The sequence below is a fragment of the Lithobates pipiens genome, unplaced genomic scaffold (genome assembly GCF_037356315.1).
Source record: "Lithobates pipiens isolate NorthernLeopardFrog02 unplaced genomic scaffold, aLitPip1_a1.2 Scaffold_25, whole genome shotgun sequence".
Lineage (NCBI taxonomy): Eukaryota > Metazoa > Chordata > Amphibia > Anura > Ranidae > Lithobates > Lithobates pipiens.
The window spans coordinates 82,846,690-82,990,868 of NW_027507787.1; the positions used below are offsets into that span (position 1 = coordinate 82,846,690).

The 144,179-nt window shown below is 41.9% G+C and overlaps 2 protein-coding genes across 4 annotated transcripts in view; one reads left to right on the forward strand and one right to left on the reverse strand.

Annotated features, from left to right (window-relative positions):
* BMPR1A (bone morphogenetic protein receptor type 1A) overlaps nucleotides 1–11,353 on the forward strand; it is a 215,010-nt gene extending 203,657 nt beyond the window's left edge. For both annotated transcript variants that reach the window (XM_077454608.1, XM_077454610.1), the window contains exons 12-13: nucleotides 853–983; nucleotides 2,469–11,353. In XM_077454608.1, coding sequence (XP_077310734.1) covers nucleotides 853–983; nucleotides 2,469–2,594 — 257 coding nt within the window. In that variant the 3' untranslated portion in view covers nucleotides 2,595–11,353. The remainder of the gene's footprint in view (nucleotides 1–852; nucleotides 984–2,468) is intronic.
* A 19,825-nt stretch (nucleotides 11,354–31,178) lies between these two features.
* On the reverse strand, nucleotides 31,179–96,244 carry MMRN2 (multimerin 2). 2 transcript variants are annotated; one of them, XM_077454612.1, is made up of 7 exons: nucleotides 95,760–96,244; nucleotides 58,468–58,590; nucleotides 55,489–55,595; nucleotides 55,144–55,218; nucleotides 48,680–48,853; nucleotides 41,862–43,751; nucleotides 31,179–34,558 (listed from the first exon to the last, which is right to left on the reverse strand). In XM_077454612.1, the coding sequence occupies exons 1-6, from the start codon at nucleotides 96,044–96,046 to the stop codon at nucleotides 41,881–41,883; spliced, it is 2,637 nt and encodes an 878-aa protein (XP_077310738.1). In that variant the 5' UTR covers nucleotides 96,047–96,244; the 3' UTR covers nucleotides 31,179–34,558; nucleotides 41,862–41,880. The 2 variants fall into 2 exon arrangements, with proteins under 2 accessions (XP_077310738.1, XP_077310737.1); XM_077454611.1 differs by having other exon boundaries at nucleotides 55,144–55,224; nucleotides 95,760–96,243.
* Nucleotides 96,245–144,179: the final 47,935 nt, after the last annotated feature.

A 144,179-nucleotide genomic window follows, 5' to 3' on the forward strand; every position in this document is an offset into this window, starting at 1 on the left:
ACCACTTTGACCAGTTCCACTTGGACAGTTCCCACAGACTCGAGATGAGCAGGCTCACAATGAGTTCTACAAAAGGTTATATAGACCTCAAGCACCTGTGCCCAATTAACCACTCCCCTTAATTAGTAGGCTGAAGGAAGGAAAAAAAAATATTTAAAAAGTGTCAGAAAATGGTATTAAAAAGCTACAAGGAAAAGCCCCAAAAACCTAAAACTGCAACCCAGCAGTCACCAGCAGTCAAAAAGCAATACTTATTCACACTCCACTCAAGGCTCCACTGTTCAGTTTACAACCAGCAGTTTGGTAGTCTTATAAATATTGTGGTTGCTACTTCTGGTCTTGATATAGAGCTATTGTTTTTATTATTTTTGTGCTTGGAGAACCACTGACTTGGATGATCTATGTAGCCAGTGAAGTGCTGCGACACCAAACATGCGTACTAGTTCCAGGTCACTAGGGAAGTGAAGCAAGGATAAAGATGACACACATCTTGAAAAACCGACACTGACCATTTTTGCATGTTAAATATTTCATTAATATATGCAAATGAGAATGTTCATTGAGAACCTAAATGATTAACTGCTTCAATACTGGGCACTTTTACCCCGTTCCTGCCCCGGCCAATTTTCAGCTTTCAGCGCTGTCGCCCTAGTGCTGACTTTTATTATATGCTTAATAGTTGCACTTTACATCAATCTACGTTCAGTAGTTAGTACATTTTGAAAAACAGACTTTTCACATTAGATAACGAGCACTTTTCACACACTCCTCTTGATAACACTGCAAGCATCATTTAAACCAGTGCAATTCATATATTTTAATGATGATCTTTCTTTGTGGAACTTTTATTAGGTATTGTTGAAGAGTATCAGTTGCCATATTATGATATGGTGCCAAGCGATCCATCCTTTGAAGACATGCGAGAAGTTGTGTGCATAAAGTGTTTACGTCCCACAGTTTCCAATAGGTGGAACAGTGATGAGGTAGGTGGTTGTGTGTTCATTTATTTGTTATAAATATTAGGTAATAAAAATTCATGGGACTTGCATTTCAATTGTTAAATTGATGAACTAAAAATGACCTGTCCGTATTTGGACCATAATTTACTCTGTACACACAAGCACATATACATGTCAATGGGGGACAACTGGAATCTCATAAGTCACATCTATATCTGAATTATGAGTTTGGAGCATAAATGTAAGATGGAGCTGTGATCTCAATACTCACATATAGCACTCTTCTAAAATATGAAATGTGTTGTGTATTAATCATACAGGCTGAAATCACATAGAGTTGACATTGGAAATGGACACTTCATGTGATTTCAAGTTGAATAATTAATGCACATTACATTTTATCAGAGTGTTATATGTGAGTATTGAGATCACAGCACTACCTCATATCTATGGTCTGAACTTGTAATTCAGATATAGATGTGACTTATGAGATTGCTGATCATTGTTAGGGGAGCAGCAGTAAGATATATTTTTTCTTTTGACATTTGTCAAGGTTACATATTCTTTGGGGGATAGTTTTAATTTGTATGTATTTCATTGATTTACACAGTGTACATTTTTAATTGTATCATTTTGTGTTTCTTGAAAACTTGTGGTGCAGGTATTTGAGCACATTCACATATACATTAGATTAGGTTGTGCATGCTTAGCTATTGGAGAAATAAACCGAACCTACTAGCTGCCACCAGTGCTCAGGGCTGAAATGTAAATGTTAACAATGAATAGCCAGCGGAACCTCTACCACCGATTACACGCTAATATTGTTTACATGAATGCCTTATTCAAGGGGAGATGTAGTCATTCAGAATCATTCTGTGCATACTCCATTGCTGCATGATTTATTTAGGCATAGATGAAAACCTCATTAGTATATAATCAGTGTCATGGCTAGCTATGATATTTGCATATGGGTGCAGAACAGTGGTCCCAGGGGCCAGTAGGGTCTATGTATGAATGTAAAAGTTGGCACATCCCTTACATGCATGCAACATATGGACAACTTCCAGCAAGATCCAGTGTAAATCATTACAGTTGTGCAAATGAGGCACAATGTCATACTTGAGGTTCATCTTTAATGTCTAATTTCTATTTCTATTTATTTGAAAATGCGCATCTTTATGCTCCATAATTGGAATATAATGTAAGCCCTCTGGGACCACTTTAACCTACAGGTAAGCCTAGATTAAGGCTTACCTGTAGGTGCAAGAAATATCTCCTTAACCTGCACGGTTAAGGAGATATTTTACAACAACCGGCCACCGATGTCTACGGCGCATGCCGGCGCACTTCTCCAGTGTGAAAGCCTCTTTACAGGTGCTATTTTTAGTACTATAGCGCCTGTAAAGTGCCTCAGTGTGAAAGTAGCCAAAGGGTTAGCTATACAGTGGATTATTTGTTTTCTTTTCCTTTTTGGAATAATTTTAACATATTTCTCGTCTCCATCTTCAGTGCTTGAGAGCAATCTTGAAACTAATGGCTGAGTGTTGGGCTACAAATCCTGCTTCCCGTCTAACGGCCTTACGAATCAAAAAGACGCTTGCAAAGATGGTAGAGGCTCAAGATGTAAAGATTTGACAATGGGAATGTTGGCTCCAGAATTAAGACTCTGAATAGAGGGAGCAGGGTGTGTGCAGGGGTGGTAACTTTCCCTGTGACACTCTGCAGGCTGCTAAATGACTTCATTCAGTACTGTGTGTATATGGTGCAGAGCGCATCTTCTCTTCATTGGGAGCGTCAGTGTACATCAGAACAGAAATATTTTTTCTTTTTATATTTTATCAAGACTTTTATCAGTATAATGGGTAATGAATTGCATGTTCAGATTATTTTGCTTTCTGTGAAAGCAGCATCCATATAAAATCCATACTTTTTTTTTCTTTTTTTTTTCTTTTTTTCTTCAGAAGAAACATCTTATTGCATTGCCTTTATAATGTTTATATGGAAACCAAGAATCTTTCTGTGCCGGATATCATTTTTTGCCATGTTTTAAGCTATCCCATTTTTAAAAATCTTCATGTACCCATTAAAATGTCAAGTCAAGTGCAAGTGGTCTTCATCAAAGAGAACTAAACCGCAGGGATATTTTCTGGGAATTTTCTACAATATGGACTGTTATTTTTATTCCTTCAGTACCAGCCTAATGTTCAATTCCTAATGGACAATGGACTGCTTGTATGAGCTGGGTGGAAAGTTTGAAACCTTGAATTATCTGAAGTGTTTTTAAAATTGTCAGTTTTCTGCTGCTGTCAGAATATAAACAGTCTATTCTATGTAACATTACGGGCCCATTCATACTATGGGTTGCGCTGACACCCATGTTTTCATGCATTGAGGCATGCTGCATTATGAAATCCCATTCGCTTTGAATATGCTAGCAGCCCACCTCAATTCAAGAAACTACATACCTGCTCCATTTTTATTTTTAAACAGTGCAACAGAACGAATGTATGGTTCACAACCGTGTACTGCTGCAACTCACAGATCTGAATGAGCCCTAAAGGATAATTTAAAATGGTAATTCAATTGTGAGGTGACCTTTGAGCCTCTTTGTGGCTTTTATTGCTTTGTGTCCCTGCTGGGAAAGTGTAGTTCTCCATATTCCCATTGCACACGTTGGATAAAACTCTAAAGGATTTGGGTGCTGCAGCAATCACCAGCTCGAAACTGGGTTGGAAAGTCACAGTAAAGATATTTGCCAGCACACCATGGATCGACAAGTAGCGTCCAGATTTTTTTTTGACGCATGATCATGTTGCATAGCGGGTGTACTACCTGGTAACAAAAAAGGAATCTCCGCTCTAGGTGAGTGATGAGAGACAGGTGTGCATATAGCTAGGGAAAGGACTAATACAGGTGGGATGGCAGCACTCCAAATACTGGAAAGTCCCTTTTTAGAAGTATAAAAACATGAAAAAGCACCACAGGATAGTAGCCAATCAATAGCAGGTAGACACGTTTCACACCGTGCCTCTGTGCTTACACATTACCAATGAGTAAGCACAGAGCAACGGTGTGAAACACATCTAAGTGCGATTTTGCTACTATTCTGTGGTGTATTTTTCATGTTTTTATACGTCTAATAAAAGGCACTACCTGGTATGTGATGTGATCATGCTTCAATAAAAAAATCAGTTTGGATGCTAAGTGAGTCTCCCTAATGCAAACACCACCCACATTAAAAAGTTAACAGAGGTTATAACCTTACTTTATTTAAAATAGATGTTTTTATTGCTTTCGTAGTCACCACTGGAGAGATGTCCTGTCTTAGTGACCACCATCACTGAGACGAGAACTGAGAATAACTCTCCTCAGTGAGGACACAGACCTCAATAAAAGCAGAGGGTCTAGCCATGACCATCATTTTTTCAGCTGGGTAATTTTACAATCTGAAATTATTTGATTTTGTGCCAATAACGCTACTTTTTATTGTTCAGCCAAACTGTTCTTTTTTTGTTTTTTACAATTTCACCATTTCAAAGTGATTTTGTCTGCCAAACTAGTTTTGTCTACGAGTTGAGATGGCATTGAATATAGCATATTTTATAAATCTGACTTTCAGCAAACATTTACAGCTTGTAAACCATCCAGGTGCATGTGTTTTAAATGAGTGATTGATTCACCAGTGAATGTATGATGAAAATCATTGACTGCTTCATAAATATAGCCCTAATTGTCAAAGTAATATGCTAGTTGTGGGGTAGTCCAGAAACCAACATTGCATACTTGTAATTCCTAGAATTGTGATGCTTTTTCATAAATGAATTGGGCAATCTGAGAGGCAGGTACAGTAATGTTTTTAGCAGGCTCTCAAGATGTTAAACGGTGAAATTATAAAATGTGCCAGCCAGAAAGGGTTGTGTACACTAATGATCTTAGGGGAAACTCCAGTTTTAGGAAACAAATATATATTCATAAGGCTTCATTCACACAGACATATATATGTATTTTCTGCAGGCTCTTCCGGGCAGAGCTAGCAGACGATCCTGCATAACCGCACACAAAATCTGCAGAGCTGCACAGCCCTAGAAGCAGTGGTGTACTTTTTTTTTTTATTTTTTTTTTTTTTTTTTTATGCATTTAAGTTGAGGGCACATTTTCATTTGTAGACACAGCTGTGTGTATGTTATCATTGATTACTGTAGTGCTGCATTTAGACATCTACAAAACTGTTTGCTGTACTGTAATCTAAATGCTATATTTTAGACTCCCGTGTGAATGAGCCTGTAAAGTGATAGTAAACCTTGTTGGTTGTAAAAAAGTCATACTTGCCTGCTTTTTTAAATGGTTTTACACAGAGAAGCTCGGGTCCCCCGGCGGTGCTCCAGGGCTTTCCCTCCTGCTTAATGCCCCCAAAACAAGCAATGCTGTCTGGGCACCTGAGCAGGTGCGCTCCCGAGCCGCTGCTGTGTCCATTCACACACAGAGCAGTGGCTTGGCCACACCCTCTCTCTCATCATAGGCTCAATGGCTGTGATTAACAGCTGCCTCAGCCAATGAGGAATGAGAATCACCAGAGAGCCGAGTCTGTCATGCCATCACTGGATCGTGATGGGGCTCGCGTAAGTATTTGGGTGACTGGGGGGGACTGCTGTATAGAGAAGGTTTTTTTTTTTTTTTTTTTTTTTTTTTTTTTTCCCTCCTTCATGCATACTAAATATGAAGGTAAAAAGCCTTGAGCCTTTACAACCACTTGTACAACAACCTTATACAATCAAGCTACACAAACCACGTTATGTAAGATAATAAACGTTTCCTTTTGCATTAATTTTGCAGTGAGCTCTAATTTTAAGGGCAAAAAAATTTCTCCAGGGCTTCAGCTCTCAAGTTTGTAGAGGAGGGTTTCCTAAAATCAGTGCCCCCCGCACTTTATTACAGAGAGATGGAGGTCAAATTATATATCACAAGAAGCTTCATCTTCACCAAAACCAGCAGCACAGAAGATTTAATGGGTAACTAAATCAAGACAAAAATGTAATATATTGCATCTTACCGGACCTTAGATGTAGTAGCTTTGCTGATTTAATTTTATCAGGCTAAGAACATTTTTAGCCACTGCAGGAAATACTCGTTGATCTTGCCGGAAATGCAGTGTCCTTGTCACTTCCTGTGGGATTAACTGAAATCGCAAACAATGTTATCGTCTAAACCCCCCCCCCCCCCCCCCCCCACAGTGTTGGAGTAAGCGTGGCCACCCAGGGACAGGAAATTTTATTCTCCGCTGTAGCAGGTGAAAAAGAAGCCGTCTCTGAAAATTGACAACTAATTCAGCTACATCAGCTAAGGACTGGTAAGCTGCAATTTTCTAACTTGGTTTTGGATTTAGATACATTTTAAGGTTTTGAAATAAAATTTGCATTTCTTGCAATGTATAAAGCTGTTCAACAGAACTGGAGTTTCATGTTCAGCATACAGGTTTATTATAGGCATATGTTTTATTTATATAGGTAACTAAATATGCTAGACCCATGGCTTGGCAATCTGGCATTTAAGTAGATGTAAACACAATCATTAAAATCTGATATAAGAGTTAAAGTGTATCTGTGGTCAAAATTTTGAATCCTATATTCATTTTCATATTGAATCTCAATTTTATGCAACCTACTATTATTGATCTGAATGATCTTGAAAAATGTATTTTTGAAAAATCCCACACCTTTTATTTAATTGAATTCTGTGACACATGTTCACTATACCCTATGCATAGATATTAATGTCAGATTTCAGAGCCTGGCTTCTGAACTACAGAGGTGCTGAGATGAGTCATTATAGGAATCACTTCTTGCAGACAGCAAGGTACCATGGGGTATGTACTCCTTAGAAATATAAACCAACGGAATTGGCAGAGGAGAGCTGCAAAGCATGCAGGAAGCTGTTGAAAGAGATAACCAGCAGATAGACAGCAATCAAAACACGGAAGGCGGTTTTTCTATGAAACCTATATTGGAATCTGCATACTACTTTTTCTGTGTAGTCACTATATATACTGTACAACAGGTGCAGGCTGGATAAAAGTTCCACAGCTCTAACTGAACATTTCCATGTAAACAGGGATTTAAAGTATAACTAAAGGCAACATTTTGGATAAAGTGGAGACTGATTAGAACACCTGCCAGTTTTTATTGCTGACAGTACCTTAGGGAGATTCACCCTCTTGATTTGTTCTGTTTACCATTATCATTCAAAGTAAAAGTAAGAAAATCCCAAATTTTGGGTTGTCCCAAGAAAAGTAATAGAGGGGAAATTTTGCAATGGGGGCACCAGTTCTGATGACCTTGGGGACCCCAAGGGATGCCTCAAATTTACAGGGATTCCTCACTTCCTTTTTGTCTACAGGACATGAAGTGAAGATAAATCTTCCCAATGGGTGCAGATGGTGCCAAAAAAAGATCCAAAATGAAGAAAATTATGTCTATAATTCTTCTTTAATTTTACATCTTACAAAATGTGTGCTTCTAGTTTACTTTGAAGCATTATAGACTGTATGTAGTCCTGTGATCAGTAGTAATTTTCAGTACACTTGCTTTCAAAGCTATTATCACGCAGGTCACACCGTTTCAGTCACTGCAGCCATCACATTCAAATTCTAAATAAAAAACATGCGGGCATGCATCCTAAAAACACATTATTTTAAAATCCTTTCAGTGTTGGATTTATAAAATGTCAACATTGACATCATGTAGATCGCTGAATGTTAGCAAGATTAAAAAAGCTCTTGGATTGCATAAAAGTAAAATTATTTAAAACAGAAATTGAATCCTGGTTGGGTTATGTAGTAATACTATTTGAGTAGTGAAGGCTGCTCAAAGTATTTGTTTTATGTACAATTTCATAAATCATGGATCACATGCTATTGTAACCCACACGCTGTGTCTTTTCCATGAATCCCTTTTAAACAAGGATTAGTTAAATTGTTGTTCCTGCACAAAGCAGCAGTTTCACAGATTGCTTACGTCTGCTATTCTTTATTACTTTATAATCCAGCTGCTCTGGAGGTGATATAGATGGTTCGCATGCTTCAGATAATAATGCCTATAAATTTTGGTAGCGAATGACTGAGCTTTTATATTATCCACATATAACAAAAAAAAAAAAAACATACTGGATAGATGTTGGTTCCTTTTATGGATGTAGATTCTGGATAGAAATCCGTTTATGAAAACTGTTCTTCAGGTATTTATTGCAGAGTTAAATCTGGAGTCTGCAAACACTGTAAAGAACTGTTTTCATTACAGCTTCCATCAACATGTTTTTATATTACTTGTAATTTAATGCTTTAAGTCTTTTAAAGGCCTTTGAAATCTAATTCAAAAACAAGACATTTGGTCTGTTTTTCAGTGAAAAATTCTGCTCAGAACGCCCTCCTCTGGACACCTGTGAAACAGTTTTTTAAAAGAGGAGTTCACTTAAAAATAAAAAAATGCACATTTTTTTTCAGGTAAAAAATGTGCAATTTTATTTTTTAGCCTGTAAAGCATTGCACCAGCAATCAGCAGATTGCTGGTGCTATGCAGGTCTCTGTAAAACTGCCTGTGCATCACATACGGGCAAGCAGATACACTGGCAGGAAATATCAATGATCTACCATGGCGCTCCACCGCGCTATGGTAGTTCATTGAGAACTACAAACTGACAGCTGCAAATACATTGAGCTCTGTGTGAATGCATGAATGACACGGTCATGTGGGTGGAGCCCCACACAGCCGTGTTGATATCAAAAAGTGACAGCTAGTACGGCGAACTTCTCCCCGTACTGCTGTCACAGGTAGTGCAGGGATCGGGCTGCAGCTTTAGGAACATGCTACATGTTCCAAAAGGTGAACTTCCTCTTTGAAAGGGCTTTATGCCTTGTACACACAATGAGAAAATTGGATGAAAATTACCACATTCAGAGCGGTCGTCTGATCATTATTTCACAGCTTCTGAGAGCCGATCACAACCTTTCAAGCAAAATTATGTAAAGAGACAAGCACATTTTCTTATTGATTTTTTTTTTTTTTTTTTCATAACGGAACAAACGATTTTTGTTTTAAGATGTACAGTATTCTTCTGTAAAAAATTGAGTAACCAAGACTGTTCATAATTGGAAATGAAGTCTACATTGCAATACATTACATCATTGTGGACAGTTGTGTTCTGTCTTACAAGGATTTTTGTAAATCTAATAACCTATTCGTTTTCGATATGAGACTAAAGCCTCGTACACGCGATCGGATTTTCGGCAGGGAATTGTGTGATAACAGATTTTTGCCTAAAATCCGACTGTTGGTACGCTCCATCAGACAATTGTCCGTTTTTCCACCAACAAATGTTGCATGGCAGGCTAGTAAATTTTCAGCGGACAATGGTCTGTCAGTTTTTCCTGTTGTGTGTACACAAGTACGTCACACAAATCTAAAGTACAAACACGCATGCTCGGAATTTATGCTCACCAAACACAACATTAGCAGAAGGTGCCCAAAGGGTGGCGCTCGAGCTGCCATTCCACGTAGTAGGTCACTAAGTTTGTGTTTGTTTGGCCCACAATTGTGTACCGTTTGTATGCAAGGCAAGTTCCTGGCATGTGCCCTTCGCACAAAAGTCTGACGTTTTATTGGCCAACAATCCAATCGTGTGTACGTGACTTAACTTGCAAAAAACAATACAGACGATCATTCATCCAATATTCTCATTGTGTGTTACATAGCTTTAGTCCTTTAATTCTATTACAAAGTCCTGCCAACTCAATTTTTCTTCTAGAATAAATGTGTCCTTATTGGCCACTGAGGTACTCCTTCATTGTAGTAGACATTGAGAGGAGTAGATATGGCTTAATCCCAGTCATTAAGTCCGGGAACTTTTACTCTTTTAATAATTTTTCAGTGGGGAAGGTATTTCTAGCCAACAAATTTAAAAACAAATATGTATATTAGAACTTTGAAGCCCCGTACACATGGCCGAATGCCAGGTGGCATTGGCCGGTTCAGTAGGAACAGACTGACATTCGGCCCATGTGTACTGCAGCCAGTCCAACGAAGGCTTCTGTCGATGGTGCATGACCGAAAAAGGTCTGCCGACCAACTCCAGATCAGCAGTCTCAGCCAATGACTGAGAGGGCTAACCACAGTGTTCTGGTCCCCCTCTCAGAGCACAATAGAACAGCAGGGGAGATCGCTGTACTAACATTGGATAGCTGGTACAGCGGCTCCAACCTGAGCTGTCCATTTTCTCCCTTCAGCCCACTGGGTTGAATGAAATAAAACTAGCAGTGTGTACCAGGCTTTACAAGGTTATGATGACTGATGGGTTTGCTTAATATTGCAAAGAAATGAGAAATTGTAGACCAACTACCAACATTGGTTTCTACATTTTGCACATTGAGCAAAATTTGTTTTGGCATCTTGCACCTTGCACTTTTGTTTTCTCAAAGCCCGACTATAAACTTTAAAAATAAATTTGGGAAACTTTGGAATATATACAGTTGTCTGTCCAATGCTGTTCAGAATCCTGTTTTGGTAATTTCACATTGCTTCCTGTCCAAAGTTGAAAAAACATTTTGGTTGCAGTTGATCCTTGAGCCAAGTCTGTTTTGGATGGAGTGCAGTGTGTTAATATCAGTATTTAAATTCCTGTACTAAAACCATTTTCAGTATCTGCTTCACTCTGTGTATGGAGCAGTTTTGGTCACATAAACTTAAGTTTCTTTAAATGTTTTAGACTCAATTTAAATGCCTTTTATATTTGGCTGAACTGCTTATTGTGCAGTGCTATATTAAATATATTGCCAATTTTTGCCATTGTTTACATTTTGCTGACCTGAAAACCTATATTTTCTGAAGACGCTTATTCTCTTCCGTCCTAACACAGTTGTGGTCGAAAGCTTACATCTGTTGACTTGCCTTAAAATGTGATTTCACAGTTTCTAAAATAGAATAAATGTTTGATGCAATGTTGTATCCAGAGAAAACCAAACCTACAGGGGACTGTAATCATAAGTGTTCTTTTTGGTTAATGAATGACAATTCTCTTTTCTACAATCTTTTTTTTTTTTTTTTTTTTGTATTAGAAGGAATTTTTATTCTTGCGTGTATTGTTACAAAATTAAAACTGAACTCCATGCATGGTCTTTATTGCATATTTACTTTGGGATAGTTTGGACCGATGCAAGTATGCATATGTCAGAACTGATGGATCACTGAGGAAGCTGACACACTGTAGTAATGAGTGGTAATACAGTGCCAGCCACAATCTTCACAGACCTGTGCCGAGCAGCTTGCACACTGACCACAAGAGGTCACTTGGTCAGCACTCATGCCATTTACAGAACATCTTGTGTGATTTTTTTTTTTTTTTTTTTTTTTAATACAAGGCCATCTCAGATTGGATGAGGTGGAGAGGAGGGATGATTAACAGCTTCCCCAGCGGCCCCAAAGGTATAAGATAGGCGTTTAAATTTGCCCAAGCTGGACCAATGTAAGTATGCAATAAACATCATACCTCCTGGAATTCAGCTTTAATGTAAGCTGTTAAACATGAACTTTTAAAACCTAAAATGTCCACCAATGACCCGTTTGTACACATCCCAAGCAAGTTTTTTTTTTTTTTTTGGTTCCTTATGGCCTAACCTACAGGGATCAAAGGGAACATTCATTCACCTGTAACTATGTGTTATGTCCTAATGTACCGATGTCTGACCTGAACTGTGTATCATAATGTATACAGTAAGATAAAATTGTAGGTAATATAGCAAGTGTAAATAGTTAAGAGAATGATAACCTAAAACAGTGGCTATACTATTAATATATATATATATATATATATATATATATATATATATATATATATATATAATAGTAATGTAATTATGCCATAAATGTAGAATAACCTTTCAAAGTGTAACACTAAATGTATTTTGTACAGCATCTGGTTTCAAAGGTGCCTTATATTAAGTTTACCATAAATTGCTTTGTTCTGTACACAGATTATGTCCAATGTATCATTTCTAAGTAAATAAGCTTATTTTAGTAATTGTGTGTCTGGTATATTTTCAATAATGTTTTTTAACATTTACATTGAGCCACAGGCATAATCTGGTTAATATGGCACTTGGCAGCCCTGCTTTCTCTCAACACTTGAAGAGACTTATTTTAAAGGTTTGTATTATATTGCATCATTGATAGCTGAGCTTTTTCCCTGGTTTAGCCTTATTTGGATTTGGCATGTTAATAGTGAAAGACTTGTGCTAAACAGAAACCAGATTCAGGGTTTTCTGCATGTTCCCCAAAAGGGGCATAATATTGCAATGGAAGGTCTACTGTCAAAATACAAATTACAGTAGTCTGTTAAAAGTAAACCTGTCTACAAAAAATATTGGCTGCCAGTCCTAACCTCCAGAAATATTAGAGCAAAATGCATCCAGACAACTAAAATTTCAGCGTTGCCGACATTGAACAAACATCTGTAAATGAAAGGTCGAGAAAAGTCATATTTCTTTATCACATGTTCTGGGATAGTTACACAATGTTATCAAAGGCAACAAACTAACATTTATAGCAATAACAGGCTTCCTTTAAAGAATAACCAATTTTATTACACTCTGTACCTGTGATTAAATTGGCTTACTTTCCCTCTTTAGAGCCCAGCTGATGTGCACTGTAAATGTTTGCTCAGGAGCTGATTCTCTGGATTTTTTTTTTTTTATTTTTTTTTAACATTGTTGCATTCCTTTGTAGGTTATATGATGTATCAGATCAGGGAGGAATGTATAATTTATAAAATGCAGATTTAGAGAAATTCTGGGCAGTTATAAAGCTACAGATAGCTTGTGCCATGTAGCACAAGGTCAGAGCCAGAAGGCTTGGTGCTGAAAGCTAAAGGCATTTTAAAAGCAGCACTGCAGGCTTGTGTAAGAAGTGAAATGAGCAAGGATTTATAAAGCTCCTTTCAACTCCTGTTTGGAAATGTTAAACACAGAACTCATTGAAATTGCTGACTTACATTAACCACTTTTCATGACCATGCCATTTTTTGCCATTTTAGCACTGCCCTAGTTTAACTGGTGGTTTGCACAGTCATGCAATGCTGTAGCCAAACAATATTTATAGATTTTTGTTCACACAAATAGGACTTTCTTTTGGTGGTAATTGATCACCACTGGGTTTTTTATTATATAAACGAAAATATATTAAAAATTTTGAACAAAAGTTTTTTTTAACTTTTGTTATAAAACCTATCCAAAGCAAAAATCAAATCTCTTCATAAATGTAGGCCAAAATGTATTCTACATGTCTTTGGTAAAGAAAAAGTAAAAAAAAATTCCAGTAAGTGTATATTGATAGGTTTGTGTGAAAGCTATAGTGCCTACAAACAATGGGATATATACTTGTGTGGTTTTTGGTGGTACTAGGTAGTGATCAGCGACTTATAGTGGAACTGTGATAGCCTGCTACACTATCTAACACTGGGTGAGAGGTCAAACTGACTGCCACGGAATTCACCGGTCACACCAATACAGTGATAATACTAGATGCTGTCACTGTACTAATGACACTGACTGGGAAGGGGTTAACATCTAATCAAGGGGTTAAGTTTGTGCTTAACAAGTGGTAATGTGTGCTGTGTTTTTTTTTAAACTAAAAATCTGTTTCTTCTCTCAAAGAAATTGTTCCTTTTGTACGGCGTCCTGTGGTGTTTGTCAACACAGTGCTCTAGGCTGTGATTGGACACAACCAATCATTGGCCGGGACCTGCTGATAAAATCCAGCTGTGTCCAATTGCATGCGCCCTGAACTTGCAAGAAGGCAGCGAGGTAAGTTGCTGTGTCGTTGGAAGCTGCCCATCCACAGTACACTGCAGGTTGGCGATCCTGCTAGTAGGATTCGGCAGGTTTTGAGCAAAGTTCAAGTGTTGCTGAAGCTTACCACCAGCTTTTTAAACCACTTAAAGACCAGACACTTTCACCCTTTTGCTGTCTATGCCATTTTTCAGTTTTCAGCACTGTCACACTTTGAATGACAATTACTCAGTTATGTGTTGGTCATGGGAAATGCTTAGATCGACTGTCTGCAAAATATAATCCCATGGGCAATGAGTTTAAAAGGCTAAATATAAAACCTATGTGGCTCAAGTCCAAAGTTAAAATAGTTACATACAGTATAGTAAGAAAAGTGCATTTTAAAAAAAATACAAAAATGAAGGAACACTATCATCATTTAAAGTTACAAAGAATATAACCGAATATGTAAAAAGGTCGTCAAGGCTGAAAAAAATTTTAAACAAATGATGGGTAGCAAGAGAGTAGGACAAAATGGCAAAAAAAAATTATTCTGTTTTTTTTTTTAATTATTATTCAAATACATATTAACATTAAAAAGGTCACAGCTGAGCTTGGTCCTTTACTAGATAATTTTGAGTTGGTTACTGGAGACATAGAGAAGGTAAATTTATTAAATACCTTCTTCAGCTCAATACCTTAATGGGTATTGTATTGACATAGCCCCAAATAATCCACAATGGCTCAGAATTGACATGATCAGAACAGTGTTAATTTTGACATCAAATTTCAATTTCATTTTAGTCATCGACTTTTGTCTAAAATGCCATTTTAGTCATATTTGTTCCAGATGGTTTACAACTAACAGTCCTCAAAGAGCTGAGCTCTGTCATATTTAATCCACTGTGTTTAATTTAACCACTTCCGGACCAGCCGCCACAGTTTGTCTGTGGCAGGTTGGCTCGACTGGTAAAATCTACGGGTGCCTTATGTCACGCTTCCTTTTTGCCGCCAAAGGCGCGCATGCCCGTAGCCAAGACACCAGACACCCGCGATCGTTTGTGACAGAGCGAGAACTGGGATCTGTGTGTAAACACACAAATCCCGATTCTTTCAAGAGAGTAGAGACAGATCGAGTGTACAAGTATGAACCTCTCTCTCCCTGGACCAGTGATGGTGAACCTTGACACCCCAGATGCTTTGGAACTAAATTTCCCATGATGCTCATGCATTCTGCAGTGTAGCTGAGCATCATGGCAAATGTAGTTCCAAAACATCTGGGGTGCCAAGGTTCGCCATCACATGCCTAGACAGTCCCATCCTCCCTACAGTTAGAACACAGTTAACCCCTTGATCGCTCCCTAGTGTTAACTCCTTCCCTAACAGTGACATTTATACAGTACTCATGTATTTTTATAGCCCAAAAGTGTCCAATTTATCCGCTGTAATATTGCAATCCTGATAAAAATTGCCACCAAAAGAAAGCTCTATTTGTGGGAAAAAAAAGGGCGTACGTTTTGTTTGGGTACAGCATCGCATGACTGCGCAATTGTCAGTTAAAGCGACGCAGTGCTGTATTGTAAAAAATGGCCTGGTCATCTGAAGGGTGCAGAACACTGCTAGGGGAGGGGGGCAGAAGTCCCTACTGTGGAGTGGGAGGAAGGCACTATTGTGAGGGGAATGAGGATACATGACACTGCTGTGTTTTTAGAAAAAATGATCCGCACTCAGGTTGCTCTTAAAATGTCTTCATTTTATTGAATAGTCACAGTGAACAAACGCAGACTGTCAGATGAAGCGTTTTCAGCCTATAAGGCCTTAGCCATAACCCAGTAAAGCAAAGAGATCCATTTAAGGTTTGCCCCACATGTGAACCAGTTGGCTAAAGACGAGGGGGGTTGGGGAGACTGCCCTTAGAGCCTGAATGTGATTTTCTGCCCAGAACATTAAGGGCTCTACCTTCTTCAGAAAGACGCCGCTGTGGGTTCCTCCCTGGCATTGTATATAAGCTACTGCCGCCCTGTTGTCTGCATCGTGACTGGTTTGCCATGCATCTTGTGTGGTAAGGCCTTGAGAGCCAAGAATGCTGTTCGAACTTCTAGTACTTCAAGACTATGCCTTTGGCTAGGAATCTCCTTCTGCCCTGACCAGTGTGCCCCCCAGCCAACCTCGCTAACATCTGTTGTAACAATGTTCCAGTCTAATGGACTTAAGGGGCGTGAGTTCTTCAGCTGCCACTGTAGGCTCCTCCTCATCTGAAAGATACTGTTGTGTTAGGAACTGTTTCCTCCACTGTGCAAGGTCCTGTTGCCGGAACTGCTGCATGTGCCCAAGGGAGAATGGGAATGCAAGAGGACATGGTACCCAACAGGTTGAGACACCGGGATGCTGACAAGGTGGTTGGATGTTGCCGCTCTCAGGACCCAGTACTGAGGCATTGAAGAGTGCCCCTAGGTATACCAATTGCTGGCTTAGGGCAAGCTTGCTCTTCTTGATGATCATTCAACTGAACTTCTGTAAGGTGCAGATAAGTATCTCCCTGTGTGGCAGGAGTTCTCTCTGATCCCTGGCAAATAGGACATTGTCTAAATAATGATAGACTTTAAGACCCTGCACTCTGAGCAGAGCTAATACTGCAATGAGGACCTTTGTAAATGTTTTGGGGGATGTGCATAGGCCAAAGGGCAGGCTGGTAAATTTGCAGGTGTGTGTGACCAATGGCAAACGTGAGATATCTCTGAAAAGAGGGCAGGCTTGGGACATGCAGATAGGTATCCTGTAGATCTAAGGAAAGCATCCAGTCGCCTGCTGGTAATGCCTGGACAATTGTGTGGATGGGCTCCATCTTAAATATTTCCAGAAACATAAAGCTGTTTAGTCTTTTTAGATTTATGACTGGATGTCAGCCTCCGTCCTTTTTGCGGACCATGAACTGGGTGGCGTAAAAACCCAGTATATCTTTCTGAAGCCAGAACCTGTATCACGGCTTGCAAGGTTTGTACATATTGTAGCAGAAATGCTGCTTTCTGTGGAACCTCTGGGATCTTGGTGGGGGAGAAATGATCTGGAGGAGGGGTGCTGTGAAACTGCCAGAAATGGCCCCGGATGATAAAATGCGCCAGCCAGGATCCTACTGCGAATGTCGGGTTGCACACCATCAAAAGGGTTTGGTAGGATCTTGCGGGACTTTCATGGCTCTTTGCCTGTGTGCCCTGAGGAAGGTAAATTAAGTACCCTTCCATCCGCCACCTGACCCTCTGGTTTTTCTTTTGGAGCTCTGCTCCCTGAACCTGGAGGAATGAGATCGGTTAGGAACATATCTCACTTGCCTCTGCTTCCTGTCCTGTGAAAGTATGCCTGATTTGCCCCCCAATATTCTTGAGATGGCAGTTTCCATCTTACTGCCGAATAAGGCCTTGCCATCAAAAGGGATCTTGCACCAATTCTGTTTCGATTTTGCATCAGCGACCCAAGGTTTTAACCATAGGGCCCTTTTAGCTGTGATGGAGTGTAGCATAGCCCTGGCTGAACACTTGATCGTGTCTATAGCCACTTCACCGATGAAATCGGATGACACCTTGAGTTCTTCTAGAGACTGATTAATAACTTAATTTCCTCCATGAAACGGAAGAAGGATTGGTGCTTTTGGAGGAAAGGAAAATAGGATTTCGCCTTCTTGGGGCCTTCCTCTTCCTCCCATGCAATGGCCTGCTTGATTGCTTGGATATATTGATCCACCAGGGAGAAGCTAAATCCAAGCTGTTCTGGATCACTCTCCGAAGAGGAGAAACTGTCTTCTTCCTGTTGCGCACTCTGCCGAGACCGCACTGAAATGAGGAGCATTAAGGTTCCTGGTTGATCCTCTATCAGAGATTCCTGGCAGGGGCCTCTAATGGGCTCTCTGGCTGGAAAAATGGACATGACCTCAGAGATGGAGTCTCGCACCACTACCTCAGTAAGGTTGACATTTGTGCTGTCTCCTGCTCTCTGTCCACAGCAAACTCTTCCAGGCAGCCCCGCACACTAACTTGTGCTTTGAGGCTGCTCCAGGCCCAGCAGGTCTTTTTATTAGGACGCTGTGATTGCTCAGGAGAAGAGGAGGCGTGCTGCCTCTTTTTTTTTTTTTTTCTCCGTTTGCAATGGGAGCGGTGCCTGTGGCTGAGCTCTAAGGAATCTTTCTTCTCTGGCTTTAGATTTTGAGAGCGTGAACGTGCGGGGCTGAAATTAATCAAATCAAACCGCAATAAGAATGCACGTTCTCTTCTTTTTTTTTTTTTTTTCCCTCCTCCTCTTTCTTCTTTTGCAACAACCTGCAAATTTTCCCACTACGGTGGTACCCTACTTTAAGAGTTGAGCGTCTTGTGCAAATAGTGGCTGACTCATGGCTGGGGTGAAAGTGGAGCGGCCAGCTGAACAAGGCAAAGCTAGGAAGGGGACAGCATTTGGAGAACACGAAAAATACTTGATGTATTATTATTATTTTTTTGTGTGTACCTGTGGAGAAACAGCAGAGGGTACTCAAATTACGGTTTTCTGTAGGGAACAATCCACGGGAAAGAAGTCTGCCTAACAGACGGAGGTTAGTTGTCTGCCTGCACAGACTAAGCCTATTAATAGACCAGGTGAAGGCAAGGGACCTCCCCCCACACCCATATGCCCACTTGCTGGCAAGATACCATGTATTTGCCCACACCTAAGATGGCTGACAAAACCCTTTGCTGGCCATGGAGGAAACGACATAACACTGCTTACTTCTTCACTGGTGCTAGCAAAAAAGGAAAGGAAAAAGATGGACTATATCGGTACCTGAACAAGATATACAGACAAAAATTAATACATTTCTAGTTTTGATACAAAACAAAGACCATATACATACAAGTTAAAAATAAGAACACATGTTCAAGTATACTTTAATAATCAAGATCATAGATACTGATTGACGCATTTTGCCAATAGCTTCCTCCAGAACCAGATAAGTATGACCCTAGAACCTACAAATATCAAAAAATGGGAGAGCAGAGGTATATAAGTCAAATCCTTCAAGTATATATTAACAATACTTCATTATACATACATCACTAATAAATATTTTACTTATACATTGAATCAAATTGACTTAAATATGTACAGCCCCAAACAGGCCGACATCAAGAGAAGGCCCGTAAGGTGGAGGCGGTGTATTACCCTTAGATGAAACTTAGAGAAAAAGTGGACAATGCTTGTGCAAGCCTAGGACCCGGGGATAGCATTCAAATAGATCTATCTGTTGAAACAACTGTTTGAAATATAACTCATAATATCCGGTCTCCTTAGGAATAATCAAATAGCCATCATTATAAACTCATAATGAAAATACTTACAACTTTCGTATCAAGATATCCCCTCTGATTAACCAAGGACACGTGCAAAAGAGAAAACACAATCGGCATCCTAAAAATTCCAGGAAAGCGCCCAATTAATGGCATAATTATATACAATGCATACCTAATTAAATATGGGAGCTATACCAACTACTCCCATATCTACCTATAGGACAACTAAATATAGTAGATTTAAATTTCAAAAGGTAAATACCTAGCGTTGACCACTAGAGGACCTCTCCCATTCTGGAGTCAATATTTTCAAACAACTAGTGTTTTATAGATGATCAGTCCATAGGTAGGATCCAACTCATAAGGAACACATCAGTGTCCCCCATTAAAAGGTTCGTAAGAGAATAACAGGAAAATCCCACTACAGAAAACAAAAAGAAAAGAAAGGAAAAGGTGATCCCAATTAATCATCACAGAATAACAAACAATCCAAATCAAATGCAAATAAAACCATATAAAACAGATAGTAAACAACTCCTTACCTACAAAATATCCATCCATTAGGTGGATACACCACATACAGAGACTGGCTTAGTCTCAGCTGTTTATAAATGCGCATTGGCGCCAAAAACACCTGCCAAAACTGAGCGTTAACCTAATTCCTAACAGCTGGGACAGACTTCCCTTTGTATCTCCATGGAGACACCTAAGCACATCGCCACATATATAATGCACCCTTGCGCATCAATTATACATCATTGCGTGTGCCTACTCTATGGCATCTGCGCATATCTAATGCGTCCCCACGCACAGAATATACATCATTGGGTGCATCTATTCTATGGCGGAATCTGCTTAAGAGCACACCAGTATGCAACAATGCATGCACCTTTTGTGGCAGAATACGTATCTGCACACAAGTAATAATCCCAATCGTGTCAATCACATGCCAACTAAGACCATACAAAAGGCGCTAGTTGGACTAAATTGGATCCCAACATGTCCGTACCATCAGCGCTAATGCACAAAGGCTACCAGTGCACTAAATTCTAAAATGGATGGCTAGACCGTCAAAATAGACTGCTCAGGGAGACTAACGATCACATATAAATAACTGTGGATTAAAATGGTAATCTAGGAAGAAATAGTATATCCCTTTGGAATATTACAAATGCCACATCGACTTAGGAACAGAGAGGTCCCCTCGACGCCACCACCGCAACACCACCACCAAGGGTGTACGGAGGGCAACTACCATTGTCCTACAACCCCCGATGCTATCCAAGCCAAGAGAGACACCCGCCACCTGAAGTCGATTACACTGAGTCCTAAGAATGCACAAACATGCATTCCACCTGTACAAGAGATGAAAGTTATAATCCCCATATAGGGACTGTACAGAGATTATTTTACCTCATATCTTACTCCCATATCCAACATGAATATACCAATAAATTAAAAAAACTACTGTATATACAAAACCAAAAACATTATCTACATCTCATTTACATAATTGGCAGAATAGTATATCCCCCTACAGAACAGCCAAAGAATGGACATACAGGTTAATACAAACATCTAAATAAATCCTCATAACAGATCAACCCTAAAGTAGGCATACAAAGGAGCACTGCTCTTTAAATAGAGATCTCAATCTCAGAGAAAGGGTCTATAGCTAAGAGAGTCATTCAGGCCCGGTGCCCTCATAGCATTCAATTTAAATATCCATTTAGCCTCTCATTGGAGCAACTTTTGATCAATGTTGCCCCCTCTTGGATCTTCTCTGACCCTTTCTAAAGCATACCATGGATGTGTCATTCTTGTGTTCTAAAGCTACGTGTCTTCCTATGGGGGTATAAAGCAGATTTTTCCTTATGTAGTATGTATGGTCATAGACCCGTCTCCAGAAGTTCCTAAACGTTTTGCCCACATAAAATGAGCCACATTTACAGAATGCTATGTAGACAATTCCCTTGGTCTGGCAATTGGCAAAAAATCTCATTTTATAAACCTCCCCATTAGGAAGCCTGCAAGATGAACCTTCTAGCATCCAGTTACAATATTCACATCCATGGCATCTGAACATGCCCATTGGTTCATCCTCACCCCCAGCCAAATCCTGGAAGTGGATATGAACCAGTCTATCTTTGAGAGATTGGCATCTTCTATAGGTGATTTGAGGAGCAGCACCAATATACTTACTGATGATTCAATCACCGTTAGAAGATGCCATTGCCTATTGATTACCTCAATAATTTGATCCTATCTCTATCAAGAGCTTTTTTAAATGCCTTTTTCAGAATAGTATTACTATAACCACGTTCACTGAGACGATTTCTCAATAAGTTGGCCTCAAACCTAAAGTCGTCCTCAGTTGAACAATTTCGTCTGAGGTGCAGATATTCCGAGTACGGGATACTTCTAATTAATGACTGAGGATGCGAGCTTTCTGCATGGAGAAGGGTGTTCCCAGCAGTAGCTTTTCGAAAAAGTGATGTGTTTATAGTTCCATCCTCTTGTTTAAGGATCATTAAATCTAGGAACGGTAGTGAACTCAAACTATGTTCCAATCGTGAATTTCAAATTATAGCTATTGATGGCTAACCTATTCAGATCGTCCACTCCGGCGTCCCACACCATAGATATATCAACACTTTAGTCTCCACCACCTGAACCAAGGGGCATGATTCCTTCATCTTCAATATCACAAATGGGGGGACTCCAGATGTGGGCTTCCTAGCCTCCAAGTTCAACAATTGTATCCCAGTTTGCAGCCAAGACCAGGGATCCTCTAGCGTTGGCTTTGGATGCTTTGGATTTTGTACAATTTATTTCTGTCTTTCCTTCAATGCGGATACTACCTTGACTGCTTCACAAAATAGAGCAAGAGAAAAACAGTGATTCTCATTACACCAAACTGACCCAGAAGAACATACAGTGGTGTGAAAAAGTGTTTGCCCCCTTCCTCATTTCCTGTTCCTTTGCATGTTTGTCACACTTAAGTGTTTCGGAACATCAAACCAATTTAAACAATAGTCAAGGACAACACAAGTAAACACAAAATGCAATTTGTAAATGGTGTTTATTATTAAAGGTGAAAAAAAATCCAAACCATCATGGCCCTGTGTGAAAAAGTGATTGCCCCCTAAACCTAATAACTGGTTGGGCCACCCTTAGCAGCAACAACTGCAACCAAGCGTTTGCGATAACGTGCAGTGAGGCTTTTACAGCGTCCTGGAGGAATTTTGGCCCACTCATCTTTGCAGAATTGTCCTAATTCAGTTACATTAGAGGGTTTTCGAGCATGAACGGCCTTTTTAAGGTCATACCACAACATCTCAATAGGATTCAGGTCAGGACTTTGGCTAGGCCACTCCAAAGTCTTCATTTTGTTTTTCTTCAGCCATTCGGTGGTGGACTTGCTGGTGTGTTTAGGATCATTGTCCTGCTGCAGAACCCAAGTTCGTTTCAGCTTGAGTACACGAACAGATGGTCGGACATTCTCCTTCAGGATCTCTTGGTAGACAGCAGAATTCATAGTTCCTTTTATCACGGCAAGTCTTCCAGGTCCTGAAGCAGCAAAACAGCCCCAGACCATCACACTACCACCACCATATTTTACTGTTGGTATAATGTTCTTTTTATGAAATGCAGTGTTCCTTCTACGTCAGATATACTTGGACACACACCTTCCAAAGAGTTCCACTTTTGTCTCATCGGTCCACAGAATTTTGTCCCAAAAGTCTTGGGGATCATCAAGATGTGTTGTGGAGAAATTGAGACGAGCTTTGATGTTCTTTTTGCTCAGCAGTGGTTTTCTCCTTGGAACTCTGCCATGCAGGCCATTTTTGCCCAGTCTTTTCCTGATGGTGGAGGCATGAACGCTGACCTTAACTGAGGCAAGTGAGGCCTGCAGTTCCTTGGACGTTGTTGTGGGGTCTTTTATGACCTCTTGGATGAGTCGTCGCTGCGCTCTTGGGGTAATTTTGGGCGACCGGCCACTCCTGGGAAGGTTCACCACTGTTCCATGTCTTCACCATTTGTGGATAATGGCTCTCACTGTGGTTCGCTGGATTCCCAAAGCTTTGGAAATGGCTTTATAACCCTTTCCAGACTGATAGATCTCAATTACTTTCTTTCTCAATTGTTCCTGAATTTCTTTGGGTCTCGGCATGATGTGTAGCTTTTAAGGATCTTCTGGTGGACCTTACTGTGTCAAGCAGCTCCTATTTAAGTGATGCCTTGATTGTGAACAGGTGTGGCAATAATCAGGCCTGGGTGTGGCTAGAGAAATTGAACTCAGGTGTGGACAACCACAGTTATAGTATGTTTTAACAAGGGGGGCAATCACTTTTTCACACAGGGCCATGATGGTTTGGATTTTTTTTCACCTTTAATAATAAACACCTTCATTTACAAATTGCATTTTGTGTTTACTTGTGTTGTCCTTGACTATTGTTTAAATTGGTTTGATGTTCCGAAAACACTTAAGTGTGACAAACATGCAAAGGAACAGGAAATGAGGAAGGGGGCAAACACTTTTTCACACCACTGTAGTACACAGAGATACTTACATTTCTAGGAGATGATCCCTGGCCCCTTCCAAATAGGAGCTCCTGTTCCTTTAAGGGGGCTTGGGCAGTCTCCAGGCACCTGTCCCACATCTATCCATTCCATGCATGTGCTTCCACTGTGGAGACATTTATAAATGTGTAGTGTTAGGTCTGCAAGCAACGCATGGTGCCGTGACGAGGCCTTGCAGCTTTCACATGCCTTTGCAAATGTGTGCTAACTATTCACAATTGTGAAGTGGAACGAAATCTATTGGATATTTTAAACTTTTTTAGCAAATAAAAAACTGAAAAGTGGTGCGTGCAAAATTATTCGACCCCTTTACTTTCAATGCAGCAAACTCACTCCAGAAGTTCAGCGAGGATCTCTGAATGATCCAATGTTGTCCTAAATGACTGATGGTGATAAATAGAATCCACCTGTGTGTAATCAAGTCTCTGTATAAATGCACCTGCTCTGTGATAGTCTCAGGGTTCTGTTGAAAGCGCAGAGAGCATCATGAAGAACAAGGAACACACCAGGCAGGTCCGTAATACTGTTGTGGAGAAGTTTAAAGCCGGATTTGGATACAAAAAGATTTCCCAAGCTTTAAACATCCCAAGGAGCACTGTACAAGCGATCATTTTGAAATGGAAGGAGTATCAGACCACTGCAAATCTACCAAAACCTGGCCGTCCCTCTAAACTTTCAGCTCAGACAAGGAGAAGACTGATCAGAGATGCAGTCAAGAGGCCCATGATCACTCTGGATGAACTGCAGAGAACTACAGCTGAGGTGGGAGAGTCTGTCCATAGGACAACAATCAGTCGTACACTGCACAAATCTGGCCTTTATGGAAGAGTGGCAAGAAGAAAGCTATTTCTCAAAGATATCCATAAAAAGTCTCGTCTAAATTTTGCCACAAGCCACCTGGGAGACACACCAAACATGTGGAAGAAGGTGCTCATGTCAGATGAAACCAAAATCAAACTTTTTGCCCACAATGCAAAACGATATCTTTGGCGTAAAAGCAACACAGCTCATCACCCTCAACACACCATCCCCACTGTCAAACATGGTAGTGGCAGCATCATGGTTTGGGCCTGCTTTTCTTCAGCAGGGACAGGGAAGATGGTTAAAATTGAGGGGAAGATGGATGCAGCCAAATACAGGACCATTCTGGATGAAAACCTATTGGAGTCTGCAAAAGACCTGAAGCTGGGACGGAGATTTATCTTCCAACAAGACAATGATCCCAAACATACAGCAAAATCTAAAAAGGAATGGTTCACAAATAAATGTATCCAGGTGTTAGAATGGCCAAGTCAAAGTCCAGACCTGAATCCAATCGAGAATCTGTGGAAAGAGCTGAAAACTGCTGTTCATAAACGCTCTCCATCCAACCTCACTGAGCTCGAGCTGTTTTGCAAGGAAGAATGGGCAAGAATTTCAGTCTCTCGATGTGCAAAACTGATAGAGACATACCCCAAGCGACTTGCAGCTGTAATCGCAGCAAAAGGTGGCTCTACAAAGTATTAACGCAAGGGGGCCGAATAATTTTGCACGCCCCACTTTTCATTTTTTTATTAGTTAAAAAAGTTTCAAAAATCCAATAGATTTCGTTCCATTTCACAATTGTGTCCCACTTGTTGGTGATTCTTCACAAAAAATAAAAATTTTATATCTTTGTTTGAAGCCTGAAATGTGGCAAAAGGTTGAAAAGTTCAAGGGGGCCGAATACTTTCGCAAGGCACTGTATCTATTCCATGCATGTGCTTCCACTGTGGAGACACTTATAAATTTGTAGTGTTAGGACTGCAAGCAACGTAGGGTGCTGTGATGAGGCCTTGCAGCTTTTACATGCGTTTGCAAATGTGTGCTAACTAAACCCCTGCTTTTAACAGACGGTTAGACGGGTTACTTTGGTTGGTCAGCAGACTGGTTGGTGAGTTGAGCTATGGAATTGTCTTTGTTTTATATGTATATGCCCTCCATGGGCTCCTCACTGGTGAATTTATCTGTTAAAGGATAAAACATTTCCAGTACTCATGCTCACTCTACCAAGTAGGTGGATGATTCCTGGGCCTTTTGAAAAACAAGTCTCTGTTGCCCAGCTTTGTAATACTGCCACCTGGTTGTCTTGCTCATATCTTTTCCAAGTTCTACCAGGTGGACATCCATTCCTTTGCAGATGCAGATTTCAGCTGCAATGTTTTTGCAGCAGTGCTCTGAGTTGAGCTATTGACCACTGTTATTTTTGGACTTGTTAGCACTGTTCTGTTGATTTGTTATTACCCACCCTTCTCATTCATTGCCTGAGGATGTCTCAGTCTGGTGATATCAAATCTGGGTCCTGTACTGCACGATTAAGATGAAAGGATTTTTGACTTGCCTGTCAAGTCCATATCATGCAGTACAGTACAGTGCACCATCCCCTCTCTTTCTGTGTTGCTCTGCATTGCTTTCTAAAAAAGCTGAAAAACATAATGGGTAAATGCCTAGTGGGTGTATCCTCAAAAGGGTTGCCAGTGTCCCATCACTGGAAGGCACCAGCCTATAACCCAGGGCCTGTGCATACCAAGCCCATGTCCCGTACTGTACTCCAAAACATGGAATTTACAGGTATGTCAAAATTCCAATTCCTCTACGTAATACAATTTTGTTGTGACAGGTTCTCTTTAATGAGACACCAAAAATCTTTTACACCCCCTGGTGCCTCATCTGCCTTCCCCAGAAGCCAATGGAGTGCAGATAGTGACAGCCAAATATGGTCCACCGGTCTCTCTACCCTCTGCGGCACCCTCCATGCCAGTCCTGGATCCGCAAGGATGACAATGGAGCCTGAAAAACGTGGAGGGGGGGGAGGTAGGTGCGACTACACTATTAGATGTGCATGGAAGCGATCAGGCAGCTGTGAGGCTCTGGCCAGTCACTTCCACCTGATAGCCAGATTGTCGGAATCACATGCTCTGCTGTAGTAGCTGGGAGTGTGTAAATCCCTCCGCTGCTGACACAGTATGCCATATGTTGGTGGCTGTAAAAGGGTTAAAGGATATCTATAGTTACAGCATACTTTCATTATATAATATAAGCATTTTAATAGCAATGCGAATAATACTTATTTTTGGCAATCCAATATACGCTTATTTTGGAAATTCAAATTTTGTGTTGTGAATGCTGCCTGTTTGCCATTTCTTTCAACAACTATCTAGCTGTCCTGCATGCTCTGTAGATTCTCCTCTGCACGTTCCTTTGTAAATGCACATCGCAATTTTATTTATTTGTTAAAAAAGAAAAACAAAATTTAAAAACGACTTATCATTTTCCTTCCGCTTCACAATTATGTGCCACTTTGTGTTGGTCTATCACCTAAACCCCCAATAAAATTAATTTACGTTTTTGCTTGTAAAATGACAAAATGTGCAAAATTTCAAGGGCCATGAATACTTTTTCAAGGCACTGTAAGTTTTTAGACTTCAAGATCATTCACAATAATAGAAAAAGGCTAGAAATAATTGAAATTTAATGTGGAAAAGAAAATGTCATACATACATGTTCATATCACACAATGAAGGCCTAGATTTCTTGAGTACTAGCTAGCCATAAAAAAGGCATTTTTCCAATAAGCCTTTTGCATATCAGTTTTACATTGTGTAGCAAATAAATGTAACCACTAGGTGGCAGCATTATGTCAGGTTTTACTATTACCAAAAATTTCACCGATGCAATTTGAAACCTTCAGTTCCATTAACAGCTCTTTATTTGTAAACTAGTGATTTGAATTCATCCTATTTTGTTTAATCGTTTAGATTAACCTAGAAATACAACCCCAGTTCCAAAAAAGTTTGAATGCTGTGTAAATCCTACATAAAAACAATTCAATGATTTGCAAGCCTCATAGACCCATATTTTTTCACAAAAGAAAATAGAAAATATATCAAATGCTTAAACTGAGAAAATTTACCATTTTAAGAAGGGTAAAAAAAAATAGGCCATCTTAAAACGTCAGCTGGAAGAACATTTTGCAATCGATTAGGTTAATTGGCAACATAACATGATTTGGTATAAAAAAAAAATCCATACCAGGCTCTTTGGGTCTGGTCTGGCATAGATTTAAGGCATGATATAAGGGAAGCACCATGCCAAAATGTAAAAAATTGGTGTGTGTTCTCCCCCAAAATCCAAACCACATTATCCGAGCAAGCAGCCTGGCAGGCCAGGAAAGGGGGGGAGACGAGTGAGCGACCCCCCCCTCCTGGATCATACCAGGTTGCTTGCCCTCAACATGGGGAGGGTGCATTTGGGGGTGCGGGTGGGGGGCTTATTGGAATCTGGAAGCCCCTTTAACAAGGGGGCTCCCTTATCCCGGCCTCCCTACCCCTTCACAAAAAAGTGTCAAAAAGTAAAAACCACAATTTACAGGTTTTGACAATTCCTTTATTAAAAAAAAGAAAAAAAAATGTCCTGTGATGTCCATCCAAGACAGCAGTCGCAGGGAGGCCTACCATGGAAGCAGAGTTTTTTCTTTCTTTTTTTTTTTTCTATTTTTCAGGTCCGTCTTCGGGTGGCGTGATTGATTGATGAATGTACATTTTTTCTTTTTTTAATAAAGGAATTGTCAAAAACTGTCTATTGTGGTTTTTACTTTTTTTTGGTGAATGGGTAGGGGTACAATGAACTCCATACCCATTCACATAGGTGGGCCGGGATCTGAGGGCCCCCTTGTTGAGATCTGAGATATACCCCCTACTAGGGATGAGCTTCGAGTTCGAGCCAAACTCATGTTCGACTTGAACATTGCCTGTTCGGCGAACAGTGTACAATTTGGAGTGTTCGCGGAAAATTCGAAAAGCCGCGGAACACCCTGTACAAGTCTATGGGAGAAATCTAAAGTGCTAATTTTAAAGGCTAATATGCAAGTTACTGTCCTAAAAAGTGTTTGGGGACCTGGGTCCTGCCCCAGGGGACATCTATCAATGCAAAAAAAAGTTTTAAAAATGGCCGTTTCTCTGTATTACGGGAGCCGACAATTGATTATAGCCGCGAGTGATTTTAAATTACTTTTTTTCCTGCAGAAATGATACTTTGTGCAGGGACAGTTCTAAGCACGGGAAACATGCGCTCCTTCACAGGTATACTATACACACCCCCTAAGTATGAAATTTAAAGGAATATTACACTTTTATTGTTTCACTTTAATCATTATTAAAATCACTGCTCCTGAAAAAACATCAATTTTTAAAACTTTTTTTGCGTTGATACATGTCCCCTGGTGCAGGGCCCAGGTCCCCAAACACTTTTTAGGTGAGTAACTTGCATATCAGCCTTTAAAATTAGCACTTTAGATTTTGAATGTTCGAATCCCATAGATTTTAATAGGTTTCTAAAGTTCACACAAAGTTTAGGTCTGTTCGCAGGTTCTAGTGCAAACCAAACCGGGGGGTGTTCTGCTCATCCTTACCTCCTACCCGCAGACTCCCACAGCCACCGGGTGAGGGTTTTGTCCTCATCAATATGGGGACAGGGTGCTTTGGATGGACCCCAAAGCATCCTCCCCATATTGAGGGAAAGCAGCCTGGTATGGTTCAGAAGGAGGGGCCTCGCTCATCCACCCCCCTTTCCTATTTTTTTTTATTTTGGCATAGAGTATTCATTAAAATCTATGCCAGACCTAAAGGGCCAGGTTTGGATTGGGGGGCACGCTGTTGTTTTTTTTTGGGGGGGGTGTGGAGTTCCCCTTAAAATCTATGCAGGGCCTGGTATGGAATGGGGGGAGGAACCCATGCCAATTTTTCATAAATCTTTCATCTACATTGCCGGGAGGCGGCAATACATTACAGCCGTGAGCAAATTTAAATGACATTTTATTCTTTAGTAATGTAATTTTGCTGCGATGCTATTCTACACATCACACAGATGTGCCATTTTACCGGGACCCCCAGGCAAAATATTTAAAGCAAATTTTTATTGTTTCACTTTAAGTATTATTAAAATCACGGCTCCGGAAAAAACTGTAATTTTAAAAACATTGTTTTGCATTGATACATGTCACCTAGGGCAGTACCCGGGTCCCCATATAATTTTTATTGTAATAACTTGCATATAAGCCTTTAAAATTAGCACTTTTTTCCGACGGGACCGACTGTGGTTGATAGTCGTTAGCCGTCCATTCATAAATGTAGTCCTGTTACTGTTCCTGCTTGTATTTGCCTCATGACGGTTACTGTCTTATTGTTTTTACTTGAAATGTTCAATAAAAATATTTTCAACACTAAAATTAGCACTTTTGATTTTTCATGTTTGTGTCCCATAGACTTTAATAGGGTTCACATGTTTGCTCAAACTTTTTGCCTGTTGGCATGTTCTGTTGCAAACCAAACTGGTGGTTGTTCAGCTCATCCCTAGCCCCCACTGATGGAAGGGATGCAGGCCTGGCTTCTCATGTAGGCCTCTACTGATGGAAGGGACACAGGCCTGGCTTCTCATGTAGGCCTCTACTGGTGGAAGGCATGCAGGCCTGGCTTCTCATGTAGGCCTCTACTGATGGAAGAGATGCAGGCCTGGCTTCCCATGTGGGCCTCTATTGATGGAAGATACACAGGCCTGGCTTCTCATGAGGCCTAGGGATGAGCTCAGGTGTGTTTGCATGGTCCACATGCAGAGCCCGCCAGGAAGTAGGCACTGCCCTAATTACAGGCAGGAGACATTGCCCGATCTCTGCAGCCGTGCATCGGGGCAATGTCTCACTGCCTGTAATTAGCACAGCAATGCGCCAACTTCCTGGCGGGCTCTGCACGTGGACCATGCGAACACGCCTGAGCTCATCCTTAATGAGGGCCTCTACTGATGGAAGGGCCTGAGTTTTGTATTGCAGATATCTGTTTATCTCTGTGTTAAAGTACACAAGGAGATCTATGGGGGCTCTGGTTGCAGTAAAGAAATTTGCTTGATTCCCTCAACAACACTGACAGCGTTGACATGGGAATCTGGGAGGAAGGGGCAGAGAAAGCTGTCCCCATCATGAGAAAACAGTGATTATTGCTAGTGGCTATAACAAACTCTAGCAATAATCGCATGTAATATCCGGTAAGCTGGTTGTACCCAAGTTGATAGATCGACTTGGGTACATTCAGTCTGGCCAGACATGGTTCAAATCTCTGCTCTCGGTTCAGATTTGAACCATCTATGGCCGGCTTTAGTTGCCCCCTGACATTGGGTTCAATACCTAATGAATCTCTGGACCCGGAACAATATCAGGAAATTTAGTGTAATATCAGATATCCTGGATATCAACATGGAGTCTGCTATAGCAGCATAGAAGTGCCAGTGACAACAGTGTGAAGACAACAGTGTGAAATAAGTTTTTTAACAAGCTGAACAAAACTGCCAGTATGGCAATACTAAATTGATTACATTTTATTGGAACATAAGCACCACATAATGGATCATATTTATGTGATCTCTACCACCCACACCACAAAATTAATACAATATTATGCATTTAAGTGTATGTCATAAAAACGGAATGATCATTAAACATGTCCCACAATGGATCCAAAAGTTTTTATTTATTAAGTGCTGCCAGAGCACATATTGGAAAAGGTTACAGAACATCTGTCTTTCATAAAAGCTAAAACAACAACTACACATTTGTGTATTCCTATCTACATATGTTTTATATACTTTTATCATTAAAAAAAAGTTACAAATTAAGAATAGAAAAAAAACGACCATATATAGAACAGTAGTATATATGTAAAAAAAAATCTGTGCTTTTTGCTATCTACATACATACAATAAATAAGACAAATTAGATGACATGACAGTTGTAAAAGTCTAAAGAACGCAATATCAATGTTTCTATTTCAGTAGTATAAATTATTTTAGGCTGTACATTTCATATGATGATCTATACTCAGAAAACTGCTATGTGTAAAATAGATCAGGTATATGTGGGGAGGCTACAATCTTGAAAGGATGAGAAATGCTGGAATTTTTGTAACTGCTACTAATACATATAGTGGCTTTTTAAAAAGGCAGTGCAAAATCGAATGGCAAGCAATGATCTTCGCTGATCTGACTACAGTATGCTTATTTCTAATTGGTTGTTGTGTATTATGGTACAATAAACATTATTTTGCCTTAATATACAATCCCACTGGCATAATATCCATCTAATTTCTGTTAGCAGATTACTGGTAATAGTAGAAAACATTTTAGTTCTAATTTTAAGCCGATTAACAAAGGACATTGCTAAAACGAGTGCATTTTTTATTTTTACGTTTTTATCAAAACTTCTATACCTAACAGATAAAAATCCAAATTGCATCATAGGGTTCATTCCCATGGGTGTGTAAAACCATTGTATTTAGATGCGTACAGCGTATACTTTTGTACACATCTAAATGCACTAGGAATCAATGGGGCTATACACACACCTGCTTCTACAAAAGAAAACATATATCACATTTAGTTTCATACAGTATAACGGACAGGACTCCAGCTTCCTGATCACTGTGACAGCCACCAACGGTTATTGCAGTGATCAGTCACTGAATAGAGAGAAATATGTATTCTATCTTTCTCTCCTTGCCAGTGAAAGTGTGTGTAAAAAAAACATAAACTAATATAAATTAAAAAAAGTAAGGAAAAAAAAATGGCTAGATCAAGGCTTGATCTAAGTCAGAGTCAGGATTAGTGTTAGGGTCAAGGTCGGGGTCAAAGGTCAGGATCAGTATATTTTGGGTAGGATATTTTTTTTTTAAGTATTTCTTAAATTAGTATCAGTGTCAGCATCAGTGTGTTTAAGGTAGGCCTGCTATGGGTACAAATAACAAATAACATACACGTATGTAGTATTACTACGATCATCAGGAGCAGGAGAATTTATTCTGGATTGTTCTTTGGCAGTAAGTTATGGTAATAGCAAGAAATATAGATAGTGTTTTTTTTTTTTGTTTTTTTTTTTGTGCACAGTCCCCTTCTGCTCAGTGGGGAATGTATCTGCTGATCCCCACTGAGCAACACAAAACAATCTCCTGCGCTCAGGCCCTTAGTCCATGTGTAGGTGGTGTAGCCAACCCTTTGGATAAAGTGTGGAAAGTCAAAGGTCTTGCTGTCCTCCTCAGAACAATGGGTAGCCTTAAAGCTGAAACATAGAAAAACAGGGAGGGTGCACTGACCTTGCTCATTACCAAAGATAAAATGAATTTAAATAGTAAAAACAAAGGTCATACTCACAAACAAATGTTAAAAAAGGCTTAGCATTACTCCACTAATTCAGAGCCATGTCTTCTAGACACCTGCAACCTGGACCGAGTGTTAGGAGGAACCAAATGGCATCACGAAATGGCTTACATATTACAAAGGAGTACCCTCTTCATCAGAGCCTCAGCGGTATTAACATTTGTGAGTATGACCTTTATTTTTACCTTTTAAATACATTTTATCTTTGGTAATGCGCAAGGTCGGTGATACCTCCCTGTTTTTCTATAAGATGCCCCCTGAGCAGGCGGATGGCTACTCCATGTCCACTCTCCTTATGCATAGCAGACACAGACCCCTCTGCCCTATAGGTGGGCAGATGTAAACAAGACCACCTGTCCATTTACACATGACTGCCATCCGATCTGATAGACTGATTGGGACAGCACAGCTCACATGTTCAATGCTGTGTGACGTCCTTCACGCTATGCCCCATCATATTACGAGCACAGCGTGAAGGAGTTACCAACGTGGGAGGAGGAGAGTAAAATGCACTTGTGTATAGGCTCCTCTACTGTACTGAAATTGCTGCAGCATATTATAGTACGACTTATTTTTTGGCTTAAGGACATCCAGCATCATTTAGCCATTTCTTCCCTATCCTTACTGTTCCTAGCCCACCCTTCTCATTCATTATATTTCGTTATTGTAATCATGGAGGCTCAGCATCACATGGGGACATTACCCAGGGCAGTCTGCCTGGAAACATCCACTTCCTCAGAGTGACATCCACATAGCCAAGGCATATATTTGTAATTATATATAATTGTATAACTCCTCCCAGGAGCCAGCCCACAGGGCTTCTGAGAAAAGTATAGAGAAGCAAAGAGACCTGCTGATTGGGCTAGCTCAAAAAAAAAAAAGTGATATGATGAAAACTGAAAGGTTTTATTTAAAAAAAAAATCATCATATTGATGAAAAGGTGTAAGCAGCTTAAACTTCACCTTTAAAGCAAAACAAAATAGTGACTGACAGATTAATATCAATGTGGTCCACATGTTAGTGGTCTTGGGTGTTCGTCAGGGAGTTAATTATATTGAAAATAAAAAAGGGCAAAACTTGACGCTGGTGGAATGTCATTAGTGGTAAGCCAAAATCTACCATTTGTGAGTTATATATAAAAAAACATGTTTTAACATTCGGTGGTTCTTAAAGAATAGCATGCTCAATGTTCATGATGAAATGGCAGATTCAGCTCTCCTCTTCTCAGGTGTTACACTTTTTAAAATGTAGCTAATAAAATTAGTTTGCAGCTATAATAAAGAAATTTTGTGCTCCAAAAAACAGACAAAAAAAAAAAAAAAACAACATTCCTTATGTGTTTTTCTTGATGAAGCTTGAATAATATAACCGAAACCAGCTTTTCTAATTTTCTTCAGGAGAGCTGTTGCAGTAAATTGTTGCACAAGGCCTTCTGCTTGCTGAGTGCTGTGCTGCCAATGCAAAAGTGTTTGATATTATCCAACATACAGAAATCCCTGGGTATCACCAGCACCAAAACCAAGACTGATTGCAATGAAGCAGTCTCCCACTGTAAGGTGCTGTGAAATGGCCATCTTCTTTGGGGGAAATGGTTTCCATGGATTTACATTATACATAATGTTATCATTGTTGATTTCCTTGTGCTCCCTTGTAAAGCCAGAATTGAGTGCATATTGAGACTCTAAAAAAAGAGGAAAATGTAAAAAAAAAACAAACAAAAAAAAAGAAAGTTAAATGTCATTCCCAGATCACTGATTATTCCCTCACACAGCTAGTGCACACCTAACATCTGATGAAATGATGGAACGGACTTTGAAGGGTAATTATTTACTACAGCTACATTGCTAACATGATTATCAGCTCTCTTCTCATACTTTGAAAGATGAACAATAACAGTAGAATACAACAATGCAATGTTACAAAAGCCATATTTTTTTTCCTAAAATGTAATTTGCAAGGATGTTAATCCCTTTTCATTCTTTTTTTTCCCTTTTTTTCTTCTGCATTTGGTAAGGAAACATCTCTTTTCCATTTTCTGTGCAGGGAGGTATGTGTATATTTAGGCCTCATGCACATAGGTATTAAAAAATAAAACTGCTTTTACAGCTGTATGGCATATTTTTCCTGACTGACTCCATGGCAGCATATGTATGGGTTAACCCCGCCTCCACTCCTCCCCTATAGGACTCCACTGCCATAAATCTTTGCTCTGAGCCTCCTTTTTGTCCTTCTCCTAAGGACCAGTTTGATTATTCGACCTGAAGTTTTTCCTCTCCATGATCAAGACCAGCCAATGGTGACCACTGGCGATACTCCAATAAGCCTTAGCTGGTAGCGGGTATGGAGTGGGCAAACGGAAGAGGCGCTGGAACAGGTCACGATACTCCAATAAGCCTTAGCTGTTAGGGAGGTATGGAGTGGGCAAACAGAAGAGGTGCTGGAGGAGCTGAAGCCTGGCCATTGGCAGGCAAGCGGCGCAATGGCCAGATAGGACCACCTGCTAAGAGCTGGGCTATCTGCCTATGGTTGCCATCTCATCCGTTTAAACCCAAACACATATTAATTACACAGGTTCTGTGGCTGATTAAGGTGGTAATTAAACTCACTTGGTGCCTTATCTGCATTTAATTAGCCTCAGAACCTGTGCAATTCAAAGGTGTTCGTGTTTAAAGTGATGAGGTGCCAACTCTATATCTGCCCAAAGTATGGCGGGATCAGCCTAGCTGGTCCAGTTTGATCATGGAAGCAGGATTGAATCGCAGATCTGTGTTGCCATGTGCGGTGATGTATACCTTTATATTACATATTCCATGGCAGAAGTTTGTGTGTTTCTATTTGTCTGTTTCTTCTCTGGCTTTAGTGTCTTCCAGTCTATGGCAGCTGGAGAGCATTTGAGGTCCAAGCCGCTGCTTTCGCTTCCAGCCGGGCAACCCTGGGTTGCTCCTGCCCAGGGGCTCAGCGCATTCAGGAGCTGGTGGCATCATTTCAGTGGAGAAATTCTATCAGCGGTCAGTACTGTTGATATTGGGATTTCTGTGTGGGTAGCTTGCAGCAGTTTCCCTAAATGCTGTGTACAATCATCACAGGTATATGCTCTGCACTAACACCCTTGTATGCTGCCTCTGTTTGATTTTGCTATGATTTGATCACCTGTGCTGTGCAGGTTGTCTGTCTGTGCAGTTCACACTGTGGATGTGCCACTCCCCATCCCAGACCAGGTCAGGATTTTAGCAAGAGCTGGTGTGGAGACTAGATTTCCCCTCAGAAGTATGCTAATAGCTTGATCTTGGGTATCCAAGAAGCTACTGAGTTTGGACCTCAGACTTTTGGGACATCAAAATGGTCTTTTAGGACATGCATTGTCCATCAGAAGTCCTCATCTTGGATTCTTTTCAATAGATTTTTGTCCTTCTGCACCTCGGACAATTTTCAGCAAAGGAGAAGTTCAAGTTGGAAACATTGTCCCTGCTTCGTAGGGAGTCCAGCCAGGTGACTGACATGTTTCCAATAGACCTAAGCTGCTTACTTTCATGTGCCCATTGTAGAAGACTTCTGCAAGTTCCTTCGGTTCGCTGTAGGTCAAGACCATCTCCAGCCATTTGGGCTTTCAATATCACCCTGTGTATTTTCAGGGTCTTATTGGTTGTTAGGATCTTTATCAAAACAAGGAGCATATGCCTACATAGTTCCATGGATGTCCTTCTCCTACTGTCCCAAAACAAAGAGCAGCTGCTGGAGCCCAGGGCTCAGGTCTTTCAATGCTCCTCAAATTCGTATGGCAGCTGAATCTGGAAAAGAGTCAACTGGAGCCCACTCAGTCTCCTGTGTGCTTCAAGGCTCATTTCAATATAATCAAGAGGACCATTGCCTTGGTGTCTAAGGTAAAGTGGAAGCTGGAGAAGGTGGCCCTTCCAGGAGTTTCTCCACCAGTAGGAGCCAGGAAGCAGAATTAAGGTAATCTACATAACCTCAGTCATGAGAGCGAGTCCCCTGGTAGCTGCAATGCTGAAGTAGGCTCATCTCCCATTCCATTGCCCCGTTCCTGGTTCACAATCATGTCCAATGCTTGCAATATGGAATGGGGGGGGGGGGGGGGTCTTGCTGCCTGTTAGGGATAGTTCAAGGCAGGCGGGTTTGTAAATTTCTCAGATTGTGTTGAATATTCTGAAATTACGGGCAGCTTTCTGCACCTTTACAGGCCTTCTCACCATATAACAAAGGGAGCATCAGTGCTCTTAGGTTAGTCAACACTACAGCAGTCTCCTACGGTAAAAAGGGACTCGCAGCCTGTTCTCTATTACGGGAAGAGAAGCCGATTATGTCTTGGGCTCAGAAGAATCGAGCCTACATCTCAGCGGCTTATGTTACCAGAGTCCAAAATATTCGAATAGACTTTCTTTCCAGAGTCCAGTTGAACAACAATGAATGGTCTCTACATGTGTAGGGTTTCAGGCACAGATGCCTTTATGGACCATTGGAAATGCAGTAGGACCTGTGTATTCCTTCCAGTCCTGCTTAACCTCGGGGTTCCACAAAGACTCTGAACAGAAGTTGTGGAGGTAGCGACAGTGATGCCTTATTGGCCAGTTAGGCCATGATTCCTCTTGCTAGTACAGTTATTCTTCCGGAATCCAGTGCACATTCACCGTCAGGTCAGACCTTCTGTCACTGGGTACAATTCTACATCCATGTCCAGCACGGTTGCATCTGATGGCCTGGTTTTCAAGATTGGAGGTCCTCGGCTGCTCCTCCAGAGTCATCTCTGCCCTCTTGAATACTAGAAGAATGAATGCAAACAAAGTTTATGGGAGAACCTGTTTAAAGTTTATTAAAATACATGTCCACTGCTGACAGATCATGTAGTGATCTAGAAGTTCGAAATATGCTAGGCTTCCTCCAGTCGGATCTAGACCTTGCCCTATTGGTTAACTTCCTTGGAGTTCAAGTGTCAGCTTTATCGGCTTTCACAGGTTTATCCCAGTCTAGGTTTCTTTTTCCTGTCCAACAATTTTTCAAGAAGTCAGCTAGGCTCAGACCTCAAAGTAAGTGGAAGTTTTCCTAGGGCTGTGGAGTGTTCTAGGGCTGTCTTCATTAGATGCTTCTTTGTCAAGTTCGCCTTTTCCTGGCTATCGCCTTGGCATAAAAATTCTCAGAGATTTATTCACTGGTCATGGAGAACTTTTCTTAATGTTCTTTCCAGTTCGAATGTTGCTGTTACTTATGCTTGACTTGATTCCCAAGGGTGCATGAGTCTTTCCTGGTAGCCAATAAATTGGTCCTTTAGATGTGGGAGAGGGCGCACTGTGGCTTAGTTGGTTTAAGAGCACTTCTAGTAACAGGGAGTCCTGAGTTGACTCCCTACAGTGCCTTCCTTCAGTTCTAGGAATCACTCAGATATCAGCTACAAAGCTACAACTTCCCTCAGACTTGAGAATGCCTGTTTATTCCTTTGCCTGAAAGGACAGAGGAACATGCCTCATCTAGGATGATTGTGGCATGGATTGACAAGGCTATCCAGTAATCTCAGAGAGCCAAGGGCTTGGCTCCTTTGGAGGTAGTGTGTGCTCATTCGACCAAGAGTGGGTCTACATCTTGGGCAGCTTTGCAGCATGTGGTTCCCAAAGTAGTCTGTAAGGTGGTCTTATGCACCTCGATCAATACATTTATGGCTCATTATTGTGTAGAATCTGCTTCCTTATCCTCTGTTTATTTTGGCTTGTAGGTCCTGTCTGTTGATGGGACAAATAAAAGCCATGTGATAGCATTGCCTGCCCAGGGGGTGTATGGCGATTTAGCTCCCATACGTATGCTGCCATGGAGTCAGTCAGGAAAACTGAAAATTTCCTATCAAATACTTACCATAATTTTCCTTTCCTGATGGACCACATGGCAGCAGGAGTCCCCCCCCCCCCCCCCAGTGTCTTGAGGAGGTACGTGGCCTCTGGCTCAGAACAAAGATTTATGGATGTGGGGTCCTATAGGGGAGGAGTGGAAGCGGGGTTAACCCATATGTATGCTGCCACGGAGTCCATCAGGAAAGGAAAATTACGTTTTTTTTATGCCTTTAAACATAGTTCCATGTTAGCTTATGTGGTCTTGCACATCAGGCATTTCATTTAGATAAGTAGTTTAAGATTAGTATTTAGAGGTTTAAAAAAAAAAAAAAAAGCACCAAAGCTGCATTGAGAGAAGACCTTATGAGAATATTTAAGACGCAAACATTTGTGCGTATCAGCGTAAATTTATTATTTCAATGTCCAGAATAAATTATTATTCTGCCCAGTAGAGTGCATTTATGCTAAACGCCATACATACGCAACATTACAGGTATTTTTTTTTTTGCCAAGTTCTGGCAGAAAAAAATACAACATATTTGGAGCATAAAGTCACATGCCCATGTATGAAAGGCCTTAAGGCCTGTACACACAATAAGACAAGCATAAGTAAAACTTGTACGACAAATGATTGGCTGATTATCTGATCGTTAGTTAAGTGCTTTCGACAGCCAATTCCAACTTTTTGGATGAGAAAACCTAAAGGTGCATACTAGAAAATGTTTATTGCAAGTGAACACAACATCCAATTCTCGTTTAATTAGTACAGTTTTCTTGCTAAATAGATCGTAAGAGCAAGTATACGCATGCTTGAAATGAAAAAATACATTACAAAACAATTAAACACATTACATGACTTCTGAGGTTGTATTCTTTCATACGAGAATTTTTGTAAGTTGAGTAACCTCTCCATTTTCGATCTGAGACTAGCATGCAAAAAAAAAGTGACAAGTGTATCATGTGTTTGGATAAGTTCATATAATTTAGGGTCCATTCAAACATAAGCATTGTGTTGCGGTGCATTAATGCATGTTACAGTACACATCAATGCGCCCTGTGTCAAGGAAACCTATTGTTTATTCATTGTCTTCCAGCACATTACAACTGATGAAAAAATACACATCTTTTTTTTTTGCAACATAGCTTATTACACAACAATCCATGGTATATGTGTTGTGATGCTGTGCTTTGGGTGTTGGATTCTACAGTACAATACGTTGGGGTGCCATTCAAAGTGAGTGGCAGTGCATATTGAGGAAGTGTGTTGCCATACAGTGTTGTAATGCAAGTTGCCACAACACACAAGTGTGAATAGCCAGTTTCTGTGCAATTATGGAAGCTTCTACTGAGTATTTATGAAAGTCATTAAAATCATTATAATTATTGATGATCAACATGACCAACAAAATAATATTTATAAAAAATCCAATTTTTTTTCTTTTCATTTTTTTTGCAGGTCTTATATGGAGGACCGGCGTAAAAATAAAATAACAGTTTTGTATTTTACATTTGCATCTCTTGGGTTTTCCACGGTATTCCCACCAGGTAGAGTAAGCCCGTCATAATATGAATTCTATAATTTCACCTCCTAATTGACTTTCCTTGATTATTGTCAATTTCCTGCCAAGTAAAGTTGCTGAAGCAGCTCCAAATTCGAATACACTAATGGAATCCAGTCACTTCCTATAAATAATATATCACACTGGAGTTTGTGAAACATTTCTGCATCCTTGACAATTTATAAAAAGAGATCTAATGTATAAATCTAACAAATAGTGTATAAGTTAATGCAGTGTTTCTCAACCCCAGTCCTTAATGCTTTGGTGATTTCTTGGACTCAATTTGAGTGGGTTTATGCATTCCCTTAACCCCTCCTTCAACTGCTACGCAAGATAGAGAAGGAAAGGAGTCCAGTCATTCTCATCACACCAAATTGGCTCGAAAGAATGTAGTACACAGAAATAAACTTCTGGCGGACAAGACTTGGCCTCTTCCAAACAGACCAGACTTACTGGCCAAAGGTTTCTTATTCTATTCTGCTTCTCAGTCACAGCTTTAGCAGCATGGTTATCCAAACCAAAGTCCTAAAGAAAAGGGATATTATAGGGATATTTCTGACTCCGGTATTCCCACCTTACTGAGAACAATGCCTAACACTAAGTAGCCCCCTAAAAATGCTTCATTTATCAGGTCCTAGAACAACTGCTGCTAAAACATACCGGTCTTGTTCCATAATCTTAGAGGCACAGCCGGACACTTAAATCTAGGATGTGACTCTTATAAAGCTAATGTCTAGGAAGATATAAAAACACTAAATAATGTAATTAGGCAATCATTAAAATACTTTTTTTTAACTGCAGCTAGTTTATGCACCCCTATAACCTTGTACAGCAGAACTGGGAAAAAGGAAAGAATACAGGAATATAAAAAAAAGGAGCCTGCAGGCTCTTTGAAATTGCAGAGATTACGTCATCAGCTGTAGATAGAAAGCTGGAGTCCAGCTTTCTATCTACTTTCCCTTTTCTACATAAATGTTATACTTTTAAGAGAGTGGAGTTGCCTCTGTCACTAACTAACATTGGGAATAAATGCAGTGGTACCTTGGATTATGAGTATAATTTTTTCTAGAAGAATGTTTGTAATCCAAAACACTCGTATATCAAATCGAATTTCCCCATAGGAGTCAATGGAAACTCAGATAATTTGTTCTAGTGGCACTGATAGTGTATGCAGTACTGCATGTGGCCAGGGGGGCATGGGAGACACTCGGAGACCACTCGGATGCACTCAGAGACACTCGAAGAGGCTCAGAGACACTCGGAAGTGGAGTGTTTCAGAGCAGCTCTGAGTGTCACTGGCACCCTCGCACCTCTGGCCAAATGCGGTACTGCACACCCTAGAGGCTTGAATCCTGCTTGTCTTGCTAGACAACGTTTGCAAACCGAGTCAGGATTTAAAAAAATAATAAAATAGCTAGTATTGCGAAACATTCAACAGAACAAAAGCCTTTTTTTTTCTTTTTCTTTTTTTACTTTTGAAAACAACCATGAATCCATAGAATTGTAATTTAGCTAGCATACACGTTTATGTTCTAATCATTTCTACAAACTCTGATATTTTAGGCTAGTCAGTTAAAAAAAATGAACGTACCTTGATTTAGTATTTATGTTTAGACAGAGTGGTCATTCCTCTGCTTTTTATCACCTCTTCTATTCTGTAATTCTGATGCTTTCATTTTCTTTTTTGTTTTCTTATCGATAATAGACTGAATCTGAGCAAGGTCAAGAGAAACATTGGAGGAAAGAAGAACTTCATAATTTCCAAAGATTTTGTGGAATAACTGTATATGTTCATTATAAAAACCTCTGAGGTTTGCTATGTCCTCTTTAATGAAGGCAACTGAAGAACTCAATTGTTTTAATGTAGTTTCAATTGTATCATTGCTATAAATATTTCTTTCAGCAAAATAAGACTCCAGCTTGTTCATTTTATCACTAAGATTCTTTATGTCCTTTTTCAAGATGGCAACATCATTATAATCAGACTCATCAGTATCCCTTGATGCTTCGTGGCTCGGTTCCATATGAGCTAAATTGCCTTGCTGGAAAGGACTATAATAGGTCTTTCCCTCAGTGTGTTGTTCAACATTGAAGATAGTGGTTGTAGTTGGTGTATTGTCTTTCTGTAACTGCATCTCCAGGAAATTCAATCGGTCAGAAATAGAATCAATTGTTATCTGATGCCTGTCTATCCTATCCACATTATTACTTAGTGTTTCATTAATTTTTGCTATTGATACATGCATTGCTTCAGGGTTATCTTCTGAGAAAAGGTCTAGAACTTCTTCACCCAGCAGTGCTTCCAGAACTCTCTCATGTCGTATTGCGTCTTTCAATAGAGAACTGAATGAACTGTACAGATGTTTGATATGATTATTAATCTGATCATTTTCTAACCTAAGAATTCTAACGTCATCTGTAAAGTTTGTAGCTTGAGATTGCAGCTGAGAGGTGACAAGCATAAGCTTCCGTCCCTGTTCTTGCTGGGCTGTTAGAGACTGACGGTTAAGCTGGAGTTCCAATGAGAGATCTTCAACTGAATTTTGCAATGATATCTTTGAACTTCCTTCTTTTTGTTTCACATCTTCAATTCCATACAAAATGTCCCTATACTGGTTAGAGAAATTCCTCTGTATTTCCACAAGAGCAAGAATGTCTGCGTTCATTTTGTGACAGTCACAATCCTTGAAAAGCTCATCAATACTTTCTTGTATACTGGCAATAGTGTAGTTGAGTTCCATTATCTGTCGTTGAATTAAGACTTTGTTTTCCTCCATAATGAGACTTTTCTCCATGAACTGAACCTGTACCCTTTCTGTATTCTTTTTGGTGTCTGTGCGAAGCTCCTTAATCCATTTTTCCAGAGTAGAAATATTCTCAAAAATAACATCTTGCTCCGTTAGTAATTCTTGAATCTCTTTCTCATGCACATTTAGAGTATCGTTAATCTGGGGACTTGTAATTGATACAACTTCCCCTTCTCGTGATCCGCACTGTAATGTGATATTCTGAGATAAATCTAATAGATCGTCCAGAATTTGCTCCTGACCCCTTCGAAGATCACTAATGCTAAAGTTCAAATAAGAATACTGTGCCTGTTGCATCTTCAAATTCCTCTTTAACTTCATGTCCGTGTCTGTTTTAAGCATGGTGAAGTTAAAGTGGATTACAGTCTGCTGTGTATGAAAATGGTTGGCCATTTCCTGTTTTAGCTGCTCAAGTTTGTCAACGTTTTCTTGAATCTTTGATTCAAATTTTGTACCAAGCTCATATAGGTCTTTCTTGGGTACAGTGTTCTCCAGGAATGTATCTAATCTCTTTCTGTTGGATTCAACATTTTCAGAGAGGTTCTTGACCATGTTATTCAGATTCTGGAGACTTTTGTTAAAGCTGTTCCACACGGGGTTAAAATGAGCCTTTAGGAAGTTTTCCACATGTGGTAAAAACACATCTCGGAGGAGGCGATCATCTACTTCTAATTCTTTAAGAAATGAAAAACAATATATAATCTTTGTTTCATATGTGAGTAACAATGAATATGTGAGTATTTGATATCAACATGTTTGAAAGAACTGTTTAGTCTTTAGGGATGAGCTCAGGCATGTTTGAACACAAACTATATACTGGGTGTCCAGTCTCTGCTGTGCCCTTGAGGGATGGGCTACTTCCAGCCTCACCTGCCCTCTACCTATCTATTATAATGCATGTGCTTCCACTATGGAGGCTCTCAACATCTAGAGTTAGGACTGCAGATAATACTGGAGTGCTGTGAAGTGACTCTGCAGTTTATGCATGTATTTGCAAATGTGTGCAGACTAAACTCCTGTTTTTAACACATAATGTTAGACAGGATAATTCGGGTTGGCCGGTAAGTTGAGCTGGGAATTTTCTTTGGTTTTGTCTGACATGCGTAGCCATTCCATGTGACTCCTTGCTGCTTAGGCCAGGTAAAGGTGGGGGTGTTCTGTCGAGAAGTGCCCCTGCATCGGATAGTGCCTGGGCTGAAGAGCGCATGCGCAATGCATGAGTACTACATAACAGCACAAGAGCTAATTTTAACATCAGCTGTTTTCACGGTGAGACGGCGCAGGCGCACAGTAACCAACAGAATTTTTATTTTCTGTCAGATTGTGCCCCGCACCACAAGAAATGTAAAAATCGAATTCTGCCCACAATCACTGGCAACGTGTAGAAATCTGCCCATCATGGACATGAACTCACCCCCGGAATGTGGGGACGCACAGGCACAATCTGACATAAAATAAAAATTCTCATGTTATTATGCACCTGCGCTGTCTCGCCGTGACAACAGCTGATGTTAAATTCAGCTGTTGTGCTGTTATGTATTGTGCATGCGCTCTCTAACCCGGGCACTAGCCGATGGGGGCGCTTCTCAACAGAACAGGGGCAGTGGCCATTTGTTTGTAGTGTCTACTAATAGACATGGTTAGCATGGTCTGGATACAACACATGTTGCCCAATTTGCATTCTTTAGCCAATTGGTATGCACTAGCTAGATTTTCCTTAAAGTGACTGTCTGGGCAAAAACACTCAGGATATCTGTGCAGTACATTCACGTTTACCCATGTTTTGTTTCATTGAAAATGTTGCAAGAACCAAAGAATACCTCTTGATCCTGCTAGAAATCCAGTGAGCTCTTGACTTCCTGTAAAGAGCTGACAACACTGCATCTGCTGCACCTAAATCCCAAACAGCAAGGTCTGTGCCTGAGTTCTCTGCTGGATACAGAACCCCTCCCTTATTTGTTATGGAGATAAAGAGAGGGGAAATGATTTGAAGTCCAGCAGAGAAATTATGTTTGGCTTTGTTGTATTTGTAGTGTTTTTTAAGAGACAAGAATAGAGAAACGTGCGTTTATTACAGATACACTATATTACCAAAAGGTTTGCCTTTACACACAAATTAACTTTAATGGCATCTCGGCATTTCCATAGGGTTCAATATTGAGTTGGCCCACCCTTTGCAGCTATAACAGCTTCAACTCTTCTGGGAAGGCTGTCCACAAGGTTTAGGAGTGTGTCTATGGGAATGTTTGAGCATTCTTCCAGAAGCGCATCTGTAAGGTCAGACACTGATGTGGACAAGAAGGCCTGGCTCGTAGTTTTTCCTTTAATTCATCCCAAAGGTGTTCTATCGGGTCGAGGTAAGGCCAGTCAAGTTCCCGCACCCCAAGCTCGCTCATCCATATGTTTTTGGACCTTGCTTTGTGCACTGGTGCACAGTCATGTTGGAACAGGCCTTTTCATCCACATCAGTGCCTGACACACAAATGCGCTTCGGTAAGAATGGTCAAACATTCCCATCGACTCACTCCTAAACCTTGTGGACAGCCTTCCCAGAAAAGTTGAAGCTGGTATAGCTGCTAACTGTGGGCCAACTCAATAATGAACCCTACGGACTAAGAATGGGATGTCATTAAAGTTCATGTGCGTGTATGGGCAGGTGTCTCAATACTTTTGGTAATATAGTGTATGTACAGACATACATTTAAATGTATTAAGTGATCATTTAAACAGAGATTATTGCTTCATGTTGTTAAATTGCTATCGCGCATTTAAGAATGTTGGAATAAAACAGAAAAAAGGCATCAGTACGCAAACCTGAGCATTCTTGCAATGCATAGCCAATGACAGACAAATTCACACGAGTTGTTAATTATTGGTGTGTTGAAAATTGTTATGCTAAACATTTTCCATACTGGTGCCCAGTCAAGACTCAAAGACGACCCCTGTGGTCAGGGCTGTATTTTCTATAACAGCATTTATGGGCCAGTGTTACATGGGACAGTACCAAACCTAAACATTTACAGTGGGTATAGAAAAGAATCACCCCCCCCCCCTTTAAAATAATTCAATTTTGTTGCTTTGCAGCCTGAAATGAAGATAGACACAGTTTTTGTTTTATCCAGCTGTATTTACTCTGCAACGTATAATACCCAAGTGAAAGATATAACACTAAAATGTTAGAAAACAATTTTAAAAATTCAAAAACGGAATCCTTTTTTGGATCACTCAGCTCTTAAAATGACTTGTAAACTCAATCAGATGTAGCTAATCACCTTCTCAATGGCACTCAAAGCCATTTGACTTTCAACTGGATTAGCTGTAGTCATTTTGATTAGCTCAGCATGAAAAGAGCTTTCCTGGAGCATTTCAGTCCCTGACAGTACAACTGAAGCAACCAATCAACTATGGTTGGCAAGGCACTGTCAAAACAGCTCCAGGATAAAGTTGTGAACAGGCACAAGTCAAAAGCGGGATATAAAAATATTTCAAAGGCTTTATCAATGCCTAGAAGTGCAGTGAAGTCTATTGTTAAGAGGTGGAAGGAATTTGGTAAAACATAGACTTTTTCCTTATATGTTATCGTAATTTGTGTTTTTATCCTTAGATAGTGAGATCTCTTTCTCTCCCTTGCAACTACTGAGCCCCAAATGTGTCCTGAAGAAGTGTACAACGAAACACGTAGATGCATTAGGGCTCACATCATATATAGACTGCTTTTTGTATATATGATTTTTCTTTTTATTTCATGTCTATGTCTTTTGTACTCTATGTATATTTCAATAAATGCTAACATTTTTGTATATATCCATTGTCCGTTGTGCCTAGTCCGACCATAGGTTTTCTTTCTTTGGAACCTTTTTTTCTTTATTTCTCCGTAGAACACAGACACTCCCTGGATCAGGACATCACTCCAAACTGGATGACAGAGCTAAAAGGGAAACTGGTCAGAGAGGTTACCAGGAGGTTTACAGTAACACTGAAGAAGTTGCAGAAATATATGACAAAGTGTGGTCACTGTGTGCGTGTGAAAACAATATCACAAATTCTGCACAAATGTGGCTTTTATGGGAGGGTTGCAAGAATAAAAGCCACTCCTCAAGAAAGGCCACATGCATCCATGACTGAGCTTTGCCAAAATGCACCTTGAAGATTCTGAGGCCACATGGAAAAAGGTGCTATGGTCAGATGAGACTAAAATTTAATTATTTGGCCTCATTATTTCGCCAAATTATACGTTTTGCAGAAATCCAATACAGCTCACCATCCAAATAACACCATTCCTACAATAAAGCATAGAGGTGGTAATATCCTGTTATGGGGGGGGGGGGGGGGGGGGTTATCTGCAGCAGGGATTGGAGCGCTTGTCAGGAGAGAAGGAAAAAATCTATGGGACAAAATTCCATCAAATTCTCGAGGAAAATCTGCTGCCCTCTGTCAGAAAGTTGTCAATGGAAGGAATTTTTACCTTCCAGCATGATAATGATCCAAAGCACACAGCAAAAATGGCCACAAAGTGGTAGAAGGAGAAAAAGGTGAATGTCCTTGCATGGCCTAGTCAAGGTCACTTAAACCCCATTGAAAATATGTGGAGTGACTTGAAGACTGCAGTCCACAAAGGGTCACCATCAAATTTATCTGAACTTGAGCAGTTCTGCAAAGAAGAGTGGGCAATTATTGCAATGTCTAGATGTGCAAAGTTAGTAGAGACAGTTTCCAACAGACTAAAGGCCGTAATTCAAGCATAAGGTGGTTCAACAAAATACTGACACAAGAGGGTGAGCCTAATGTCGCATACACACGACCAGACTTTTTGACGGACTAGGTCCGACAGTCTTCCCGATGGACTTTCGGCAGAGTTCCGACGGACTTTCCGAACGAATGGACTTGGCCACACACAAGCACACCAAAGTCCGACGGATTCGAACATGATGACGGACGACCGGACTAGAATAAGGAAGTTCATAGCCAGTAGCCAATAGCTGCCCTAGCATTGGTTTGTGTCCATCTGACTAGCATACACACGAACTGATTTTTTCGACTGAACTCGAGTCTGTCGGAAAGATTTTAAACATGTTTTATTTCTAGGTCCGTTGGACTTTTGGGGAAAAAAAGTCCGCTGGAGCCCATACACGATTGTAATATCCGATGGATTCATTCCGTCGCACCTAGTCCATCGAAAAGTCTGGCCGTGTGTATGCGGCATTAGAGTAAATACAGCTGGATAAAACAGGCTGCAAAGGAACAAAATGTGATTATTTTTATTGGGGATGATCTTTTCTATGCCCTCTACAAATTGTGATCACTTTTTCCTTATTTTGTTTCCCTCTTCTCTTCATCTTTGCATATGACTTAATTCAGCAAAACAACCATAGCGGAAAAAAGACAGTTAATGCAAGGGAACCCACAAACATCTTACAACTGAAAGAATTTTTCATTGAGCATTGATCAAAAATGTGATTGAGCCAATGTCAGAGGTTGGTGAGCAGTTATGTAAAATGCCTACAAGAAGTCAACAAGTTTTCTTCTATAATTTCATTTCAAACAGTAGATGAAACATTGTATGATTTTGCCCCCCCTAAAAAGAAAAGCTTTCTCTATTTACCTTTATCTTCGGCAGTGTCTGTTTCGTTGTGGCCCATGATAATGTCAGTAGAAATGTTATGTCCCAAAGCATTCTGTAGCTCCATGAGATGACTGGTAGCCTGGTGAATGTCATTCTGTATATCCTCCAGCAGACTTTCTTGGCTTTCTACTGCTTGAATGATTTCTGTTACCTCTGAAAAAATAGTACAAGATGACCATGTGTCTAGGCAAGATCATGGGGGCTGCCAGGTGTCTGGAATTCCCCAGTAAAAGGAAGAAGAAAATTAGGGCTCGTTCACACCAGTCACTGCATTGCAACCCAATGGCTGGTGTGTGGCGCACTGTGACCCAGATCAGCGCACTGATGATGTGTGAGCTCAGCGGATCACACTTTTTTTTTAAAAGAACTTTATTGAGATGTTGCACAGACATCTCTAAATATTTAATTACCAGCCATGCAGTGTGAAGCAGTGGTTGGCCTAGTGCTATTGAAAATAAGTACTGCATGCAGTACTTTTTCTCAGTGAATCACGCTCGCACACCACCGCATCGCAGTGGTATGAACTGGGCACATAGGAGACAAGTTATTTTGCCTTGTTCATGCTGTGGGACTGCACTGGAAAGCTGCCCAACACAGTCCCACTGCATGTGATGTGAATGTACACAATTTGAGTTGTCACCAAAACAGGAACAGAGGGGAAATCCTGTGACAACTGTCTAGGAGTGGATTTCCTTCTGATTGGAAAGATATCTTTGCACTTTCTGTTAAGTCTGCAGGAACCAGAAGTGAAGCTCCTTGATGAGACTCAGGTGACAAAAAAGCAAAGCAACTTTAACTTTACTCTATCCACAATAGAAAATTCTTTAGATATACTTTAAAGAGGAAGTAAACCCATCAGGGTTTACTTCCTCTTTGATTCCCTGCAAAGGTAAAGCATAATGGACTACTATGCATCGCGTGGTAGTCCATTATGTGTCACTTACCTGACACAGGAGCCAACGAAGTCACCGCTGTCCCCTTGTGTATGGAGCCTCCATCTTCTTGGTGGGTCTCGCTGCTCCGGCGCTGTCATTCAACGGAATGTGCACGGGAGCCGCCACTCGCGGCATATCACTGTTAACAGCGGCGCGCTCAGTGCACCTGCACGCCGCTGTCTACAGTGCATGCACCGTAGACAGCGGCACCTGTCTTTTGGCAAATATCTCCTAAACCGTGTAGGTTTAGGAGATATTTCTTGGACCTACAGGTAAGCCTTAATCTAGGCTTACCTGTAGGTCAAAGTGGTTTGTAAGGGTTTACAACCACTTTAAGCTACTTACCTAGAGCAAGTAGTAGATGACATTTACTGAAATTAAATATTGGTTTCAAGTGGATTGATCTTAAAACCTAAGTTTAGCTAAAATTAAAAACAGGGACATAATTTACAGATAGTATTCTGTGTCCCTTGTGTTGATTCTTATTCTTTCAGAAGAAGGCTTTCCCTCCTTCTAGAAGAAACGGGCTTTACGTAGAAGATATCTATGTGTCAGAATCCTTGATGGAATACTAGATCTAGATTATGTTTGTGTGGTGATCTACAATATGCCGAACACAGTATATTATTTCCACCTGTCTCTGTTGTTCTGTCCTATGGGACTATTTTAAAGATTAAACCATGGCTATGAAATGCTTTGAATAAAGATTAATACATTTGAATACACTTTTGGTGTGGTACCTATAAAATCCTACATTAGTTGTTTTTTGTTTAGGGACTTTTGTTTGATATATACGGATTCTAAATGATGTGGCACCAGTAAAGCCATAAGGCATTTGAGGGAGACATGTTTCCCTTTACCCCTTCTCTCCCAACCTTTTCTCTTTTTGTTGCAAAACACTTCTTGAGTTATTAAAAAAAAATGGAAACATGCCGAGTAACTTACAGTGCCTTGAAAAAGTATTCATTCCCCTTGAAATTTTCAACATTTTGTCATGTTACAACTAAAAATGTATTTTGTAGGGATTTTATGTGATAGACCAACACAAAGTGGCACATAATTGTGAAGTAGAAGAAATATGATAAAAGTTTTTCAAAATGTATTAAAAATGCATATCTGAAAAGTGTGGCGTGCATTTTTATTCAGCCCTCTTTAATCTGATACCCCTAACTAAAATCTAGTGCAGCCAATTGCCTCCAGAAGTCACCTAATTAGTAAATAGAGTCCACATGTGAGTAATTTAATCTCAGTATAAATATAGCTGTTCCGTGAAGCTCTCAGAGGTTTGTTAGAGAACCTTAGTGAACAAACGGCAAAATGAAGGCCAAGGAACACATCAGATAGATCAGGGATAAATTTGTGGAGAAGTTTAAAGCAGGGTTAGGTTATATAGAAATATCCCAAGCTTTGAACATTTCAGGGAGCATTGTTTAATCCATCATCCAAAAATGGTATCCCAAGAGGCCTATGGAGGAGCTGCAGAGATCCACAGCCCAGGTGGTAGAATCTGTCCACAGGACAACTATTAGTCGATAAGCCATGTGGGGGACACAGCAAACATGCAGAAGAAGGTGATCTGGTCAGATGAGACCAAAATTTAACTTTTTGGCCTAAAAGCAAAACACTAACACTGCACACCACCCTGAACACACCTTCCCTACCTTGAAACATGGAGGTGGCAGCATCATGTTGTGGGAATGCTTTTATTCAGCAGGGACAGTGAAGCTGGTCAGAGTTGATGGGAAAATGGATGGAGCAAAATATAGGGCAATCTTAGAAGAAGACCTGTTAGAGTCCCCAAAAGATATGAGACTAGGGCAGAGGTTCACCTTCCAGCAGGACAATGACCCTAAACATACAGCCAGAGCTATAATGGAATGGTTTAGATCAAAGCATATTCATGTGTTAGAATGGCCCAGTCAAAGTCCAGACATAAATCCAATTGAAAATCTGTGGCAAGACTCTCCATCCAATCTGATAGAGCATGAGCTATTTTGCAAAGAAGAATGGGCAAAAATGTCACTCTGCAGATGTGCAAAGCTGGTAGAGACATCCCCAGAAAGACCTACAGCTGTAATTGCAGCAAAAGGTGGTTCTACAAAGTATTGACAGTATCTGACAAATGCACGCCACACTTTTCACATATTTATTTGGAAAAAATTTGGAAAACCATTTACAATTTTTCTTCCTCTTCACAATTATGTGCCACTTTGTGTTGGTCTATCACATAAAATCCTTACAAAATACGTTTATGTTTTTGATTGTAACATGACAAAATGTGGGACATTTCAAGGGATATGAATACTATTTCAAGGCACTGTAGGTGCTATTGTATGCCTCTAAAGGGGACGTCATTTGTGAACCCATCTCTCTAATCACTAAGCCAAATGTTGCATTTTTTTTATATATATAATTAAAATGGCCTAGTGTTCACTTTAACTACTTGACCTCTCGAAGATTTTACCCCCTTCATGACCAAGGCATTTTTTGTTATTCTGCACTTGGCTACTTTAGCTGGGAATTGTGTGGTCATGCAACGCTATACACAAATGATATTTATATAATTTTTTTTCCACAAAAATAGAGCTTTCTTTTGGTGGTATTTGATCACCAATTGTTTTTTTTTTGGCCGATATAAATGGAAAAAGACCGAAAATTTGGAAAAAAAAAAAGCATAATTTTTTACTTTCTGCTTGTAAACATATCCAATAAAAATAAAAAAATAAAATTCTTAATGAATTTAGGCCAAAATGTATTTTACTACATGTCTTTGGTAAAAAAAAAAAAAAAATCACAATACGTTTATATTATTTGGTTTGTGAAAAAGCTATAGCATGTGGTATAGATACTGGAATTTATATATATATATATATATTATACTAGTAATGGCGGTGATCAGCAACTTATAGTGGGACTGTGATAGTGTGGCAGGCAATATGACACTGATGCTGACATCAATAGTGGCACTAATACAGTGATCAGTGCTAATACTATACACTGCCACTGTACTAATGACACTGGCTGGGAAGGGGTTAACAGCTAGGGCGATCAAGGGGTTAAATGTGTGCCTAGCAATGTTTACTGTGTGGGTTATGTGGTGCTTTTACAAAATGATCTTGCTTTTTTTTTTACAAAAAAAACGGCAAGATCGCCTGTCAGTGTTTGGAGCTCTGTGTTGTTTACAACCACAAAGCCTTCCTTCCCTGAATGACAGAGCCAATCAACAGGATTCAGCAATAAATCATTGGCTGGAACCCACTGATCGGCTTGTGCTGTAACAAATCACTGTGTATCCGGGGCGGTACATGGGCGGCACATGGACGTCCCTACTCATTAGCGCTGATCACGTATGAGATACACGATCCAGTGCAGAGTGGCCTCCCTGCAGCAGTATATCTATGTGGGTAGGTCAGCATGCGGTGGTTGTAAACCTCAGAAATTAAATATAAACAAAGCATTTCCCTCTATAGTGTATATTGTCTCAATTACGAGCACTAAGTGTCATATCTATCTGCTACTTCACTTCTCTGCTATCTGTATCTTTTGACAAGTTTTGCTAACACAAAGAGAAAAAAAGGTGATGGTGGAGGGATCTCCAGCTGATTACCAGCCTCAACTCTGCTCCTGTGTGCTGTGTGAAGGAGTTGTGTCCCTTCCCTCCAATCAGCTATCAGAGCTGTCCTCATTGAGCTCTGCAGAGTGTAAATTCAGCCCCGCCACCTCTTTTCTGGCAGCTCAGACAAGCTTTATATAGTCAGCACTTTGAATGGCTGTAGAGAAGAGAAGACTGGCGATAAACAGGTAACAATTTATGTTGGTGGATTTGTTTAATTTCTATATATCACCCGATGATAGTTACATCACTGGGTATATGTAATGCCGCGTACAAAAGACCGGACTTTCCAGCAGACTTGGTCTAGGTCTAGGTCTGACGGTCTTCCCGACGGACTTTCAGTGGAGTTCCGATGGACTTTCCAAACGACCGGACTTGGCCACACACGAAGTCTGTTCGAAAGTCCGTTCGTTTTGAACGTGATGACATAAATGGGACTAAACAAGGAAGTTCAATAGCCAGTAGCCAATAGCTGCCTTGCGTCGTATTTGGTCTGTCGAACTAGCACACAGACGAACGGTTTTCCCGATTTTTAGTCTGTCGGATATATTTGAAATATGTTCTATTTGTAGGTCCGTCAGATTTTGTTCCCGAAAAACGATCAGACTAGCCCACACACGATCGGATTGTCCAATGGACTGATCCCATTGGACCTAGTTTGACGGAAAGTCCGGTTGTGTGTACACAGCATAAGGGTATCTAGCCACTTTAAATGTCTAAAACTGAGGGAATTCATGTAATGCAGGCTGCTGATGTACCCTGTTTTGGGTAAAACATTATAGAGGTTAGAATATCCGTACTTTGGAGTGCATTTCTTTCCGCCCTTTGCTGTCTTGTATGTAATGTGCAGGAACAAACGTCTTTGCAGCAGTGCACCCGACCAGTGAGGCTTCAGTGGCATTGTCAGTTTCCTTTTTCTCTTATAGGCAAATTATGGTTTCAGATTTTATAATTGTACTTATCCCTGTCTTTTCAGTCTCCCATCTTTATTCTTATTGTGAGCATCCTCACAGACCAATAGCCATACACACGTGGAAGATCAAAAAAAAAAAAACATTTGCCTGTTCAAGCTTTCTGGTCTTTGGGCCTCCCAGGGTGCACTACAAGGTATGTGATACTACATGCAAGAACCTTCATGAACCTTTATGGATTAGGATAGATAAAGTAAAGACCAATTCTTGTTAAATGCAGAAAGGCACTGAGTGAAACTGAACTGAAGTTGTATAAAATATATATGCTTGTAGGTAATATAATTTGATTCTGGGGAAAGGGGAGATTTGGGACTTTATATGAAGCATAGGACCTGTAGGTACAATGCCTCAATCCCTGTTTGACAATTCCTTGAAGAAAGAGGTTTGAGACTTTATATGAAGCATGGTGGGGAGAATGACCATGTTGCAAATTGTGTCTGACCAGTTTGTTATATAACTGTACTTACTACATTTCAATGATTAAAATGTAGTAATTACAGTTATATAACTAACTGATCAGACACAATTTGCATTATGGTCACCCCCCAGCTGTATGCTTCATACAAAGTCCTAAACCTCTTTCTTCAATATAATTTGATTCTGCCTAATGTACTTTGCAAAACTATAGCCTTCCATTAAAATAGGCCAGTATGTTTTATTAAGTATGACCGAGAGATTATACTAAGGAAACTTGGATAATTAATGTAATTTAAAAAATTGTTGCTTTAAAAACCCTTTAATCAATTTGAGTTGCCACTGAAACCATATTCTCTTTTATGTTTCTTGTGCTGTATTTGTGAATGAAAGACAGAAGATTGGCCACTGTTGACTTCTTCAATCAAACAATAATATTTCAATATAGAATTTTTAAGCTTCCTATTGTACACAATGCAAAACATTATCTATTAGGTAGAAGGACCTTACCTGCATTTACTGGGGCTTCCTGTGTTTCCTCAGCTTTAGAAGTGTGTTCCAGAGGAATAGGAATAGAATTGGGATCTGGGACTAAGCAGAAATAACATCATTTATTGTGTCAGCCATAAAAATTAATTGCAAAGAGCAATAATGGGCAGTAGCTAGTAGTATTTAAGCTTTTTAGTAAAAAAAAAATATAATAAGATGATTGTTGATTGATTACTACCTGTGCTCTATTGCTCTGTGCATATCCAGTATTGGCTATAATTGTAGTTATCTGCCATGCTATATATATATCATGATAATCTCTAGTCTCAGAATTAATATACATCAGTCTATTTGTTCTGATCTTACCAGAATATTCACATGTGGCGCCAGTATATCCAGGGCAGCATTTCCATTCTAAGCTGGTGATAAATTTTCTTTTTATTTCATAAACTGGTCTCTGAGCGAGTCTGTACCTGCAACAAATAACATCTACTAATTATGGCTGCTTTTCTGTGATTTAAAAACAAAATCCTAAAATGGTACACCAGCCTTTCTCAACCTTTTCAACACCGAGGAACCCTTGAAATAGTTCCTTGGTCTCAGGGAACCTCTGCTAAAAATTAGAAATCTACAACTCATATTATATTAGTGTGATGGTTAGTGGGAAGAATGGTCCTTACACTTGTGGTCATTGGGAAGAATTATCTCCTTACAGATAGCTAGAAAGATCAATGGTGTGAGTGGGAACCTATCTGGGAGGCAGAAATTGCCCAATGCTGAAGGAACCCCTAGAAACCTCTGGAGGAACCCTGGTTGAGAATCACTGTGGTACACCTTCCAAAGGTTTTAGTTGTGGTTGGCAGGGTTTGGTGTTTTTGTATTATGTGTGACTACAGACTAGAGATCTACACCTCTCTTATAGGCCTACTGTGACTATTGGACCTTACAGTATCATGCACACTGGACATTTGGCCATCTCTCTTAGACATCTTTCCTTTGTGCATGAGGCACAACTGTGACCTGAATTTTTTTTGGAGCAATTCTCAATGGTAATATACATGAAAGCCAATACAAAGAGAGGAACAAGAAAGTTCTACTCAAAGTAACTGTGGGACCAAAAGTAGATCTGCCCATTATTTTCAATGAGGAGGGATCCAACTCTTTCACACACTATTGAAACATCACAGGGAAGGTGTTTTTAATTTACAACTCATTGGGGGTTACTTACGAAAGGTAAATCCACTTTGCACTGCAAGTGCACTTGGAAGTGCAGTCAATCTAAATCTAATGCTGCGTACACACGACCGGACTTTTTGACAGCAAAGGTCAGACAGAACGAGTCCATCGGACAATTCGATCTTCTGTGGGCTCCATCGGACCTTTGCTTGCCAAAAATCCGGCGGACTTTAGAAATAGAACATGTTTTAAATTTTTCCACCACAACTTCGCCGGACCGAGAAATCCATTCATGTGTATGCTAGTCCGACGGACAAAAACCGACGCTAGGGCAGCTATTAGCTACTGGCTATGAACTTCCTTATTCTAGTCCAGTCGTACGTCATCATGTTCGAATCCGTCGGACTTTGGTGTGATTGTGTGTGGCCAAGTCCGTTCATTCAGAAAGTCCGTCGGAACTCCTCCGAAAGTCCATCGGACCTAGTCCCTCGAAAAGTCTGGTCGTGTGTATGCGGTATTAGGGGTAGATCTGAAATAAGTGGAACCTCTGCTGATATTAGCATTCAATCATGTGCAAGCTAAAATGCTGTTTTTTTATTTTCCTTGCATATCCCCCTCAGATCTCCAGCGACTTTACTTCCAAGTGCACTTTCAGTAAAGTGTAAAGTTGATTTGCCTTTAGTAAATAAACCCCATTGTGCTGTATACAGTATACAATACTTCAAAATAACTGTGTACATAGAAGCTATATGTTATATAAATATTCAGATACACTAAAAATCCTCTGTGTTTTCCTATCATTGTCTACGGTTTCATATACTAGCCTACACTAATAGCTCCTAAACTTGAATTTAGGAGCTTTTGTCATTTTTTTGCCCAAGCTCCTAAAATCAACTCCATAAAAGCCTGTTTGTCCATGTACAGCAGAGTTTAGGAGTCACCACATTTAGGTGAGCTTCAACCTCCCTCTCCTGAATGTGGAAGAATCGTGTTCAGGATAGGAACTTTTTGACCACTGACCGTGGGAAAACGAGAACCGCTGCATTTTGCGGTCCCTCGAGACCACAGTAAATGTAGGCCAGTGTATATGAAGCCTTACAGGCTTGTGGTGTTTATAGTGATGACTAGAGGTTTTTTTTTGTAGTCATTCTAACGTCTGAGGCCGCGTACACACGCGGGGACTGTTCGCTCAACTTTGTCCGCTGAACAGTGTTTCGGCGGACAGTCCGCTCGTGTGTGGGCTTTCAGCGGACAGTTTCAGCGGACAGTCTGCTGAACAAAGTTTTTCGGAAATTCTGAAAAACTGTCCGCTGAAACTTTGTTTCAGCGAACAGTCCCCTCGTGTGTAGGCTTGTTCGTCAAACTAAGTTCCGCGCATGCTCAGAAAGGATTTACACGCCGAAGTTTGCATTGCAGTGTATAGGACGTCGTTTTCTAGTCCCGTCGTACGTGCCGTTCACGTCATCGCGCACGGTTTCAGCGGACTGTTCGTTCGTCGTGTGTGGGCAAGTCCGTCCATGCTAATTTTGAGCGGACTGTCCGCTGAAACTGTTTGACGGACAAAGTTGAGCGAACAGTCCCCGCGTGTGTACGCGGCCTTACAGATTTCTTTTCTGAACATGAGAAATTAGAAATTATTTTGTGGATAATGTGAATATTGTTCACATAAAGCCTGAAGTTTTGAGAATTTTCTTAGACTTTACATATTTGCTTCACTTGTCAAAGTTTTAGCAATTTTGGCCAGCCATTTTTGTAATACCAGTCAAAATGATCAATGTGCTATTTCTTAGTTTAACCTTACTGCTTCCTGTGTCAGCGTAACTGCTTACTAGGTCATCTCTCTGATCAGTGTGTAAGTGGTATTGATCCTGATTAGGAATGGGCTGAATGACGCCCTGTTCGGTTTGCACCAGAACTTTCATACATGCAGGCTCTAACTGTCCATTTTTTTTCTGTTCAACCCACTGGGTTGAGCAACAAAAAAACTATTAGTGTGTGCCACTCTTAAGTGACAATGACATGAAGAGAGTCAAATCTCCCAATCTGAGACACGGGCAGCAGTACAGAGTTGAAAAAGGCTCTAACCTTTTCTTATTAGAGAACTTTAAAGAGAACTTTGCCTTTGCAGACACTTTAAGTGTATTTTAGGATTTTCATTTTTATACTCACATAGTCTTTTGGCAGTCTGGGGTTCCAAAGGGACAGGGCTGCTGAGACCTTATTACATATTTCTCTGTTCTGCACAAATCCACATATGATACCATTTGGCTTTTCACCACTGAACACCATTTTCTAGTTAGGGGAAAAAAAGAATACATTAATAAAACATTTATGCATTATATTTTAATGAACATGTTACCTTTTTAGTTAAAACAAACTTCAAAGGGCTCATTAAAATTTACCTCCAACCCATTTTTTTTAAATAAGATGAGCAAGAATTGGAAGGGACCCCTGTCGGGTTTTTACTGCTATCTGCTGGGGCTCCATTTGGGAAATTGCCTTTCACTTACTGTCTCAATGACAATGCGTTCATCTGACAGGTTCTAATAACACCACAGACAGAATTGAAAATGTGTGTTTTTTTTTTTAAGTATAGTAAGGGAAGACTAGAGCTCCTGCCAGCTTTCCATTGCTCAACACTGTTGAAAACTAGAGACATTTTTTTTTTGGTGGAGTTGGGCTTTAAGGCAGAACTAAATTCTCCTTCAGCATTCAAATATATTTATATGAGAATGCATTTTTTTACATTTCTGTTCTAGGCCAACATCAAGTCATACAACCCAGGAGCCTTCATGAACATTTTCTTCCTTTCATCGAGAGGAGAGGAGGAGCTCACCCTCCTCCCAGCATTCCTGAGCTAAGGGCAGATGGATTCCAAGTAAATGCTAATTCAGGGGTAGGCAACCTCGGCCCTCCAGCTGTGGTGAAACTACAAATCCCATCATGCCTCTGCCTCTAGGAGTCACGCCTGTAATTGTCAGGGTCTTGCAATGTCTCATGGGACTTGTGATTTCAAAACAGCTGGGGGACCGAGGTTGCCTACCCCTGTGCTACATGAATCACTTGCCCTTACTCAAGATGGCCACAGCTAGAAATGCTAGGGGGTGTTTTTCAAGGTGATTTCTCAACAAAATTAAACATGAAGACATAGCTGGATGGGTGAGTTTGTTTTGAATGTTAAAAATGAATGTAATAGCATTTTCAGTTTGTGGTGCTCAGATACAGTTGTGTTCTGCTTTAAAGTGGTTGTAAACCCATTACAACCACTTTAACCTACAGGCAAGCCTAGAATAAGGCCTACCTGTAGGTGCAAGAAATATCTCACAAACCTAAAAGGTTTAGGAGATATTTGCAGAAATAGCGGCACCGATGTATACGGCGCATGCTCCGTAGACATCGGGCGCAGGCGCACTGAGCGTGCCATTTCTAATGGCGATCGTGCCGTTAGTGGTGGCACCAGCGCGCATGTGCAGGAGTGACGTCATCGTGGCTTCGGCCAGTTACAGCGCTGGAGCCGATATACCCAGAAGTCACTCCGGGATAGATGGCGGCGTCGGAGGAGGCGAAAAAGGGCCAATGCTGGGGCTTCAATCTCAGGTAAGTAATTCATAATGAGCTAGTATGCTATGCATACTAGCTCATTGTGCCTTTGTCTTGTGGGGTGTATTTTATTTTTTTTCAGAGGCTTTACTTCCTCTTTAATACTTATGTAAAAGTTAAGCTTTTTTCAGTTTTGCATAGAGTTGGGAAGTTTTTTGTTGCTGTAACTTTTGTTTTGTTGTGGTTCATGTTCTCACTTCCTGTTTGGATCTCCAAGACAGGAAGCAAAGGGAAACCTCCCCAGCACGACACAGACAACAAAATGAACCTTGTAGATGTTTTAACTCTACCTTACTCTTTCCAAAATATATAAAAAAAAACTTTTGGGGTGTTAGCTTATACAGTACATACACTTTAAGAAAAGCAGTTAAAATTTGTCCTGGAAAAGAAGCCTAGCACGCCACCTCCTTCTTGTAAACAATAAAAATATCTCAATGCAATATAAATGTTCACTATAGTAAAGAAAACAAAGTGACATTAACGTTAAATGTGCACATAATAAGGAAATACAATATAAACAAAAACACTATACATTTCCATTAAAGTGGTTTACATATCGAGTGTTTTTCCTGTGGTAGAAGTTACATATGTAAAGGATAGCGATGAGCAAAGCTTGGGAAAAATTAAAATAAACATCGTTGACTTTTTTTTAAAGATGTGTCTCATCTGATGGCTCCAGATTTATGCCAAAGAAAATATTTGAGTGGTCTCATAGGAAGGTCGGTCGTTGCTTATACGATGTGTTTAAATCACTGTTTTACCCACCATCCAGCCACCAGCAGGAACAATGTTAGGAAGTGGGGGTTGTTTTAGAGGTCATTGTATGCTTACAATTACATTCATTTTCTTCACAGTTCCCAGCAGATTATCACGCTCCTTGGGTTCAATGACTCAAGGGTCTATATTAAAACTGAGGTGTGTGCAGATTCCCACGAAAAAAAAAAAAAAAATGAAATAGTTTAGTCCCTGCAAATGTCAATGTGAAACTGGTATGCGTAAAAGCAAACGCAAATTCCAGATTTGTGCAAAACAAGCACGACCCGCCCTACAATTTATGGTCTTTTCCTAAACTTTTTAACTATTCCTGGTATATAGGCAAAAGCATGGTGCAACAGTCTGCAGATTTCTGTTTATCATATGTGGAAGCAGAGGGGATTATTCTAATGGAAAACGTGTGTTTTAAGAAAGTTCTCTCCTCAAGCACTGTAAATATGGTGTATGGAGAGAGAAAATATGCCCTCTTGCTCTTCTCCTGGCACAATGACTTTGGGGGGCAGAGGAAGAATGTCTAAGCTTATGCAAACCCCCCCCCCCCCCCCCCCCTTCATAGTGATTGTAAATGATCACCTTGTAAAACAACCAATTCAGTTCAAAATAGAAATGAAAGGCAAAACATTTTTACGTAATCACATTCCCTCTCTTCTCAGCTACATAAGAGCTGGGGGAGGAGAAGCAGCAGAACAGTCAGGACAAGTCTGATCATTGAAGTAGAGCAGGCTGAGTTTTCACCACAGACTGAGAACTGACCATGGTGTGTTCTCCTGCTTAGTGTAGTCAATTTTTAGTAGGAAAGCAGAGGGATTGGCAGGACTACCAGGAATTTCACACAAGGGAAGCAATACTAAGAGAAAAAGATACTTTGTTCCTACAAGCACATGGTACAGCAGGCACATATCAGGTGTTCTATCATGTTGAGGTCAGTACTCTGTGCTGGCCAGTCAAGTTCCTCCACCTTAAAGCGGTTGTATAATTACATTTTTAACTCTGACCTACAGGTAAGTCTATAATAAGGCTTACCTGTAGGTAAAAAGAATATATCCTACCTCCCAATGAGCCGCTGACTTCAGCTGGGCATGCACACCGGGGATTCTCGGCTGAATGTCCGGCAAAAGCCAGACCATGTTGGGAAGAAAACGGGTGTGAGTAACGACATCACGGCTCCGGCCACTCACAGCGCCGGAGACGCTATACCCGGAAGACACGCAGAGGGAACATGTCAGCTCCTTCGGCACGGACCGAGTGAGATGCCGGCGCCTCGTTCTAAGGTAAGTATTTAATAATGAGCTAGTATGCGGCACATACTAGCTCATTATGCCTTTTAACTTACAGGTGTAAAAAAATTTTAAATTAAGTCAGCGGGTTTACTCCCGCTTTAAACTCTTTAAATTGTCTTTATGGACCTTGCTTTGTGCACTGGCGCATAATCGTGTTGGAACAGCAAGGGGCCATCCCCAAAATGTTCCCAAGTTGGGAGAATCAAATTGTCCAAAATGTCTTGGTATGCTGATGCCCTAAGAGTTCCCTTTACTGGAACTAAGGGGCCAAGCCCAACCCCTGAAAACCAGACCCACACCATAATCCCCCCTCCACCAAATGATTTGGACCAGTGCACAAAGCAAGGTCCATAAAGACATGGATTAGCAAGTTTGGGTGGAGGAACTTGACAGGCCTGACATCAACCCAACAGAACACCTTTGGGATAAATTAGAGCAGAGACTGCGAGCCAGGCCCTCTCATCCAACATCAGTGCCTGACCTCACAAATGCCCTTCTGGAAGAATGGTCAAACATTCCCATAGACACACTCCTAAACCTTGTGGACAGCCTTCCCAGAAGAGTTGAAGCTGTTATAGCTACAAAGGGTAGGCCGACTCAATATTGACAATATAGTGTATTATCGAAAGTGAAAGAAAATCACAAATTTTGGGTTGACACCTGAACACTAATAGAGCGGAAAAACAAGTTCTGGTGACCCCCGTTGATTCTCTCACTTTGGAGAGATTTCTTCTCACTTTCTGTTTTTGCTATAGGGCAGGGCGGGAACACAGATGGCAAAAACCTGACAGGGGTTATAACTCTCCCTTATGCTATCCAAAGTAAAGAAAAAAATGTTTTGCCTTTACACTTTACAAAGGGTGTACCCGTATGCCCCTTCATAATCCCAGGCTAACATGCATGCATGCACCATGGGGGCGTGCCCGCGAGTCCCGCGGACTCCCTGTCCGCCAGTGGCCTGCGATCGTGATGCGGAGAGGCATAACGGGAAAATGCAAACAAGGCATTTCCCTGTTCTGCCTAGTGACATGACAGGGATCTACTGTACTGTCATCGGGAGCAGTGATTTCTGCCATGTAGCTCACCCCCCCCCCACAGTTAGAACATGCTGAGCGAACACATTTAACCCCTTGATCGCCCCCTAGTGTTTAACCCCTTCCAGTGACATTTACACAGCAATCAATAGCTATTTTTAGCTCTGATCGCTGTTTAAATGTCAATGGTCCCCAAATCAGTCAAAAGTGTGCGATCTGTCCTCTGCAATGTCACAGTCCCGAAAAAAAAAATTGCAGATCACTGCCATTACTAATAAAATAATAATAATAAAAATGCCAAAATTCGATCCCTTATTCTTTAGACGCTATAACTTTCGCACAAACCAATCAAATACACTTATTTTGTTTTTACCAAAAATATGTAGAGGAATACATATCGGCCTAAACTGAGAAATCATTTTTTTATATATATATTTTTGGGGGATATTTATTATAGCAAAAAGTAAAAAAATATAGCTTTTTTTCAAAATTGGTGCTCCTTTTTTGCTTATATCGCAAAAAATTAAAACCGCAGAGGTGATCAAATACCACCAAAAGAAAGCTCTATTTGTGGGAAAAAACAGACATCAAATTTTGTTTGTGTACAACGTCGCACGTCCACGCAATTGTCAGTTAAAGCGACGCATAGCCGAATTGCAAAAATGCTCTGGTCAGGAAGGGGGTAAAATCTTCTGGGGCTGAAGTGGTTAAGTTCTTATATTTACTATAGAACTCCTAGAAAATAGATTTCTCTTTTTGAAGTGTTGGCTCTTTGCAATAGACAAGTGGCACCACTGACAAAAAGTTAAGCTGGAGATGGAAAACGGTGTGATTGGGCCAGGCTCTCATGAGAGTTGATACCAGAAACCAGTTTTGGTTGGACTTGTCTGTTGACGGACCACAAACAAACTTTCAATTGTTGACCAATGTAACAGGTTATTGCTATTGAAGTCCCTGTGGACTGCAGTATACCTCAGGACACTCAAGCACTCTCAAGTGGCAGTAAGAATTAGGTAATCATTTAGCATCTAAGGTGTGCATGGGCACTCTGGCTGGCAGCCTTGGCTTGTTACTGTGCAGTCTTGAATTTAACATTCAAGTAGAAAGCAATCCTCTGGTGTATATACTGTATACATACATGAGCAATACTAAAACAAACCTGCCAGCTAGAGTGTCTGCTCTTTTTAGAAGAAATATAATACATAAAACCAGCATCAACTGAAGCTTGAGATCAATAAATTACATAAATTGTTATATTATTATAAAATATATGTAAACTTATTCTTTGTTTACTGTAAACTTTATTGTAGCAATATTTTAATTGTATCCCATTGGACCATATAAGCATGCAGCGGACTCATTTTTTGGCAAAAAAAACAATAAGCGCATTTTCACTCGGTATTTAAGCTTGGAAATGGACATCTGGAATGATTCATTTCCAGACGACAGAAGTGGGGAGAGGAGATTAAGGGATGTAGGTTGGCATTTAGACAGCCGAACCTTGTATGCTCTATGTGTAGTATGAACTGCATAGCAACTGGTTATGAATGAAAGGCTGAATGTGTTATGGAAAAGGATATAACATCGTTTTGTGATGGAAACAAGCAGACCACTGGAAATTTGGGACATCATTTATGCAGAGGAATAAACCATATACTGTCTGTCTGTTAACTTGCTGTATGCTACATTTACCTTTTGGTAAAGTAAGGTGTACATACTCATTTACAAACGTGTCTTTATTTTTTTTAACATACATCAATTTTGTATACATTTCTCTCCTTTTTTGTTCATTAAGGGACACATGATTCATAGACAAATAGGTTATACCTCCACCTTCAGGAGGATTTAGTCGGGTTTATCCCCCCCAGCATGCTTCTTTCTCTTTTTTTCTAGTGATCTGGGAAAAATAGATGTCTTTGATCTTCTGAGGAAAGTTTAACCATTTTAACTACCCATTCCCCTTAGCAGCAGCTTTGGAGGCCATACCCCGATCCCACTGGACTTGGCGATTGTGGGAATTTAATAAAACAAAAGTGCAATGCATATATTATGCTATAACCATACACGAGTGATAATCATTATACAACAACACAGTAAATTGTGAAGATATCAAGGTTATCAGGAAAGAAAAGTCCCAAACAATGGCTTCAAATGTGTTTGGAAAGGAATCCAGGAATAGCCAAGGTGAGAACCAAAGAAAGATCCACACCAGAGGTTTACTGGAATTCCAGTGACCCCCTTATTCAGGATGGTCAAAGCTCAATCTATTAGACAAAGGGGATGAGTCTCATGGAAGGAACAAACATCAACACAGGAACCTCTTGATAACAATGGGAATGTATCCAGCAATCAAATGAGTTCCAACTCGATCTCAGCAGACTGTGGCATGTATAAAGTAAGAACTCAACATAGTGCAATATTGTATTTATTGAAAAGAATTGCACTTGCATGGTAAAACGTGCAAGAAATGTAAAAAATGCCAGAAACTAAGAAAAATTCTCCTCCAGTAACCAAAATGGGCGACATTTGGCCCCTCATTAGCGTGAGTACGTGGTTCCATCCCATGCATTTTTTCAGATATGACATCATCGGGGCACCTAATATGGGGAAAACATGGAATGTGACCTTTAGGCAGTGGGCTTCGCATTGTGTAACTCTCCTCACCTGAATGTACATTGCCATTGCTGCTACTAAGCCTAGTACACACGGGCCGATATCGGGCAGTTAAAAAAAAAAGGCCCATGCTTGGCCTGTGTGTATGGTCGTATTTATGGTCCAGCAGAAGCCGTATGGCCGGCTTCTGTTGGATGAGCATGCGGAAAAAACAGCAGCCATCTGGCTCTAGATTAGCACTCTCAGCCAATGGCAGACCACAATATCTCAACGGAGGATATTGCTGTACTACCATCAGACTGTTAGTACAGTGGCTCTGACCGGATCTGTCAGTTTTTTTTCATTCAACCCAGAAAAAAAAACGATTAGTGTGTACCAGACATACCCTTCCACATCAGTTAGTTCTTGCTGCCTCCTACAGTGACCTGTTTATGTCAAGCAATGCAACATATTGGATCTCAGGCATAAGTGGAGCAATTCCTCTGTATCAGGTCTCTCCATGATCCAGCAACCATTCTGGGTACCTGCAGTACCCCTTTCCTATGGTCCTGACACCGAAAGCCTGGTTTATGGTCTCCTACTTGAGTCCTAACATTCTTTTAACTCTTCTTAAAGTGGTTGTAAACCCTATTTTACAACCTTATGCTACAGGTAAGCCTATATTAAGGCTTACCTGTAGCTTCCCAGGATATCTCCTAAACCTGCACGGTTTAAGAGATATCCCCTGTCCCCTGCATGTGCCGATGTCATCGGCACATGCGCACTGGGGAAAACTGAAGCAATGGCACCTATGTGCCATTGCTGCAGTCTCCATGCCATTACCGGTGGCTCCCATGCGCATGCGCGGGAGTGATGTCATTGTGGCTCCAGCCAATCACAGCGCCAGAAGCCATGATACCCAGAAGTAACTCCGGGGTGACATGTTGGCGGCTGGGGAGGGAGACAAGGACCACTGCGGGGGCTTCGATCTGAGATAAGTAATACATAATGAGCTAGTATGCTATGCATACTAGCTCATTATGCCTTTTTCTTGCAGGGTTTTTATTTTTCTCATTTTTTTAAGAGGGTTTAATTCCTCTTTAAGCTGCATCTGATGTGGCCCTCCTCATTGTTTTCCGGTGAGGAGTTCTTCAAAGTTACATTGGAGTTTATGTTCTAAATTTAATCTTTGCTGACTCTGACTCTGCAGATATAGAGGACTCTGAGCATTCTGCTGCATTGGCTCTGCCCTTGCTTCGTGATTTTGTCCCTGAAGAGTCGCAGGCAAAATTCTTGCTGTAACACAAAAAGTAAAACCAGATTCTAGCCTGGGCAGGAGGTTTGGACAATTTGGACAATTGGCAGGCAGTTTGGAGGTTTGGACAATTGGCAGGCAGACTACCTCAGCAGGCATCACATGGACTGGGAGAATGGTACCTATACCTAGAAGGGTTTCTTGGTGGGGAACCCCAGATGTGACCTGCTGGTCTCCAAGTTTAACAACAAACTAGGCAGGTTTCTCTCCAGGTGCAGAGATTCTCTAGTGAAGCAATGGATGCACTTGTGACTGAACCCCATCTGTAAAAAAAAAAACCTTGTGCATGCCCCCTTCCACCCCAGCCCCCTCTCATACTTACCTGAGCCAAATCCCGATCCAGCACTGTGCACAAGAGAAAATGCTCTCTTATCTCTCCCATTGGCTCCTGCTGCTGTCAATCACAGCCAGTGATGGGGGAGTGGGGGTCAGAGCTGTGCCACGCTCTGTGACGGTTACCTTGTGTGGTTGCTTGGGACCGAGTATGCACGAGTGCCCCTATGCCAAGCAGTGGGCACTCGGGCGAGTGAAGTTGCCATGAGCACCAGTGGGGAATCCAAGAGGAGGAGGATCAGAGTTGCTCTGTGCAAATCCATTGCACAGAGCAGGTTAGTATGACATGTTTGCTATTTAAAAAAAAAAAAAAAAGTTGATTTACATTCACGTTCACACCTCTTGTAGGGATTTTCATGTCGGGCTTCATGAGGTACATAAGTGGTCTACACCTATAGCAACTGCATTATTCACGTTTGATCTGCACAGATGCACAGTTTGATTTTTATCTACAGGCACCCCTTATCTGCACAGGCAGTTAAAGAAAAATGGTTGGAACGTGGATAAAAGAAACAATATTTACAGTAAAATTGCTACAGGCAACACCCATACTTTGCTTCATTGCTATCACTTACTGCTTGAATTATTCTCATCATAACTATAATCAGATTGGGGTTTGACTATAACATGGTGAACCCAACATCTAGATATTTAGAACTGGGGGGATTTCATATTCTACAGTGGATCTGATGGCCAATCACTAAACTCTTATACAAGATTTAACATGTTAAAGCGGAATTTCACCCAAAAGGGGAAGTTCTGCTTTGAGTCCCCCCCCCCCCCCCCCCATCTCTACCATATTTGCCATATCATTTTGGAGGGGGGAGAAGTTACCTAGTTTTGACAGGTACCTGCTCCCACTTCCATCTCCCTCCCACCATCTTCTGGGACACGTCACATGTCTATTTGCCCCATGTTGGCATTGTGTCCACAGTAGCATTTGCAGGGATTACTTTGATGCAGTTGGCCGGTTAGAATATGTATTGCAATATGTGTGAACTAAATATCACTACTTCTTATTGCAAAGTTTGCTAGAAAGGGTATAGCAGTGTGCAAAGGTTTCATTGAGTATTTTTAGCATTCACAAAGCAGAGCAAGGCTTGCACAGAAAGCAGCATAGTCTGCTGCCCACAGTTAGAAAGCAGGCACTGGGAACCCGAAGGCTAGTGAAGAGGATGGCGCTGGATCCCTGGACAGCTAAGTGTCCTTTTATTGACTGCTTCCCGATGGCTCCTGTTAATATACGGTGACAAGATGGCTCTCCTGTGAAACCGCTGCACAGCGGGGGGACCCGATGCGTGTGGCCGGCAGGCGCAATCACCACCAGCCACCTGTGATGGCAGGCACAAGAGCCAGAACGAGGATTTGTGTGTGTAAACACACAAATCCCTGTTCTGACAGGGTATGAGAAACAGATCGTCTGTTCCTATTAAGTAGGAACAACGATCTGTCTTCTCCCCCAGTCAGTCACATCCCCTCACAGTTAGAAACACACCTAGGAAACACATTTAACCCCTTGATCGCAGCTAGTGTTAACCCCTTCCCTGCCAGTGACATTTATACAGTAACCAGTGTTTTTTTTTTTAGCTCTGATCGCTGTATGAATGTCAATGGTCTCAAAAAAGTGTAAAAAAGTGTACCATCTGTCCGCTGCAATGTCGCAGTCCCGATAAAAATCGCCGGTCACTGCCATTACTAATAAAATAAATAAATATGACATAAATCTATCCCCTATTTTGTAGCCACTATAACTGTTGTGCAAACCAATCAATATAAACTTATTACGATTTTTTTACCAACAATATGTAGAAGAATACATATTGGCCTAAACTGATGAACACATTTTTTTTTTATCTGGGATATTTATTATAGCAAAAAGTAAAAAATATTGTGTTATTTTTTTTAAATTGTCACTCTTCTTTTGTTTTTTTTGTTTTTTTACCAACAATATGTAGAAGAATACATATTGGCCTAAACTGATGAACACATTTTTTTTATCTGGGTTATTTATTATAGCAAAAAGTAAAAAATATTGTGTTATTTTTTTAAATTGTCACTCTTCTTTTGTTTATAGTGCAAAAAATAAAACCTGCAGAGGTGATCACATACCACCAAAAGAAAGCTCTATTTGTGGGGAAAAAAAGGACGTAAATCCTCAGGAAGAATGTGCTGGAACTGGAGAGAGTCCAGAGAGGGGCAACTAAATTAATATGGGGACTGAAATACCTCAAATATGAGGAGTGACTACAAGCGCTAACTTTATTCTCCCTAGAGAAGAGACACTTGAGAGAGGACATGATTGCGATTTACAAATACCTCAATGGTGATCCCAGCATAGGAAAAAAGCTATTCAGCCTCAAGAATTGTAAGAGGACATGGGGTCACACAATGGAGGAAAGCTGTTTAACCTTAAACTGAGCAGGGGGGTTTTCACTGTCAGGGCGGTAAGAATGTGGAACTCTCTTCCACAATTGGTGGTATCAGCATGGAGTAATGATGTTTTTAAAAGACTCTTGACCATGCATCTTAAAGAACACAACATACAGGGATATGGGAATTGATTATCAACACTGACAGACGTACATCTACACGGATTGAACTGGATGGTCTTTATTCAACCTTACCTACTATGTAACTATGTATGTAACTGTAGCACTAACCCCCGAAGGAGCTGCTGGTTATTTTTGGGCTTACCGTTACCTTCCACTCTCCTTGTTGCACGTCTAGGGGATGTCCCATGGTAGATGACCCAGTAACTTGAGACTGACAATAGATCCACTTGAATGGATTTTATTTGCAAACTTAAACCATTGAACGGTCTTTTAACTTGGGATCAGAGGGTTGGAAAGGAAGTTCAGGTACTCTCAATGTCAAAGTCCAAAAACTTTAAAGAACTTGCTTACTTTGACTGCATCCAGAGAATAGCCATTCGCAGCTGGATGAACACTCAGGTTGGACAGTCCCTCTCTCACAAGGCCTAGCAGCCAACAAGGTGCTTACTCAGGAACAAAGTCTTTGTCACAGACGTTGTTGCAGAACACGTAGGGAAACTAAGCTGTAGAACACTTGTAGGATACCTGGATCTTTCAGCCCACTTGGTGATATCCACAAGACCAGATTCTCTTGGTAACTTCAGCCCTTCCAGGCTCTTATTAAGAAAACCAACCTGTGCGTGGTGTTCTTCTAAAGAGTCCTCCCCTGGGATGCTTGAAGTACACTGGGTCTCTCCCGAACCGGAGACGGCACCCATCCACCTCAGAATCCTCCTCTAGTTTCCCCGCCTTGGGCTAGCCAGCCCCGAGGCGTTAAAGTCGGGTGGATCCGCACCTTAGGCCATAGCCTTCCTGGGGCTGGTCAGGAGGACCAAGACCAAGTAGTCAGCACATCATACTGGACCAGAACCCAAACCACGTGACATCCGTATTTTAAATACCCTCTCCCAGAGGGCACCGCGAGAGGGCCACTTCCACTGACCTGGCTCCAAAAGAGAGTAACTTAAGTGCCTGACCAGACCATAGTTCCACGCCTGCCACAAGAGACAGTGCTCCTTGTGGTCAGGCTGAACATCTCACAGTCCAGTCAGACTGATACAGAAGTCAAATTTAGACAAATAAACCCAAATCAAACTGCAGTTTAGGCAAAGTTTAATTTTGAAAAACGCATAGCATGTGCTCTTCAGGAACCCGCCGCTACATAACTAAGTACAGATATGGTCAACTGTTGCCACAGCCATCAGAAAGCCAATCCAAATCAATACAGCCAACAGTGGATCACGTGCATGTAAACAGGTAATAGCTGAACAGACTGGATGAGATCAGCAGTACTGAGATGGAAAAATGAATATACTGTATATAAAGAGGAATAAACTGTATTTTATGAAAAAAAAAAAAAGCCACGGTAAGTGTCTATGATTCACGGTACTTTAGGAAACTCAGTTAGGGATTCGATCTACTTTAATAAACAAACCTTTGGTTTTATAAGTGCTAAAATATTGTATTATAAATATAGGCAGTTATACTATGCCTTCCGGATGGAGATAAGAAGATAATTAGCTGAGCTCATGGAAGGTTAGTGCTGGAACAGAAATGTACAGAAGGAAAAGCTTAATTATATATTCAAGTGCTTTCCTGTTAAACTAATACATTGCAAACACTGTCAAATGCCTGCATTGTTCTCATTTCCCCTGCTTGCTTTTTCAGACAAGGGCTTGTACATTTCTTGGATTGATCTTCTTCCAGGTTTCAGGCCTGCCTTCCCAAAGTATTATGTCACAACTAGGAATAACCCAGTAGCTAATTATTTAAGCAGAGAAACAACCAACACAAATTTACTTTGTACTGCTACCTAGTATACATTTGTATACCATAGGGAGTATAATAAGTACAAATAATAAAAATAAGAACTATTATTATAATAATAATTGGGGATGCACCGACAATGGTATCGGTACTCTTACTGGTATTGATACTCGCCAAATGCTCCCAATATCCAAACCGATACTTTGCTGTGCGGTTTGCGTCATTACAAAATGAATGGGCGCAGATCGCACTGCAAGAAATCACATGCAATTTTAATAGGAACGTGATGCAATTCCAGTCCGAATTGCATGCGATTTCCCTCACTGCTCCCGTTTGAGTGTATAGAAGCGCCATCTCGTTTACAACTAACAAAATTCAGCAGAGGGAGTGCTGTTCCAGTAAGTAGGTTTTTTGTGTTGACGCAAATCGCACCGCACAGTATTGGTACTCGGTATTGGCGAGTACTTGACCAAAAGTATCGCTACTTGTATTCGCCCAGTTTAGGGGGTAGAAACAACAGTACATTGAACTTTCCAGCGAAAGGCTGTGCAGAGGGAGGGGAGGGGGTGTTAGGACAAGTCTGATATTATTGGAGGAGAGCAGACTGAATTCCCATCATACCTAGAGAATTGACCACTGTGTGTGTGGTCAGTTTTTAATAGAAAAGCAAAGGGACTGACAGGAACACCAGGGATTTCAAACCAAGGAAGCAATACAATGAGAACAGGATACTTTTTTTCACATGTACATGGTACAGCAGGCACATATCAGGAATATAAAATGTTGGGCTTAAATTTTATTTAAAGCGTTATTTCACCTTTACCCAAAAACTGGCTATGCAGGTAAGGAGCATATATAGATAAAACTGCATCTTTGACCAAATTTAACTAATTCACTTGCTATAAGTGTAGGCCATTTACATACCTCCCGAAGCCTGACTGAAAAATGCCTAGAGATGGCATCATCTCATCCTGCCATGTTGCTAGGACATTGCTAAGATGCTCCCAGCCAATTCAACCCCCCTTGCATATGTGTTCTCTCCCCTGTTGCAGTTGCTCTGAGCTCAGTGATCCTGTCACGGAGAAGATATTGGAACACATGTGTGAGGGGGTTGGAGATCTTACTTCTGTGATGGTGGGTGTGAGCACTAAGGGATGGTAATATCTTAGGGATGTCCCAGCAACAAGGCAAGATGGGATGATGGCTTCTCTGGGAGTTTTTTGGCCAGGTTTCAAGAAGTACATAAATGGCCTACACCTATAGCAAGGATATATTATTCAATTTAAAGGGTAAGTTCACCTTTGTACACTTTTTTTTTCTAAATTCCAGCTCCCCTATGCACCAATATAGCTTCCATGTACTTTTTTGTAAAAATATATAAGCTTTCCATTAAATCTACAATCACGTACTTTTCTTGTCCTAATCCACATTTCCAGACATTTTCATTAGTAATGTCTTCTTCCTTACAGACTGTAGGTCATGACACAGGAAGGAGTTCACCAGCTGACCTCATTAGCACACACCCAGCATCATCCACCCTCCCATTCCCAGGCGCACGTTTTTTAAATGAAATGCAATCAACCAGCAGTGATCACCCTTCTCACTAAATGCACAATCAGATTGCATAGTGTATGGCCATCTTTATACAAGTACATAGAAGGGAGTGGATAGAAACACTCAGCTATCAAGCCCTGTTCACAACTCTGCATAGCGGGAACTCGCACTCCCACATGCGTTTTTCTTTTAGATAGGGGGGGAAGTTTTGGAGCATTTTTGCTCATCACACATAGTACAGCCCATCCACCTGAATGTGCCACCCTACACACAGCAATCGCTACAAAGAAATTTGTGGAGCTTGGTGTGTTTTTTACTGCGATTTTTGGTGCAGCGAATTTCTGAATTTCTGAAATGCAAGGAAACATGCAGATGTGAATGGAACCTCATTGTTCTTGTGTTATCACACCAATTTCACTTTCTGGACCCATTCACATCTAGTATTGTGGGAGCGCACGTTTTGTGTCTCGTTTTTCCTGTGACACGCATAGGGCAGCCTCGTTGATATTTCAATTAGCTGAACTACATGTGGTTAAATGGGACATTTTGGCATTTTGTGGGTTGTATGTTTTTTACTGTGCGTTTTTGCAACATTTGCAACAATTGCCCTGCATGTTTTTACTTGGCAAAATGTGTGTTTGCTTCTGTGTTTGGTGTGCCGTTAACAATTAATGGCACTGGAAGCGCAACTAGTAATTTTAGGTGTATAAACATGGCCATACACTATACAATCTGATTGTATATTTTGTATTTTGTGAGAAGGGTGATCACTGATTGATTGCATATCATTTAATCACTTGCCGACCAGCCACCGTCATACTGCTGCAGGTCCGCATGATCACGCCAGCAGTCGTAGTTATAGGTCGGCTCTTTTAATCGGGATAGCAGGATCATGCACGCGCCCACTGCACTCGGGGGTGCCGATGCTCATGACCGCTGGTCACGAGCGATAGTGGGCACGAGAGGCAGAACAGGGACACGTGTGTGTGTGTGTGTGTGTGTGTGTGTGTGTAAACACACAAATCCCTGTTCTGTTCTGAGAGGAGATGCAGATTGTGAGTTCCTAATAGCTAGGAACCACGATCTGTCATTTCCTACAGTCAGTCCCCTCCCCCACAGTTAGAACACACAGTCAGGGAACACAGGTAACCCCTCGATCGCCCCCTAGTGCTAACTCTTTGCCTGCCAGTGAAATTTATACAGTAATCAGTGCATTTTTAAAGCACTGATCATTGTATAATTGTCAATCATCCTAAAAATTTGTCAAAAGTGTCCGATGTGTCCCCATAATGTCGCAGTCACGATAAAAATCGCAGATTGCAACCACTACTAGTAAAAAAAAATTAAAATAAAAATGCCATAAATCTATCCCCTATTTTTTAGACGCTATAACTTTCGCTCAAACCAATCAATAAACGCTTCTTTCGATTTTTGTTAAAAAATAGCTTTTTTTAACAAATTAGGGGTATATATATTAGAGCAAAAAGTACAAAATATTGTGTTTTTTAAAAATTGGCACAATTTTGTTTGTTTATTGCGCAAAAAATAAAAACCTCAGAGATGATCAAATTGCACCAAAAGAAAGCTCTATTTGTGGAAAAAAAAGGACGGCAATTTTGTTTGGGTACAACATCGCACGACTGCGCAATAGTCAGTTAAAGCGACACAGTGCCGTATCGCAAAAAGTGCTCTGGTCATTGAGCAGCCAAATCTTCCAGGGCTGAAGTGGTTAAAAAACGTGCAGCTGGGAATGGGAGGGTGGATGCAGGGTATGTGCTAATGAGATCAGCTGGTCAACTCCTTCCTGGGTCATGACCTTAAGTCTGTCCAGGAAGAAAGACATTACTAATGGAATCGTCTGGAAACATTGATTTAGGACAAGAAAAGTAAGTGACTGTAGATTTAATGGAAAGCTTTGATATGTTGCAAAAAAAAAAGTACATGAATGCTATATTGGTGCATAGGGGAGCTGGAATTTAGAAAAAAAAAGTGTTCAAAGGCGAACTTAACCTTTAGAAGGTATAGTTCACCTTTACCAAAAAACTGCATATGCAGTGTCTGTAGATAAAAACAATACTGGGCAGCTCTGACCAAAGTTGAATAATGCCCTTACTATAGGTGTAGGTCTTTTATGTACGTCCAAAAGCCTGATTGAAATTCCCAGATATTGCATCATCCATCATTCCTTGTTGCTAGGAACAAGCAACAACGCGCACACACGATCAGGCTATCCAGGCGGAATTCCGAACGAGTGGCCCTGCCCTCACACGCTCACACAAGAACGGACTTTTCCGGTGGACTTTTGGTGGAGGTCCGCCGGACTTTCCAAATGAACGGACTTGCCCACACATGGAATAAGTCCGTTCATTTTGAACGTGACTTGAAGTATGATGGGACTAGCGAAGGAAGTCACTGTCGCTGCCACCATCGACATGGGGGTCCCCCCAAAGTCCATACCAGACCCTTATCCGAGCACACAGCCCGGCCGGTCAGGAAAGGGGGTGGGGACGAGCGAGCGCCCCCCCCCCCCTCCCGAGCCAAGTCCGGTGGACAATTTTGAGTCAAGACTTCTTTCTAAGTCCGCCGGACTTTTGGAAGAATAAGTCTGCCGGAGCCCACACACGGGTGACCAAGTTCGCCGGATAGTCCGATCGTGTGTACACGGCATTAGAGACTCCTAGTGCTCACTGTTCCCTTTACCATCACAGGAACAAGCTTTTTCTCTGATTCAAACCCCAGACAGATTTTCCCTCTCCTGATGCAGAAACTCTGCACTCAGCATTTGTGAACTCACTCCTGTTATGGTAAAGATGAGCAGTAATGCCGCGTATACACGGTTGGAATTTCGGCCAGCAAAAGACCAATGAGAGCTTTTCGTCGGAAAATGCGACCGTGTGTATGCTCCATCGGAATTTTGCTGGCCGAATTTCCACCAGCAAAAGATTGAGAGCAGGTTCTAAATTTTTCCAATGGAAAACGTTTCTATAGGAAATTCCGATTGTGTGTATGCAATTCCGACACGCAAAAACTCATGCATGCTCAGATTCAACTACGAGACGGAAGCTATTGACTACTGGTTATTGAACTTCCTTTTTCTAGTCCCGTCGTACGTGTTGTACGTCACCTCGTTCTTGGCGGTCGGAATTTGGTGTGACCATGTGTATGCAAGACAGCTTGAGCGAAATCCCGTTGGAATTCCGTTGAGAAAACCTTCAGAGCTTTTTCCGACCAAAATTCCGATTGTGTGTACAGGGCATATGAGCTAGGAGTCACCGAGCAACAAGGCAGAACTGGATGATGAGATCTTTGGGAGTTTTTCAGTCATGCTTCATGAGGTTAGCAAATGGTCTACACTTATAGTAAGGGCATCAGTCAACTTTGGTCAAAGCTGTGCAGTTTGTTGTTATCTACAGGCGCCCCTTATCTGCATAGCCATTTTTTTTGGTAAAGGTGAATTAACCCATTTATATGTCTCAAAAAAGAGCTGCCTATTTTACCACACTGCCTGGCTGCTTAGTTGGGTGAGAATTTACAGTGATTTACAAACACAGCTTTCTCTTCTATACTCAGAAGAGTGAAGGAGAGTTATATATCCATTTCTATGCTGTACTTTTTTTTTCTCAGAGAATAGGTGCAGGTACTGCCCCCTTCCAAGTCATCCCCTTGTCTCAACCCCCTACCAACCTCTGAGCACCTCCCAGTGCTGCATCTTTGAGAAAAAACTGATAATTTTGTGGTGCAAAGTAATATATATGGAATTTGTTAATAATAATAATAAAAAAAGCAATAAACTACAGTAGACCCCCTGCAGCCAGCAACAATAGATCCCCCACCAACAGTAAACCCCCCTTCAACAATAGACCCCAGCAACATAAGACCCCCTAGGAACAAAAAAATCCTCCACTATCAACAATAGAACTCTCCAGCAACAAGAGACCCCTCCCAACAACAATAGATCCCCCCGGTGACAAGAGATCCCCCGGTGACAAGAGATCCCCCAGTGACAATAGATCCCCCTGGTGACAAGAGATCCCCCAGCATCCTTTGCCATTGCATACATTCAGTGCTGGAGTGCCGGAACGGAGTTCCCACTGAAAAAAAAGCCCTGACTTTACTAATATAGTTTAGCCAGGGGTGAGAAATATAGTATATAAAATTGCTTATTAGACATTGTCCATAAAGAAAAACATCTGCTCAAATTCGTATACACTATTGCATAGGTACCTATCCAAGATCCCTCACTTCACTCTTTTTCCTATGTAGTCTTCCTCAGACCAATAGCTCAGGACCATGCACTACAACCCCGCTGACCAGGTAGCAACGTATTCAATAGAACTTGGCAGCTTGGAGGTGAACAATGGAGTTTATTTACCAAAGGCAAATCCACTGTGCACTACAAGTGCAGTCACTGTAGATCTGAGGGGAACATGCAAGGAAAAAAAAAAAAACAGCATTTTTGCCTGCACATGATTGGATGATAGAAATCAGCAGAGCTTCCCTCAGATCTACAGCGACTGCGCTTCCAAGTGAGCTTGTAGTGCAAAGTGGATTTCCCTTTAGGGCTAGTTTACACTTTCTTCAAAACATGGCTTCGGATTAAAGTTCCCTGTCATTAAATAAAATGGTTAGCTTACAGTCCTGTTTACACAGGCTTTTGCTTGGTGCTTCAATGAGACTTCGGTGGGGCTTCGATAAGGCTTTGGAGGAGCTTCAATGAGGCTTCGATAAACCTTTGGTGGGCTTTGGTGGGACTTCAATGAGGCTTTGGTGAGGCTTCATGATGCTTCGGTGGAGCTTCAATGAGGTTTCGGTGGGGCTTCAAGCGAGCTTTGCCATAGACTTCTATGGAGGCTTTGAAGAATACTTTGAAGCATCACTAAAGATACAACGCCTGTGTAAATAGGACTGTAAGCTAACCATTTTATTTAGTGACAGACTTTGACTAGCGTTCAGAGAGCTTTAACCAAGCCTTTTTTTGAAGCAAGTGTAAACTAGCTGTGTGGGTTGAAGCCAAAGCAAATGTAAATGAGCCCTTAGTAAATAAACCCCATGGTCACTTTGGGATGCATTCTTTTTGGTTTTCGTTTTTTGCTGTGAACTTTGTGGAAAGGAAAGCTTTGCTTTTCTCCTTCAATTAGAAGTATCACAACCATCTCTATCCCCAGCATTTGGCCTAAATAAAATGACTGACGACAACGTTTTATAAGATTTGCCAGAGATTTTGGCAGCCAAACAGATAAGACCAGTTGCAAGGTCCTGGGTTTTCCCAACCCCTACTTCAAACTGCCCACAATAGGGGGTTAGGTAAAGAAAGAACAATGGACTCCTGGCCTTATATTTAAAAAAATAAATAAATGGGTTTACTGTATGTGAAAAATACAAAAAAATAATCCATAACACAAAAGAAAATTTACTTTTGTCAGGTCAGTGAAGATCATTTCTAACTGGCCTCTGAGAAACTGAAAATTTGCTTTAATAAATAGATTTGTACCTTTTAACCAGTGTTTAATTATTGTGATATTTAGTATTTATAATGATCCCATATTTTCTACTTTATACCTACTTTTTAGAGTTCACATTGTATAAAGTGCATGCTTTAAACTGAACTAGTTATGTTCAGTTCTGAAGCATACCCCATTCATACTGTGCGAGGAATGCTCTAATTTGTATATTTATTGAATTTCCCATTATATTCATTGTTTACTGAAATGCAGATTGACATCAATTGATAAAAGAGAAGTTTCGATGGAAATTGATGGGGTGCATAGCAACAGAAATGCTTCCAGGTATCCACGGTAGCCAGTGCAGAGGGGAGCCGATAGAAAACATATTTTGCATTGAATGCTTTCCTAAATATCTATTTGAAGTCCACAGATATAGAATGGCTAGCCAATTTTATCAATAATGTGTGACTGTCACTTTTTATACAAACTTTAGAATTTCTATGCTTGTTTTGTGGCTATGATCGCTACTACTAGAGAACAAGTTTCTTTTGTCAATGGAAACAGCTAGGGAATTCAGGCAGCTTCAGACGTTCGTGGTACGGTATAGACTTACAATGCTAAAACAGCTTTTTTATAAAAATAGAATATTATTGAGAAAAATATTTTTTAAAAGGATATATGACCAGAATGGCAGACATATAACAAACAAGAGGTGCCACATATCCCATAACGGGAAACACCTTTAAACAAATTCCTCTGATGTAAAGGAATAGATGTGTCGACCCACAATGGGAAATGTGGTATTCGTCTTTATCCAGTTATAGACTCTACATGTTTTGCGGTGACCCGCTTCTTCAGGAGTATAATTCAGAGAATCATTTTTCTAAAAGAAAACATACACATAAGAAATCTTCAAATAACAAAAAACATGATAATATAATAGAGCTGTAGAATGTGGGGCAACCCGGCAGGTAACTGCCACAATAGTGGGATGCTAAACACCCACAGTCAAAAATACTCTATGTACTATAAATACATTTGTCAATTCCCACCGTAAGGAATATCCAATGGGGAAAAATACTCACCAGCAAAAAATGGAAGAGTATGGGTTTCTATGCCCAGCTGCTTCATATTTTGCACACTACAGTTTAACTAAATCGACCCCATGTGTTTTTTGATGGTAGACACCTCTCAGCTCATTAACTTTAATGGGTTGAGGCCATTTGAAGTGTAGAGCCGGCCATATATTATTATTATACAGGATTTATATAGTGCCAACAGTTTACACAGTGCTTTACAATATAAAAAGGAGACAATATAGTTATAATACAATAAAATACAAGAGGATTAAGAGGGCCCTGCTCAAAAGAGCTTACAATCTAATAGGGTGGGGCAGGTGATACAAAAGGTTGTAACTGTGGGGAATGAGCTGATGAAAGTGGTAGAAGATTAGTTGGAGACGTGATAGGCTTTCCTGAAGAGATGAGTTTTCAGGGATCGCTTGACGGTAGCAAGAGTAGGGGTTAGTGGACCAGTGGAGGTAGGGAGTTCCAGAGAATGGGAGAGGCTCTAGAGAAATCCTGGAAATGAGCATGGGAGGAGAAGACAAGAGAGCTTGAGAGTAGGAGGCCTTGAGAAGAGTGGAGAGGACGATTTGGGTGATATTTGGAGACAAGTTTGGTGATGTAGCTTGGGGCAGAGTTGTGAATGGCTTTGTATGTTGTGGTTAGTATTTTGAATTTAATTTGCTGCGTGATTGGGAGCCAGTGTAGGGATTGGAGGAGAGGGTTGGCAGACACTGAGCGGTTGGTAAGGTGGATAAGTCTGGCAGCAGCATTCTTGATAGACTGAAGAGGGGATAGCCTATGGAGAGGCAGGCCAATGAGAAGGGAGTTGCAATAGTCACAGTGAGAGATAACGAGGGAGTGAATGAGGAGCTTGGAGGTTCATTTGTTAAAAAGGGGAGAATTTTAGAGATGCTACGGAGGTGAATTCTACAAACTTTTGACAACGATTGGATTTGAGGCTGAAATTACAATATGGATCAAAATTTGGGGACTGGACACATTTTTGATTCATATATGGGCAGAAAGGTTTGTATGGAAGTTGATTGATTACTGTACAACTTCCTTGTCAGATTTTCTCCACTCATTCAGGCCTGCAGCTCTGATAAGTATATTCTGAAGGTGGGGAAGTCTCCCCGCTATCACAATTCAGTGATACAGCAGGGCCATTGGCATCAACATGGCTGAATGAAAAAAAATAATAATAATGTGTACCAGGCTTAAAGCGGAAATAAACCCATCCGTAAAACAATTTCATTTCTGGTACTTGCCGGAAATGTAACACTCCCATTGGTTGTGCTCTTAACCAAACTGTCAAACTATCCAATGGCTGGTGTCAGAACTGATCACATGTGCAGCATCATGGCAGTTGTAGATTAAACAGAGGCAAAGTTGGCTGAAAACAATAGGAGTGTTTACTTACACTTTAAGTGTCCTGTCTTTGAAAATGGTGAGCTGGTGATATCTTGGACTAGGGCTGATTTTAGATAAGGGCTCAGGCTTTCTACAACACTGGGACTAGATTACCTGAAAACTATAAATCCCCCCTTGAAGTGTGCATTCACACTTGTGAATGCCTTGCACTGTGATAAGATGCAGGGACCCCAGCAGGGATTCCCAATATTAGCTGCGAGAAGCAGCCCTATTGAAAGCAATGGGAAGCTACCACCTCTTGCAGCTAATTGCGGCCACTCGTATGTAATCCCTCATACAGTAATCACACACAGAATTGATAGGCTCTGGACTCATGCAGTCTGCGTCCAGGGCCAATCACTCACATGTGATCGCTACATGAGAGATCACATGTGAGTGGGCGTGACTAGCTGCAATTGCTGGCAGCCTCCCATTGCTTTCAGTGGGGCTTTGAATAACCTTCATTGGGGTTCCTGAATCTAATCGCAGTGCAGGCATATTTGCAAGTGTTAATGCACCCTAAAAATCTTTCTGAAGATTTCTAAATGATTTTAGATGTCAGATGTTTTAGAAATGACTGTTTAATTAGAAAATGAACCTGTATTTGATTGTCATTCAACATGTTAACAGACTAGAGATTGCAGTCATGTGCAGGCAGAAGTCTGTATGATTCATCAGTATATGTTTTTTTAACAACTTGCTATTTTGTTTGAAATAAAATTATATGTGGGGGACCTGAATGAAAAATAGGTTGCCAAAAACAAAACAAAACAAAACAAAAAAACATTAGTAGCAAATGTGGATACATTTTTAGTTCCTTGGTTTGTATTGTGAATGAATAGTAAAAAAAAGTAGACAAAATGTATTTCCCTAACATGCTTTAATACAGGGGTAGGCAACCTCGGCACTCCAGCTGTGGTGAAACTACAAATCCCATCAGGCCTCTGCCTTTATTAGTCACGCCTGTGATTGTCAGGGTCTTGCAATGTCTCATGGGACTTGTAGTTTCACCACAGCTGGAGGGCCGGGGTTGCCTACCCCTGCATTTATAGTTTATGTACAATCATATATTTACCACAACACATAATTAAAGTGATTGTAAGGGCAGAATGTTTTTTTACCTTACACGCATGCAGCTCCCCCAAAGCCTCCCCCCATATACTGTATATATCGCTGCCTGTTCTCGATCCAGCGATGTGTGCAAGAGCAGTGGCTCTCTTGCTTCTCTGCCTCCTTATTAGCTCATATACAGAAGTGGATACCCTTGGCTCCCAGTCAGTGACAGGGGGGGACAATACTGAGTACTGCTCTGTGTGTCTTATGAATCACCTACATGGCCACAGGTATATAAAATCAAGCACATAGGCTGCTTCTACAAACATTTGTGAAAGAATGGGTCACTCTCAGGAGTTCAGTAAATTCAAGGTTGCCATTTGTGCAATATGTCCATCCATGAAATTTCCTTGCTACTAATAATTCCATTGTCAACTTTTAGTGATATTATAACAAAGTAGCAGCAACAGGGAACAACAGCATCTCAGCTATGAAGTAGTAGTCCATGTAAAATTATACAAAGGGATTAGCGCATGCTGAAGCGCACAGTGCACAGAAGTCACCAACTGTCTGCAGAGTCAATAGCTACAGACCTCCAAACTTTATGTGGCCTTCAGATTAGCACAACAACAGTGCGTAGAGAGCATCATTGAATGTGTCTCCATTGCCGAGCAGCTGCATCCAAGCCTTACATCACCAAGTGCAATGCAAAGCGTGAGATGCGGTGATATAAAGCACACCATCACTGGACTCTAGCATTGTGATAAGTGTAAAGTTTGGTGGAAGGGGGATTATGGGATGGGGTTGTTTTTCAGGGGTTGGGCTTGACCCCTTAGTTCCAGTGAAGGGAACTCTTAAGGAATTAGCATACCAAAACATTTTGGACAATTTCATGCTCCCAACTTTATGGGGGATGTTTGGGGATGGTCTCTTCCTGCTCCAACATGACTGCGCACTAGTGCACAAAGCAAGGTCCATAAAGACATGGATGAGCAAGTTGGAGGTGAAGGAACTTGACTGACCTGCACAGAGTCCTGACCACGACCTGCTAGAACACCTTTGGAATGAGTTAGAGTGGAGACTGCGAGCCAGGCCTTCTCGTCCAACATTAGTACCTGACCTCACAAATGCACTTCTGGAAGAATGGTCAAACATTCCCATAGAATAGACACACTCCTAAACCTTGTGGACAGGCTTCCCAGAAGAGTTGAAGCTGTGTGTAAATATATATATAAAATGTATTTTATTTTTTACACTTTTAAATTTTTTTAAAATACTTTTCTTCTTTCATGGGGGGTCTTGATTTGGTCAGTTGAGACCACAGTATATGTGAATGTTAACTGTAATCCAATATTAATAATAATAATATATATAATCCAATACTAAATGTACTCTGTGGCAGGTTCTTCTGTCCCAATGCATTTCTAATACCAAGCCACTGGTGTACTCACTCTTAGTTATTTAAATACTTCCGTACGTGAGAGGCCACATTCAATTTTAGCATGCAGAAGAGGAAATGCTTGTAACAAGTGAACTTGGCAGTAGAAGTGCCCAGGGACCTGATGCCTAATTTAGAAAAAGCCATGACAATGATTAGGAAGACAACAGCTGGCAACAGTAGAGATGATATTACACAGAGGTAAGTGGTAACGTGAACATATAGAGATTATCTGACTCGTTAATGATAAATAAATAAAAATAGCAGAAACCCCAATAATTATTTGTTGGTTAGCTGTATGTATAAGAAACTTTGTGATATATGGCATATAGGGGTCCACGATATAGCCCCCACAAATCCACCAGCCTAGTGATATCTGTCATAAAAACCCAAATCCCCCATCAGTGCAACATAATCTAAATCTTAATCAATTTAAAGTGATTGTAAACCTTTTTTTATTTTATTTTATTGTTTTTAACCACTTGACACCTGCCCTATAACAGAAACACGGCGGCAAAGTGGTTTCAAAATCCTGACTGGACTTCATATGACATGATCAGGATTTTGAGCCGCTGTGTGCCTCCAGGGGCGCACATCGCGGCGATCATTGTTGCGGGGTGTCAGTCTGACACACCGCAACTACGATCTCGGTAAAGAGTCTCCGACGGAGACTCTTTACCACGTGATCAGCCGTGTCCAATCACGGCTGATCACAGTGTAAATAGGAAGAGCCGGCGATCGTCTTTTCCTCACTTGCGTCTGTCAGATGTGAGTAGACAGGGGGGTCTGTGCTGATCGATTATCAGTACAGCCCCCCGAGGATGCCCACACTGGACCACCAGGGATGCCACCAGACCACCAAGGATGCCCAGCACTAGGTATACCACCCTAGACCACCAGGGATTCCAGTCAGTGCCCACAATGGATGCCAATCAGTGCCCACAATGGATGCCAATCAGTGCTCACAATGGGCATCACTGATTGGCATGCATTATTGTTTGGCACTGATTGGCATCCAATAGTACAGTATAATGCAATACAATGCCACCTATCAGTGCCCATCTGTGCCGCCTATCCATGCCCATCTGTGCTGCCTATCCATGCCTATCTGTACCACCTATCCATGCCCATCTGTACCGCCTATCCATGCCCATCCATGCCGCCTATCCATGCCAATCTGTGCCAGCTATCAGTGCCCATCCGTGTCGCCCATTGGTGCCACCTATCAGTGCCCATCAGTGCCGCCTATCAGTGCCACATATCAGTGTCCATCAATGCCACCTCATCCAGGCCACTTCATTGGTGCCACCTCATTGGTGCCCATCAGTGCTGCCTTATCAGTGCCCATCAGTGTAGCCTCATCAGTACCCATCGGTGAAGGAGAAAATGTACTTATTTACAAAGTTTTGAAACTGAAACAAAAAAACATATTTTTTTAAAAAAAATTGGTATTTTTTTATTTGTTTAGCAAAAGATAAAAACCGTAGAGGTGATCAAATACCACCAAAAGAAAGCTCTATTTGTGGGAAAGAATCTTTACAATTTTAAATAAACCTTACAAATATTCCCAAACCTGCAATTTATGTGAGGCCGCGTACACACGGGCCGATTGTCTGGCCAACTAAGTTCGTCAGACAATCCGACAGACAGTCCGTCCAAAATTTTGAATGAACGGACTTGCCCACACACGGCACTTTTTGAGCGGACTAATACGGCGGACTAAGTCCGCCATACAATCCGCTCTACCTTTGAAATGAACAGACTTGCCCACACACGCGGAGGAAAGTCCGCTCATTTTGAGCGCGTCTCCAGGTAGGCGGGGCCCGCGAAGGAGACGTCGCTGGCCCCGCCGCCTGGAATGGACTTAAAGGGGAACCCCAACGCCGAAAAAAATCGGCGTGGGGGTGCCCCCCAAGTCCACAACAGACCCTTGTCCAAGCACGCTACCCGGCCGGCCAGGAAAGGGGGGTGAGCGAGCGCCCCCCCCTCCTGAGCCGTACCAGGCCGCGTGCCCTCAACATGGGGGGTGCCTTGGGGAAGGGGGGGCCGCGCGGCCCCCCCACCCCAAAGCACCTTGTCCCCATGTTGATGAGGACAAGGGCCTCTTCCCGACAACCCTGGCCGTTGGTTGTCGGGGGTCTGCGGGCGGGGGGCTTATCAGAATCTGGGAGCCCCCTTTAATAAGGGGGCCCCCGGATACCGGCCCCCCACCCTATGTGAATGAGTATGGGGTACAAGGTACCCCTACCCATTCACCTGTGAAATAAAAGTACCAAAAAAAACACAACACACGAGATAAAATATTTTATTGCACAGCTCCGGGGGTCTTCCGTCTTCGGGGGTCTTCTCGCCGGACTCCTCCGCTATCTTCTTGTAGCTCTTTTGCTAGCGGAGGAGTCCGGCTTTCTTCCTCCCCGCCGCCGGCCTCTTCTCCCGACTTCGGGGGTCTTGTCCCCCTCTTCGGTTCTTCTGCCGGGCCACCGCGCCTTTTTATAGCTCTTTTACAGGCGGTGGCCCGGTCTTCTGTCGCCGCTGCCGCCGCCGCCGCCGCCGCCGCCGCCTTCCGTTCTTCTTCTTCTTCTTCTTCTCCAGGAGATGTTGCCTCGACGATCTCTCCGGCCGGAATGCCAGAGCCGCGCTGCGCGGCCACTTATATAGTGACAATGGGGCGGTGTCACATGGTATATGTCACATGGGTTGGTGTCACGTGGTGACCCTGCCCCCTTACGATGTCATAGTCCCCATGTGACATCAACCCATGTGACCAACCCATGTGACATATACCATGTGACACCGCCCCATTGTCACTATATAAGTGGCCGCGCAGCGCGGCTCTGGCATTCCGGCTGGAGAGATCGTCGAGGCAACATCTCCTGGAGAAGAAGAAGAAGAAGAAGAAGAAGAAGAACGGAAGGCGGCGGCGGCGACAGCGGCGACAGAAGACCGGGCCACCGCCTGTAAAAGAGCTATAAGAAGGCGCGGTGGCCCGGCAGAAGAACCGAAGAGGGGGACAAGACCCCCGAAGTCGGGAGAAGAGGCCGGTGGCGGGGAGGAAGAAAGCCGGACTCCTCCGCTAGCAAAGAGCTACAAGAAGATAGCGGAGGAGTCCGGCAAGAAGACCCCCAAAGACGGAAGACCCCCGGAGCTGTGCAATAAAATATTTTATCTCGTGTGTTGTGTTTTTTTTTGGTACTTTTATTTTACAGGTGAATGGGTAGGGGTACATTGTACCCCATACTCATTCACATAGGGTGGGGGGCCGGTATCCGGGGGCCCCCTTATTAAAGGGGGCTCCCGGATTCCGATAAGCCCCCCGCCCGCAGACCCCCCCCTTCCCCAAGGCACCCCCCATGTTGAGGGCACGCGGCCTGGTACTTTTTTCGGCGTTGGGGTTCCCCTTTAAGTCCATACCAGGCGGCGGGACCCGCGACGTCTCCTTCGCGTGCTCCGCCTACCTGGATACCCGCTCGAAATGAGCAGACTTTTCTCCGGGCGGGAAAAGTCCACTCATTTCGAAAGTACAGCGGACTGGCACACACACGGGCGGACTGTCCGCTCAAACCAAGTTTGGACGGACAATCTTACGGAAATTCCGTAAGACTTTGTTCGTCAGACTGTCCGCTGAAAAAGTCCGCTGAAGCCCACACACGAGCGGACTGTCCGCTCAAATGTGTTTCGGCGGACTAAGTTGGGCAGACAGTCCGCCCGTGTGTACGCGGCCTGAGAATACCCGTGTGTGGTGTGATTAGAGTCTAATGTATAACTGTGCTTGTCATTGTGTGTGTTATGAGTGTACAATATAGCAGCCTGTGAATATGTGTGGAGTGTGTGCAGGATTTTATGCAGTAATAGTTTTTTTTTCTTTTTTTTTCTTATTATTTAGGATAAATTAAGGTCCTCTTTATCCTGTTTTTTTTTTTGTAAACCCAACTCTAGGCAACACTGAAATTGAGTGCATTGTGCATTATTTACCATACTCCTAAGTCTTGATTCCAGACACCTCTTCCTAACCCACCCTGTAGTGTAATGGATCAAAGTTCCAGTTTCCTCTATAGATGAAGCTAATTTCCTGCCACAGGGACAAGGCATGTTTCCCTGCTTGTTATCTTCTTGGGCACAATCCACTGTTAGTTCCCTTGCCTTGTAGCCTATAAGGGAGGACCTGGCAACTAGACGTGTCGCTTTGAAGTGGACACCCGAAGAATACCCTAAATAAGTAAACGAAAAAAGAAAGAAGGGTCAGGCTGGCAGTCTCATGTGAGTGTGGCTTTAGGTAAACAGGGCATTAGAATTGTTTTTTTTTCAAACTAGCGGTTAGTTAGAGGGAGTGGGAAGCGGGGTTGCTAATATCCTGGTGTTGGGCTTTAACTTTTTTTTTTGTTTTTGTTTTTTTTGTGGGGGGGGGGGGGGGTGACAGGTCCTCTATATCTAAACTGTAGGGTTCTACATAGGTAAATCCACCAAAAGAGATACAGAGAGCAATACGTCAAGCAGGGGATAATATTAGACGTGCAACACTCCTGTCACATGCCGCTAAAAAAAGACGTATTCCCACTTGTTTTCTTTCTTTAGATGTTATGAAAGCTTTTGACACAGTATCTTGGTCATATATGAACTATACCCTTTCCAAATGGGGATTCCGCCCTTATTTTTTACGATGGATCTCTAGTTTGTATCAAGATCCCAAAGCTTATATCAGATATGCAGGGTACAAATCGGACGAGTTTAATATACTGAGGGGGACTCGTCAAGGATGTCCACTTTCGCCATTATTATTTGCTTTACTCTTTGAACCTTTAGCACAAAGAATTAGGATGGAACCCACTATAACAGGTATTGAAATGGGTGGCTTTCATCATAAGCTCTGTTTATTCGCAGACGATATTCTCCTTTTTCTATCTTCTCCACATGTTTCGGCCCCAAATCTTATGGTTGTACTACAAGAATTCTCATTTATTTCGGGCCTTAAGGTCAATATTCAAAAATCTTCAGCATTAAACATTTCACTTGTCGAAAAAGATACAATTTTTTACAAAATTCACTACCCTTTAAGTGGGTAGATCATAGCCTCCCATATCTGGGTGTGTAGTTTACTCCTAACCCCTCCGATTTATTTGCAGCTAATTATCCAGCTCTATTAAAAAATATTACAAGGTCGTTATCTAATTGGTCATCAATGCCGATATCATGATTTGGGAAAATCAATATCATAAAAATGTCTGTTCTTCCGAAATTTTTATATTTATTCAGAACTCTCCCGATTCATATTCCTGCATATTTTCTTAGGCTGATTCAACAAAAAGTAACGAAATTTACTTGGGGGAAAATAAAACCCAGACTTCACAAAAAAACACTTGTTCTCCCCAAAGCTTTGGGTGGTTTGGGATTCCCAGACTTTAACATATATTATAAGGCAGCTCAATTATCTCAATTAACAAAATATCACTCTTCTACAGAGATTCCTTTATGGGTCCTCATTGAAGCTGTAGACTGTGATCCTCTTCCTATAAACAATATATTATGGTTACAACCTGCGGATCGTAAGTCTATAAATAACCCCATTTCTAAGCACTCTCTATCTATATGGGATAGGTATAGAAATTCACATGGTCTGCAATCTCAACAAAATCCGCTATTATCTTTCCACAAGAATCCGACTTTTTACCCAGCCTGGAAATATCCCAAAACCTTTAAAGCTTGGTCTAAGGCTGGTATCACTTGTCTATATAATTTAACTTCAACTACATCAATAAAATCTTTTACAGATCTATGTGAATTATATAAGCTTCCACAATCAGAAATATTCAGATATCTCCAAATCAAAGATTTTTATACTCCTCTTCTCAATTTAAATGTAAACTTACATAATATTTCTCAATTTGAAAGATTTTGTCTCAAGGAACCACATGCTAAAGGTCGTATTACATCATTGTATACACAATTGATATCTAATTCTAATACTGTTATACCTAAATATGTGGCCAAGTGGGAAAAAGATTTGGATTGTACGATCGATTCTAGGTCTTGGTCCAACATATGGTCTTTCACAAAATCTTCCTCTATAAATATATTGGCGTCTGAATCATCATATAAAGTTCTCCCACGCTGGTATTTGTTTCCTGCGAGAATCGCCAAATTCTCAACAGACAACACTGGCCTCTGCTTTCGTGGCTGTCCAGAAAAAGGTACCTATATACATACCTGGTGGCATTGCTCAATTGTACAATCATTTTGGAAAAAGATCTTTCTGATAATTACAAAATGATTGTCCAATTTTTCCAGACCCAATTATAGCTCTCCTTAATTTAAAACCAGCCTTTCTGAATCAGAAACAATTCAAATTAGTTCTTACACTCCTGATAGCCGCAAAGCAGACTATAGCCAATGCGTGGAAAACAGATGTGGTGAATATTGCAGAAACCAAACGTAGAATGAATCAATCTTTCATCCATGCTAAAATGGACGCTATAGATAAAAACCAGATGACAAAGTTTGATATCATATGGAAACCCTGGATTAAATATTATACGTCAGATAATATTGACAACCGAGTTTTATTGTTATGGTGATTAAGATTTTTTATAGAATTACAACATTAGATGATATATAAAACCTCCTCTGGAGAATTAATCCCTCCCCTTCCCCTCCTATATACCTTTTATGTTCTTCCCTTACTATATAATACTTACTATAAACATACTTTAGAAGTTATGGTCAAAACTTTAAAATCATATATTTTCTTTTAGACATATTTATATTTTCTTGGGATTAAAATGTTTAAAACTCAGCTATAAGAATGTTTTCAAATTCTAAAATATATAAAGGCCATTTATTGTCATTCCCACGAGAATATCTTGAAATTCTTCTTTGCTTTGTATCATCCGTATTTCAATGTGTCTACTTTTTATTTCTGGTATCACATAATTTGTCTTATATTCTGTACATGTAATTTATTTTAACATAAAATAAAAATTTTTGAACGGGAGATACAGAGAGCAAAAAACAACTTGGCAAAAGTTCTAGTTTTGGGTGCAATTCCTATTTTTTCATTAACCCCACCCCAAACGCAAAATCTATATAAGTGTTTGGTCAATTGTGAAGTTCCTTTTAACTTTTCTTCAGGTGTGGAGAGGGCTAGAAGAGCTGATGGAGCTGTGCCGGGCACTCATCAAGAGTGCCTGACAGTGCCTGCCCTTTCCGCTTAACTCAACCATTCAAAGAAGCCATCCTATAGCTTCTATGAATGAAACATCACTTATGAATGGAGGGGGAGGACCTTTCAATCATCCACCCATTTTCCATTCATAGATTGTGTTACATTCATAGAAGTTATAGTAAAGCTTCTGTTAATAGGGGAGATGGGTTGAAAGGGTGGGCTTAGTCTGGCACTCTTGATGAATGCCTGTCACAGCTACATCGGCTTTGGGAAGGTTATGGCGGTGGGGGTATATGCGGGATTAACAGAAAAGGATTTCAGCTATTAGAGAAGTCAGCAGGACAAGGCATTGTAAGTAATGGCCTTACAATGGCCTGTCTGATTTTTTTTAAATTTAGATTAAACTTACACTTTAACCACTTCAGTGCATGAAGAATTTACCCCCTTCCTGACTAGAGCACTGCGCCACTTTAACTGATAATTGCACGGCCGTGTGATGTTGCACCCAAACAAAATTGACGTCCTTTTTTTCCCCACAAATAGAGCTTTCTTTTGGTGGTATTTGATCACCCCTGCTGTTTTTAGTTTTTGCGCTGTAAACAAAAAAAGAATGACAATTTAGAAAAAAAAAACGATTTTTTTACTTTTTGCTATAATAAATATCCCCCAAAAATATATATTAAGAAAAAAAATTCTTTCTCAGTTTAGGCCGATATGTATTCTTCTACATATTTTTTTGGGGGAAAAAAAAATCACAATAAGCACATATTGATTGGTTTGCACAAAAGTTATAACGTCTACAAAATAGGGGATAGATTTATGGCATTTTTATTATAAATTTTTTGTTTATTAGTAATGGCGGCGATCTTTTATTGTGACTGCGATATTAAGGTGGACACACAAAAAAAAAAAAGGTGGACACATCTGACACTTTTGACACTATTTTGGGACCATTGTCACTTGTACAGCGGTCAGTGCTATAAAAATTCACTGATTACTGTGTAAATGACACTGGCAGGGAAGGGGTTAAACACTAGAAAGCTATCAAGGGGTTAAGTGTGTCTTAGTGAGTGATTCTAACTGTGGGGGGATGGGCTATGACTTACATGACAGCGATCACTGCTCTAGATGACAGGGAGCAGTGATCTCTGTCATGTCACTATGCATAACAGGGAAGTGCCTTGTTTACAAAGGCATCTCCCCGTTCTTCCGCTCTGTGACACAGTCGCAGGGCCCCTGGCGGACATTGAGTCCGTGGGACCCGTGGGCACAGTCAAGGAATACCCAGCCAGCACACACGCACCCACAATGCCGTGTCTTAAAGGGGACGTACATTGTGCCGACGTATATCAACGTGCACTGGTCGGCAAGCGGTTAAGCACCACAATTTATTGCAAGACCCCTTTCACACTGATGCAGTTTTCAGATGTTTTAGCATTAAAAATAGCGCCTGTAAAGCACCTGAAAACTGCCTTCACACTGGGGCAGTGGACTTGCGGGATGGGAAAAAAAGTCCTGCAAGCAGCAACTTTGGCGTGGTGTAGGAGCACTGTATGAGTAGTGCTTCCGAAGAGCCGCAACATGGCACTTGTAACTCTTTTTCAGCTGCTAGTGGGGGTTAAAAGTGTCTCGCTAGTGGCCAAAAAGCACTGCTAAAACAGTAAAGCGCAGCTAAAACTAGCGGCGTTTTACCGCAAATGGACCCGCTGCCCCAGTGTGAAATGGGTCTTAGAAATTGTCAAATGCATGCTTACTGCCAGTTAAGAGATGTGGTATAGTACTAGAGGAGTAAAGAGAGATAGAAAAGTTGAAGCCACACATGACGAAACGTGTTGAGTAGCAGGGACAGATTGACCCCATTATGTAATCTAAAAGTGAGCTGGCAAAAGGTAGCCATTTTACACTATAGAGGTTCTGTGTTCTCTATGTGTATGTTGAGTTGTTGGGAATTCCAAACAGTAAATTGGTGATAATTCACATAACTGGATGGACATAACTGGATACATTTATTTTTGGAGCATTTTTGGGTACGTTTGTCACATCATCCGCCTGCTTCTCCACCTCAGCCATTCAGAGGTATTCATTAAGAGAATACAAAGCTTCATGTGAATAGCTGAGCAACAGGAAGTCCCTGTCTCACTGTAGGAACCCAGCACTGTATACTGTATGCAGCTGAGGCTACATACAGTATATATATATATATATATATATATATATATATATATATATATATATATATATATACACACACAGTATCTCACATAAGTATACCCCTCACATTTTTGTAAATATTTTATTATTTTATTATATCTTTTCATGTGACAACACTGAACAAATTACACTTTGCTACAATGTAAAGAAGTAAGTGTACAGCTTTTATAACAGTGTAAATTTGCTGTCCCCTCAAAATAACTTAACACACAGCCATTAATGTCTAAACTGCTGGCAAAAAAATTGAGTATTATTGAGTTGCATTAATGTCCAATTGAGATCTATAGTCAAAGGCATAACTAGAACCTTCAGGGCCCCGGTGAAAGAAATCAGGAAGGGTTCCCCAGACCCCTGGCCAGGGCTCTTCTCTCTGGGCCTGGGGCCCTTCCCACCATTCCCGGGATGTTTTGCAGTGGGCCCCCCTTCCATGCGGTGGGGGAATGTCAGGGCTCACCTTTGCAATTCCCAACCACTGTCAATCAAAAAGATTGTGAACCTGATGGAGAACTAGTCTATCAGAGGTTGCCATCAGGTCTACTAGATTGTTTGACCATTGCTCTACTGTAAGCCCTGTAGAATGGGCACTTTCATGTTTTCAGTACAGCTGATTTCTACTCGTTTAACTTGTTCTTTTACATTTTGTATGGTACTCCAAAACTATTTACATTTTTATTTCTAGGTTATGTAGAACTGTAAGTACAAGGATTTGTGCTTTGTTGTGCTGGGATTTGTATTACTACAGGAGCAAAACACACACACCACTGTCCTCTGATCCCAGATCATATATGAGGATGGGTGTGACCCTCCCTTCTGGGAAAATATCTGCTCCACTGTTGAGTTGGCAAAGGCTCAAAGGAGGCTGAGAGACTAGTTGCTCATCAGGTGCAGTGAATGGATCCCATAGCTACTAGACAGCCCAATAGTGATTATGAAATCCACCCACTGCCATCTGCTGTCAATTACAAAAGATGAGGTACTAGTGTCTTAGCATTCCCATTGGACTCTGCCCAATGTCAGTGCTAAACCCTGCATCATTGGTTGTCTGGATGCTGGTGGCCTGCGTCCTAACAACCAACAAATCTGTGCAGCCTCAGCTGACACTGTCCTAGAAACCATGACCCACAAACATGTCTTACCCTTTACTCTGAGCCCCAATCTGAGCACCAGTGCGTCTCTGTACCCCAAGTAAAAATGGGCCTTAACTACATTCATTTTGCTGATCTGTGAACTGTTGGTAATTATTTTTTAATTTTTATGCAGCCATAGCAATTCAATTTTAAATTGGTACACTTAAAGCAGAACTAAACCTTCCTATCCTTTTCAGCCAAGGAAACTGCCATTGTGGCCTCTGTTTGATCTGGAACTGCCATGGTGTTGCACCTGTGATCTGTTATGACACCAACCATTTGATGGTTTGACAGTTTGGTTGACAGCACAAGAAAATGTGACAGTTAGCATTCCTGGCATTCCAAGAATGTAACTTTTTTTAAAAAGTCAAACGGGGGTTTAGTTCCACTTATAGCGGAACTATACTCATCACAGCTACAGCGATGTGGTATCCCTGAATTGCTCCTCCCCTTGGCCTCTGACACCTTCAGACAGCTGGCTTCCAGGTCTCAATCACTAGGCGCTTTCATTGGCTAGGTGAGGATGACGGTACTCCTGCGCACATGCGGAAATGTATTTAGATTCATGTCTCTTCTGCATTAAAGATCCTACCAGTTTGTTCTTTTTTATTTTTGACCTAACGTTACACTTCAAGAACTACTTGAATCTATTGCATTAGCAAGCAAAAATGTAATTCCCCCAACTGTTAAGGTTTTGCATAAAAAAAATTGTAAATGGAACAAATATGGAAGCTATCAGGGACAGAATAAAAAGGCACATTATTATGGTTTTTAATTGTGCAGTTAGTAAAAATGATACATATAATGCATTTTTACTGGAAAGAAACTCAGAGGCAGAGCTATACTTCAGTTCTATCAGCCCTCTCCTGCAGAGGAAGATTAGGCAAATCCCGGAAATGGCAACACCGTTCTGGAATGTCACTGAATTTCATCCAAAAGTTTGCGAACGTCACTTCTATTATTAATTTCTATTCCAGTGGCAATTACTAACTTTTTTCTCATTTAATATAAAAATTATTAGTTAGAAAAATAAGTTTTAAATTAAAATTTAATTTTTTTCAGTTCTTTGTTAAATAGATAACACATTTATTAATAACACATTTATCTCAATGTATAGAAACATATATATTGTTTTTTCATAAAAAAATATAAACTTGCAACTGCTCTTACATTCATTTTAAAAGATTTGTAATGCCCATTTGTCCCAGTTATGCTTGATGTGAACTCTGAAGTGAATTTATAACTGTCAATGATGACATCATTTTCAATTAGAAGTGATCAAGGTGTTTCTTAACCATGTAAGGGTACAAATGTCCCACATACATCACAAAAGGGAAATTGCAGCCTTAGACCGAAGTCAGTGCATTTATGTGAGGACTTAATATTATAACAATGTATCAGCCGTCCTTTTCACTCTATGTCAACTGGACCAAATTTGTCTTTAGATTCTGTCTTAGTTGTTAAGTAGTATTACCAACCCTTATTTCCAGTCCACGTCTCATATATATATATATATATATATATATATATATATATATATATATATATATATATTTACACACATGAACTCAATATTCATAATTAATGTGAGCCTGTGCTCCCTTTGAATACCCAATGTGCTAGGAAAAATACATTTTTTTTTTGTCGCATATAGTTAGAGTTTTCAAACTGAATGCAGGTTCGCCTTAATTACAAGCATTCAATTTACTAAGTGATTATCATCTACTTAATTAATAAAAATTGTAATATCCTGATTCACTAAGAATGTCACTTACCCTCTTTTTGGTTTAGTTGGTCCTGTCAAAGGAGAAGAATTTGTCCCTCGGCTGTCAGGTAGGTTTGTTTTTGGTGAATGTCCATTGCCATGGTGTAAAACATCCTTGCTCTCAATCGTGTCCTCATGTCCAGGTAGACCATGAGCAAAGGTAGATATCCCATGCACTTCAAGTGTTGAGGCTATATGGGAAGATCCAGCGGTATAGATATGTGGCTTGACCAAAGTAGTGGTGACCAAACTGATCAGCCCTAGAAGACTTATTAAAGCACACAGCCTTTCTGCCATGGTCCTCTATTTTCCACACACAGATCCGCTTCAGCTTCTAAGTGCTTACTGAGAGTCTTTAAGAAACCCCTTTGAACTGCCTTCAAGTTTAAAACTAGGGGTGGGGGAACTTTTTTAACAAAGAACGGAAAAAACGCACAATCCCTCCCAGCTACTGTGGAAATGTTAAAGGTCAGCAGACAATGTGAGGGCCTGTTCCTGTGTGGTGAGCACTAAACTTATTGAGGAGAGCCTGCAGAGGAAAAAAAAAAGGAATATTTTTTAAAGGAAGCTAAGCTGCTGGCAGCCTACACAACGAATCTGCGCTCAGGAACACAGCCTTATCAGAGCCCCTATGGCTGGCCTGTGTAAGACAGAGCTGCTGTTACTGGGAGGAAAAGGATGTTAGTTTAAGGGAGAGCAAATATTGTAAAGTTTACATTAGGTTTCCTTAAACCATTGCATATACACAAACATATCTATGTAATGTTGAGCTATATTATTTGGTAATCTGTGAAACAAAGCAGATAAAATAATCTAGTCTATGCATATTTATGCTCTACGGAACAGTACTTCAATACTTCTCTGTTTATTAGAATTGTGGTGCTAAATACTTGTTACTAATCTTATTGTTAAACGATAAGTTCTCCTTTAAAAACAAAAAATAAAAAATTGAACGACATATTTTTGCAGGTAAAAAAATGTGCATTTATTATTTTGTTTTTCAGTGGCCTGCAGAGCATTGCACCTGTGATCAAAAGGTGCGATGTTAGGGGCCTGCAGACTCTCAGTACAGCTGTCTGTCCGTACCTCCCATACAGGCCACTGATTTTCAGGAAAACTACAAGCAACCTGCCACGGTGTAAGATGGGATCTGTAGTTAATTCATTCACAGATCGCTGTGAATGAATGATGCGGCTGTGTGGGCGGAGCCTCACACAACCGCAATGTTTTTAAATTGTGACTGCGGGTGCTGGAAAAAGATCCTACACCCGCTGTCATGAGGGTGGTTTGGGAGGTTCGGGCGGGTGCTCTTTAGTAACATGTTACACCCTAAATACAGGTGTAATTGTTATCGAGGCTGGGTTCACACATGTCTGGCTAGAGTTTGCAGTTCAGATTGTGGTGCGTTTCTGTTCACTGGTTCAAATGCAAATCTTTGCCTGAATTCGCACCTGAATCGGACCCAAAAACGTACAGGACCTTTTTCAAAACCGCACTGCAGCTGCCCCAGACATGTGTGAACTGTCTACAATGAGTGTCGGTCACATTCACATGTTATGCAAATTGGATCCTATGTTTCTGCAATAGGTCTACAGCAGGTTTTTCAACTTGGTTTCTTTGGAACCCAAGGGTTCCTCCAGAGGTTACTAGGGGTTTCTTGAGCAATGAACAATTTCTGCCTCTCAGATACGTTCCCACTGATACCACTGTTCATTTTAGCCATCTGTAAGGAGTATTCCTTCCACTGTCCATCACACTAATGTATCATGAGTTGTAGATATAGCCATTTTCAGGGGTTTCCTGGGACTGGAACGTTATTTCAAGGGTTCTGCTGTGTTGAAAAGCTTGAGAAAGATTGCCCTACAGTATAGAAAACTTTAATATCTTTTGCTTACATACATATACAAGTATACAGTATGTCATGGTCCTACATCAATGGCCCAGAGATGGTCTGTGTCACTTCTGGTCATTTGGTCAGCAGAAGAAGTCACAATGAAAAAGCTATAACTAATCTTGCCTTCTCTTATGACTGGTCAATTTTCTAAGTAAAAAAGCAATGCTTACTATATCTTCTTATTGTGTCAAAAACTATGACACCTATATATCTGTTTATGTGGCCAACAATTTTTGGCATTGAAAAAGGTGGTTGTAAAGAGTAAGGTTCTTTACCTTTATACATTCTATGTATGAAGGTAAAAAAGACTTCAATGTGCAGCTCTACCCCCCATTACTTACCTGAGCCCCATCTCAATCCAGCGATGTGCATGATAGCCGAGGCTCTCCTGGGTTTCTCCCTCCTCAACTGCTGAGATACAGCAGTGGGAGCTAATGGCTTCCCAGGCTATCAATTACAGCCAGTGAGAAGGGAGTGAGTCAGAGCTACGCTCTGAGTGTCTTATAGACACACAGAGGTGACTTGGGAGCAAGAACACACACGTGCCCCCAGAGCAAGCGGCCTGCAATGGGGGCACTCAGCAGGGGGAGGGGCCAGAAGTGCAGACGGGGACCTGAGAAGGGGAGGATCTGGGCTGCTTTGAGCAGAACCATTACACAGAGTAGGTAAGTATGACATGTTTGTTTTTTGTTTTTTTAATCTGAAACTTTAGTAGCATTTTAATGGTTTTTTCACCTTAAAACATTTTCAGCATTAAGGTAAAAAAAACCTTCTGAGTGCAGCTCTACCCCTGCTTCCCCTTATACTTACTTGAGCCCAATCTCTATCCAGTGATGTGCATGAGAGCAGCGGTCTCCTCGCTCTCCCTCCTCGTCAGCTCAAAGACAGGAGTGGGAGCCACTGGTTGCCACTGAAGTCCATTACAGCCAGTGAGGAGGGAGTGGGGGCTGGGGTGGAGCTGAGCTCTGCATCTCTATGGACAGGAGCAAGCCTGCATGAGTGCCCCCGTAGCAAGATGCGTGCTATGGTGGATACTCTGCGTGAAGGAAGGAGCCAGGACCACCGGTAGGGGCCCCAAGAAGAGGAGGGGGAGGGTTAGGTGGTAAACCTGCTAAATATGAAGAATTAAATAACTTCATTAAGGATTTACTTTAAGGCATTGCTGCAGTGTATGTGAATTAACAGTTAATTGATCTTGGGATGGATGGCTTATCATTACTTATTGCAGAGATAAAACATGTTAACATTTTACAAAGGAGGACTGTTACCAATAACTGCACAGTCTGGAAGAAATAAAAATAGACGCATGGCAATAAAAATAACACAATTATTTAGATAATGGGGCTGATTTACTAAGATTAATGTGCTGCGCTGGTTCATACCTCAATTTGTGCGGCAGATAAATTATTGAGTGAGCGTACGAACGGGCACACTCATAAGCGCAACAGATAATATGCCGGCGCACGCGATAATAATCTCCCATTGATAATAACGCACGCCGTATCATTAACAGTCCACTCACACAGGGGCAACACGACTTCCAGCGCAACTTTGGTAGGCAATTTGGACACAACTTGAGTGTGAATCACAGCGCAACTTGGGGAGATTTACAACACGACTTGGGGCAACTTACAACACGACTTTAAGTCGCCCCCAGGCCAGGCGACTTTAATTTAAAAAAAACAAAAAACATCATGGGTTCCCCTCCAAGAGCATACCAGACCCTTCAGGTCTGGTATGGATATTAACCACTTAAGCCCGGACCAATTTGCAGCTAAAGGACCAGGCCCTTTTTGCGATTCGGCACTGCGCCGCTTTAACTGACAATTGCGCAGTCGTGCGACGTGGCTCCCAAACAAATTTGGCGTCCTTTTTTTCCTACAAATAGAGCTTTCTTTTGGTGGTATTTTATCACCTCTGCAGTTTTTATTTTTTGCCCTATAAACAAAAATAGAGCGACAATTTTGAAAAAAATTTAATATTGTTTACTTTTTGCTATAATAAATATCCCCCAAAAATATATATAACAAATAGTTTTCCTTAAATTTAGGCCGATACGTATTCTTCTACATATTTTCGGTAAAAAAAAAATCTCAATTAGCGATTATTGATTGGTCTGCGCAAAAGTTATAGCGTTTACAAAATAGGGGATAGTTTTATAGCATTTTTATTTAATTTTTTTTACTAGTAATGGCAGCGATCAGCGATTTTTATTGTGACTTCGACATTATGATGGACACATCGGACATTTTTAACACATTTTTGGGACCATTGACATTTATACAGCAATCAGTGCTATTTAAATGCACTGATCCCTGTGTAAAGGACACTGGCAGTGAAGGAGTTAACCACTAGGGGGCTGGGAGGGGTTAAGTGTGTGTGTGTTTTTATTTTTTTAACTGTAGGGGGAGTGGCTTGGCGTCTGACGTCACTGATAGTCTTTCCCTATAACAAGGAACAGATGATCAGTGACAGGCTCAGTAGGAAGCAGGAGGAGTGGTTTGTTTACACAGACCTCTCCTTGTCCTTCAGTTGTGTGACCCGATCGAGGGACACCAGCGGCGATCGGGTCCGCTGGTCCCGTGGCCATGGTCACGGAGCTCAGGACCGGGTCGGCTGGGCACTTAAAGAGCAACGTAATGGTACGTGCTTGTGCCCAGCCTTGCCATTCTGCCGACGTATATGTGCAACAGGCGGTCCTTAAGCAGTTAAGGGCAACCCTGCGCCAAAAAAAAAAAAAAAAAAAAAAAAGGTGTGGGGTTCACCCTCAAAATCCATACCAGGCCCTTCAGGTCTGGCATGAATTTTAAGGGGAACCCCGCGCCAAAAAAATAAAAATGGCATGGGGGTCCCCCTCAAAATCCATACCAGACCCTTATCCGAGCACGCAACCTGGCAGGCCACAGGAAAAGAGGGAAGACAAGAGAGCGGCCCCCCACCCTCCTGAGCCGTATCAGGCCACATGCCCTCAACATTGGGAGGGTGCTTTGGGGTCCCCCCCAAAGCACCTTGTCCCCATGTTGATGAGGACAAGGGCCTCATCCCCACAACCCTGCCCGATGGTTGTGGGGGTCTGCAGGCGGGCTGCTTATCGTAATCTGGAAGCCCCCTTTAACAAGGGGACCCCCAGATCTCAGCCTCCCCCCTGTGTGAAATGGTACCATTTCACCAAAAAAGTGACAAATGTGTTAAAAATGACAAGAGACAGTTTTTGACAATTCCTTTATTAAAATCTTCTTTCATCTTCTTTCTTCTGGTCTTCTTCCTTCTTCTTTCCTTCATCCTTCCTTCCTCCATCTTCTTCTTCCTCCGATCCTCTGCTTCTTGCTTCGGTGTTCTCATTCAGCATCTTCCTCCACGGCGTCTCTTCTTCCTCGCTTCATTCTCGAGCCGCTCCTCATCTGTGGGAGGCTCCCGCTGTGTGATGCTTCTCTTCTTCTGACACTTATATAACAGAACTGTGCGTCATAGGGGGGCGGGGTCACCGGGTGTTATATAAGTGTCAGAGGAAGAGAAGCGTCACACAGCGGGAGCCTTATTAATAATAAACGCTTATTGCAATTTTTTACCAAAAATATGTAGAAGAATACGTATCGGCCAAACTCAGGAAAAAATATGTTTTTTTATATATTTTTGGGGGATTTGTATTATAGCAAAAAGTAAAAGGCCCCCCCCCTCCCCAAAGCACCCCCCATGTTGAGGGCACAAGGCCTGGTACGGCTCAGGAGGGGGGGGGCTCGCTCGTCCCCATCCCCTTTTTCTGCCCGGCTGGGCTGTGTGCTCGGATAAGGGTCTGCAATGGACTTTGGGGGGACCCCCACGCCGTTTTTTTGGCGTAGGGCTTCCCCTTTAAATCCATACCAGGTGACGGGGTGTCAATCTCGCTTACGGAGGCAGCGACATTGACTTCCTTTGCTAGTTCCGTCTACCTGGAGCCACGTTCAAAATGAACTGACTTTTCTCCGTGTGGGCAAGTCCGTTCATTTCAAAAGTCCGGCGGACTAGCACACAGACAGGCGAATTGTCCACCGGACAATTTTGAGTCAAAACGTCTTTCTAAGTCCGCCAGCCTTTTGGAAAGAAAAAGTCCACCAGAGCCCACACATGGGCGGATTGTCCAGCGGACTCTGGTCCGCCGGATAGTCCGATCGTGTGTACGCATCATTAGTGAACAAACAGCATCATGAAGGCCAGTGAACACACCAGACAGGTCAGGGATAAAGTTGTGTAGAAGTTTAAAGCAGGGTTATAATGAAAAATAAAGATCTATATAAAAACCGCGCTATTCAGCACCAGGAGAGGCTTAAACCAAATCAAAAAAGCTCTGTATGAATATAACGTACCTGCATGTAAAAACACTACATAGGCTGCTGCCCCCCGGACAAAAAGGAAACCCCTTAGTAGGGTTCCTTTTAAAGAGTGAAAGTATTAGAATATTATCGGGTTAATTGGCGCTACCTAGAAAACAGGTCTCCATTACAAAAGGGTCTTATGGAGAATAAATGAATGGAGAGGCAGGACACGGTCTTTACAAAAAGCCCAGTATTCCCTCTCAACCTACTTCTAATGACACTGTATATTGGCAAACCCAGAATCACATAAAGAGCCAGGACACCATGAAAAGCCCCAGCTCCGCCCAAAGAAAGGTTTAAATCAAACAATAAATGTAATAACTCTGTGGGCCACCATAGAAAAAAGGTCCCAAAACATAAATTGCTAATGACGGGGATTACTAATCAAACCCATTATAAATTAATACTACAAAACAGCAGAAATATCAGGAACTAATGATGTTAGAACAAGCCAGGATACTTCCCTAAAGAATATATATTCAAACACACATTCTCAAGTATGTTAAAAATACAGGCCAAAAGACCACATGTACCAGACTACATGTACAACCTGATGAGATTAAAGATCAAATCGCCTGAGATGCGACAAAATACATTCAGTGACAGGCCTATTAGCAACAGTAATGAAGAACCCTTTAACAGTATAAAGTGAAAAAGATATATATATATATTTAAAGTACCGTGCACTAGTGAACAACCTGGGGTCACATAGGTGTACCCACCAGTGTGTAATGCCAAAAAGTATATATATATATATATATATATATATATATATACACCTCAAACAATATTAATATTAGATCAGTGTATAGTGGAAACCAAAAAGAAAATTATATGTGTAGGTCAAATAACTGAAAGTGTGAACGTTTCACACCCCAGAACCCAAACGGTTAAAAAAATTGTGTGTGTATTAGTGCATACAAAAAATAAAAATTCAGTAATACAAAACCTTATTGCGATAAAAGCTAAAAAACATGTGCGAAGTGCAATATCACCTAAAGTGAAAATAGTGAAATAAAAATGAAAAATGAAAAAATAAAAATAAAAATAAAATCTGAGAATAAGTTACAAAAAATATATATATAAAACATATACAAAATGGAAAATATATATATATGAAAATTAGTAATTAGTTTGATTAGTAATCCCCGTCATTAGCAATTTATGTTTTGGGACCTTTTTTCTATGGTGGCCCACAGAGTTATTACATTTATTGTTTGATTTAAACCTTTCTTTGGGCGGAGCTGGGGCTTTTCATGGTGTCCTGGCTCTTTATGTGATTCTGGGTTTGCCAATATACAGTGTCATTAGAAGTAGGTTGAGAGGGAATACTGGGCTTTTTGTAAAGACCGTGTCCTGCCTCTCCATTCATTTATTCTCCATAAGACCCTTTTGTAATGGAGACCTGTTTTCTAGGTAGCGCCAATTAACCCGATAATATTCTAATACTTTTAAAGCAGGGTTAGGTTATAAAAAAAATATCCCAAGCTTTGAACATCTCACGGAGCACTGTTCAATCCATTATCCGAAAATGGAAAGAGTATGGCACAACTGCAAACTTACCAAGACATGGCCTTCTACCTTCACTGACAGGCTGGGTAAGAAGAGCATTAATCAGAGAAGCAGCCAAGGGGCCCATAGAGGAGCTGCAGAGATCAACAGCAGGTGCTCTGGTCAGATGAGACCAAAAATGAACTTTTTGGCCTAAAAGCAAAACACTGTGTGGCGGAAAACTAACACTGCACATCACCCTGAACACTCCACTCCATGCTTTTCTTCAGCAGGTACAGGGAAGCTGTCAGAGTTATCTGAGTTGATTGGAAGATGGATGGAGCCAAATACAAGGCAATCTTAGAAGAAAACCTGTTAGGCCGCGTACACATGGGCGGACTGTTCGTCCAACTTTGTCCGCTGAACAGTGTTTCAGCGGACAGTCCGCTCGTGTGTGGGCTTCAGCGGACAGTTTCAGCGGACAGTCTGACGAACAAAGTTTTTCGGAATTTCCGTAAGACTGTCCACTGAAACTTGGTTTGAGCGGACAGTCCGCTCATGTGTAGGCTTGTTCGTCAAACTAAGTTCCGCGCATGCTCAGAAAGGATTGCATTGCAGTGTATAGAACTTCGAATCTCTCGTCCCGTCGTATGTGCCGTTCACGTCATCGCGCAAGTTTTCAGCGGACTGTTCGTTCGTCGTGTGTGGTCAAGTCCGCTCATGCTAATTTTGAGCGGACTGTTTGTCAAACTGTTTGACGAACAAAGTTGGGTGAACAGTCCGCCCGTGTGTACGCGGCCTTAGAGTCTGTAGAAGACTTGAGACCAGGGCGGAGCTTCACCTTCCAGCAGGACAACGACCCTAAACATACAGCCAGAGCTACAATGGATTTGTTTAGATCAAAGCATATTCTTGCATTAGAATGGCCCAGTCAAAGTCCAGATCTAAATCCAATTGAAAATCTGTGGCAAGACTTGAAAATTGCTGTTTACAGAGTCTCTCCATCCAATCTGACAGAGCTTGAGCTATTTTGCAAAGAAGAATGGGCAAAAATCTCACTTTTTTTGCAAATGCAAGAATGGGCAAAAGCTGGTTGAGACATCCCCAGAAAGACTTGCAGCTGTAATTGCAGCGAAAGGGGATTCTACAAAGTATTGTCTCAGGGGGACTGAATACAAATGTATGCCACACTTTTCACATATTTATTTGTAAAAAATCTTGAAAACCATTTATAATTTTCCTTCCAATTCACAATTATGTGCCGCTTTGTGTTGGTCTATCACATAAAAGCCAATTAGACAAGAGAGGGGGTGGGGCCGGGTCCATGTCACACGGAGCTGTGTCTCGGCTCAGCTGCTTGCTGTGGAGACACTTGACAGGAAGGAGGGGCCAGGAGCACAGAAGAAGGTCCCGAGAAGAGGATGATCTGGGCTGCTCTGTGCAAAACCAACTGCACAGAGGAGATAAGTATAACAAGTTTGTTGTTATTGTATTTTTTTAAACAAGCCTTTACAGTCACTTTAAATTTAAACTCTGGAGGGCTTTCACACTGGAGCGTTGCGCTGGCCGGGCATCAGAAAAAGTCCTGCCAGCAGCTTCTTTGGAGCGGTGAAGGAGCGATGAACTCACCGCTCTTCCACCGGTCTTTCCCATTGAAATAAATGGGGCATCGCTGTCATACCGCTGGCAAAACGCTGTTGCAGCGGTGGTTTACAGGTGGATTTAACCCCTTTTTGCCCACTTTTAGCGGGGGTTAAAACCACCTTGCTAGCGGGCGCATAGCGTCGCTAAAACTACGGTAAAGCGGCGCTAAAAATAGCGCCGCTTTAGCGCTGATGCCGGTGGCGGCACAGTGTGAAAGGGGTCTAAGTCCTTCACATTTACAGACATTTGCTTTAATGATGAGCTCGCTATAGTGGTGAATTCATGTTTTCGCCGTTTTTTTCAGTCACTGGACATTATCAATATTATTTTTTCAGTATACATCATTATTCTTTGTTCTTACATTTTTAATGCACTGTATTATGCTGTTTCTTTAATGGTTTTCTAGCGTGACGCTATGTTTTTACAAATGTGACAGGGGACATTTACACTGATAATCAGGGCACTGATCATCAAATGTCATGATAATCAGTGCAGCCCCAACAGTGCCGCCTATCAGTGCCCATTAATGCAGCATGTCGATGCCGCATATCAGCGTAGCCTCATCAGTTCCTCCTCATCAGTGCTGCTTCATCATTGCCCATCAGTGCTGCCTATCAATGCCCATTAGTGCAGCATGTCGATGCCGCATATCAGCGTAGCCTCATCAGTTCCTCCTCATCAGTGCTGCCTCATCAGCGCACACCAGTGAAGGAGAAAAATGACTTAAAATGATATAACAGAAACAAAGATTTTTTTTTTCAAACTTTTCAGTCTTTTTTGTTTAGCAAAAAACAAAAAAACCCAGTGGTAATTAAATACCATGAAAAGAAAGTTCTATCATTTAGGTACAGTGTTGCATGACTACGCAATTATCATTCAAAGTGTGACAGCACTGAAAGCTAAAAATTGGTCTGGGCAGGAAGGTGAAAGTGCTTGGTATTGAAGTGGTTAAAAACACTGTCATTGATTATTCGTAATAAAAGCTACTATTTATTCGTTTTATGGAAACCTAGACAATGTAGAAGCAAATACTATTCATCTACATGTTATATGTACAAAAGACCCTTCTTCAGAATATGTATACATTTTAGCTTTGTATCTTTCATTATACCTGGAAATGAAGATTTATAGTGAAGAACATTTAGATCTATTTAATATTTTTAGTTAGGCACAAAAAAGATTTCACTGTGACAATACTCTTTGCCTTCTCTACCTGTATAGACCTGTATCCACGTGTACCTATATTCTACAGTAATACAATATTAACTTCAAACTAAGTAAGATATTCTTAAAGGGTGTTTGTACCCACACCTGTTAGCGTTTAGGCTTGAGCGATTACATTTCCTTTGAACTAAGCACTAAGATCTCGCTAAGTGATATATGACCTCTTTGTTATATTTCGGATTTGCTGGTATCATTTGTAATAGAGATTCTGATTTTTGAATGATCAATGGAATCCCAAGCCATAGAAGAACAAAAGCAAGACCCGCATACAGATGAAGCAAAATATCCACTCCAATTAAGGTCTTTGTGCATTGGAAGTGTCAGAGTCCAACGCCAAAATGTAACTTTTTCACATTTAAAAAAAACAAAAAAAAAACGTCAGTAAATATACCGATCGCTTTCAAGACAGAACAGGGAGTGCTAAAAAAAATGATTACATTTCTAAATGCGTGTAAATCTTTTATTGCTTATTTCTAAACGAACAAAATAACTGACGTTTGGGGCACATCCCTTCAAAGAATTTAACAATTTAGACTTATGACCTGTACACACGGTCAGACTTTCCAACGGAAAATGTGCGATCGGATCATGTTGTCGGACAATTCAATCATGTGTGGGCCCCTTCGGACTTTTTCTGTCAGAATTTCTGAAACACAAATTTTGAGAGCTGGATCTAAAATTTTCCGACAACAATATCCGATAGTTTAAATTACGATTGTGTGTAGAAAATTCCGACAAAGTGCCACGCATGCTCAGAATAAAATACGAGACAAAAGCTATTGGCTACTGCCCAGTTTATAGTCTCGTCGTACGTGTTGTACGTCACCGCGTTCAGAACGATCGGATTTTCCGACAACTTTGTGCGACCGTGTGTACGCTAGACAAGTTTGGGCCAAAATCCGTCTGAAAAAATCAGACGGATTTTGTAGTCGAAAAGTCAGACAGTGTGTACAGGGCATAACAAAAAAGAGGAAAACACTTTTATGGAACTGATAAATAAATACCTCAAATGTGAGCCTTCGCTAAGTGGAAGAGTGGGTCTGATGATACAGGATTTCCATATTAAGTTCCTCAAGTCTCTTCTGATATGCTTTATCCTCATCAGTCTGGACTCATTGGGGGCAGGGTTGTCAACTGCCAGCAAATTTACTGACAGTTTGTAAAAATCTGTCTTTTTTTTTACAACTGCCAGTAAATATCAGTAGCTGAACATTTCATGCGGTGTTGACTTTTTAAGTGTAAATCAAGCAAATTACTTTGTTATAGGTATTATCAGTGTTTCCATATCATGTTTATACTGTTCACTGTGTAAGTTTTCAATAGGAGTTCTGTAATTTCTCAGGTTGCCAGTAAAAAAATGTGCTCCACCAGTACATTTTCCATGTTTTGTCAGTAAAAAAATGCAGCGGGTGGCTGGCAACCCTGATTGGTGGGGGGTATTCACTAAAACAGCAGAGTGTTAAATCTGCATAGAAACCAATCAGCTTCCAGTTTAGGTTTGTCAAAGCTTAACCACTTGACCTCCGGAAGATTTACCCCCTTTCATGACCAGGCCATTTTTGTGATGTGGCACTGCATTACTTTAACTGACAATTGCGCAGTCATGTAATACTGTACCCAAATAAAATTTGTATCATCCCCCCCCCCCCCATAAATAGAGATTTCTTTTGATGGTATTTCATCACCTCTGCAATTATTTTTTGCACTAGAAATAAAAAAGGCCGACAATTTTGAAAGAAAAAAAATATATATTTTTTTACTTTCTGCTATAAAACATATCCCCCTTCCCCCCCCCCCCCCCCCCCCACAAAAATGAAAAAAATAGAATTTAGCCCAATATATATTTTGCTATATGTTTTTGGTAAAACAAAATCCCAGTAAGTGTACAGGCAGTCCCTGAGTCACGAACATCTGAGTTAGGAATGACTCCTACTTATGAACAGAGGGGGCGTGACGTCAATGCCGGCCGCTTGCGCGCAACGCTGGTCCCGGATACAGCTGAGCAGCCATCTTGCAGCACAAGACACGCCCCCCATATTGCAGTATTGAATGGCCACAGGAGCCCCAAATAACACCACTGTACGCCAAGTGACTTCAGAACTAACCTACAGTCCTTATCTTGTTTGTAACCCGGGGACCGCCTGTATATTGATTTTACGTAAGAGATTACGCAAGTTGGAAAGACAGTTAGATGTAAGAACCTGCCACACATTGCTGTGCTCTAGTGAGCGTGTGAAAGCTTTCTTCCCTATCAAGCAGCAAAGACATATTGGAAGCCTACAACTACAACTACTGCTCTATTACTGCAGGTTTTGGGGGGCTGGGCATATAACATTATGATTAGGGATGGTTATAATTAGACATGTCATTTATTGAGTGGAAAGTATTATTTTAATTTATAGATCATATTTAAGAGTGGGCAGCCAATCCGCTGTCATTTGTCAAATTCTTACCAGAATTTTCAAGGGCATGCTGGTAACCTCCTGCATTCAGGACAGGTAAAAGCCTGGTCCTTACATAAGGAAGCTGGGTGCTGCAGTTAGTGGCATAGCTAGCACATATGGTACCCAGGACTGGTAATTTTTTTTGCACCCCCCTAGAAAATTGATATGTGGCAATATCGTGGTGCCAAAACTGTGGGTGTGATCAGATTTTATCAACAGTGGGAGGGGCTTAAAGCGCCATATGCTTTAATGACACAATCGAGTGTGTAATAGATAGTACACTTCCTTTTAATAAAAAAAAAAATTGTTCGATTGTATATCCTTTACTACACACAGCCTTAAAGTGATCTAAATAATTTTTTTGTAATAACAAACATGTTATACTTACCTGCCAGCGCAATGTAATAGTTTTGCACAGAGCAGCACTAACCCTCCTTTTCTCAGGCCCTTCGCTGGCACCCCTGGCCCCTCCCTCGCTGGTACCTCTGGCCCCTCCCTCCTGCTAGGTGCCACACAGCAAACAGCTTGCTGTGGGGGCATCCAAGCAGGCTCACTCCCAAGCCATGGCTCTGTGTGTCCATTCATACATGGAGCGTGACACGCCCCCACCCACTCCGTCTCCTGATTGTCTCACTCTGTGTGATTGACAGCAGTGGGAGCCAATGGCTCCCTCTGCTGCCAAAAGCCAATCAGGAGTGCGACTCCCCAGAGAGCCAGGGCTCTCGTAGACATGGCTGGATTGAGAAGGGGCTCAGGTAAGTATTAGGTGGGGCTGCTGCACACAGAAGTTTTTTTTTTTTTTACCTTCATGCATAGAATGAATGAAGGTATAAAACCTTGTGCCTTTACAACAACTTGAACAAAGAATGTGCTTTACTTAGAATGCAGTTGCCAGGATTAAGAAATGAAAAAAACACAGTGAGGGTAATTTATCAAAACTGGTGCAGTTCGCATGCCAAGTTGTAAATTTTGCCAAGACGGAAATAGCACCGTCTGAAACGGTTTCTGTACTACTTTTGGTGTCTTTGGAGGAACCCACACAGATGTCTCTCAAATTGTCCCCAGTGCCGAACTGCATTGCCGGTTTGAAATCGTGTGAGTTCAGCTGAACTATGATTTCTCTGTGCAAAGAAAAAACGACTAACCTCTAAATACAGCTGCACCCCAAAGTGGAATACACACAAGCATTAAAAAAAAAAAAAAAAAAAAAATATATATATATATATATTGGGAGCTCTGCTCTAAATATTGACATACAAACAAACTTAAAAATAAAAATCAGCAAGTTCCATTGGTGAACCATGTGACAAAAATAAAAAACAATAACAATAAAAAAACTAAGAACAAAAAAAAGCCCTCCAATATGAATGAGAGATTGTGACTATCCTCCAATTGAAGAAAGGTGAGTGAACCAAGCCACAATGTATTGTGACTTTCCTGACAGACTCCATGGCAGCCTACGTATGGGTTAATCCCGCCTCTCATACCTCATAGGACCCCACTCCCATAAATCTTTGCTTCTGAACAGAGACTGTGTTCCTTTTTTGTCCTCCTCCTAGGACCAAGGTGTTTGCTTACCTTATGAAGAGTTCCGGTCCAGTCCTGTTTGCACGAAGATCCTGAGGGTGATCATGGATTCCAGCAGTCTCAGCTATTAGCCGGGTGGAAACGGGCGATATATGCGATGCCATGAAGAGCTTACTAACCTGCCATTGGCAGGCAAGCTGCAATTTGGCCATGCATCCTTTGCTATTAGCAGGAGGCCTCTATTTTGATGTCCCGTTCGTGCAGTGGGTGGAGTACCCCCAGTCAGGATGGATCGGGATCGTGCCGTGGCGGTATCGTATTGTTTTCAATCATTATCATTATGGCAGCCTGTTTGTGTGTGTTTGTCATTTCCTTCTTTCCATTTCCTGGTACGTATGGCCGCTGGAGCGCATTTGCGTTCCAATCCGCTGCCTCTTCCGTTCGTTCTGCGCAGGCGCATGCCTCGTTCGGACGGTCCGAACATGCGCAGTTTTCGAACGAACGGCAGTGATCGTGCATGCGCGCGAACTCCGCTGACCGACGCCGGCGGGCGTGGTGACGTCACCATCGGCACCAACATTTAAATAGCTGTCAGATACAGCTATGGTTGGGATCGCTCTGCGAGAGAAAGGCAGCTTCCCGGTGTGCTGTGTGTCTTGCTTGGAGCATACAGACTTTCTCATTATGGACGTATCATCGCCCCCCAGTGGCCAACCCTTACGCTGCAGGTATGAATATTATTTCCTTCTGCTGGGTTTGTTTTGGGTAATTACTTTTGGTTTTTCTTGCTGTAGTTTTTTCTTCTCTATTTAGCCCTTCTAGGTCTGAACGTCATTTATCGGTACGCAAAGATACTGACCAGTCTAGGTTACATCATCGTCAGTCTACGTCAAGTTCTAGACGCTCTAGATCACCCTCCAGACACCATAGTTCAAGATCTGGATCTGGTCGTCATTCAACCCACCGTTCCAGCCGCTCAGAGAAAGCCTGCTGGGGTTGTAAATCTCACGTTCCAGAGGGTAAATCTCTCTGTGAGTCTTGTTATTCCAGAGCTATGAAGGAAAGGGGAGCCGGAGACCAGCAAGTGGAAGCATTGGTCAGGAAGGTGGTTCAAGAATCTCTGAACAAAGCAGAGTCTGATCGGATGTTTAACCCTCCTTCTGTTACAGCTCCTGTCGATGTAGATGCAGACCCTGTAATTCCGGGTCCCTCCAGACACAGTGTCTCTCCAAGTGAATCTTCGGACAGTGAGATTGATGAATCAACTGCAGGTTTTGATTTTTCTCTTGTCCCGCAGTTAGTCAGAGCAGTCAAGGATGCTCTAAAATGGGAAGATCCAGTTGAAGCACCCTCTAAACAGAGGAAGTACTTTAAACACCTTAAGAAGGATCGCCCGAATTTCCCCTTCTTGGGTGAGCTCGGTGAGATTATTTCAGACGAATGGGGAAAAGTGGAGAGGAAGAACTCCTTAATTTCCAAGATTGCCAAAATGTACCCGTTTAAAAGCGAGGACGTTAAATATCTGGATTCAGCCCCTCTTATTGATGCGGCTCTAATGCGTCTAGTCAGACATGTTACACTCCCTCTTGAAGATACCGTTTCATTCAAGGATGGTTTAGAGAGGAAGATTGACACCGACCTGAAGCGCATTTATATCACCGCAGGCATGGCTTGTAAGCCAGCTCTGGCTCTTGCAGCATTATCTAAAGCCATGGAGTCTTGGACGGATGATGTTGGTGCGGCTTTGGGAAGCGTTTCGGAAGAACTTATCCGGAATTCGCCAATACATGAACTGAAGTTAGCATCAGTCTTTTTGGGTGAAGCATCCCTGGATATTATCCGCCTAGTGGCACGTGTCATGCTCTCCTCAGTTACTGCGAAGCGCGCTCTGTGGCTTCGTCCGTGGGTTGCAGATCCTGCCTCTAAACAGGCATGGTGTAAGATTCCCTTTGAGGGACCCTCCCTCTTCGGGAATAAACTTGATTCTGCCATTTCCCGTGCTACTGGGGGTAAATCAGGGTTCTTACCCCAGGATCGTCGCCTCTTGAGTCAGAGGAAAGTTCAGCCCAGACAAGAACAAGAGCGTGCTAGAGATGCTCGCCGTTACAGGCCTGGTCGGGAATTTAGGAAGAATTGGAGAAGGGCTCAGTCTTCAAGTCAAAAATCCTCTAAGTTAACTACATCAGGGGGTAGAGAGGCTTCTAAGTCCTTTTGATGTGGGGCCTGTCCAGACGGAGCAAGTAGGGGCTCGGCTACTCCATTTCCGGCACGTCTGGGCAGCCTCGATTCAAGACTATTGGACGGTCAAGACGGTCTCCTCAGGTCATTCCTGGGTGTTCAACAGTCCGCCCATTTATCAGTTTGTTCCTACAATCCTACCACTTGTGGAAGAAAAAAGAAAGGTTCTTCTGTCTTACACAGATTCCCTGTTGGCTCAAGGCGCTGCCATTCCGGTCCCAACCAAAGAGAGATTTCAAGGGGTCTACTCCCTCCTCTTTATGGTCCTCAAAAAGAATGGCTCCTGGAGACCAGTTATCGACCTAACGCATCTAATTCCTTCATCAAGAAGGAAAAATTCAAGATGGAGACATTACTAACAATACGTCAGTCAATACAACCAGGCGACTGGTTGATTTCCATAGACCTGAAGGATGCTTATTTCCATGTTCCAATCGCAAAAGAGTTTCAGAGGTACCTTTGGTTTGCAGTGGGCGAATTACATCTTCAATTTGTATGTCTCCCGTTCGGGCTTACAACATCGCCTCGAGTGTTTTCGAAGCTCTTACTGGCTGTGGTAGCACTAATCAGGATCAAAGGTATTCGATTACACCATTACCTAGACGATCTACTATTGCTTTCCCAAGACAGAGAACAGCTACTGTTACATCGAACTCAAGTCATCTCGTCACTCACGGAATTCGGTTGGCTGTTGAACCTGGAAAAAAGTCATCTGGACCCAACTCAGTCTTTGATTTTTCTCGGAGCCCAGTTCAACACGGTCGAAAGTACCATCTCCCTTCCGGTGGAGAAAATTCCAGTGATTCGAGACAGGATTCGGCCTGCATTGCATTCTCCTCTTCTCAGAGCCTCGCAGTGCCTCAAGATAATTGGCACTATGGTATCCACAGCCCCCATGATAAAGTGGGCACAATGGAGGATGCGTCCCTTTCAGAAGGGTTTTCTTCTACAATGGGTCCAGGGGTCTCGAGACCATCTGGTCAGGATAACCCCCTCCATGCGGGAGAGTCTCTTCTGGTGGCTCCAACGAAAGAACCTCCTCAATTGCCATTCCATAGCTCCCGTCTCTTGGATCACAGTAACGATGGACGCCAGCAACAAGGGCTGGGGCGCCCTGTGTCTGTTAGAAATAGCCCAGGGCGTGTGGGAATTTCCAGCCCAAGAGGTAGTATCCAATGTTCTAGAGCTTCGTGCTGCTCTCCGTGCTCTTCAGGCCTTTTCTCATCTGATTTCGGGGACCTCGGTTCTCCTAAGGATGGACAACACGACGGCAGTGTCTTATATCAAGAGACAAGGAGGCACCCGCAGTCTCTCTCTGCTGAGGGAAGTGAGTCCAATTATGTCTTGGGCTCAGATGAACTTGTCAAATCTGACGGCGGTTTATCTTCCCAGAATTCAGAATGTCCAGGCGGACTTCCTATCAAGGTTCTCCCTGGACAACAACGAGTGGTCTCTCCATCCCGAGATATTCACATGGATTCTGTCTCTGGGGATCCTGCCAGAAGTGGACCTATTTGCCTCCCCGTGCAATTTCAAGCTGGAGAAATATTATACGAGGGGTCATTGTCCTCAGGCCTTCGGTATGGATGCACTGACGGATCAGTGGAGGTTTCGCACGGCTTATGCCTTTCCCCCAGTCCCGGTCATCCTGCGATACCTTTCAAGACTCAGGTGGGAGAAAGTGACGGTGGTGACGGTTGCTCCATTTTGGCCCAACAGGCCGTGATTTCCGCTCCTAATGCAGCTGAGTTTTCGGGATCCAGTTCCTCTCCCTTCCAGGGCAGATCTCCTGCTACAGGGAACATCTCTTCACCCATGCCCGGCCCATCTTCATCTGATGGTTTGGTTCTTGAAAGGGGAAGGTTGGAAGCATTAGGGTGTCCAAGTAATGCCATTACTACTCTACTGAATGCCAGAAGGCCAGGTACTAATAAAGTCTATCAAAGAATTTGGGCGAAGTTTGCTGACTATACTTCTTCCGTTGGCAGTTCCTGTAGTGATCCGAAGATTCAAGACATTTTGGGTTTCCTACAGACGGGACTAGACCTGTCGCTATCAGTAAGTTCCTTACGAGTTCAAATTTCGGCAATTTCAGCATTTACTGGCGTTTCCTGGGCCAAACACCGTCTTGTCAGACAGTTTTTCAGGGGAGCAATAAGACTCAGACCCCAGAAAAAAACAAGATTCTCCAAATGGGATCTTCCTTTTGTCCTGGATTCCTTTTCAGAGGAAAGACCTGAGCATATGGTTCAATCATCTATCAAGGCTCTTTCTCTCAAAGCCGCCTTTCTGGTGGCTATAACATCGGCCAAGAGGGTCTCCGAGATCAGCTCTCTGGGTTGCAAAGAACCCTTTCTGACGTTTTTTCCCAGATCGTGTGGTCTTGGTTCCCATGTTAGGGTCAAATCCTAAGGTCACATCTGTATTTCATGAGAACCAGGAGATTGTTCTTCCTACTTTTCGGACTTCCGGAGATTCTAACATTCATCCTTTAGATGTTGGAGAAGTTCTAAAACAGTACTTAGAATTCACAGCTCCTTTTCGGACTTCTGACCATCTCTTTGTTTACTTCCATGGAAAGAATAAGGAATCGTGTGCTTCTTCAAGAACCATTGCAGCTTGGATTGTTCAGGCTATTCAAGGGGCTTATAAAGCTAAGGGTTTGGCTCCTCCAGAGGCGGTGACAGCTCATGCTTGTCATGTTTCTCCAGAAGTAATCTGTAAAGCGGCCTCATGGTCATCAATCAATACCTTTATGACACATTATTGTGTTGAGCCGGCTTCTTTATCGTCGGTTAATTTTGGTTTACATGTCTTATCTGTTGACGGTGCCAATTAAACCTTTTTTCTGTTAACCAGCAATTTCCCACCCGGGTGTGTATGGCTAGTTATTTCCCATACGTAGGCTGCCATGGAGTCTGTCAGGAAAAAGGAAAATTTATATCAAATACTTACCGTAATTTTCCTTTCCTGATGGACTCCATGGCAGCAGGAGTTCCCTCCCATTTGCTAGAGTAGGCTAAGTTACGGAAAACAGTCTCTGTTCAGAAGCAAAGATTTATGGGAGTGGGGTCCTATGAGGTATGAGAGGCGGGATTAACCCATACGTAGGCTGCCATGGAGTCCATCAGGAAAGGAAAATTACGGTAAGTATTTGATATAAATTTTCCTTTTTCTTCTGTTACTAAGGCAGACAAAGTGAATCCACCAACAGAAAGAGTGCACACTTACCATCTGCACAAGCTTTAAAGCTTGTGGCTAACACCCAGCCAGGGCCTTTTCCTCCAAGAACCTCAGATGGCTGATCAAACCACAAGCAGCCTCCATACACCACTCTAGACTGTTGATCGTGAGGAAGGTCAGAGAACCCAGCATTCAAATCCACATTCGATAATGATGGTCATACCAGCCCAAAGGAAAGGGAGGAAAGAATCATCATAGGTAAAACCAGATGATGTTTATTAAATAAAAACAGTATCACTTAGGCCGCGTACACACGGGCGGACTGTTCGCCCAACCTTGTCCGCTGAACAGTGTTTGGGCGGACAGTCCGCTCGTGTGTGGGCTTTCAGCGGACAGTTTCAGCGGACAGTTGGACGGACAATGTCTTTCGGAAATTCCGAAAAACTGTCCGCTGAAACTGTGTTTGAGCGAACAGTCCGCCCGTGTGTGGGCCTGTCCGCTGTACTTTCGAAATGAGCGGACTGTTCCCGCTCGGAAAGTCCGCCCATTTCGAGCGCGTGTACAGGTAGGCGGGGCCCGCGAAGGAGACGTCGCGGGCTCCGCCGCCTGGAATGGGCTTAAAGGGGAACCCCAACGCCGAAAAAAATCGGCGTGGGGGTTCCCCCCAAGTCCACACCAGACCCTTGTCCGAGCACGCTACCCGGCCGGCCAGGAAAGGGGGGCGAGCGAGCGCGCCCCCCCTCCTTAGCCGTACCAGGCCGCGTGCCCTCAACATGGGGGGTGCCTTGGGGAAGGGGGGGCCGCGCGGCCCCCCCACCCCAAAGCACCTTGTCCCCATGTTGATGAGGACAAGGGCCTCTTCCCGACAACCCTGGCCGTTGGTTGTCGGGGTCTGCGGGCGGGGGGCTTATCGGAATCCGGGAGCCCCCTTTAAGAAGGGGGCCCCCGGATACCGGCCCCCCACCCTATGTGAATGAGTATGGGGTACAATGTACCCCTACCCATTCACCTGTGAAATAAAGTACAAATAAAAACACAACACAGGGGAAAAAAATATTTTATTGCACAGCCGGGGGTCTTCCGTCTTCGGGGGTCTTCTCGCCGGACTCCTCCGCTATCTGTGTGTAGCTCTTTTACCAGCGGAGGAGTCCGGCTTTCTTCCTCCCCGCCGCCGGCCTCTTCTCCCGACTTCGGGGGTCTTGTCCCCCTCTTCGGTTCTTCTGCCGGGCCACCGCGCCTGGTCCGGTGGCCCGGTCTTCTGTCGCCGTCTTCCGTTCTTCTGTCGCCGCCTTCGGTTCTTCTGCCGGGCCACCGCGCCTTCTTGTAGCTCTTTTACAGGCGGTGGCCCGGTCTTCTGTCGCCGCTGTCGCCTTCCGTTCTTCTTCTTGTTCTTCTTCTTCTTCTTCTCCAGGAGATGTTGACACGTCGCTCCCTCCGGCCGGAATGCCAGAGCCGCCCTGCGCTGTGACTTATATAGTGACAATGGGGCGGTGTCACATGGTATATGTCACATGGGTTGGTCACATGGTGACCCCGCCCCCTTACGATGTCATAGTCCCCATGTGACATCAACCCATGTGACCAACCCATGTGACATATACCATGTGACACCGCCCCATTGTCACTATATAAGTCACAGCGCAGGGCGGCTCTGGCATTCCGGCCGGAGGGAGCGACGTGTCAACATCTCCTGGAGAAGAAGAAGAAGAACAAGAAGAAGAACGGAAGGCGACAGCGGCGACAGCGGCGACAGAAGACCGGGCCACCGCCTGTAAAAGAGCTACAAGAAGGCGCGGTGGCCCGGCAGAAGAACCGAAGGCGGCGACAGAAGAACGGAAGACGGCGACAGAAGACCGGGCCACCGGACCAGGCGCGGTGGCCCGGCAGAAGAACCGAAGAGGGGGACAAGACCCCCGAAGTCGGGAGAAGAGGCCGGCGGCGGGGAGGAAGAAAGCCGGACTCCTCCGCTGGTAAAAGAGCTACACACAGATAGCGGAGGAGTCCGGCGAGAAGACCCCCGAAGACGGAAGACCCCCGGCTGTGCAATAAAATATTTTTTTCCCCTGTGTTGTGTTTTTATTTGTACTTTATTTCACAGGTGAATGGGTAGGGGTACATTGTACCCCATACTCATTCACATAGGGTGGGGGGCCGGTATCCGGGGGCCCCCTTCTTAAAGGGGGCTCCCGGATTCCGATAAGCCCCCCGCCCGCAGACCCCGACAACCAACGGCCAGGGTTGTCGGGAAGAGGCCCTTGTCCTCATCAACATGGGGACAAGGTGCTTTGGGGTGGGGGGGCCGCGCGGCCCCCCCTTCCCCAAGGCACCCCCCATGTTGAGGGCACGCGGCCTGGTACGGCTAAGGAGGGGGGGCGCGCTCGCTCGCCCCCCTTTCCTGGCCGGCCGGGTAGCGTGCTCGGACAAGGGTCTGGTGTGGACTTGGGGGGAACCCCCACGCCGATTTTTTTCGGCGTTGGGGTTCCCCTTTAAGCCCATTCCAGGCGGCGGAGCCCGCGACGTCTCCTTCGCGGGCCCCGCCTACCTGTACACGCGCTTAAAATGGGCGGATTTGCCTCCTTACGTGGGCGAGTCCGTTCATTTCAAAAGTTGAGCGAACTGTTTGCCCAACCTTGTTCGTCAAACAGTCCGCTCGTGTGTGGGCAAGTCCGCTCATGCAAATTTTGAGCGGACTGTTTGATGAAACTGTTTGCCGAACAAGGTTGGGCGAACAGTCCGCGCGTGTGTACGCGGCCTTACATGTGGGTAAAATGTTATTGCTTTGAATGACAATTGCGCGGTCATACGACGTGACTCCCAAACAAAATTGACGTCCTTTTTTCCCCACAAATAGAGCTTTCTTTTGGTGGTGTTTGATCACCTCTGCAGTTTTTATTTTATGCGCTATAAACAAAAAAAAAACGACAATTTTGAAAAAACTCTTTACTTTTTACTATAATAAATATCCCCAAAAAATATATAAAAAATATTGTTTCCCCAATTTAGACCGATACGTATCCTTCTACATATTTTTTGGTAAAAAAATTGCAATAAGCGTTTATTGATTGGTTTGCACAAAAGTTATAGCTTCTACAAAATAGGGGATAGTTTTAAGGCATTTTTATTAATAATTTTGTTTTACTAGCAATGGCGGCGATCAGCGATTTTTCCGCGGGACTCACGTTCACACTCAAAGAGCACACGGCGGGGCATGCCAACAAACCGCTTCTTAAAAGGTAAAATACAGGTACGTTAATATGCCTATACGTGCCCTACTGCCAATTTATATCAGTGTTAGCCGGTTGGCAATCGGTTAATCAAAACTGGTGCAGTTAGAATCTGGAGCAGCTGGGCATGGCAACCAATCAGCTTCCATCTTCAGCTAGTTCTGCTGTGAAAATAAAAGTTATGAGCTGATTGGTTGCCATGCACAGTTGCTCTAGATCCTGTCTGCTAAAGTTTTGATAAATTCCCCTAAGGGCTCATTCAGACAGGCGCTGAGACAGGTCCTGTATGCTGAGCCACTTTTTGCTGCATCTGCATCCACCAGAGAGCTTCACCTATAGAAGTGGGTGCACAGAACCGAATTCAGACACTGTGCATTCAGATAGATGCATCCCTTCCTGTCTGCATGCCAAATTTTGACATTCGACTATGTTCATACAGCTGCTGTGTCCCAATTGACTTTGACTGGACTGCCTGCACCGGGATGCACAGAACACCATGTTTCCCCACTCAGTACACAGCATTCACTGGGCATGGACGCATATGCTTCTTGTGCATGAGGCCTAATTGTCATGTGGGCCAGATAGCAGCAAAGAGGAGATGTCCAGTAATTAAAAGAGGTACATGGGAATTTAAAAAAAAAAAATTCTTACCTAGGTGTCTGTCCCCCGCTGGCACTAAGGCTGAGGACCAAGTATTCAGACACCACTGATCACTCAGTTCTCAGTGCTCCCTGATCAGAGAGCTGGTGACTGTCAGTCTCTGCTTCTCTGCTCTTCCCCCCACAAGGCTCACTGAAAGGCTTAGCTGGGTGCCAGTCTAGCCATGTGGGTGGATCCCGACCATATGATTGCGATCCTTCTACAGCCTGGGCTGGCTCCGTGACATCATAGACAGCCCGCTGTCACCTGAAAATGGATCACAGGAGTGCAAAACGATCTGCACTGCTTTGATTCACTGGATAAATACAGTCAAACAAGCAATACAACTATAACATGAACTGTCTCTCTGCTTCTGTTTGGCATTACTTGCGACAATTGATAAATGCCCCCATTTATGTTGTGAACTCACTCTTCATGGCTTAGGAAGGCTCTTGCTCAGCCCAGGCTTTAGATCCAGGCGTTGTCTCCCTGCAGCTGGAAGGTCCTTCAGACACCCTCTTTCCTAGTCCAGAGGGCCTCCACAATCCCCTTCTTATTGTCCAGGACCTCCAGACACCTGCTGTCCTAGTCCAAGGCCTCCTTTACAGCCCCCCAAGTTCAGAGCCTCCTTTGCACCCTGCCCTCTGAATCCAGGTCCTTTGCCACTCCAACCCCACTTTTCAAGTCCAGGGCCTCCTCTACACCTCCCAGTTGAGGGCCTCCTCTCCACCCCCCCCCCCCCCCCCCCCCCAGTCCAGGGCCTCCTATGTACTCCCCTCATAGTCCAGAGCCTCCTCTCCTAATCCAAAATGAAAAAAAAAAGAGTTTTTGCCTATAGTTCTAATTTAACCACTTAAGGACCGCCGCATGGCAATGTACGTCGGTGCAAAGGCACCGACAGGCACAAGCACGTACATGTACGTGCTCGCCTTCCAGCGGGTGGGGGGTCCGATCGGACCCCCTCCCGCTGGATGCGGCGGTCTGTTTCGCTGCAGGAGCGATCCGGGATGAGGGGATGGCCGTTGGTTTCTGGCCACCCCCTCTCGATCGCTCCTGGCGAATGAGAAGCTTCCTCCCACTGTGTATAGTAAACACAGGCAGGGAGGAAGTGAAGTCATTCTCCTCGGGGCGGTCTTATTGACCAGACTACGAGGAGAGGACACAGTAAGTCTGCACCAAACACTACACAGGTACACAACCCCCCCCCCCGATTTTTTTAGGTTCACCGCCAGGTTTTTATAGAGCTAGGTACCCCCATATACTACCCAATAACGGTTTTAACCCCCTGATTGCCCCTAGTTAACCCTTTCACCCTCTTTTGCCAGTATCACTAAGCGATCGTTTTTCTGATCGCTGCATTAGTGTCACTGATGCCGCTAGTTAGCTAGTTTTTTTTTAGGTTCACCGCCAGGTTTTTATAGCGTTAGGTACCCCGATATACTACCCAATAATGGTTTTAACCCCCTGATTGCCGCTAGTTAACCCTTTCACCCCCTTTTGCCAGTGTCACTAAGCGATCATTTTTCTGATCGCTGCATTAGTTTCACTGATGCCGCTAGTTAGCTAGTTATTTTTTTAGGTTCACTGCCAGGTTTTTATAGCGCTAGGTACCCCATATACTACCCAATAATGGTTTTAACCCCCTGATTGCCCCTAGTTAACCCTTTCACCAGCGATCACCGTATAAGTGTCACTGGTGACGCTGGTTAGCCAGTTAGTTATTTAGGTTCCCCGTCAGGTTTTTATATAGCGCCAGGGACCCCCATATACTACCTAATAAAAATTTGAACCCCCCGATTGCCCCTAGTTAACCCTTTCACCAGTGATCACCGTATAAGTGTTACGGGTGACTCTGGTTAGTTTGCTTTTTATAGCATCAGGGCACCCGCCATTTATTACCCAATAAAGGTTTAACCCCCTGATCACCCGGTGGGTGATATCAATTAGGTTTTAGGGTCAGGGTCTGCGTCGCCCCAGGCAGCGCTAGGTTAGTGCCAGTACCGCTAACACCCACGCGCAAAGCATAAACCTCCCGTAGTGGTATAGAATCTGAACAGATCAATATCTGATCTGATCAGATCTATACTAGCGTCCCCAGCAGTTTAGGGTTCCAAAAAAACGCATTGTTAGCAGGATCAGCCCAGATACCTGCTAGCACCTGCGTTTTGCCCCTCCGCCCAGCCCACCCAAGTGCAGTATCGATCGATCACTGTCACTTACAAAACACTAAACACATAACTGCAGCGATCGCAGAGTCAGGCCTGATCCCTGCGATTGCTAACAGTTTTTTTTGGTAGCGTTTTATATTTAAATCCGGAAGGCAGTGCTTGGTTTTCGGGGTCCCGTACGCGGCTAGGCTCCCAAAAAGTCCCCCACATGTGGTATCCCCGTACTCGGGAGAAGCAGCAGAATTTATTTTGGGGTGTAATTTGACTTATGCCAATAGCATGTGTGAGCAATATATCATTTAGTGACAACTTTGTGCAAAAAAAAATAAAATTGTAATATTCCTGCAACTTATAAAATATTTCATGGACTCAATATGCCTTTCAGTAAATAGCTTGGGGTGTCTAATTTCCAAAATGGGGTCATTTGGGGGGGGGGGGGGGGGGTTTGTGCTATTTTGGCATTTTATGGCCTTCGAAACTGTGATAGGTAGTGGGGAGTGAAATCAAAAATTTGCACCCTTAGAAACCCTGAAGGCAGTAATTGGATTTCGGGGTGCCGTACGCGGCTAGACTCCCAAAAAGTCCCACATATGTGGTATCCCCGTACTCAGGAGAAGCAGCAGAATATATTTTGGGGTGCAATTCCACATATAACTATGGCATGTGTGAGCAATATATCATTTAGTGACAACTTTTTGTAAACTTTTTAAAAAAAAATTTTTGGTGTCATTATTCAATCACTTGGGACAAAAAAAAAATATTCAATGGGCTCAACATGCCTCTCAGCAATTTCCTTGGGGTGTAAACTTTCCATTTTAGCACCTCAAGAAATTAGATAGGCAGTCGTAAATTAAAAGCTGTGTAAATTCCAGAAAATGTACTCTAGTTTGTAGACGCTATAACTTTTGCGCAAATCAATAAATATACGCTTATTGACATTTTTTTTACTAAACATGTGGCTGAATAAATTTTGCACTAAATGTATGACTAAAATTTAGTTTATTTGATTTTTCTTATAACAAAAATTAGAAAATATCTTTTTTTCTTAAAATTTTCGGTTTTTCCATTTATATCACAAAAAATAAAAATCGCAGAAACAATCAAATACCATCAAAAGAAAGCTCTATTTGTGGGAAGAAAAGGACGCAAATTTAGTTTGGGTACAACATTGCATGACCGCGCAATTACCAGTTAAAGCAGTGCAGTGCGAAATTGTAAAAAGACCTCTGGTCCTTAGGCTGAAAATTGGTCCGGGGCTGAAGTGGTTAAATAAATTGTGGTCACATTAACCACTTGCTGATCGCCTTATAGCAGTTTTACTACAGTTTCTGCCTGCAGCAGGTGCATGCGCCATCGGCTGCCGCTTCTGCTGTGAATTTTCCAACCAAAACCAATCTGTGGGTGCTGCATGCTCCATGTTTTCCGGCACTTGCCAGTTGTTAGTAAAAAACACAGAACAATGATCTGCCTTGTACCTTGTAAAGGCAGATCACCATTCTGACGGGGGGAAGGAATGGATTCTGTGTTCCTACAAAGCAGGAACTCAAATCAATGTCTTCCTCTAGTAAAAGCAGCACACAGTGTACACAAAAACACTGGCCAGGCACACAGATAAAACTTTGATCACCCTAGATGTTTAACCCCTTGCCATTAGTATAGTGATAGTGCATATTTTTAGCACTAATCACTGTATTGGTATCACTGGTTCCCAAAATGTGTCAAACGTGTCAGCGTTTGATCGCAGTCCCGCGATAAGTCACTGATCGCCACCATTACTAGTAAAAAAGAAAATAACAAAAAATTCCAGTATATATCCCATAGTTTGTAGATGCTATAACGTTTGTGGGATTTTTTTTTACCAAAAATATGTAGCAGAATACATATTGGCTTAAATTTATGAAGAAATTAGTTTTAAGTTTTTTTATTGGATATGTTTTATAGCAGAAGGTAAAAAATATAGTTTTCTTTTTCAAAATTGTCGCTCTTTTTTTTATAGCGCAAAAATATAAAATCCACAGGATGTGATCAAATACCACCAAGAGAACGCTCTATTTGTCAGAAAAAAAGGACATTAATTTTATTTGGGTACGGTGTTGCATGACCGATGACCGCGCAATAACGCAGTGCCACATTTCAAAAAGTGGCTCGGCCATAAAGGGGGGTAAATCTTCCAGAGTTCAAGTGGTTGAGTTAGTCTTGCAAGTATTGCTACCCTTAGTACTGTTGATTTCTATATGCAGTAATACACCAGTCCCTATACGGAAATATAATTTTTTTTTACACAGACAATAGGTGGACATATGAAAGCTTTTGAAACCAAAATATAGAGAAATGATTACATCACAAAGACTTGGATACAATTGGGGGGGGTATGACTTCATATGTAGAGAAAAATAATATGAGTCACCGGAAAACAAAGCTTATTAAAGGAGAACGTATACAAGCAAAGGAATCAATAGGCCAGGATACCACCACACAGGAGGCTGACAAGAGACAAAACTTTGTGCTGGGACAGGAAGAGGAACCTACAATAATATGGTTTTCTGCAATAATAAGGGATGCGGATGTTTGCTAGGTAAAATCATCTGAGCGCAGATAAAACCACAAGAGGATTCAAATAAGAAGTCAACAAGCTTTCCAGTTTCTAAACAATTCATCTGTAATAGAGATGGTAATGATTTCCTTTCATGTTTCATTAAACTCTAACTTGTCTATTCATTGCCCAATGTTCCTGTTATAGATTGTGAAGATTTTAGTATTCTATATATGTAATTTTATCGTTTTCAAAATGTGTATTATCATAGAGGAGGATTAATCTCAGCAGAACCCTGTCCGGGAAGAACGTGGTATGAGGTTCAGTTGCCTCCAATGCTTGGAGCTCCGACACCCTTCCCCCCCAAAGTTAAAGCATTAGGAAAACAATTTTTAAGTTGATATCACATAACAAACAGGGCACAAGGAGGATTTGCCAGAAAATGTAGGACTATTGCCAGGTCCAAATGAGGGAACCTATTTCTTTTGGGAGGGCTCTCATGAAGCGCTCCACCAGCAGGCTTGATGCCCCTTTCTTCTGGGTAAAAGCTGAGATGGCTGGAATTTTCACCTTAAGCAAACTCGAATTCAATCTGGATTGCAGGAAAGACAGGACTTGAGACATATTTGGGTCACTGGGGTCAAACTGACGTCTGGCTGCAAATCTCGTGAACCTATCCCATATTCTGGAGTAGATGGAATTGATTGAACCTTTTCTAGAACTCTGTAAGGTTCTAATAACCTCTGGAGAACATCCTAATTCTTGTCACCCATGCCTTTCAATCTCCAGGCCGTAGGGCCAGTCGTGATGCTTGTAGGATTTCTCCCTGCGACAGGAGATAAGGAGTCACCGGCAGATTGATCGGTGGGCACATGCTGAGATCCATTGTCAGAGAGAACCATGGTCTGCGAGGCCAGTAGGGTAATACTTCAATGATTGTCAGATTCTCTGCCAACAATCTCTTCAGGAATTTCAGGATTAAATAAATTGGATGAAAGATACAGGCCATTTGCGCAATTTAGGGATGTCTGTCCCCTCTGCCAATGGATGTGGGTAGCGTGAGAGGAACTGGCTCACCTTGCAGTTGATTGATTTGATTTGTGTTTAATAGATTTCAACCATAATCCACACTGTGAAATTATCTTATAAAAATGATCACAACAGCAGTTGCAGAAATATCACAATATGATATAAAATGTATAGGACTCATAGAACAGTGCTTAGTGCAGTTCACAGACTATAATGTTCAAAAGTAGAGCAAATTAACAAAACTTCAGTGCAAAAGTGGAAACATGAAAAAAAGTTCAATAAAGTGCAAAAAGTTAATTCAATTTATTTATCCCAAAGTGCTCTGAAAAAAAAAAACGAAAAAAACCCCCCTGATTTTTAGTCTTCAATCAAGTGAAAAGCAACATCAGGTAAGGCAGATGACACCTCCTTCCATCATCGGAGGTCTCAACAATAAAACATACTCACCAGATTAGTGTTATAAGTTAAAGTGATTGTAAAGTCTTCTTTTTTCTTTAAAAATAACAAACCTTTTGTACTTACCTGCCCTGTGCAGTGGTTTTGCACAGAACAGCTCAGATGCTCCTCTTCTTGGGTCCCTCTTCAGTGCTCCAGGCCCCTCCCTCTTGTTGAGTGTCCCCACAGCAATCAGACACAGAGCCGCAACCCACCCCCTTTCTCTCCTCATTGGACGACTAACTTTGATTGAAAGCAGCGAGAGCCCATGATACCTTGCTGCTGTCTCGGCCAAAGAGGAGGGGAGTCCCCGGGAGCTGAGACAATCTTGCAACATTGCTGGATCTAGATGAGGCTCAGATAAGTAGAGGGACTGCTGCACACAGGTTTTTCTTTATTTTAATGCATTCTATGCATAAAAAACCTTCTGCTTTTACAACCATTTTGACTAAATAAATGTGTAAAAAATGCTTAAAAGAGAAGTATGGGGTTTGGATTTTTTTCAAATTCATACTTACCTAGGTGGTCCTGCATCTGTCCCCTGCTGGCTCTATCACTGAGAACCGAGTGTTTGAACACCACTGATAGCTCGATTCTTAGGGCTCCCTGAGCAGAGAGCTACAGACTGCCTGGGCTGTGGAGAGGGCAGGAGCACCCGGCACAGTCTCTCAGGGGCTCGCTGAGAGGCTGAGCCAGGTGCCAGTCCAGGCATGTGGGCAGATCCCGACCATATGGTCACGATCCTTCCTGAGCCTGGACCAGCTCAGTGACACCAACTGTCTGCTGAAAATGAAATGAGTGAACTGCACTTCTGTTATCCACATAAGAAGTACAGCTAAACAAAGTTTAAATCCACTCCTGCTTCTAATATCCCTAGTCACTGGCTCTGGGGTGTGTAAGCAGCAGTGTTCCACCCAGCACTTTCATAGGGAACAGGGCACCACTCACTCCTGACAAAGTCAATCAGTGATGAAACGCGTAGGATAAAAGCTTTACACAGTTACATCATGATGTACTGGAGGGAGGAGGTACATGCACTCCTTAGAGATCTATAGTGAGAATAAGTAGTGGATTTAGGAATTTTTACTAGCTTATTTAGTTAACTGGTCACATCCACCTTCTAAGCTTGTTCCTTTTGGGGAGAACTGTGGTGGAAGAAGATAGTGTGATCTGCCTAAAAATTACCTGATACTGCTTTTCACTTGAATAATAAAAAAAAAATCGAGGGCTTTTTTCTCTTAGTTGTTTTCAAAGTACTTTGTGATGAATTGGTTGAATGAACTATTTGCATTTTATTGAAATTATTTATTACCTGTTTGACCCAAAGTTTTATTTATTTATTAGCACTATTTTTGCACCTTTGGCCCTTGAATTGCTTTAAGCACTGTTCTATAAGTTATATATATTTATCTTTAAAGCAGAACTTTAGCCATTACAACTTAATTTTAAAAAAATCAGTGTGTGCTGTAAATTGCCACCAGCATTGCTCCTGTTTCTTCTTGACAGAGGCTGCTGTTTTGCTTCAGTCCAGAGACCCTAAACAACAGCTAATCTTTAGGCTGTCAGCAGATTGGCCTCTAGTGGCTCAGATTTTTTGGCACAATACAAAAAATGGAGAACAGTTGAGCATGTACAGAGCAGGATGAGACAGTGTATTATTGGATTCTTAAACAGAATTAGCACTTATTTTTTATATTTTACATGGCTATACTTGCAAAAGTGGACCAGCCTTAAATGATCTATCGGGACTAAGGCCTCATGTACACTGCTGCTGGTAAACGGATGTTTAGGAGCAGTTGGGCATTTTTTCAGCTGCCTCTGAATTCTCTTATCAGTACACGTACACAGGGTCGTTTAGTCATTTCTAGGCAGTTGAGTTTAGAAGTGTAGCGGCGGATCCTGAAGAGCACGCACTATGCATTTTTCTAAAGTTAAAGTTGCCTAAACTGCAGTTTGGTTTGGGTACAATTATCTAAATGGGGCCTCGGCATCAGTCTGACTGGACTGTGAGATGTTCAGCCTAGTCACAGGGGGCGCAGTCTCCTCTGGCAGGCATGGAACTATGGTCTGGTCAGGTGCTTAAGTTACTCTCTCTCTTGGAGCCCGCCCAGTGGGTGTGGCGCTCTCGCTGTGCTTTCTGGGAGAGGGTATTTAAGGTGCGGACGTCGTGTGGTTCGTGGTTCCGGTCCAGAATGATGTGCTGACTTCATGGTCCCGGTCCTCCTGACCAGCCCCCAGGCCATGGCCTGGGGTGTGGATCCACCCGACTTTAATGTCTCGGGGCTGGCTAGACCGAGGCAAGGAAGCTAAAGGAAGGATTCTGAGATGGTTGGGTGCCTTCTCCGGTTCGGGAGAGACCCAGTGTACTTCAAGCATTCCAGGGGAGGACTCTTCACAAGAACACCGCGTATGGGTTGGTTTTCTTAGCAAGAGCCTGGAAGGGCGAAGTAACTGAGAGAATCCGGTCTTGTGGATATCGCTTAGCAGGCTGAGAGATCCAGGTATCCCACAAGTGTTCTCAAGCTTAGTTTTCCTACGGTTTATACAACAACGTCTGTGGCAGACACATTATCTTGTACGTTTCTACAACAACATCTGTGGCAGAGACTTGTTTCTGAGTAAGCACCATGTTGGCTGCTAGGCCTTGTGAGAGACGGACTGTCCAACCTGAGTGATCATCCAGGTGCAAATGGCTATTCTCTGGATGCAAAGTAAGCAAGTTCTTCAACGTTTTTTTTTTTTTTACTTTGACACTAAGAGTACCTGAACTTCCTTTCCAACTCTCTGATCCCAAGTTGAAAGACTGTTTAATTGTCTGAGTTTTGCAAATAAAATCCATTCAAGTGGATCTATTGTCAGTCTCAAGTTACTGGGCCATCTACCACGGGACTTCCCCTAGACGTGCAACAAGGAGAACGGAAGGTAACGGTGAGCCAGAAATAACCAGCAGCTCCCTAGGGGGTTAGTGCTACAGAAGCATTTTATGGAAAGCAAGAAAATGCTTTCAGGACGGATGTTCAAATGCCTGTAACAGCCTGTAACAGCTTGCAAGTGCGTTTAAACACAGGAACTTGCATTTAGTTTCCAAGACGTTTTTAATGGTGATACATTTTTGACAATTAAAAAAAAAAAAGCTTCTAAATGCAATGTTTTTAAATGTTGAATTGTTCAGGACAGGTTTTAAAACGTACCGTGTACATTAAAGTGGTTGTAAAGGTAAATGTTTTTTCACCTTAATGTATTCTATGCATTAAGGTGAAAAAACATCTGATAGTGCCTGCGCCCCCAGCCTCCCCCCCCTCCCCCGTTTTACTTACCTCACCTCTTGAAAATCCCACGCTCGCCCCCGCCGTTCTTTCCACCGTTCAGCCTGGCCGCTGATTGGCTGGAGTGGATGGATGGAAAGCAGCGCAGCCATTGGCTCGCGCTGCTGTCAATCACATCCACTGACGCGGAGCGCTGGGGGCGGGACCGTGTGATACAGCGAGTGGCTATAGCCGCCGTGTGTATCACGGGAGCGCGCCCGCAGGTGCTTCTCACCATGAGAGGGAGCTCGCATGAACGTGAGAAGCACCTGTGGGAGGAAGCCGAGACAGCCGCCGAGGGACCCCAGAAGAGCAGGTTCAGGGCCACTCTGTGCAAAACAAGCTGCACAGTGGAGGTAAGTATGTTTTTTTATTAAAAAAAAAGAAAAAGAAATCACTTTACATTCCCTTTAAGCCTTAATTTTCTCACTAAAGTTCCACCTCATTGTTTGTTTGTATGTTGAAACCGGAAACATAAATGTTAAATGTTTCAAAGAGGTGGACACCCACAGGTTTTCATTCAAACAGTTACTGCAGATAAGGGAAAATTTGCCTTTTCAATCAATTGTTGAAATATCAATGTATGTAATGATGTACTGTTTTTTTAATTTATTTGCATGAACTGCCTGTTTAACATCTCTGAATAACATTTCAATGGGAATCAAATTAGGGCTCTGGCTTGGCCAATCCACAATCCTCCACTTCATTATGCTTTACATCATTCCCGAATTTAAAGATCCTTTTTCGGTTCAACTTTTGGGCAGATGACCTTATAATCTTTGGAATAATGCTGCATTCCCCTTTGACTGATGACAGTAAGGTGCCCAAGTCCTAATGCCCCGTACACATGAGCGGGAATTCCACCAGCAAAAGTCAGATGAGAGCTTTTGGTCAGAAATTGCGACCGTGTGTATGCTCCATTGGACTTTTGCTGGCGGAATTCCAGCCAGCAAAAAATTGAGAGCATATTCTCTATTTTTCTGTTGGAAAAAATTCCGATCAGAAATTCCGATCTTCTGTGTGCCAATTCCGAACCGCAAAATTCCTACGCATGCTCAGAAACAATTTGACGCATGCTCGGAATCATTGAACTTCATTTTCTCGGCTAGTCGTAGTGTTGTACGTCACCGCATTCTTGACGGTTGAAAGATCAAAAAACTTGTGTGACCGTGTGCATGCAAGCCAAGCTTGAGCAGAATTTCGTTGGAAAAACCATCGGTTTTTCTGACGGAAATTCTGCTTGTGTGTACGGGGCATAAGGCTTCATATACACTGCTGCTGGTAAATGGACACTTAGGAGCAGTTGAATATTTTTTCAGCTGCCCCTGAACTCTCCTCATGTTATCTTATCAGTACATGTACACAGGGTCGTTTACAGTCGCTTCCAGGCAGTTGAGTTTAAAAGCATTTTTTGGAACGCAAAAAAATGGGTTCAGACTGATGTTCAGAGGCATTTGAAACAGCAAATGCCTGTAACAGCTTGTAAGTGCTGTTAAGCGCGGTAACTCGTGTTTAGCAGCGTTCCATTTTGAAAAACAAAAAATATATATGTTATTATTATTTTTTTTTACAAACGCTTCTAGACGCAAATGTGGCTAAACGCGGCATGTAAACACGTCTAAACGGATGTTTAGAAACGCCAGTTTCTAGCTGTCAAGTTAAGTCATTCAGGAAAGGTTAAACAACGTCCAGTGTACATGAAGCCTAAAAGAGCAAAGCAACCCCAAACCATAAAAATTACAGCACCAAGCTTCACAGTTGTAATGCAGTTCTTCTCTCTAAATGCTGTCTTTAGGTTGTGAAAGAAATGTCTACTGTTATTGAGGCAAATCAACTTTATTCTTGATCATCATCGGTCCACAGCACATTTCTCAAGAAGGCCGTGTTTTTGGCTATATGTAAAATGGTAAACTGTAATCTGACTCTGAATATTCTTTTGAACAGAAAAGGCTTTTTCCTGGTATACATCCCATGCAGGTAAAAAATTGGTGCAAGCTATCTCTCTGATTGTACAGTTGCATGAGTTATCTGCCGATCCCACAGTAGAGTTTGGAGTTTTTGAATACTTTGTTTAACCACTTGCCGAATGCGCTATAGGCAAATGACGGCTACAGCACAGTAGTCCAGTTCTGGGAGGGCGTCTTTTGGCATCTTCCCAGAACCATGCCCCCCCCCCCCCCCCACGCACCTGCTGCGGCGCACACCTGGTGCACTCTGTGATTACTGTGCCCTACGGACACAACTGATCACAGATCAGGATTGTAATGGTCATGGGTACTGGGGTAACACCATTTTATCATGTCGCAGCTCATCCCAGCCATGTTTTCTTGTGAAAGACATACCACAGTGACCTTGTCCCACCCCACCACCTTTTTCCTGTCAGTTATACAATACACAAACTGTTAACTGAGGCTGGGACTTTATCAATCCATTGATCAGACACACTAACCTTTCCATTACCACAATTTAAGGCTTGAAACCCTAATAAAACTGTCACCCTCTCAATCCAGAGAACTGACAGATACCTGTCGTAAATAGCTCAATCCACATAAAATGCAGACAGTTTAGCAATTATAACTCTGAAACTTCAGCATGTTTTATAACTCGTAAAATAATAATAGCACAGCCAGAATATGGGCATATTTACTTTCCTCAGATATAGTGTAATATTTCAAGTCCAAACACCCCTTATGTCACACCATATGAGGAACCACAGGCATTACTTATTCCTCCTAGGAATGAAGTGATTTTCACGCTGGACCATAACATGGACATTAGCAGTCTGTAAACAGTAGATATGCAGAGATATTAATACTTACCGAATACTTACCGAATTCCAGATACCGAATGGTATCTGGAATATGGTCATAACGTAGTGACCACCCAGCAACCACCCCTTAGACCAGATGACCAGATGATGGGTCAGAGGTCTCTGTCAACACCCCCCTTGATGTGAAGAAAAGTGGAATGCATCCACATTGGGACAGTTTTCATGCACCATCAGATCAGGAACATCTGTCAAGTTTCAGAACTGATAAAACCTGGCTCATCGATCAAGCTCTGATCAACCCAAGGACATTGTGCAAGTATTCTCCTTCTCAACTCTGTCTTATTTCTCTGTTGCTGTAATATGTCTTTATTTATTTGAAACCCTTTTTTCTGTAAACATTTTATTTGCACCCATTTTGACCTTTTTATGATTGAAACCTTATTCTTACTCTTGTCTTTAATTACACTATGCATACTTATTACTTAACACATCCCTGTCTCTGGAAGAGTGCTACTGAACAATAAATCTCTGAAAATACTTGTCGGTGGTGACAGTGTGTGTTACAGACGTTTACTTTTCACAGTTGTTCTTGCTAATATTGTGAAGGGCTGATAGGCCCAAAAGCTATCTGGTGGCAGTTTGGAGTTTAAAGGGTTAACTTACCCAGTGACAATCACTCTCAGGCTGCTGGAACCTAGATTGTGATCCTGCAAGCTGGGAAATCTTTATGCCGGGTGCAGCTGAGATTGGCATTGTTACACAAGTAACAGTGCAGTGTTAGATTGGCCAGTTCTTTGTCTCGAGTTGGTGAGGAGGGCAGGGATCAGATACCCGCGTCCATCACAGGGGTAAAGGGCCAATCACAGCGGCCCTTTACCACGTGATCAGTTGTTTCCAATCACAGCTGATCACGATTTAAACACACTTGCCCGTTATCGGCATTACTTTCCTCACACTGAGCCGGTACCCAGCAAGTGTGAAAAGGGATATCTACACTGATAAACAGGGCACTTATCACTGCAGCCCCATCAGTGCTGCCCAATAGTGCCGCCTATTAGTGCCCATCAGTGCTACCCATTAGTGCCACATATCAGTGCCGCCTCATCAGTGCCCATCAGTGAAGGAGAAAAATGACCTGTTTGCAAAATTTTATAACAGAAACAAAGGAAAATTTGTTTTTCTTTTCAAAGTTTTGGGGTTTTTTTTCCATTTGTTTAGCAAAGAATAAAAAAAATCTGCGGTGATGAACTAACACCAGAAGAAAGCCCAATTTAAGTTCAGTGCTGCATGACCACGCAATTGTCATTCAAAGTGCCACAGCGCTGAAAGCTTAAGATTAGCTTGGACAGGAAAGGGGTGAAAGTGCCGTGCATGATTTTTACTTATAGGTAAGCCTAAAATAAGGTTTACCTATAGGTACTGTAAATATCTCCTAAACGAGCATTGTTTAATGGATATTTACTGTACATGCAGCCGGTGACATCACCGGCGCATGCGCTATGAAGGAATGGCATACCCGTGCCGTTTCTTCTGAGTCCTGTGCCATAAATGGCAGCTCTTGTGCACATGCATGGGAGTGATGTCATTGCGGCTCACAGAGCCACTCACACAGCCAGAGTCTGCGGACCTGGAAGGCAGACCTGATTACGATGGAAGTGTCTTCAGCAGTGGCAGTGCACCATTGGAGGGCTTCATTTTAAGGTAAGTTTCATATAATGTGCTAGTATGCAATGCATACTAGCAAATTAGGACATTGCCTTGCAGATTTAAAAACAAAACAAAAAAACAGCGGTTTACTACCACTTTAAAAATTCACTTCTTGGACTGATTTTTATTGGCTGACCAGTGCTGTACTAGTTAGCAGCCATTTGAAATCTACACCACTTGCAAATTATTTTCCTCACAGTGGACAAATTGATCTTAAATCATTTAGTGATCAAAATCTTCCCTCTGAGGTCTTGTGCTGTTGGCATTATGACACTATACACGTCAATAATAATAATGCCCTACTGTTGTAAAGCGATGCGTAAACTGTCACTATATAAATCCTGTATAATAATAATAATAATAATAATAATAATAATAATAACAACCTCAATAGAAAAGAGAAGACCACACCCTAGTCATCTGAAGTTTAAGTATGAAAGACGAAAGACTACGCCTGCATACTCCCTAAAGTCTGGTACACACTGCTAGTTTTTTTTTTCGTTCAACCCTGCGGGGACAGCTCAGGTTGGAGTCACTGTACTAACAAACCGATGTTAGTACAGCGATCTCCCCTGCTGTTCTATTGTGTTTTATTGTGTTCCCCTGCCAGAACACTCTGTTCGGTACTCTTGGCTGAGAGCGCCGATCATGAGTCGGTTGGCAGACCTTTTTAGGTAATGCGCCTTTGGCAAAAGGACCGGAAGCAGTACACACAGCCCCAATAGAAATAGATATTTGGCCCGTGTGTACGGGTCTCAAGGAGGTTATAATCATTAGTACTTGCAAAAAGGGAAATGTCCCCCAAGGGGGTTTTCAAGGCAGCAAATGGATGAAAAAATGTTACATAGATTTAAAAAGGTTCACATTTTATTAATGACAATTGTCAAAAAGAAGTAGAAAATTACAATTAAAACATGAGCTGTGGTACAGGAGATGTAAAGACAATACACAACATTTAGGCATAAAAAGTGTTGGTGATTTCCGAATTGCTGACGAATTTCGACCCTGCGGGTCTTCTTCAGAGGATTAATTCGCTATAAAAGAAATTTTTGCACATATTGAAATTCATGCACATGAGCGTATAAACTGTTATTACTTTTTACGCTCATGTGCATGAATTTCAATATGTGCAAAAAATTTTAAAGCAAATAAATCCTCTGAAGAAGACCCCGCAGTGTTGAAACACATCAGAATTTGCATATTACCAACACTTTTTATGCCTAAATGTTGTATATTATTATATTTAATCACATTGGTGCTGTCTTTACATCTCTTGTACAACAGCTCATGTTTTAATTGTCATTGCCTACTTCTTTTTGACAATTGTCATTAATAAAATTTGAACCTTTTTAAATCTATGTAACATTTTTTCATCCATTTGTTGCCTTGAAAACCCCCTTGGGGGACATTTCCCTTTTTTGCATATTTTTTGGGGTGTACAGCATCCTTCTTTTATCTTTAGATGTCTTTCCCTTTCATAATCATTAGTACTTAATCTGGAACACCTTGATTCAAAATGGAGTTAAAGAAGTGGTAAATGTAAGCTGGGCCTAACTTTGATCAAAAATTGGCCAGTTCAGCAGGGACCACCTGAATTCCAATCTGTGTGTAACCCTCACAGTTTGATAGAAACTAATCATTAGAATGTTAACAACAGCCCAACCGGCTGCAGCATTGGTCGGTGTATTCTGACAGTGGGGATTGCATGCTGTCAGAGTACAATAGCACAGCGTGGAGGATTCCTGGATCCCTCTTGCTTGTGCGAATGCAGGCATCTGTTAGTTTTGTTTTTTATTTATTCAGCCCACTGGTTGAACAAAAAAAAATGAACTGTGTGTACCCAGCTTAAGACACTGCCTTACTGCATTGAGACTAATAATACTCACCTTCTGGAAAACACAATCACAATGCCCCCGCTGACACTATGGGTCAGCACTGCTAAGGACCTTATGAGAATGGATTCTTGGGATAAATATAAGGCACAATGGATGGTTTGGATTTCGTATCTTCTGAATCCTTGAAAATAAAAGTTTAACTTCCTTTACATCCTCTTTAACCCCTTGCAGTTCAAAGTTTGGATAAACCAAAACTAAAACCAGACTCCAATATATCAGATATCTCACCATTATCCTCAATAGTCACATGCTTTTTGTAGCTCATTACTTCCCAGATCAGGATTATCCTTCTTTTGTTTTATTTATTTTTTTGTCTTACAAGCCTATCTATTTCTCCTACTACTCTTGCCTCCTTTTTCTTCCTGGGTTTCCTCAAAGGTACTCTATGCTCATCACGGACCTTCTATTTATGGTTCATCCCCACTATTCAGCATTATTGTAACACTAGCTTACAATCTTTGTGACTATCACAATGTAACTATAAACTGGACTTTGTGATCAACACATGAATCAAAAGGTCAGAGAACTCAATGCACCACATGCCATGTATAACCATAAACAAGACACAGAATGCTCTGAGGGATTTGGGATTTTTTAAGGTGCCAATAATGTACTACAATATACAATAAAAATTAATAATTTTTATTTATCCATGGTAAAGTATATAAGAGCATTCTAAAAGCAATTTTCATAAACAGACTTTAGAAATATTAACAGCATAATTTTACTGTAGATTCTGATGGCGTAGTGATCTCAACATGTTTTGCCTGTTAAGGCTTCCTCAGGAAAAATACAGTACTACACCTGAATGGAAAAAATATGGTAACACACACTACAATAATATACATATATACAAATTTAGGAAAACATTTGGGGTGCAAAAAACAACATCTATGATCAGCATATTTTAATCCAAAAAAAGTTTGGTGAAGGGCATCTTACCAAACATTGGTAAGATGCCCTTCAAACTTTTTTGGACATATATATGTACATATTGTATATATTTTTTAAATTCAGGTGTGGTACTTAACAGGCGAAATATGTTGAGATCACTACACCAGAATCTATAGTATAATTATGCTGTGAATATTAAAATAGTCTGTTTATGATTTTTTTAGAATGTTTTATATTATATATATATATATATAAATTATAAAAAACATTCTAAAAAAATCATAAACAGACTATTTTAATATTCACAGCATAATTATACTATAGATTCTGGTATATATTTTTATATATATATTTTTATAAATAAATGAAAATTCTGAATTTTTTTCCTATAATGTAGTACATTATTGCCACCATAAAAATCCGAGCTACCTTGGAGCATTCTGTGTCTTGTTTATGGACTTTGTGATGTATGTAGCATTTTGCTATGAATATTGTCATTTCTAAACAATGAAAGTAAAAAATTTGGTAAAAAAATCCTGGTAATTAGCATATTTTTAATTATAAATAGTTCCCCATTGCAGTGGATAGTTGCTTGTTGAGGTATACTACTGGCTGTTCCTTTCCATGAGTTTACTGGGACAAGACTGCTCCCAGACCAACATCAGAGGCATTGGTTTGTAAAAAAATGTTTTGACTGAAGTTTGAGATGGTTAACTTCAGTTCTTAAAAAGTTCTTACTGCCTCTTCATTCCATTTTACCATGGTGCACTAGGCCCCCTTGGGAAGATCTGTAAGCAGAGGAGCTGCTATAGTGGCAAAGTTAGGCATTAAGTCTCTAACCTCATAGGGGCCAACATTTGTCAGATGGAGCAGGGGACAAAGAGGCAGATGCGTTTCGCGCAAATGTTTGCACTTAGTCATTACCAGTAGTCTACCTCTTTGTCCCTTGCTCCATCTTTTAACCACTTGTCATATTAAGCTTCAATAAAAGGATTTTTGGAAGTGCAGCCATCTGGAATTAGTTCTTCATGTTACATAGCATGCGAGCTGGGCTAGCACCTGACTAGTGTGTGTGGGAATTAACCAGAGACTTACTCACTTGGAGTGGCATTTCTTGTTTCAATCATTCTCCAGTATGAGGCTGGGACCCAATGTAATCTAAAGGGATGGACCACGAACTGGTAAAGTCCATCTAGTGTCAGTAAAGCTGTGTTTTCCTTTGCCTTGGCCATTAAGGGATTCTGACAATACACAGTAGTAAGATTGAGGGTGGTAATGTACCTAGCAAGATATAATCTTTATATTAACTTTTCCACCTACAAAAAGGGAAATGCATACAAATTGGATATTTCATTTTCTTTCCTAAAGTCATTACAGAACCTCGGACTGCCAACCAGCTTAGAAATTGGAACTATTGGGTTTTTCAGTCCTTGAAAAAAGAAGTTTAAAAGGTATATGACAATAACGTAACAAAGACACAAATACAAATGTACAGTATATGAAGGGTGTCTGCCTAAACTACAGGGTGCTTAAAGATGGAAATTCAAGAAGGCATATACAATAATCGAGTAACCATTGGGTAATTTCTGTCAAGAAAAAGACAATAAGTGTAAAGTACATGTAACACAACTAGGCATAGAAAGACAGGAGAAAAGGATGGTAGAGTCAAGATAAGGCTTCTATGATATAGTATGACCTAGCAATGAGGTGAGTTAAGCCAAGGGTTACTTAAAGAGTAAGTCCAGCCTAACACTAAAATCGCTATAGACATCCACGATCTAACACTAACCTATCTAGCTCTGTAAAGAAGAAATCAGTATACATATCTTTTCTGAAGCCGATCCGACCCGATCCCACGCTGAGCTGTCAGCTTCGCTGTGGAGGCAGGTGCAGAGGAGATAGCCCACAACGAAAGCCCCATAGTGACCCTATGGGTGACGTCGCTCCCCATTAATTTCTCAGCTATTGTCGGCCATGTCCTCGGCAGAGCTTTTGCCGATGAAGACCGAACTGGAGCGGTTTAAAAAAAGTATGTATATTGATTTCTTCTTTACAGGACTAGATAGGTTAGTGTTACATCGTGGATGTCTATAGATGAAGCAATTTTAGTGTTAGCATGGACTTTGACTTTATCTCCCAGGAACAATACAGTTTGTCCAATTGTGGTCTTCCTGAGAGTCATAGGTTATAGAGGTGAGGAGGCGGAACCAAAAAGTTAGTGTAATTATAATGAGTGGAAAGAAGACAACAGAAATTCAACTCATTCAGTAAGGGAAAATTCCCTTGGAAAATTAAAATACCCTTGTAAAATCAACAGTCTATTTGCTTTTAGTAAATCAACCCCTAAAATGGCAACCAGTAACTTAATCACATGATTATCAACCCAATAATGAATGTTGTTGTATAAAGATCATTCTTTATCCAGTATGGTTTTCCCAAAAAGATGGAAATCAAAGGTTATTTCACAGTGTTCCTAACTACAAAATGTGACTGATTCACAACAAGAGTAAACATAACTGGAGAGACAGTGGAGAACATTTCTCAAGGTTTCCTCTTCCATTTGAGGTCTGAATCTTTTTTTACATTAAGTAACCGCTGAACACTGAAGATATATTCCTAGTATAATTATCCAGCAATCAAAAAGTATATTAAAGTAAAAACAAAGACACAGCAGCTGACAGGCATGCGTTGCCATGTTTCGCACCTACGGTGTTTAATTATAATCGCACCACCTGTTCGGTGCGAAACATGTCACCTGCTGTATCTAAGTGTTTACTAGAATAAACCTTCCCTGTACTGCATACTTCTTTGTAGACCTTATCATTAGTTTCTTTGCATTTTCAGCCCAGGCAAGGCTAAGCTCCTCCAGAGCACTATCAGTTAAATTTTTCTAGGTTCTCTGGCAGCAGCAACACTTCTTTGCATTAATGCTTAAATGTAACTGCTACACTCCAGCAAAGAAACACTATTTACTATAGGAACACAGGAAAATGTCTATTATAGCAGAACTTAACTGTATTGGAGCACCAAAAGCAAGCTTTATTTAGTTGAGAAATCACTTTGAAACCCTCTTAGCATTTCTAGCTGTAGCCATCTTGAGTAAGGGCAATGATTCATGTAGCATTTACTTCCTGGAATCCATCTACTCTTATCTCAGGCATGAAGAAAGACGAGTGAGCTGTGAAAAGTCCTCATCATCACCTCTAGATGAAAGAAAAAAAATGCCCCCAAAAGACTCTGGGGACGTATGACATGATTTTGGCCTAGGCAAAGTGAAGAAATGTGAAAAAAAAGGCGGAGCTTTACAGGCATTTTAGCGCTAAACATAGCGCCTGCAAAGTGCCTCTCCTGTCATTCCAGTGTTAAAGCCTGAGTGCTTTCATACTGCAGCGGTGTGCTTGCAGGACATTAAAAAAAGTCCTGCAAGCATCATCTTTGGGGCAGTTTAGGAGCGGTATATACACCGCTCCTAAAACCCTGCTGCCCATTGACATTAATGGGCACCACTGCCGAAGCGCTACACGGGCGTTATTAACCCCTTTTTTGGCCACTAGTGGGGGTTAAAAGTGCACCGCTAGCGGCCCAAAAGCATTGCTAAAACAACGGTAAAGAGCCGCTAAAACTTCTTCCTATCTGTTTACTAATGGTAGCAGCACAAGGATTTAAAATAGTTAATGCAGATTGAGAGAGAATTTGCCAAAGGTTTGTCCAGGTAAAGCCGTAGTCAAGGATTCCAGAAGTCAGAATAAACCATAAACAAGCCAGGGTCAGAAGCCGGGGTCAATCTTGGAACACTGTAACTTGAACACAGGAACACTTAGGCAGAACACAGACACCTTTGGCAATGATAGAGACAATGAACTGACAAAGCCATTAGAGTGAGGCCGTGCTTTATACCCAGAAGATTGGATAAACTGCCTCAGCTGAACCAGGAGTGAAAGGTACTAATTGCAACAATATCCAGCGTATGGTCCTAGTATTTTATGCAGAACTGTGCAAAGCTGGAAAGCAGGCTGAAAGGAGCTGAGGCGTGGTTCGGAGGCAAGGTAACAGGAGCACTAAGCATGCAGTCATAGGTTCAATACCTCTTTGAGCCACTTAGGGTGTGACCACACCTGGCCATCTGCATGGCATGGTAGGGACCGTCACACTAAGGTACAGAAAAAATTAATCTCCCCCCCTTGGGACAGAGACAACAATAAAAACCTGACAGAAGTTCCAGCCCTTTCCAAATTTTGGAGATTTAAATTTATTTAATTAATCTATTAATAAAGAACTACTGATCCAAAATAAATACCACCAGTTATCACAGTGCCTGTGTTTCATCCCATTCGGCAACCCATCACATTTTGCTACCTGCTGGAGTGCACATGTGCGACGCCGCCATATACGTTACAACACGGTTGTAAGACCACTTTGCCACAGGACACCTCGCGGGCTCACTTTACTCGCCATGCTTCGGGCACGGCCTCGCTTCGTTTGGTATAATTATAATCTAACTCTATGTCCACTTGGATGGTGGGGCTTGAACCTGGACACAGGGATGTGGCCACAAAATTCTGCGTAAGCGTAGATCGCCACAGTGTTGGAATGCATATAGCGGCGTCTCGCATGCGCAGTCCAGCGGGTAGTCAAATGTGAGGGGTTGCCATATGTGACAAAACACCTGCTTGCTTTTCACTGGGAGAAACGATGGTACACAGTCAGGGATTTCTGAATCAAGAATAGCCTCAGTCATATGTATGTATATACAAGGGAAAAAATACCTGCGAAAAGGAGATCCTGGTTATGTGTCAATTCTATGCAATGAGAACTCTGTGATACACCACAGGCTCTCTATATTTCAGGTGTAGCCAGGCCCTGGCTAATCTGCCTATTTCATTGTGGGCCATTCTTTAACAAGGGCTGACTTTTGCCCCATACACACGATCGGAAATTCCGCCAGCAAAAGTCCAAATGTGAGATTTTGGTCGTAAATTCTGACCGTGTGTATGCTCCATTGAAGTTTTGCTGGCAGTATTTCCTCCAGCAAAAGATCGAGAGCAGGTTCTCTATTTTTCCTACGGAATAAGTTCCGATCGGAAATTCACAGGATGTCACACAGCCCCGAGAGTCATCAAACTGTAGGTTTCTTCAAATCAAACATCAAGGTTCATATATGCTTACCAGAGATGTTGGACTCGACTATCATAAGACAACGAGTCAATCGAGCATGAATGCACCCATGGGATGGTCCACGATGACTGTATATCCAATGCCAGGAAATTCCCGGATTGGCCACTCTGAGGGATGCGAGCAGGCACCATGGGCTGGGCGGTGTGAAGATTTTTAAGTGAGCCATACATCTGCAGGCAGATCCAAAATCATCAGCTGGTGGTGGCACCAGGTGAACGACCAGGAACCCTTCACTGGTTGCAGATTCTTCAAGACTCTGTTCTGAGACATCCATTTCCCTTAAGCCTTGGTATCATCAGGATTGGTGAGCGGGCACAAGCCCACTCTGAGTAAAATCTTACAAAAGACACTGCATGCAGGCACCTTGACCCCATCACTTTACACAAGAGCTTTGAGCGGGAAACACTTTGCATATGTTATCCACTATTACTGGTCGCCATTGCACAGTAACCTCTCTGGGCCCTTGTTGAGCTAGCTGAAGATTCAGAACACCTACGCTACAAGGGCTTCTCTCCTCTTCTTCCACCCCCACATAAATGCCATAACATCTGTGCGCATTAAGGAGAACTCTTATTCCAAATTTGCTCTGGAAGAACCTATGGCCCCAGGTATAAAAGGTAAGAGAAGGACCTTTCTGTATCAAACCGCTCCCTTGAAATCCTGATGCCACAGGCCCAGAAAGCAAACAGCACAATATGTGAACAATGCCCTGTTTGATTTCTTCAGATTTTTCCTTGCATTGTATATCCTTTGTATACTTGCTAAGGCTAAAGTTTGAGATTGACAGATACCTGCATTAACATTCTCTTTGCTGACTTAAGAATCCAAAGGCCCTTTTCACACGGGACGGATCAGTAATGATCCGCCCGCTCAGCGGGGATTGTTCTGTTGTCCCCGCTGAGCCGGCGAATAACAGGGCAGTCCCGACACACTGTGCTGGGACTGCCCTGTCAGCTCTCCGCTCTCCTCTATGGGGGATTGGATGAACACGGACCGTCTGTCCGTGTTCATCCGATTCACTCTGCAGACGGATAGAAATAGGATTTTCCTCCGTCTGCAGAGTCGGACAATAGTGGAGGCGGACGATAGCGGGTGTCTGCGGATGTTTATCCGTAGACACCCGCTATCCCATAGGAATGCATGTAAGTCCATATTTCATCCGCAAACAGATGGATGAAATATGGACATAATCTCCTGTGACATTGGGGTGTTTAGCTCAATTGGTAAATGCATTTTTTAGTTCACATCAGGCAGGCGTTTATGGTTAAGGGCCTGGTAGCCCATGTTTATTATAAGAAAACAAAATATTAGTCCATCCAGAAATCCCACGCAGGGGTCCAAGCTTAATTTAAATGCACAAAATCCAAATGAAAATGCTAGCCCACCTGGCTACTCTTCAGCAGTAGTGCTGCTATAGGTACTTGCTCCGTCCACCAAACTGCTTGGACGCACACAGTCTTAGGCTCCTTGGACGCACACAGCTTCAAGCCCTTTAACACACAGCTTTGGACTCCTTGGACGCACAGAGCTTCAACCTTTCAATGCACACAGCTTTGGGCTCTTTGGACGCACACAGCTTCAACCCTTCAAGGCACACAGCTATGGGCTCTTTGGGCATGCACAGCAGCAAGCTACTCCACCATCCTTCACACTCTACTCCTAACAGCCCCTTTGTTTTATGGCCTGTGTGCAGCTGGGCACACACCCTGCTCGTTATCACCAAGACCTGGACACAGGGTTGGAGATCCCTCTTTCCTCCAATTTCACAGGGACAGAGCCTCGCTCTGTCACAGTCCGCATGTGTGAAAGGGGCCTTAGTAAAATACTCATTATTTATTTATTTTTTATTTATTTCAGGTACTTATATAGCGATGTCAATTTACACAGCACTTTACATATACATTGTACATTCACATCAGTCACTCACATTAACTTTGCTATAGTCTGATGTCTTTGCAATTGCATTCTTTCTTTGAGTAATGTCCGAATTCAGGGTGTCAGAGGTGTCGGGAGGCTTGCACGGTCAGGGCAACCTTTGGGCACAGTCATCTTCCAGTGGCCCTTAGGGTAGTGGAACTACACAGGAGTGACATGTACATTGCATGGGCAGTGTGGAGCAAACACTTCTATGTCCGGCAGACAGTACATAGTGTTAAAGAGACTGTAGTTCCTCTTTAATAAGAAAGGTAATTTAAAACAATGGCAACAAATAAATGTGAGCAAGAGAAAATAGTACATGTGACCCTACAGGAAGTTTAGACTCTGAACTTCAGGTTACCTTCCTTTTGAGATAACCCTGATCTAGACACACATTTTCATTTCCCATGAGACATTTACAAGAACCCTGCCTCATCCTTAAAAAAATGTTTATACAGTTGTTCTTCAAAAAGATAAGCCTATTATTTTCTAGTAAGATTTATTAGATAGGATAAATTTTTAGCGTGAGATTCTAGGTAAAAACAAAAATACTTTGTTTAAAGCGGAATTAAACCCAAATGCAAACATTTATTATATTGCAGCTTACCAATTCTTAGATGTGATGGGTGTATTTGTTTTCTGTTTTAGGCTTTCTTTCTTCTATTTTGATCTGGTGATCCAGCTAGCAAGTCTGATGTTTTTTCGCTAGCTCTCCAGCATAATGTATCAGTTTATATTGATG

Excerpts from the sequence above, each read along its gene's own strand:
- MMRN2 (XM_077454611.1), bottom strand. The coding sequence starts at position 96,046 with ATGGCAGAAAGGCTGTGTGCTTTAATAAGTCTTCTAGGGCTGATCAGT. Across the intron at positions 55,596-58,467 it reads CCAGACTGCCAAAAGACTAT|GTACAGACTCGCTCAGAGAC; the intron begins GTGAGTATAAAA and ends TATTTGTTGCAG. Across the intron at positions 55,225-55,488 it reads CGCCACATGTGAATATTCTG|TCCCAGATCCCAATTCTATT; the intron begins GTAAGATCAGAA and ends ATTTCTGCTTAG.